The sequence below is a fragment of the Crocodylus siamensis genome, chromosome 1, assembly GCF_052110815.1.
Source record: "Crocodylus siamensis isolate JL-2025a chromosome 1, ASM5211081v1, whole genome shotgun sequence".
Taxonomy (NCBI): domain Eukaryota; kingdom Metazoa; phylum Chordata; order Crocodylia; family Crocodylidae; genus Crocodylus; species Crocodylus siamensis.
In genome coordinates this window covers 234455877-234578710 of record NC_143395.1, presented here as the reverse complement: position 1 = coordinate 234578710, position 122834 = coordinate 234455877, and the positions used below count along the sequence as shown (strand labels likewise).

General features: G+C 45.3%; 4 protein-coding genes across 8 annotated transcripts; 1 reads left to right on the top strand and 3 right to left on the bottom strand.

Moving 5' to 3' along the window:
* The first annotated feature begins 6615 nt into the window (after window positions 1-6615).
* On the top strand, window positions 6616-18318 carry ACP6 (acid phosphatase 6, lysophosphatidic). The gene is made up of 10 exons (XM_090059507.1): window positions 6616-6855; window positions 10274-10402; window positions 10492-10622; window positions 11141-11220; window positions 12058-12145; window positions 13693-13825; window positions 15813-15913; window positions 17302-17397; window positions 17615-17780; window positions 18142-18318. The coding sequence occupies exons 1-10, from the start codon at window positions 6697-6699 to the stop codon at window positions 18250-18252; spliced, it is 1194 nt and encodes a 397-aa protein (XP_089915633.1). The 5' UTR covers window positions 6616-6696; the 3' UTR covers window positions 18253-18318.
* Window positions 18319-23014: 4696 nt separating this feature from the next.
* BCL9 (BCL9 transcription coactivator) lies at window positions 23015-38449 on the bottom strand. The gene is made up of 7 exons (XM_090059448.1): window positions 38309-38449; window positions 36046-36362; window positions 34520-34709; window positions 33973-34072; window positions 31363-33607; window positions 28899-29159; window positions 23015-27225 (listed from the first exon to the last, which is right to left on the bottom strand). The coding sequence occupies exons 1-7, from the start codon at window positions 38359-38361 to the stop codon at window positions 26108-26110; spliced, it is 4284 nt and encodes a 1427-aa protein (XP_089915574.1). The 5' UTR covers window positions 38362-38449; the 3' UTR covers window positions 23015-26107.
* Window positions 38408-88002, bottom strand: LOC149874291 (uncharacterized). 5 transcript variants are annotated; one of them, XM_090059494.1, is made up of 3 exons: window positions 87699-88002; window positions 42478-42560; window positions 38408-38611 (listed from the first exon to the last, which is right to left on the bottom strand). In XM_090059494.1, the coding sequence occupies exon 3, from the start codon at window positions 38597-38599 to the stop codon at window positions 38408-38410; it is 192 nt and encodes a 63-aa protein (XP_089915620.1). In that variant the 5' UTR covers window positions 38600-38611; window positions 42478-42560; window positions 87699-88002. The 5 variants fall into 5 exon arrangements, with proteins under 5 accessions (XP_089915620.1, XP_089915587.1, XP_089915596.1 ...); XM_090059461.1 differs by having other exon boundaries at window positions 38408-38632; window positions 42479-42560; window positions 87699-87999; XM_090059470.1 differs by lacking the exon at window positions 87699-88002 and adding an exon at window positions 55822-55943.
* A 23188-nt stretch (window positions 88003-111190) lies between these two features.
* Window positions 111191-112225, bottom strand: LOC149874290 (olfactory receptor 5V1-like). The gene has a single exon (XM_090031617.1). The coding sequence runs from the start codon at window positions 112223-112225 to the stop codon at window positions 111191-111193; it is 1035 nt and encodes a 344-aa protein (XP_089887743.1).
* Window positions 112226-122834: the final 10609 nt, after the last annotated feature.

Genomic DNA, 122834 nt, shown 5'->3' with positions numbered 1-122834 from the left:
GCAGGGCTGCACTCTAGCTTTGGGCAGAGTTCATTTGCTCTGCCTGAGTACCAGGCCAGCCCCTCCCCAGGGCTGATTTCCATCCACTCGGTCACAGCAGGTGGCTGCTCATCACTGTGTGGGTGGAACGGGTGAAAGGCAGCTAGGAGCTGTAGCCCTGTGCATCCCAGCAGGAGCTATCCACCTGCAGCTTCCCTCCCCACCTGACTAGTTATGTGGTGCCTGGCACACATCCCCATGGCTGCTGCCACTTCTCTGCACTACCTGCTGCCCAGAGAGGCGCAGCAGGGACAGCAGGAAGAGGAGCTGCTGGAGGCAAGGGGAGCTCAGCAGTACCCAGGTGGCTCTGGCAGCAGCAAAGCAGCCCCAGTGGGAAGTTGTGCATCTGGGGTTGGGGTGGTACAGTTGGTGAGTGTAGGGTGGGTGCAGGCCAGAGCATGGCACAGGTTGCCCTAAGTGGAAGTGGGAGTGGGCAGGGCTTGGCCCCATGCGGTGCACCACAAGGGCAGCTATGGACCAGATACAATCAAATGGTAAACTGGGACACAATCAACCCATGAGCTGTATTTTGCCCACCCCTCTTCTTGTATTACAAAAATCTAAGCCTTTATTTATCAAAAAAAAAAAGCCCAACGTCTCTAATCTTTATACTTACAAGGAAAACTTTTATATTATTACTCTTGTGCAAACCAATACAGTGATGATATCTGCCCAAGTCTGCAGATGTCTGCTCCAGCACAGTAGAACGGAGTGATGCAAACTAACTTGCTTATCTCAATGTAGCATTAATGCTGAAACACAGTGATGTTTGTGTCAGTGTTGGTGATAAAACAATAGAGAGCACCAGCTGTCAGAGTGTGTGCCCAGAAAACAGGATATTGAGAAAATGTGCACAACCTACTATAAGAGGCATATTATGCTTGTGCCCGATGTAGGCGGGGCAAAGCTCTTTCCAGTTCAGTCCTAGAGGATCACAGAAGTTAGAAATGGAAACATTCTTTCCATCTCCAGAAATGACTTGCAAACACACCGACAATAGACAGACTAAATACTGTAGATTAGGTCTGTCTATTGCTAACCACAGGATGCACTATAGCATACTTAACTAGTTTCGAAATGCACTTGTGTTCTGCATGGATAAAATACAGTTGATGGGCTTGATGGGCTTAAATTTGCTACCTTATAGCAATCTCTGCTATAATAGCTGGACACTTTAGAAAAGAAGGATATTGCTACCAGAACAGTGGTTGGGAATGGGAGCTTCTTTTGGGTGCAGTATAAGACACCTGTGTTTTTGACTGCTGAAGACTGCAAATTCTCTCCCCAGTACTATGTGCGTGGTGAACTGGCAACCCTGGTGCCCATGCAGATATGCAACCCTGGATAATTTCCACAGGAAAGTAGGAGAAGTTGTGCAGCTCTTACAAAGTGTAAGAAATTAGCTGACCACAGAGAGCTATCTTCAGGAAAATTTGGAGAAACAGTATCCAAGGGACAGGAAACCATTTTCATCATTTGTGCTATTCATCTGCATATTGCAATTTATTCATCACAAAGAATAAGAACAGAGTGATCTGCGTCTACTTTTCTCTTGTTCATTTTACCTGCAGGTTCTCCTGCCTAGCAGGATGCTGTTGATGGCTTTGGGTTTTCAGTATGGCAGGGGAACTTAGCTATCAGTCCCTGTTCTAAGCAAACCTGCACCCATCTCTTCTATCAGAAAATTAATGAAAGAATACAGTGCGGACTATAAACCCCCTTTTTCACCTTTTTTAAAGCTTAGTCTAATTTAGGGACCATAATTACTGAACAATACATTTAGTACAGATGCTGCCAGCCAGCCACATCTCTGATATAACTGTATTTACACAAAGAATGACTATCACCATTTGTCTAGCAGGAGGAGATTCCCCTAACTAACTCACTCCAAGGAGAAATATAAAAGGCAAGGTTCAATCTCTGAACATAACACTCACAGTTTTAACTATATTTAAATTCAGAATTATGATTTAAAATAATCAGAAAAGTTGGATTTGTTCTCAGAGCAAAGAACACATGGAGTCTAATGACAAATCAGCCACACACTGATGTGTGACCTTGGGCAAACCATTTGGACTTTCCGTGCCTCAGTCTCCATGCCAGTGGGATAAGAAAATTAATACCAACCCACAGGAACCCCAGGAAATGAAGGGTGTTACAATGCTGAATTACTTAATGTGTAAAAGTCTGATTGAAATATAAAAGCATGCATTAATTAAGGAGGTATAGGTCTTTGCCATCATGTTAAGTTTCAGCAAGAAGGAAGTTTGGAAGCTGCCTTCGGAGGCAAGTATGCTTGAAATATGTCTACCTATTGTAGTAAATTTAATTTATCCTCATAAAATGAACCACAACAAGGCTGACAGTTTTTAATGACATCTTTCCCTTTGTCTGGTTTCATTAGTAGATGAAGAGGAAAAAATAACAGGTCCTTGGAAAATGTTTTCTCCAAAGACAGTGCATCTTAGAATAAATTTCTGCACAGTTGGACAAAGGAAAAAAAGGGCAACACCATTTGCTAAAATACCAACAGCCGTCTGCTATTCTGGGGAGCACTCCTCTAATTGCACACACCTGCCGTGGCATGTTATATTTTAAAATATATGCTTAACACTAAGGCTGCAAAGTAGCAAGGGTCAAACCCCCTCCCCATAGCAGTAACGTTCCACAATCCCCCTCCCCACGTATGTACATGCTGTGGAATATCTGCCAGGGAAATATTAGAACACACAGGAACACAAATCAAAATGACCATAAAGCCAAAAAGTTGTGGACTTCTGGGTTTTTCCTTTGTTTATATTTCATTATCCTATTCTCTCTCCCTTGCTGTTTCTCTCCTTCTGTTGCTATCTCCTTTTCAACTACTTTCTCACTTTGCTAATTTTCTCTCTGAACGTTTAACACTCTTCCCTTCAGTGCAAGTTTGGAGCAGCTTTTTTCTCCTTGTCTCCTGTTTGTTAGCTCAGCTTCTCTCCCCTCTCTTTCATTTTGCTTTTGTCTCTACCCTGTTTCACATATGGCATACTAGGTAATAAACTAAGGACCCCATGCTTGTTAAAATGAACTAGCTCTTCATTAAGAGCAGTGGCAATGGATAGGAGGTACACTGGTGCACCCCGATAGCCAGCATTCCCCACTTAGCTGATGCACAGAGGGGCAGGCAGGAGCACTGGTCCCCTCCTGAAAGTACCAGACAGGGAGCTGGGGCACCAGGAGAAGCGTATCCTCCCCTCAGGGTCTACATATGTTCCTACAAACTGTTTCCCTGATGCCACTCTCAGGGGGCCCAAGTCCTTCTGACTGAGGCAGTGTCCACTGACTCTCTTGACACTTTTGAGGGTTGGTGGGCGCTGTCTGGGGTGCTCTGCTCAGTGTCCCCAGCTGGTGCACCCTTTGACCCTGTGACCCACATGCATGCCTTTTGGTCATCTGTTGTCCCCCAGAATCTGTTGCTCCCTCCCCCAGAGGCCTCCCCACTTGGTGGTGGCTGATCTGTTATTTGGTGGGCTGGGCCCATGGCTGAAGGGATCAAATAGGCCTACAAACTATGTCCAGTTCTGCTTATTCCCTCCTGTCTCTGCTGCTCTTCACCACACACCAATCCTGCTGGCTTTCTGAGACCATTATGTATCACCAGCCTTCTTCAGTCCTTCCTATTTGCCTGAAGTCAAAAGGCCCGGTCAGACAGCCAGGTGTTTATGGTTGCCTGTGCTGGATTTAGGCTTTAGCTACATCTTAGGGCTTCACAATATGAGGGGCCTCTAAAAAAAGAAAAAAAAACCTGATTCAATATCAAGTTGTATAATAATCATTTGGTAAATAAAGGAAATAATGGAGATATGAGAAAATGACTCTCTAAATATGGACATTTTCGTTCTAGTATGACAAAAATATACATACATTGAATTCTTTTTATCGTATGGGGCCTCTTAAGATGGACATAGTTTAGGGCCTCAGCATGTCATAATCCGGCACTGATGGCTGCCCATTCCCTTATGAAAAAGAGGAAGAGCACTGCTCTGCCATTTACCGGTTTCCCCGATTTGTCAGTCTGGTTCAAAAACAGTAGAGAACTGATGCCGAAGGATCATTTTGTGATTGACACTGGATTAGCCCTCAAGATATGGGTCCAGTTCCTGGCTACTCCACTTGGCTTAAAGCAAAACACCCAATTTCTCTTGGATAATAGTAATGGTACTCAGAGGACTGTCATGAAAATGTATTTGTTAATTCTTATTACCTGATTGTCAAGTGCTGCGTTGTTAGAATGACATGGGCCATATATGAAGATAGGTATGAAGCAACTGCATCAAACAGCTCTGTAGTCTGCTTCAAAAACAGACAAAAAGAGACACTCAAATCTTTCCTGAAATCGGCACCCCCAAAATTTTACTTTCGTAGGAATAGAGAGGAAATTAAAGAATGGAAAAGCCCTTAATGCAAGAAGCACCCAGTTTCAGGCAGGAGCTGGCAGACCTGCAAGTTTCACACCAAATGTAAAAAGGAACTTTAGGAGTACAAGCAAGAAATATCCCATGTCATCCTCTTCCTGCTGACATCATATTCTCCTCAAAGAACAGAATGTTTTTGCTTTGAATGCTGATGAAGTGTATGAGGGACCTTTCACTTCCTGCAACAAAAACATCACGTGATGATGAGAACCTGAAGAAATGGACCTCATGCTGAGTTGAAGCTATCTTAAGTCAGTAGTTCTCACGCAGGCCTCCTTAGTGCTGTTGAACATGCATCAGAGGCCCCTCACCACTGATGGCCTTTCTCCAATTCAAAATTATTGCACTGTGTCCAAACGACACATTCAGCCTCTTCAAAACCTTCAGAGGATGTTCCATAAAAAAAGCCCTCTTGATCTGGGTGGAGATTAGAAAAAAAATCAGGAAAGGAAAATGGGGCACACGGCAAATCTCTGGCATCCAGCTGGCAGACCAATCAGCTTCAAGCAAGCCTGCAACAGTCTGCAGATCAGAGCTTGTTGATGGTACCCACTAATACCTTCCAGCCTAACAAAATCCCATTTTAGCTCTGCCTGGTGTCCCAGTAGACTCTGATGTTGACACCTGGGAAGGAAAATGTATACAAAGCCCATATAATGGGGGAAAAGGGTGGCCTTTGCAGGGAGAAGATGGAATGGAGGGGGAGGGTGCACAGGGGCCCCACCATGAGGGAAGATGGATATACAGAGTTTGTACCATGAGGAAGAAGCATGGGATTCTGTCATGGAGAATGGGGGCAGCAGCAAACAGCTGCCTATACATGTGCTCAGGGGTGAGGGCAGGAGGTGTTTTAATTAGGGCAGTTCCCAGACAGCTGCTCTAATTAAAATGGCTCACCATCATGTGTATTAAGCACCCACACATTTTTAAATGGCCGTGGGATGCTTTATCTAAAGCTCATTCAATGAGGTTTAGATAAAGCACCCCCACAGCCATTGTAAAATGGGAGGGTTTAATACGTGTGACAACGAAGTGACAATAGAGTGTTCTAATTAGAACATGAACGAGCAAGTGTATAGGAGTCCCTGGTGCACTGGAGGAACAGGAAGTTTAGTCTAGAGAAGCAACAAAATGCTTATTGCTTGGTAAAAAAAATATTTATTAAGCTAAACGGAAAGCTCAGTCATATGTCTCTCTAAAGTGTTAGGCCCATCTACCCTACGGGACCACTGCTGCTCTCACTTTCAACAGGACAGACAAGCTGCCTGATGCAGCTGGAGCTCTTTTGGGAGTTTTCCTGACAGTGACACACGCTGGCCTTCTGCTGACAGGAGTTACGTCCACACAGGGAATTTGGCCAGCGCAGCTGCATCATCTTCATGATCTCTTCAGAGCCCTGGCCAGCACAAGAGAACTTGCTTATGAAAACTAAGCCTTAAGACAAAAGTCTCACCATGATCAATGAGAAATTAAATCAGCATGATTCAGAACTAAAACCCCTTGGCAAGACAAAAGGGAAGGGAACATTAATAAACATGCATGGTCCTCAGCACCATCACTTATTTATTATCAGATCTTGCATTGCTGTAATACTGACTAGTATGAAAAAAAAATCCTCCCTTTCCAAAGCTACTTTGCAAAACATCCCAAAAGCAGGAGAGTTTGCGGAGCTAAGTTTTTTCACACTCCCAAAGTGCAGGCTTTAAGAACGCCAAACATCAACTCTGCACTTGCTGCAGCCCCTCAGCATGGGGGGAGGGGAGACCAAAGGGGAGCCCCCCACTGCAATAGCTGGGGGCAGCTTGCCTCGGGATTCCCCCTACCCCAGTAAACCGGACACTTCACTCATACACTGCAGCGTAGCTTGGCATCGCTCCGGGCCCTTCAACCTCGCAGACACACCCCTGCCGCAGTCTGAGTGGAGGAGGAGGGAAGCCGCGCTTGCAACCATGCACCGTAGCCCCGCCCACCCTCATTCGTCATAGAGCACATATCCAAAGCGCATGCGCTAATCCAACTCATTTTTCTAGCACTTCACCCCACGGAATGCACCCGGAACGTTGTTCTCCACCCCGCTTTCCCCCGCCGCCGCGGCGCCTTCTGGGAGTTGTAGTCCCGGAGCCATTGGAGGGGGGAAGGATTCCATTTCCCGCCAGCCAGCGCGAAGGGGCGGTGCAGGCGTTCTGCCTGCCCGCCCCCCCCCGGAATGCCGGCTTGGGCTCGCGCGGCGGCGGCGTTGGGCGGCCTGGCCTCCTCGGGGCACGCGCCGGGCGGCCCAGAGCCGGACCTGCGGCTGGTGCGGGTGCAGGTAGTGTTCCGGCACGGCGCTCGCACGCCACTGAAGCCCATCCCCTGCGGGCGGCAGGTGAGAGCCCCGCGCCCGTCCCTCCCCCGACACGGGCGCTGGAACGCCGGGACAGCGCCTGCAGCCCGCGCCTGGCCTGCGGGCCGCTTCCCAGCCCAGCGCCCAGGCGGGGATGCGCGAGAGCGTCTAGTCCAGTTCAGTCTCCCTTGCCGCAGCTGGAGACTGTTGCAGCTGCTTCTGTCGTCTGCTGCCACTGAGAACAGTCCTACCCCATCGTCTTTGACCCCCTCCCCGCAAGGGGTTGCATAGACGCACAGAAAGTTAGGGTTGGAAGGGACCTCGGGAGGTCATCTAGTCCAACCCCTTGTTACGCCACCCTGGTTCCGTAGTCCTGGCTCCTTTCTCAAAGCGAATTAATTACATGACTAAAGGTTGTGAGGAAAGATTACCCTTGAAATAAAGGACCAGAAATAAGGAACTGGGAACTGGGACTAAAAAACTTCCTAAAAAAAAGCCCGCAGGCTGCAGCCAACTTTTCTCTGGGCCCCCTGCTACACATTGCATACATTCTGCAATTCACTGGTGAATCGCACAGTAAGTTTAGACTGGCCACACATGCAGAGTGACTTGCACAATCAACTGGTGAATCGCGCAATAAGTTGAGACAAAATAATTGGTGCACAATTAACGGGTGAATTGCACAAGATATTTTGACCAGCCATGCATGTAATGATCGTACCATAATAGCAACTGTTGAGCTTTAAAAAGAGCCAAGCAGCTACAAAGTGAATGCTTGAAAATGTGGAGCTAGTTCCTATCCAGTTTTTAATTTGAATGTGTGGCAGCAGCCCTACAGACCGGGGATGCTACAGAGAAAGTGTTCACCCAGATGCTCCCATCCCCTGCTGCCTGGCAAGGGGAAGAAGCAGGGACCCATTGCCTGAGAGTAGCAGGGTGGTTCACACATTGCTGATTCAACTGTCTGGCCTCCTGGCTTCAACTTGAATAGAATTCATTTTTCTGTTTTGTGTGACCTCCAGGACATTTCATCCCAAAACCTTTGTGCCCACCCAGACTGCCATGTTCCTTGAAGGGCACTGCCATGTTTTGTTTTTATTTCTTTCCGGGAAGAGGTTTCTGTGCACTTTGGTCACTTGCCAATGATGCCAAGAAGGATAAGCATGGACTTTGGATGTAAAAAACCCCCAAACAATACTATAGCTTGTGAATGTGGCCAGTGCCTGACTTTGGGAACCTGTATTTGCAAGGTTCCAAATGCCAACCCTTTGATATGATGTTGAGATCCTGTCAGAACCTGCCTGTTTTGCTGCCAAGTCTTGTGGTTTTTTTACTGTCCCCATAGCTTAGATAATGCATAGAGCTATTGGGAAAAGAAAGAAATCCTTGTCTGGTTTAGATCTGATGATATCATTGATGTTTGAGAACTGTCTGCATGCTAGTGCACTAGTGCATGACTGGTTGAATGTGAATCCAGATACGGTTCTGAACATGATCTCAAATGTCCCCAAACTCAAGTCTACAGAATATGGTAAGGCAAAGGCTTCAAACATATGAAGTTAAAAGTACAGTAAAACCATGCTCATTTGGTCTGACAGCAGGAAGTCCCTTTAAAAAACATTTATTTATTTTTATTAGTGAAGAGACTACATCTACTTCATGACAATGTCCTCTGTTCATTTACTGAGCTAGAATTTAACTTACATGTAATAGTATGCCAGTAAACATACTTCCCTGTAGTGCCTAAAATGAAGAAGTAGGATTGGAATGGTAGTATAGCCATGATGACCCAGGAAATATGTGAGAAGCAAGGTTTTTTTCATGCTGTCTTCTTGAACCAGCTGTGTAAGTGGGAGAGCTGTTAGACAAGCCTTTGGGTATAAAGTGGCCTTCATCAGGCACTTTCTGCTCAAAAGCTTGTCTAAAATTACAAAGTCTTGGTAAAGTGAAGCTTTACTGTGGGAGCCAGCTTTTCAGTCCTTGCTAAAAAGAAAGGTTCATACCATTTATTGAAATGTGGGAGTCAGGAAATTGCAACTGAGCAAGGCTCTAAGTTCATAATTTAAAATGGAGCTAGTATCGAGTGTCCAAACATGTTCTTAGACACACTGTGTTGCGTGGGTGCATATAGCCAAAAGCAGAGCTGGATCGTTTGCTGTTGTGTAACTTACTAAAATAGTAACTGCTTTCTAGTAGCATACAATCACTTTTACATGTTTGGAAACTGTTACAAAACAGTATTTAGTGTTTAGCACAAACAAATTTGTCTTTGTCACCCTTCACTCAGATATGTTGCTGCATGTGCAGAAATTCAGCTACAGTGCTGCATTATTCTAAGGGTTGTATAATTGCATGTCATTATGTAAAAGATCTTTTTTAAGTTCAGAAAAATGCTTTTAGTCACAGTGTTTGCCAAATACTGGTAGAGTCAGATTTTATTTCTTACAAAATTGCAATTAGGATGCACACAAGCGCTCTTTACTGCCCTGGGCAGGGGGTCGGACTCAATGATCTACAAAGGTACCTTCCGACGCTAAAAATCTATTAAATCTATTATTGCACTGTCAATACACAGCTATTGGCTTTGGTTTTGTTTGGGTTTTTTTTTTTAATAGTGGTTGGACAGATATAGGACTTGAAGTAAATAAAGCACCAAGTAAAGGGTTGGGACTTAGGTTTTTCAAGCCTTTTTTTTCTAGATCCATCTGGAAATTAGTTTTTTATTGGCTGTGTCACTAGAGAACTTTTCAATAGGACAGTAAGGCTAAGAATGGGAGTTAGCAATAACAGCTGGATGGATGCAGCCCCCTGCCCTGCTCCCCCTCCCTTTCAATGTTGTACTGAATAAAACAGGAAATGCTGTTGTACTCATGAGAAATAGGTCTGTGAGGATCCTTCAGGCTGCAAAGTGTGCACACGCCCTCTGGAGTAGTTGGAAAATGCATGGCAGCAGCAGTCAAGACCACCTCTCTCAAGTTCCCCACCAATACAGACACAAAATAGGGGTGTATTTGACACTTGAGCAAGTGCTGTTCTAAGACAAACAGAGATCTGTTCCAAAGCAGGCTGCTCTACTGAGCCATCCCCCTGACTTGAGCATCACTGCAATTCACCATGTCCTCTATGGACTCCAGCTTGAGGTTCTCAGTTCCAGGGCAGTAGCTCTATCCTTTAGCTAAAGAAGTTTAATTTGGTATGAGTCATAGTAGCAATTATCTTCTAATTCTGCTTCTGCTGTGAGATGGGGCATGGCCAGTAAAGTGTCTCAGTACAGGCCTTTGTTCTGGAATAAGAAGTCCTAGTGCTGTATGTTTCCAGAGGCTATGTTCTGTGGTGGGAGATTGTGGAGTCCTGTTGTCTCCTGTTTATTCCCGTCATAAGCAGACTGCATGCTGCATTTCCTTGCGCTTCTCTTGGTCTGATGCAATTCACTTTCCATTTCTCCTGCTTTTTGTTACAGGTGGAATGGCATCCTACCCTGTTGGAAGTCCCTGCTCAAACTCAGTTTGATTACACAGTAACTGACCTCAATGGTGGCCCAAGACCCCATGCCCCTTATGAAGATCAATATAAAAAAACTGTGCTGAAGGTGAGGGATTCTTTCCTGTTATCTAGACATTCCCTTGAAACTTGCTTATTTCCACATCTTGAATACAACCTCACCATTTCTCTCCCTAGGGTGGTGTGATTGCAGGGCAGCTGACGAGGGTTGGGATGCAGCAGATGTTTGCACTGGGGGAGAGGCTAAGGAGAAGCTACATAGAGGAACTCAACTTCCTCTCCTCAGCATACAAGCCTTCTGAGGTGTTGTGAGTCTCTGAAATTTTTGTTCCAAGTCCTCAGCTACCCCTGCTCTTCCTTACTGAAGGAAGGCTTCAGTCCTGCATGTGCCTCTCCTGCCTGCATATAGCAGATTCTTTACAGGGAGCTATGGCTGACCCTTCCCACCTGTACTATCTGACTTGTACAATTTGGTATGAAGAGTCTGTAGTGATTTCAGCCATTAAAGTCCCCAGCAATGCCATTGATAACAGTGGGCACCAGAAGCAACTATTTCACGGTGGGGTTCTGCGGATTCCATTCCATGGATGCAGCCTGAGAACATAACACAAGTGCCATGTTGTGTCCAACTACAGGTCCAGGTACCCCAGTACCTTGTATCTCCCAAGGGGAAAGAGTATATAAGCAACACCAGGCTGATTGTCCCTTGTTTTTCTTCCCTTAGATCTTGCAGTACTTAGAGGTCTAGGAAGTTTTAAGTAGAAGGTTGCCACCCTCCTTACAGGATGGAGATACATGCCATTTCACCAGTTGTCTTCTCTTTTAGTGTCCGTTCCACCAATATGTTTCGGAATTTGGAGTCCACGCGCTGTCTGCTGGCTGGGCTGTTCCAGCAGCAGAGAGAAGGTGAGAGGGAGGATTGTATCTCATTTGCTTCCCATTCTCATGCTCCATAGGCCCTGGGCACTGTCTTGCCTCACACCTCACAGCTCATCTTGTTCTAGGCTTGTTGTTCCTCCACCCCTTCTGTTGCCTATTGATCCCATCTCCGGTGTCTTCTGACTGCTGCCTTTTCTGCGTTTCCCTTTTGCACCATCTCCTCGGCTTTGTTCAGGTGTGCAGGCTTTGTCTTTTGCCACCAGTGCTGCAAACTCAATGTGAATGAGGAGCAGCATCAGAAACAGATGATGAGAAACAGGAAGAGAGGCAGGTGAAAAGCAGACCCCCACCCTGTCATTCCAATCACACCATGGATTAGCGCTCACACTAGCGAGTACGTTCCCCAAGAGAGCATCTCCTTTTTGCTTTCAGAGCATTTCACTCCAGAGAATGACAGCAAAAGTGACTCTGCAGTTCACTGCTCCAGCAGGAATGCAGGAAGGTGCAGATGCCAAAGCAAGCAAGTAACAGCCATAGGAAATCCAGGCAGTGGGACTGACCCCAGATTCCAAGAGCAAGAAAACTCCCTGGGGTAGGGATTATCATGTACTAAGTATATGGACAAGTGTACTAATATGATGGATTTTGCCTATAGATGGTGCCACAATGTGAACTAACAAAAACCAGAACCTGGCATAGCTGGGTATGAGGACAGTGATTCTAGCACCAGAGAAGTGCCTCCAGTTGCCTTCTATAAGGATTACAGGACTAGGTCACACAGCCATGACAGTAACTAAAATAGTATGAGCCATACCTCATGCTGTGCATGGGATAATAAAAGCTTCTTTTTGTTCGATTCTACAGGACCCATCACAATTGTCACAGATGAAGCAAACACAGAAATCCTATACCCCAATTATCAGAATTGCCAACGCCTGAAACACTTGAGCAGGTGAATAGCCACTCACACCTTCCCCTTTGATGTCACTATAGTGTCATAGCCTGATAATACAGTATCGTGTTTTCATTCACTGAATGCTTCCTATAGCAGTGGCGTACTCTGGGTAGAATTAGATGCAATGTCAAAAGTAACGTGACATGGTTCAAAAAATACCACTTGACAGCATAAGAAACATCTGAGCATTTCTTGAAATATTAGTTTAATCCAGAACAGTCACATATGCACTACTTGTAAAGTTATTGCATTTCTTATGCCCTGTAGTGATGCAAGTTTGTCTTAATTATGCCATTCAATACCTAACATGCTTGGATTTCATTTATATTTGCCCTTCCTTGTTTTGTAATCATTACAACATCCCTTTCATATTTATACCTTTAATTAACAAATACTCAGCCTCAAAATTACCAGATTAAATAAAAATCTGTTTCTCTAAAAAAAAAAAAAAAAAAAAATCTGTGTTGGAAGAACATTAAGGTGGCAAAGTTCAAGCACTCACTCAACTTAGTAAAGGGTAGAACTGACATTGCCTCCATTGTCTTATTCTGTCTCTGGCTTGTGGGCTGAGATGTGAGTTGGAGTGCACATCGCAGCCCTGTAGAAGTGATCAAAAGTCGCATGCAGAGACAGAATTCTGAGTACTGTGGCTCCCCTCAATAATCTAAGTTATAGAAAGGATGTAGAAAAGAACGGTTAGGTGGCTGAATGAGGCAGACTATGATGCTATATGCAAATTATCACTATGACATTTACAGCATTAACAACCAAATGCCTGACAAATTCTATCTGCACATGCAAATAGCAGTTTTTTGAGGTAGAGGGATTTAATTGAGTTGAGAACACTCCTTCCTTAACTCCAAGGCTACCCCCCTGACAAATTTGGATACCTGAGATTTGGACCCTGAACTAGTACTGCTCAAGGGGGTGAGAGTGGGGGAGTTTCTGTTTGCATGTATTTAACATCCTGCAGCAGAGGCCAGCATGGAAATGTTCAGCCCAAGTGGCTGACGTTTAACAAAGTTAAAAGCAATTGAAAAGAGGGACCTATGATAGAAAATGTTAGGTGAACTTAAGGTTTTGCTGTGCATTTCTTTGATAGCACAAAAATGCATAATCAGTTCAGAACATCTGTTCTTTCCTTGTGAGGCAAGTTGCATTCCTTGAAAGCACAGGTGGGCTAAGGTCCCATGCAACAGCCTATTCACAGATGTGGAATTGCTGCTTAGGGTATCCTGGTTTGAATGAGACATGAGTGTTTCAAAAGATTTCTTCTTTTCAGTGAGCTTCCCCACATTTCAAATTCTGATGACACAGCCAGACTTTTGGCATCAGAACAAACACTTAGAATCTGTTGCTTCTCACAGCAGAGCTCCAAACACTGAGATACCCTCCAGCACTGGGGAGGTTCCACTGTCTCCATCCTCCCACTGCTGGGGGGGACAATCCCCAGTGGAAGTGTGGGCAGATTCTCCTCTTGTGTTTGCCAGGGTGTCTTAAGAACCTATGTCAAAATCTAGTGGGGTTTTTTTGGCTTTGGACAGGAGTAAAATGGGCAGCATCTTGCAGCAGCCAGGCATTTCTGATGATCTGAAGACCATTAAAAAGAAGATGGGTATTGACACTGATAAGCAGGTGGATTTTTTTCTTCTACTTGACAACATCTTTGCTGAACAGGTGAGATGGGGCATACATGCAGCTGCAGCCTAACAGGTTATAACAAACTGCCTGCAATATTTCCTTACTGAGGCTCCCAGTCCTTCAGGCAGAGCTATGCAGACAGTTCCGTGGGCTAGGGCAGAACTCCACTGTAGTCAGTAGCATTTCACAGGCATCTGTCTGAATCCCAGTAAGCTAAAGTGAGTCCTTAAGGAAGCAGCAGATTGGAGGAATGTTGTCTGAACAAAGGGCCTGATTCTGTACAGTGCTGAGGACACTTTCCTTTCCATGGCATCAGCGGAGGCTGGAGGTATCTACTTAAATAATAGAAATTTTGTTAAATGACGAGGTCTCCCCTGGCCAAAAGTTAAACGGTTCTTCCCGCATTTGGCTTATGAAGCTCAGTTGTTAATTCACAATTACTCCCACAGTGGTCCTCTCCCAGGGCTCCCTCTACAGGCATAACACAGCTTTGCAGCCATCCAGCCACTGGTCTGAAGCATCCACATGAAGGAGACTCGGCCCTCTGGTTGGGTCCATAGAAATTCCCCCTTCCTTTTGAGGGTCAGTAGCAATCCAGAAGGCACCAAACACAAATTAAATCACTCGGCATTTTGGTAGGAGTCATTTTCTTCAGAGAAACCTTGTAGGTCAAAGCCCCAGCTGGGCTCCAAGGTGAGCGTATGTCAGTAGCTCTAAAGCTACTGACTTAGTAGTCAAGGCCCTTCCTTTCTTTAGCGAGAGGGATAACAGAGGCACCTAAGAAGTTCCTGCCTTTATCCAAACCCCTTCTTCTATCTGGTCTACCACCAGTTGGGTGACGCTTACCCTTTTGAGCTGCTTCTGTCTGATATCTCTTCCAGATATGGTGAGGTAGAACTGATTGACCCCATTTAACCTTGTGGTGACAAGTATGGGGTTTGTGTAAATGCCTCCCCCATCACAATACATATTTGCAAAGTGTTTATCTGATCAACAACTACAGACCCATTTCCACCCTGCTTCTCTCAGAGATTACATGGCCCAGATCTAGTCCCTTTCCAGTGGTTGCTTTGGTTAACTTGTGTAAGAACAGGTTATGTGGCTAACCTTGAGCTGGTCCAGGAGGGCTACCTGTATGGTTAAGGGCCTGTAGGTAAGATTCTACAAGGAGAGATTGAGGAACCTTAATCTCTTCAGCTGTAGCAAAAGGAGGCTGAGGGGGTCTTGCAGCCATCTACAAATTCATCAGGGAGGGTAGCAAGGAATAGGGGATGCTGTTTACCAGGGTGCCCCTTGGGGTTATTAAGAACAACAGCCATAACCTGACAGAGAACAGATATAGATTAGACATTAGGAAAAATTTCTTTACAGTACGGGTTGCCAAAATCTGGAATGGGCTTCCAAAGGAGGTGGTGTTCTCCCCTACCTTGGAGGTCTTTAAGAGGAGATTAAACAAGCACCTAGCTGGGGTCATCTGATCCCAGCACTCTTTCCTACCAGGGTAGAGGGTCAGACTCCGTGATCTACAAAGGCCCCTTCCAACCCTAAAAATCTGTTAAAGCTATGAACAGTCTTCATCCTAGCCTTCCTCTTGAGTTTGGCAGCCCCTGGTCTTTCTGCAGGACACCTGTCTCAGTTTCCTGTACCTGGGAGAAGGGGAGGAGCTCAAAGCCTTTTTTGATAATCCTATCATAGATTGAAGGAATAGGGCCCCCCCTGCACTGGCTGTCAACATCTCCATCCCATGGCAATAAAATGAAGTACTTTTGTTTATATCCTTAGGCACAAATGTGTCTCTTCCATTTGTATAAGCACCAGATCTTCTGTCAAATAACCTACAAATGCTAAACTACCAAAGACAAGTAATTGGTCACCAGTACAGGTTCACAAAGGGTGTTTCTGGTTCAGAACCAATAAATGCCCAGATTTAGATACGGTGTGCACATATCATCTGTAGCTGGCTCCTTACCAGGGCAGACCTAATAGCTGCATGCTGTTTGTTTTACCTTGCCTGTTTTTCCAGGTGCACGACTTGCCCAGCTGCCCTGTGCTGAAGAGCTTCCTGCACATGATTGAGCAGCGATCTATTGACTCTTTCCTTTACATCATGCCATATGCTTCCAGGTGGTATTTTCTACTCCTGCCTCCAGTCTTGGGACAGTCCTGAGTAAAAGGAGCTTGGGGGAAGGTTCCAGCAAGGGAGGCTGAAGCAAATGAGCATGTATGCCTTTTATAGAACTTAATTTCAGATGCATCAAATCTAAACCCCAGTAAGCAAATAGGTATTCTGGTGATGCATCATTTGTTACACACAGCAGGCCTGTGATTAGACCATGAATACTAGGAGAAAAATAGAGAGCAATTTCTAGGCTTGCAAAACACATGACATTAAAGGAATCCAATGCTACACATAGCAAATAAAGTTCCTCCTGATCGTGTGTGGAAGTGGCTTTGCTGCTGCTTTAGCACCTCTGACAGTGAACTGTAACTCTTCCTTTAAAAGTGGGCTCACAGTTGCTATGCTTTCCAGTACTGGTGATGCTTTTGCCTTCTGTTAGGTCAGTAGCCAGTAACATTTTCCTGGATCTTTAATTGCAGTGTTTTGGGCTTTCCCTCCATCCTCCCTCCAGTTGCACAGAAAAGACTGCAAGTCAAAACCCAACGTAGCATTTCCCAGACAGTACTTAACAAAGCAAGAACTTTGATCAGATGTTGCTTTATTGAAAACATTCTTCCCTCCCCTCCCATTTTGATTTCATTAGAAAGGTTTGCAAAGATATCATTAGAAAGGTTTGTCAGAGAGCATCCTGTTCCCCCTACCCGCATCCCATCCCATGCACATGCCCATTTTAGAATAGCCTGTTAGTCAGTGCACTCATTTGGGAGATGCAGCCTCAAGTACCTGGCCATCCCACAGGGAGTACTCTAACTCCTAGGTTACCGGCTGTTCTATGATGGGCATCTCTTTTGCTTGTGATATTTCCCTCTTCCAGCCCTCCCCTCGTACCTTCCCCCCCCACCCAAAAAATAAAAAAAATCAGAGGGTCTCAGATTTGTCCCAGATAGGAACAAAGAGCAAATCTTGAAACCACAGTACTTACTGCAAAGTGTGACTGTTTGCTAGCCAGCTTCAGTCATATCCCCTCAGCTGAAATCTGTATATTCAGAAAAGAAATGGGGAAGTGAAATAAAATATAAATCATCAACAGTTCTCACTTTTTCTCTTTGCATGACCCAAATCTTGAGAGACTGTCTTCTTGACACCTCTCCTCCCACTCACAATCAGGAGTCTTTACATGCGCTCTCCTCCAAGATGGAATTGCATAAACATCTCTGGCATCTAAGCAATTGCTTTAATGGAAAGTTAACAGTAGGAATTGTATTTAATAGTTCTTGGTTGTATTTCATATATTTTATCACCTAATAATAAGAGAGCAAGTCCCCAGGTCTCAATAACAATTGTCTAAACCTGAACAAAATAGAAACTTACTTTCAACTTCTGTATCTTCTAGGGAAGTTCTTCAAATGGCTGTTGGTCCCCTTCTTTATGCACTCCAGAAAAATATTCTGGAAGCAGTGGCTTCACCATCTTCAGCTACAACAGCCAGGTACAGAACAAAATTGTCTCTCTGTCCACGATGAATTCCAACTGGCTGCCCATGAGGAACTGTTTCAAATAGCAATTGAATGAATAAGTAGGGAAAAGCTGGATGTGGCAGTTAAATGTTAATCCAGCTGTTAGCCAAAGGTACATGAGTGATACTTAGAGATCCCTGGAGAAATAAATGCAGCTAACATTTACTTTCACATTTTTCTCCCCATCAGAAAGTTCATTCTCTATGCTTCTCATGATGTTACCCTCATTCCTCTCTTGATGGCACTGGGAATCTTCGATCACAAATGGCCCCCGTATGCCTCAGATTTGACAATGGAACTGTATCAGCACCAGCATTCCAAAGAGTGGTTTGTACGCCTGTCTTACTGCGGACAGGTAAAGGACCTTTATGGCATCTCTCTAACGCAAGCACTAGACAGTGGGCCTCCCTCTCAGATTTGCCTAGATATGCAGCCCACTAGGCTGTGGAGCGAGTTTGGCTTGGTAGCATGGACACAGGACAGGTAGTCAGACTCTTGATCCTCTTCCTGACTAGCCGAGTTCTGTGTAGGCTTTGGATAAGGGTCTTCGATTTCAGCTTTTCCAATTTTCCCTTAGGCCAATTGCTTGTTTAGTTCATGGCGGGAGGAAGATTTCTGAAGTGCTTTAGGATTATCCACCAGGAGCTTTGGCCAAGCAAGTTGCTTTAAAAACATAAATAAATAGAAGAGTGCACATACAAATGGTCTCTTTGCAGGAGCAAGTAGTGAAAGGATGCAAGACAGGTCTGTGTCCACTGGAAGAATTTCTAAACACTGTCGCGCACTACAGCCTGAGTCCAGAGGAGTACAGTACCCTTTGTTCCTAGATGGAGAAGCAGCAGCAGACTGTCTCATAATGAGCATTTTAGATTAAACTCTGTGTATTGCTGAAACTTTTTGTTCTTGAATTCTTTCACCTCTCCAATCGAAAAAGTCCCTCTGGCAACGATTAGACCAGTTTATATCAGTCACAGGATTCTACAGGTATGCATCGCTGGTAACAACAGCATCGGAAGTTACAGGAGATAGCAGAGTTAACGGAATCTCTTTAAATTTCTGTCTTAAGTACTGCCTGTCGATGTAGCAGGTGGACATAAAAGCATAGGGAAGGAGGCTGAGGATCACTGAAAAACAGAAGGGTCTGACTGACTTGCAGCTGTAACGATAACAGAAAAAATGCAGCTCCATCACCTCTGACAGCAGTGATAGAAGCATATCTCAACAGCCAGCCTACCGTCAGAGAAGCTTCTCCATTGTACCTTGGTGGTAGTTCCAAAGAGCACCATGTTAGCTATTGTTTCCTTCCACACTAGTGAAGTTGCTCTGCATAGAGAAGCCCACCCCACAGGTACACACATGCTGCTTGGAACTTGTGCATAGACCTCACCCTGTTCTAGGAATAGACGCTCCCTCTCTTTTGCCCTGTCATGGTAGATCTGGAAATTCTTCTGCTTTGAGTATGCAAATAAACAGAGGGAACCAAGAACAAATATTGGAGCAGATCATTGCAGCACAAAGCACACCAGAACCACTGGCCAGGTTTCTAGGTGAACTCTTCAGTTTCATAAGCTTAAACAGCAACTATTGTTCGAGTCCAGATTTCACAAAGCCAGGCTGGGTCACATCTGGCTTATAGTTAACCAGAGAGCACTAACGCCATGTTTTTCAACCTTTTTCATTTGTGAACCCCGAACAAATTTCAAATGAAAATATGGGCCCCTTTGAATCGTATAGGTATTCACATGCTTTTAATTGATCATAGTCATCTTTTGCAGACCACAGGTTGAAAACCACTGCTCTATAGCATACCAGTGCTCCTGAAAGTGCTGTTGATTTAGGTGGCAACACTTTTCTCTGCTGTAGTAAATAGTAAGGAGTACTATATTTCCAGAGGTGCTACTCTCAGCTTAATGTGCAAGTCATAAGTCCTGATCACTTCTGGCTGCCCGTGTTTCCATGGTATCATGTGATGTCCTGAATTGCTTTAGGAGGAGAGGGCTGCTTGGGGTCTGTCTATGTAAATAACTTTGCAGTTTGCTCTGTACTGCAATCCTTTTCCAGACTGCCAGGTTGCTGCTATAATTCATGCGGTGCCAGGTACATGTAAACTGAAAGTGCTTTTAATTAGAAGTGTGGGCTGCACTTGCCTCTCCCCTTTCTTTAGACAACCCCCATGTATCACTATTACATATTGACAAAATGCATAATGGAAGGCATAATGTGCATGCTTAAATACAGAGTCTAAAGTTCACTGCATGCAATAGCAGTCAGAAAGACCAAAACCAAACAAAAAACATCATCATTCTCCATCAAGTTCTTTAAGCATCCTGAAAATAAAAGTGTCACTGCAGGTGTCACCTGAGCAGCTTGGGTAGGACATGGCAGAAGTGCTCAAGGAAGAGCAATGGAAGCAATTAAAATGTAAAAGATGACTTATTTATGAAGAGATTGGAAAGATCTGGCTTGCTTAGAAAGGAGAGGTACGGGTCATCATCACAGGTGGTCTGGTGCAATGATTAATGTATGCCTAAAGTAAAACAGAAATTATTTTTCTCATACGACAAGAACAGAACAGCATCCAGTGACAGGGAACAGCAGCAAGAATTAAAACACTCTGCAACTAAGTAGTGTGGCTCAGATACTCCAAGAGCACAGCAGATTTAAAAAAGGAATAGTATTTATATGGGCAATAGACAAGCGGTTACCCTAGATAGGATGAAATGCATATTAAAAGCAGTGCATCACATCAGGGGTAAGGAAGATGCTTCCCCTTCCAGGCTGATTAATTCCATAATCTGTCACTTAGAGGTCTTCTTTCACTTTTCTCAAACACCTGTCTTTGGTCACTACCAGACAAGCTACTAGGCTAGATGAGACCATAGGTTCCAAGTCAGTATGACAACACCTGTAAGCACAAGAATCATGCCAATGGGGAATAGTATAATTAAAGAATTAAGTTCCAATCTGCTCAGAGGAAGCTGCTCTCACATTTTAGTCATTACCAGTGACTTGCAGCAATAGTTCCTACTACACAACTTGGAGGCAATGTGGTGAGAGCACACTAAAGTTCAAATGCGCTGTGGGCTGGGGCCATTTTCCAGGAGCTATTAAGAGTAATCTTGTGTGTACATGGTTTCTGGCACATTAGGACACCAATTCTGACATTCAGACACTTCTGCAATGGAAAAAAATATATATAACTCCTTTTTCTGAGGGCAGATCAGTGTCATTTAAAAACATCAACCACCACCTATCCTGGAGGAAGTCATTAAGACTTGATGATAACGGTAAGTTTTACATGAGGGAACTTGAGCTGCTAACAGATGTTAGTCAATCCAGGCTTTGAGAACGGATGTTGTACCTGAAATGGCCAAAGTTTAGATATGTTCCCAGCTCTTGCAGGGAGAATTCCTGTTATCTAGAATCTTGAGAAAGAGTTGATGGCCATAGAGGTGCATCATGTTCTTATAAGCAGCTCAGCTAGTTCACATTTCCCTCACGTAACACCATTCCCAACAAAATAGCTGAGACATAAGAACATGATGCACCTCTTTCTCAAGAGTCTAAACTGAGAACAAGGATTCTCTGCAAGAGCGTGGAGCATGTCTAAACTTGGCCATTTCAGCTACACAAAACCATCCACTCTCAAAGTCTGGGTTGACTAATGTATTAGCAGTTCAAGTTCAACCTCAGGCTCCCCAGTAAGTTGAAACTTGAGCTGCTAAACCCTGGAAACCTAAGTTAAGTCTTCACTGCTATTTTAAACCCAAGTTAGTTGGGCTAGCCAACACAACAGCTTAACATAACCTGTTTATTTGTAGTATAGATATACCATTACAGACTATGCAGTGGACATCCTAGCATAAACAAAAAGCAAGTAATGCAACTGAATCCCATGCAATTAACTCAGCAGCTTGTTCTCCTTTCATGAGATACACATTTTATTTAAGATGTCCAGTCCACCTCCCCCTGAAAGCGGCATCAGGTTTTTAAATAAACACCTTCCAATCTTAAGGAGAAACAATTCTGGGAAGTAAAGTTCTGATGTCAGTTTAAATCTTGAACAATATAATAAAGAACACTGAGAGTTGCTTCTCACCAAGAACTGGTTCTTATACCAAGACACTGTTGGTGAACCTGGCCTACAACTTGGTGCTCAAATGCTGGCCGCTGGAAGAGTAAGTGGCCAGTGAATAGGTTGTATTTGGCAGGAGCCCTGCAATAGAAAGTATGAATGGATCTTTTTTAAAGACACTCCAGCTGTTTAACATGCAGTGAGCTATGCAAGGTGATGAATTGTCACATTTCTTAACACTATAGTTAGTTACACAAATACTTGGAAATTATCTAAACTGGCTGGCTTTAAACCTGTGGGATCTTCTCAAGTAAAGCTTCCTTATTGTGAAGAGAACAGACAACCATGAAAGATTGGGGTGGGGGAGGGGGAAGTTGGGTTTTTTTTATTTGACTAGTAGCTGCTGTTGAATTGGAGTAGATCACCATATGCTACTAAACTAGAGATGTATCCAGCTTTAGCCATCATTGTTCCAGAAATACCAAACAAGTTCAGAGCAGTAGGATATAGTGTAATTAATTGTCTGCTGGTATTACACGGCAAGGAACATTTAGGTTGAACGTATTTGAAGGGACTTGAAGGTATTAAAAATTGTGGAGTGTTGTGGAAACTAGAAGCCAGGCATACCTTTTTATCCTGTTAGAAAAAGAGAACAAGCCCAATCTTGATAAAATTAACACAAGCAGCACCAATAAATGAAGTTGTTTACATCATATTTGGGATATGTAGTCCTGAGTGCCTAAGCAGTTCACAACAGATGCTAAACTAAAGAGGTCTAGTTTTTCTATCAAATTAGAAGCACATGTGGAAATCTAAATTCATGCCCAACCATGAGGCTCACACACAGATGCTACTCAGGCAGTAACCCATCTCACTACCTTTCAAGATCCCACATAAAATCAGATCCCAGAAATCTGAGAAATGTGGCAAGTCTTCTTCTGAAATGTCAGTCTTGAAAGATATCATCCTGTCCTGCCTTTCCTCTGAAAAGTTACTTACTGAATACTATTAGAAGCCCATCACTAAACTAGCAAAACTAGCTAGTTAATTGATCCTCATTTGCACTGCTTTTGAGTTGATACTCCATAGCATGACCCATGACTCCAGTATCTTGTTTTGGCATCTGCTGATTCACTTTACAGATGAAGTGTTCTCAATGCCAAAGTGTACCACTTCCAACCGATTCCAAGAATTTCAACTTTCTGATTTTGCACAAGTTACCTTTAGTTTCCAATGCACCATCTGCTGGCTTCCATTTGTGTCTTTTTACATATGAGCTGCAGCACAGCCATTTGGCATGGGAATATATGAACACCAGAATATCTTTTCCAATTTCACTAGAGAGGAAGAGCAGCCAAGCTACTTCATTCTTTCAAATAAACACAGGAGGGGGATTTGAATTTTTTTTTTTTAAATGGGACTGAATACAAAAACTAAAAGTGGGTCCCTCTTTACCATCTTCAACTGCACCTTAACTACCAGAGCTGAGTCGGCGGGGGCGGGGAGGAGAGACACACCACTGATTACGAGGTAGAGAAAACAGAACCAGATGTACAGATCCCAAAGCAAACATGCAAGGCTGGTATCAAGAAAATCCCTTCATTTGTAAAGTGAACCTAGAATGGGACCGCTGAGAGAAACAAGGAAGCCCAGTCTGTATTCCAAAGATTTTTTCTCTCACTTGAGCATAAGAGTCCAATTTTGCAAAGGGGAATAACTCTTCCAAAGGCAGTGGATTTTCCCCAATGTAAAAAAAAAAATGTTAGCAAGATGACAACCAGGTCCTGAAATGTTGCAGTTTTGAAACCTGTATTTTTTTTAACCCTCAGTATGCAAACCTTTAATACATGCTGATTTTCTCCAGCTCTGTCACCCCTTTCTGACTATTCTTCAACTACTATGAACCCCACCAGGGTCTGCTTTGAAGCTGTGCATTCTCTCCGCTCCTCCACCCCAGCTACAGCGGATCACCCTGACTTCTCAAAGGTTCTTCTATTCAGGTTGTATCAATGGGGACAGCAGCACTGTGGAAGATTGTAAACAAACTCCAGGGTATTTCTAAATGAAACAAAAAGGTTACTTTATTCAACAATATAAAAATAAGATTCAGAAGTCATATTGCAAGAGTGTTAACACTTAAAAAGGTTGCACTATGACACTTTCCATGCAAGTTCCTCAAAGGGATGCTATACAGCCATTTAAAAATGGTACTTTGCATTGTATTAACAAAATTCAAGGTGTCACTGGTAGCTCTCACTTAAACCTTGACAAACCTAAGCTGCAAGCACCCTGCTCTCTCTGCTAGAGGGAGCCATCACAACATATACTATATTTTGTCACAGAACCATTCCCACCAGAAACAGTTTCAAATTTAGTGACAGCACAAAGGTGAATTTTGAAAGAGCCAATATACTTTCATGGATGCGTGCATGCAAAGGTACACATGTTCACTTATTCTGTTACATCCACAGTATTAAGTGACTAAAAATCAGTGAACTGCTATGGACAGCAATTTTTTCCAGCACATTAAGAGTCACTTAACTTTCAAGAAATTTGGTTAACAAGTCAAAAGCCATTTGTCCTCCACAGCAAATTACAAGTTTTGACAAACTAACCTTAACTACTTATTGAAATAGTTTTGACACAATGGTAGCAGGAAGAAGGAACAAATTAAAACTGTTACTGAACTAGCAATGTTGAAGGAGCAGACACAAAACACCATGTGTTTCAAGCAAAGAGCCACAGAACAACGTTGTATCTTTAAGGTCCTCTGCACAACACATTTCAGTCTCCAGAGCTCTGCGAATGAATCCAAACTCATAATCAGTATTTTAGTATCTAGTCTTCCCCCCCCCACACCCCACCCATGCATGCAACTGTAAACTGATTGTTGAAATTCTCAGGAGGCTTGACAAAACAGACAGCGGATTAAGGAGCGATCAATGAAACAGCAGCAAGGCAACAATTTACCCAGCAGGGTTGTCTAGATAAAAAATCTGTTCACTGAGGATTTATCTATTACCTCTGTCATTTAAGCTCACTTGTTCCCCCTTTACCTCAGCCTCTAACCCATAAGTCAGAGACCTCAACTCACTCAGGGCCACTCAGCGTGACAAAGAAACCATGTATTGTGCTTCAGTTAGAAAGGTTGGCAGTGAAAACAGAGAACCTGCCGGTGTCATGCCTTCATACTGTTGCAACAGATTGGAGATAGCTGCCTTGGATTGCAACAAGAACCACTGTCCCAGAAGGCCCTCAAATGCTGAAGGAGGCCGTGGACAGCATCTCTAGGATCTGCCCCTTTGAAGGAAGGGCTAAACTCCAAGAAAAACAAGTTCTACTCAGTCCAGGGGGAAGTGTACAGCTGAAGTGACTTGAGAGGGGGGCACAGTCACCTACAAAGCAGCTCCAAAAACCTACAAAAGCAAGTCCCATCTAACCTCAAGCATGATTGCAGTCATAAAGAGGAACAAGCAACAAGATGGCCAGTCACCTGAAGTACACAGGACACTGCTGCATTGGATAAAAAAGACAGTTCATTTTTGTAAGAAACAATATATTTTATTTTTCTGACACCACAGCCCTGGCGAGTGGTTTTGTACCAAATTTAATGGAGGTTACACAGAACGTTTTACGCTGGGGAGGGAAAAAAAAAATAACCACAAAAAAAAATCCTGGATAACTTTTAGTGTCTGTTCCACTCCCACATTAATAAAATCACTTGGGGTTTCTAAGAAAAGGAGAATAGGAAACAGTGAGAGAGACTACTGTGGGATGTAACAGCGTCCAAGTCCAGCCCCTTCCTGAAAGTGGGAAAACTGCCCACAGGGAGAGGCTCTCCTAGATTTACTCCCCAAAATAACACAATGTATTGCAGCTGCCATAGGAGGAGACAGAAGGGGACGGAGAGAGAAGCCTATTTAATAAGGAGTGGGAGGGAGAGACAGAAGGTGCTGGACAGCACTCCATAATTTGAAAAATATGTCCTTAACTTATTATTTATTTCTCTTAAAAGATTCCCCTCACTGAACTTAAGTTCCTTTTTGTGCTTTTCATTAATACTCTGCTCTGAGGTCATAGTTTGGTTTTCTATACATTGGAGTTGAAGGAAAATAGTCCGAAGTTCTGAAGATGGATTCTCCACCTAAAGTAAACAGCCTAGAATCCCATTCTCCTCTCACCCCAAAGACTAAAGTCTCTGCTAAAATCCCTTTTACAATATAGTACAGTACACAAAAAAACCCCCAAAAAATAACCAAGAGTCCTGGGAGAAGCCAGTCCAAAGGACGTAAACATACAGAGAATGGTGCAACTTGTGACAAATGGCAATTCTCAAAATACAGCTACAGATTCTCAAAGCAGGTGCCATCACGGGATACCCAAGTCCACAAAAATAATTTTTAAAAAATAAATCTTAAAAAAAAACAACCTGTTAAAATGATTTTTTTTTCAGGTAATTCCATACATTCGAAATTTCCCAAAGTGTCCTCTGGTCTCTTTTCACCTATTGCATGGCCAAACTGTACTCCTGAAGCTCCCAAGAAGGCCCTCAGGATGTGGAATCTCATCTTGACAAGGATGTGAACATCCAGTCTTAGGGTAGCAGCTTAAAACATCATGTTCCCTGGATTTCCAGGGCCTTGGCTAAATCCTCCCATTCCAACATCAGCAGCCATACCTCGGGGTCTCATCTGGGGGGGAATCATGATGTTCTGTTGGGGTCCCATCATGCCCTGCATTGACATCATCATGCCGGGTGAGCCTACAGGGCCTGGATGACTATATAACCCAGCAGGGGCTCGGTCCTTGCCTGGAATCATGCCCACTGCAGCCACTGGATTACTCATGAGTGTGGGCTGGCCAGGCATTGCCGTTTGTGCTGGTGACATCATCCGATGATGAGGTCCCATCATCCCTTGCTGTAGAAAGGCAGGCGGTCTCATTGGGTTATGGCCTGGCATGGACGGAGCTGTTCCAAGGGGGATGTCAGAAGTTCCCACTGGCCCCGGACCTCCCATGCCAGGTAACGTTATTCCCATTCTTGGAGTCTGCTCTCCTATCATTCCCTGCATATGCGAGAATCCAGGCCCAGGGCCCTGAGGCTGCTTGCGACCTGGACCTTCCCCGCGAGGGAAATACTGCAGTGTCTGGCTAGGCTTCTCTGATGGAATAATCCGGGACAGGTCAAACTCTGGTATTCCAGTGGCTCCAGGGCGGATCACCTCCTGCAGCTCTGGATCAGTGAAAACTGAAGGCATGTTGTTTCCAAGAACTGTGAAGGAGTCTGGACCACCAGGACCTCCTGTCTTGCAAAGTGCTGGATCCGTTGAACTTTGGGGCAGGTTGGTGGGACGCCCAAGAGGTCCTTCTCCGTGGAAGCCCATTCCAGCTGGGAAGTTGCCTTGGCCTCCACTGGGGCCATTGTGTGGGAATGGCACCTGCTGTGGAGGGGACTGTACTGGAGGAAACCCCTGCGGGAAGCCCAGGCGTCCTTGAGGTACCATTGGAGGATCTTGGGAACTGTGCCCCATCATCGGATTGTGTGACATCAAGCCAGGTCCCACAGGGACCCCATGAGGAGGTATATTGGGTCCCATTGCATTTGGAGAGGGCATCTGGTTATTATGGGAAAGAGGTTGGGTCATTCCCATTGGGCTAAGGGTTGGCATCGAACCCACTGAGTTCGGACCTGAAATTCGAGGATTCTGAGAGTTAATGCCCATTCCTAAAGGAAAAAACACACAAAACAAAAGGAAAAGAAAACCATTTAGAGCTGAGATAGTAAATAAAGACACAAGAACTTTCTGTAAAATTCCTAGTCACTATTTCAACAAACAAAAAAAACTGCAAAAAACACAGGGCTAGAGAAAATGCCAGAATAGCAACATTGCAAAATGCAAATTTATTTAACTACAAAAGTACAGGTTTGCCATAAGCATCACTAAATCTCCCCTCATACACAGCACCCCATCACTTTGATAGAACCCTGCTCTCAAAGCAGAATCTAAATCCAATTTATTTCTTCAGTTTTGTCAAAGTTGCCAATAAAGGGTCAATCAGTGACAAATGGGTGCAATACGTCTGTCAACATACACAGGCATTTGTCCACTGAAAGGTGACCGAACATCCCTTTCCAAACATACATGATAGACAGCTGTCTTACCATAATTAAAGCTAACTGAATAATATTGGTCATGTGTATTGTTATTAGTAGATCATACATGCTTAAAGTTGTCATCAAGTATCTATTCAACTAGTCAATTCTTCCTTAGATACTTCATCACCTCTAATCATTGTTTTCCCAGGCTGATGGTGAACCAATGACAAACAGGTGAACTCTCCATATATCCACTACCAGTTCATTACCTTGCCCTGGGATATCCAGTCAGCATCTTTTTCAATTTTGTTAGCTGGGTGCTTTTTTAAGTTTAGAAAAGCCCCACTTCAATATTATACCCGAGTGTAACTCTTGACCAGTAAAAGGCAAGATCACAAATATAAATACATTCATCCATTATACAACAAGTCTACAACCCCAGGGGACAAAAAGTTCCTCCCCTTCTTCCCTAATCCCTGTGCAAGGAACAAAATAACTTTCCCTTTCTCTGGCAGTCCAAACAGTCACCGCACTGCATTCCTTGTGCAAGAAGGTGCATGTCCTTGGGAAGCACTCCAACCTTTTCTTCTCTAATAGTAGCTGTATACGGAAAATAGATGAAGAGGAAGAATAGATGGTCCTGTGTCTATGGAAATTGATGGAACTTCTTTAACACGGGGTAAAGCCAGCAGAACAATCTTTTCCCAGCTAGCACGCTGTGGGCACATCGATGCATTCATTAAATGCACGGTGCCTACTGCACATTAAATTTAGTACTTGCAGAAGGAAGTACTAAATAAATGCGCAGTAGGCTTCCCTACATTACGTTAACTCAATCGAATGCCTTTTTCATGACAGTTAATGTGCAGTAGACTAATACTACTGCACATTAGCATAACACAGTTTTTGCTGCGATGCTGTAAAGCACAGACAAATCAGTCTACTACATATTAACTGTCTCACGCAGGCGCACCCTGGATGTCTAATCCCAGAAACTTCTTCACACCAGCTGTCCTCATTAAACATAGGTACTCCCACTGATTTCAGTACCTACCTCATCATAGAAAAGGTTTACAGACACTGTTGGAATACACTATGCAAAAAAGAAAAAAAAAATCTGGTTGCAAAAAGATAATTCCAGCAACTCCAGTCTGTGAATTTACTCTTCCTCCTCAAAAGCATTTCATGGAGACACTCTTCAAAGCAATCTATATTAATCGTCCTTCCCACCTGGTGCAGCTTCTAAGAACGCTCCCTTATGCTACCTGACAGCATTTGCTTATGCTGCCTCCGTTTCTTACCTGGTACATTGTTCATCGATGGCAAGTTTGGGGAACGTGCTGGAGGGGAGTCATCATCTGAGCTGGCCACAGTCTTGATGGCATCGTGGTAAAGCGGCGTAGAGCTGGGCATGGCAAACTTGGACATCCTGGACATCATGATAGAGAGGGGATTCTGGGAGAGGGTGGGTTCGGGAGGCATTGTATAGGGGCTGCTAGAGGGAAGATTTCCAGGGAGTGTCACAGGAGCAGACTGGCTGACAGTGGAAGGAGGTGGACCACCTGAAAAAAAACAAAACAAAACCCCCATCTAGTCATTTTTCTTTGGAATAATTTGTTTGCTGCTTTGTTTTTAATTCCTCTCCTGGAATCTCACTAAGTTCAAGAAAGGTACCAGTATGGTGAGATCTAATCTGAAGTTCCCACTGATTCTCATCTAGGAGATCTCTCCAAGGATGGTGCCTTGCACACACTACAAGAAAAAAATCCAGAAGTGCAGTTAACTAGATGAAAACATTTTCCCAAATGCCAGCTGCAATTCCTAGTTCAATTCTTTTCCCTTTCCTTCAGGATATGCCCCAAGTGTAAGCAAAGACAGTAGCCAAGAGACAGAGTTAGTGGTCAGTGCAGCACAGGCATTCTTGCAAGTTCTGGACAGCCATTAGATGCTAAAAGTAAAAATTTCCTATTTTGATTTAAGCTTCATTCCTTTACATAAACAGCTCATTTCAGTGAGAGTCCCAAGGAGTTAATCTGCTCTTATTAGTTTCATACAATTCCCTCCCTCTGTCAAAAACCAGAAACAGTTTTATGCCTTTCCCAACTCCATGTCCCTTCACTAACACACTTCCATCTGCTTAGGCCAATTTTGAAGCATGAGGGCCTAATTAAAATAAATGTTATGACACAAGCAAAATGCACCACAAAACAGAAACAAGGAAAAAGACATGCAAAAACATGCACCATCATAGAAAGTCTGCTCTTGGATAAGGTCCCAAGGCACAAAGCATGGACACAGACTAATGCCTGACTCAAGCTTCAGTTATCTGAACCGAAAACATGACGCAAACTGAACAGCCAGCCTCAGAAACCACTACCAGCAAACACTCCAGATTCCACCCTCCCACCCCATGAGGTATATGGCAGACAAACAACTCTGAAAAGGAGGACTAAATGACTTATCTGAAGAAGTCTATGGTTGCCACAGAAGTTTGCAACTCTACGTGCACATTTCAGAGTCACAAGCACAATCAATTTTTTTAAAGCAGGAAATACGCCTGTGGTTCTCTCTCGGTGCATTTATCACCCTCTTGAGACACTAGAGGGCAGCGTAACCAAGCATCTTGCACATGCTTCTTTCCAACTCCTGCAGTCAGATTTCACAAACCGAAAAGCTCCAGAGGGCTGGATCCACACCGATTCTGCGACTGCTGCTGCACAGAAACCCTGCACGCTAAGGACCTGCTTATCTGGAAGCTTACCAAAGGAATAGACTCAGGTACCAATAAGCTTTGAACATAGAGGAGAGAGATGGGACTGGTGCTGCAGAGAGGCAAGACAGACCACAAACTTAAACACATTTACAGATCTTCTGCTAAAGTTCTCTGAGGTAGGAAAGGTATCTAGCTTGTAGCCATACTGGTCTAGAGGCAAAAGGCATCAGAACTCAGGGTAAAGGTGATACCTTTTATTAGACCAACTAGATTTTTGCAAAGATGTCAGCACTTAGCACAGCAGGGACACCAGCCTGGGATGAGGTCTTCTATATGCTATGCTAATCAGCTGAAGGCATACAAGGGATGTGAAGAGTCTACCTACCACCTCCTTAGCTATCTACAAAACAAGTCAAAATCTGGTTTCAGGTCAGTGAAACTCTTCCCAGAAGGCTGTGTCAAGGGAACCTAGAAAACCTTTACAATTCTTGTACCTGGAAAGAGAGCTCATACAGTCCATATTTATTAAAAGGTACCTCTTGCTTCCTCATTCTCCCAACAAATCTCTTTATTTCAAACTGCTGCTGTGATTTAAAATGGCAACATTTCTCCAGAATGCCAAAGTGATTCAGAAACTAGTGGCAGGTTGGCAAAGGGAAACTGCTGAAAGTTCTTCTGTTAAAAATTATCTCTCCTCTCCCCATACCCCATCTCCCTCACCCTTTCCTCCAGACTGATAGAAATGCCCAAGCCTCATCTTTAGGACAAGCACAGCCCAAGTACATTCACAGCATGCAAGTGGAGAGAGAAAGAGGCAACATACTGCAGCACTTGCTCCAAGTTCCACTCATGCACCCACCCATTTCGTTCTGAGCCTAGAAACAGCCTCCTTCAAGTTGGCAAAGACAACTGCCTAAGCAGAGAAAGCTCGTCTCCAACCACCACATACACGTACATTAGGAAATCTCTGCAAATCCCCCAGTCTCTTTCTTCACACTTCAAGCTGACTATAAACACAAAATCTGCATCAGGATGGAACAAAAAGCACTGACCTGACTCCACATTGCCCAGCATGGCTGGGGACGACATGGTGAGAGATGCTTTGTGGTTTGGGGGGATCCCAGGGCTTTGCAGTGGGGGCTTTGGAGAAGAAGTCCAGCCAGGAGAAGGTGCAGGAAGGGACGGAGACTTGAGGTGGACAGGTGAAGCAGCAGCAGATCCCAGAACGGGGGGAGACTTAATAGAAGCAGCAGCTGCTGCTGCCGTTGGGCCTGCAAGCATTCCCGCCAGCTGGGATGGAGTCTGAGGCGACTTGAGGTTCCCCGAGGGAGAACCCATCATGGGAGACTGAACCTGGCGCATGGTAGGAGACTTTAGAGGGTTGATGCCAGGTGAATGCACCTGACTGGCTGCAGAGATATCCAAGGGCTTGCGTCCTAGGCTGCGCTGAGTTGGGGGAGCTGTGTTGAGGCTATTAGGGTTACTGGTGGGGTTGAGAGGTAGTGGCGGCATGTGACTGAGCCGGTTGTTAGTCCTTTGGTCAGGCCCCATCTGCTCTCTGAGATTTCGAAGGCCAACTCCTGGGCCCTGAGACATGGGAAGGAAAGGCCTGGGACCCATGCCATACTCCTGTTGGGGATGCTCTCCAAATGGCAAGGGCATCATTTTCTGTTGAGAGGGGAGCATCTCCGAGACACCCGGACGCAGTTTCATCATCTCCTCTGGCCCCACTCCAGCCTCCCTCATCTTCTGAGGTACCATGGGTGGGTTGGAGCCCATGTTAACATTCATATTCATGTCCCCTTTCATGCTGCCAGGGCCCATTCCAAACTCCAGCTCCCTACCAGGGCCCATCTGAGGAGGAATCCCTTTTGGGAATTCCCCCCTGGAGGGGCTCATAGGCCCTTCAACTGGCATGCGAGGAAAAATGGGGTTATTCCCAGGCTCCATGTGTCTCTGTGCAGGAATCATCCGATTCATTTCCATGCCAGGTCTAATGCCTTCCATGTTCAAGCCAGGAGGAAGGCCCAGTTGTTTCTCTGCCAACTGCTGCTGATAGATCTCCTCTGGCAGGCCCTGGGGATTTGGGAATCTCTCCCCTCGGCCAGGGCCGCTGAAAACACCCTGGCCTGGAGGAAAGTTTCGGCCATCGGGGATTTTTGGCACATCTTCTGGCCAACTGACTCCTGAAAGCCCAGGTCTGGATGTGGGGTTGGGGACATTGGGGCCTTCCACATCGGGATTGATCATTCCGGCAAACCCAGGCAGGCGCATCTGGCTTCCAGGCATGTTAGGGTGAGGGGCCATGCCCCTAGGGGGCAGAGAATGAGATATATTCATACCCTCAGCAAAGGGCTCTGGACCTCCAGGTCCCCAGCCCTCCCCAGGGGTTATTTGGTAAGGAGGAGGGGGACCTCGCACCACCCCTCGAGGCCCATGCTGGTGGACCATCATGTCCTGGAGGGAACACTGCTGCACAACCACCTGCTCCTGCTTCCTCCTTTTCTCCTCATAAAACTCCTGCTGCAGCTTTAGCCAAGCCACTTGCTCAGGTGTCATGTGATCCAGGTGGTCTGGTCCAATTGGTCCAGACTGGGAGTTCATGGGTGGTGGCCCCAGGTCATCCGGTGAGAAGGGCATCTCCCTGTGTCCTTGAGGGCCAAATGGAGCCCCTCCATCTGTCCGAGGCCCAGGCCCTTTGCCTAAACTTTGGGACTGAGCCATCATGGCCTGAATTGGCCCTTCAGGTTTCTTCTGGGGACCATCCAGCACCCCTGGATTTTGGGGAGGCCCCCCACTTGGCCCTCCAGTGAATTCCTTCTCATCAGGGAAAAGCATACGCTGTATATCTCTCAGAGTCTGCAGCGAGCGCTCTCGATGTTCTAGCTGCTCTTGAGACAGTCCATCTGGATTCTCACCCAAGCTGGATGGGTCCCCACCAGATACCTGCTGGGTTGGACCTTTGGGATCAGCAGCAGAGCTGTTGCTCCCCTGGGAGACTGGGCTGACTGCTCGATTATTGGGGGTTGAACTCTGCCCAAATCCCTCAGTCTGCAATGGGGTAGAGTTAGCAGGACTGCCCACAGACATTACTTTGCTTTCTACTCCAGGGCTATCCTGATCAATGGGGCATGACGAGGGGGCAGTGGATTTGGATGCTGGTGCCAAAGCAGGTGGGGTCGGCTGTATCTTGGCATTCTGGGGAGGATTCTGGTCCTGTGGGGCAGCGGGTTGAGGCTGTGGCTGTGGCTGCGGCAGGGGCTTGGTTTCATTCCGAAGTGCCGTGACTGGGGTGTTCTGAAAGACAGAGCAGTGCGTTTCACTGCAAGAACTGACAATGTGCAAACACAACAGTGTTCATTTTGCTCAAGTATCACGCAAAGATATGAATTATGACATTTACACCCCATTCCTGTACCTGCTGGATGAGTCCAGAGGCAGGAAAATACCAATCCATAATGCTAATGTATCCCCTCCATCCCACCCCCAAACAAACACAAACAAAAAACCTAGACTACGGATGCCTCAAACCATCCCCACCCCTTCCATCCCCTAAAAGCAAGAACACCACTCTCTCCCATCTAGAACACGCATTTTAAAACACAATCTTTCCCCCAACATATACAATAGCAGCCACACAGTCCTATGAAGAGGCATCCTACCAGGGGGACAGTGTTTCTCTCTGCTTTGCTGTTTGAGATGTTTTGGATATGAAAGGATACGATGGTTTCTGCCTGTCCTTTCAACACAGCTTCTGCAGCCCTGCAGACAGACAAACACAGGTGAGGCTAAAGACTGGTAGCTTTCTTTCTTAAATCCCTTTCACCTTCAGCTACCAGAAGGGATAAAAGAAAACTGCCATGCTAATTTTGAACCTTTTTGTGTAAGAGAGGAGAAATAAAAGTAGTAAAGGTTCAGTGTTTATAGTCTTAGTAATTACTATTTTGAGTACACATTACCAGGTAACTCACCCCTACACCCATCCACTGCAGAGGCCATGAAACAGGCTTCTCTGCCAACACATGCTGAAAATTAGGTTTGGAGGAAGAAACAATCATCATTTAGCAGGTGTCAATGCCCTTCCCCTGATGCTGTATCTGCAAGCATTTTCTAGCCCCACAGAGAACTTAAAGGAAGAAACATTCTTTGACTTACAGGTGATGGAATTGGCAAGCCACGCTCACCAAGGATATTCAACCATTTACTCACTTATTGGCCATCTCTGTAGAAAAGACATAAACCACTTTGGATGGAGTCTTTTGCCCACTAGATGGCTCTGAAGTGGCAGTCAGGCCATGGGAAGGGGTGGAAGACCTTGGGGCTGAAGCATTCGAAGGAGTCATAGAGTGCGGTGTATGCTGGGAATCCTGGGACTTCACATGGTCAGCTGAGTTGCAGTCTGGAAGGAAAGAAGAGGTGGTAAAACAGGAAATCTTCAGTTTGGAAGCTGGCAGGAAGCTTGTCACCCTCCCCAGCTTTCATGCTTAGCTGGCACCATGCCATCATTCTTATGAGTCCATACTCCTCCCCCAGCCAGTACTAACAGTCTTTGCCTACATCATGCTTCCTCCTGCCTACAGTAAGCAGCTCTGCTGGCACGACATTCATGCTGCTTAGATCTTAGCTGAAGCTCCCAGGTGCTGACTACCTAACAAATAAGATGGTAAGCAAATAAAAATTTAAATCCTTCTAATCTGTGTGGAAACACTTTTATATAAGACCTTTCTTTTTTGCTATTCATGCCACCTGAAGGCTAGCCTGCTGTACTGTCAGACTGCCCACACAGCTTCTAGCTCATGCCAGCCAAAAACTCAGCCACCTCACACACAAACACATCCGTCTCTTGTCACTTTGTCAAGTCTTCTAGAAGACACACATGCAAATCCTGGAAGGCCCAATATCATGTAGCGGTTTGAAAAACTGTGCAGTTTTGAACCAGCTTTCCTGTGAGGACTCAAAAGCACTTTGCAGACAATTAAATGTCATATCCCTCCCATAAGGACCAGGGAAATTTTTGTTGTACTCAACATTAGAAGAGCCAACGTGCAATGAGGCCCAGCCTCACTTAAAAGATCAATGGCAGAAACAAGCCTAGCTCCTGTCACCCAATGTAACTTATCCATCCCCATTCACAAAACTGGCTCGTGTCCAACTGGCAGTGTACTGCTTACCACCCTCCCCCTCCACCTGAAACAGAATGGTTCCTGGGAAGCCAACAGACAGAGCAGGATGGAAAGAGACTGACAACTTTTATTCATATTCCCCAAAGCTCTAAGGAACCAACTTCCCACCTGACCAGGGCTGCGCTTCATTTGAACACAGAACAACTGCAGAAATCTTCCCCGCCCCTACTCTCTCCCATCTCAACTTTTAGATGCTTTGGGCTTGGACACAAAAGGTGTGGACAGTTCTAGCAGTTTAAATTCATGCTAGTTTACACTGGCTCATGATAACCTCCTCTAATTGTTTCATCTGCCCGTTCCTCTGCTAAAGGGAGCGGAGCTAAACCACTGTAAGTTTAAACCTGTTTTATTTAACGAACACATGCTCTTAAGCATCAAGTCCCCCTTCCTCCCCCTTTTCAAATGGTATATCATTATGTTCATCTATAGCCACAGACAGGCAGACCTCTCAGGCAGAAAAATGCTTTGCTAATACTTGCTAGGCAACTGATCATCTCATAGGTGGCTCTCATGCCAATGGTTACATGCATGCGCCTCCTCTGCCAGACATACCTTTGATTTCAGAATCGTCATTCGGAGTGCCAGCATCTCTCTGTTCAAAGGAATCTGCTGAAATGCTCCTCTCTCTCTTCCCCTTCCCCTTGGCACCATTTCCAGCCCCATTCTTCAGCCCCATGCTTCCCCCTGGGCCAGGGAGCACTTTGGGGGGGTGACCTCCACTTTTAGGGTCACAGGGAGAGGGCTGGGACTGGCTAGTCGAGCCCCCCTGCTTGCCCTGGTTGGAAAATTTGGAATCCAGCTGGGGGTTGCCAGATGGGGACATCACTGTGGGGGGACGGACCATCACCTCCTGCTTTGATTTGGGGCTACTGAAAAAGAAAAGAAAAGGGTGGGGGGAGGAGAGAAAGAAAGAAAGATCAGACTACAGATTAACATCATCACAAACATGCAATTGGTCCGACTATCACCCACAAAAATCCTCATCTCTTGCATCAGACAGTGGATTCATTCAATTCTGTTGGAAAACAGGATAAAGAGAAGCTGTGGCAGTAGCCCTTGCCACCTTTTACCACACAGCTGCTGATGAGTAAGAAACGTCTCCATATTTAGTGTTATCCAGCTTCACTTTCCAACGTGCCTTGGAAGGGTTATCCAAACCAGGATCTCCCTTCTCAAGAAGCCACAAGAAACAGCAGCGGGCCTGCCAGATCCCAGAAACTGCTCAGTCACATGAGGAACCACCTCTGGGGCTTCTGTCAATAAAGACAAGGGTTTCTATGTACACAGAGAAGCTACTCGCACCAAGACCAGCTCAAAGAGTAAACAAACAGGGCACCATAAAGTTCACCACACTAGAGTTCACACCCAAATGACATAATAGAGCTGGGATCACAGAAGAGAGAAACCCACCACAAGGCAGTCCAAAAGAAGGCAACAGAAAGTCAGCATGATTTCAGTGCTTGGCAGGGCAACGTGCCAAGAAAATACAAACCACTGACTATGAAAACTATTAAGCCAGCTACAACCTGCCTCTGAACATGGAAAGAGGAGTAAGCTGTCTCTATACAGACCCCTGGCAAAATGGAGTGGAGAAAGCTTCATTAGCTTGCCAAGATATTCAGGACAACCTTTTCCCCACCTTCTATTCCATTAAACAGACAACATCTTAAAACTGTATTTTCTCCTTGGATTTCCTGCATGCACAGTCCTGCCTTCCTCCTAACCCTTTCTTTTGCCAGTGTCACCTCCCCTTCTTCCACAAGGATCTTCTGGGAAGCCAATTTGTCTCTGCAACCAATGCTTCAAAAGGCAGCGACTATAATAGCCTCACAATCCTCACTTCAGTTGCACAGACAGCTGCTTCAGAGGCACTTCACCCAAGTTACTCCCAGCTCTTCCTGACTGGAGGATGCTGTCAAGCAAACTACACTGTATGTCCTGCACAGCACTGGCCTTCAAGGCTTCCCCCTTTCCAAACCAGTAGAGAACAGTCTCTAAGCTACTGCAAGAGAAGGTGGATAGATGCAGTTTGGGTCATTTGAATCAGCCCATGCTGCTCCTGGCAGTAGGCCACTGCAAGCATTGTGCACAGAAGTGTAAGCACACAGGTCCTGTGTTATGTAGTTATCTCATTGTGGAACTGAAGGTGAGAAAGAGAACAGGACAGGAAGAAGCAGGATAACCATTTTTCCACAATCATTTGGTCACCTGCTTGTGGTAGACCATGAGGGGGTGAGAGCAGTGTTTTCTCAACCTGTAGGTCACAACCCAAAAGTGGGTTACAAGAGTAACGAGCAGAGGGTCACAAACACAAACAAACTTAAACATGGATAAACAAACTTTAAAACTGATTCTCCTTTAAAGGAGAAAATTGTGGGAAACCATGGCTATTCCCCCAGTCTGGCAGAGCTCCAGCCTGCAAGGGGCTGCTTGGGACCCTGCATGCCCCATACACATAGCCCCTACCCCACATACCCACCCCCTTCCCCACATACTGGGGGGCTCAGGCCTGAGGATGGGGGGCACTGGGTTGAGACTGGCCATCCATGTTTACAAATAGGTCCTGGTACAAAAAAGGTTGAGAACCACCAGGGCAGAGGACATGTGGTACCTGATTGTGCGGGGTATGGATCTACCTCTGAACTGAGAGGGAAACAGGAAGTACCCCTGACCTTAGAGCTGCTTAATAGGATAAGATTCTGCAGGCAGGGCTTCAAGTGGAGTGAGAAGCAGTTCATCTTGCTCCAGTCTTTGGCAAATGCTGCAGCAGAGCAGTGCCTCTCCCACTCCCAAGCAGTTGGCTGTGGGTTCTTACCTCTGTGCGTTTCCTGACGGGGAGTTCCTCACTTTGGGGTTACTGGAATGCATTGACAGAAGTCCTGAGCACAGTCACACACACACAGATGGGCTCTCGTCAAGTTCCTCTGGGGAGCCGGCTGCCACGGGCAGCTTTGCAGCACTTTCTGCCACACGCGCCTCTCAGTGCTGTCCGTCCGCTTGCCTTTTTCTTTTTTGTTCCTCTCTGCTTTTGTGCGGGGCACTTCCCTCCTGCCGCTCCAACATTCTCCAGATGCGTGCCTCCTGCCGCTGAGGGGAAGTCTCGCATCTCCGGGGCGCACTGTGTCCGACCACCCCCACCCATAGGAAGAAAACAGAAGACAGGTAAGGAACAGGAATGAACCGCCCCCATTAGCAAAGGGAAAACAACTGCCACCCCCCTGGTCTGGCAAAGGAGTTCACAACCAGAGAAGACTGTGGCTGGTTCCAAGCAGGAGGAAGCTCTGGCCAGGTATTACGCTCAGAGGTGATGAGGCAATTCTCCTTCCTCCCAAAGTTACATGGGATTCAACAAAGCAGGGAAGAGAGAAATTAGGGGCTTTTTTTTGTATTTGCAGTCTGAGCGTATGATTATTTCAGCAGATCCCACACAGAATTAAGAGGACCTGCCCACTGGTCCAAACAGCCACCGCCACCACTTGCTGCTCAGAAGAACATGAACTTTTTTTCTTCCCCTCTTACACAACATAGTTAAGTAGTGCTGCACAGCGTACAGGACACTAAAAGAAAGTGCCTCCCTGACCACCTGTGAATAACTAGCTGTGTTCAGGAAGCGAACGACTCTATTAGCCTGAATCACTCTATTAGAAAGGCCGACAGGCCATTAGAAGGCTGCCCATCTGAACTCATTCAGCAACACTGTGCAAGCTACTGAGATTCCTATTCAAAACGAGCATTTTCCAGTATCTTTCTGAGGAGAAGCAACATGCGTGATGCTGGCAGTAAAGGAACACAGAGCTAATTCCGTGTTCACAGAGGAGCAAACTACTGAACACAAATGTTTTTTTTCCTTCAGGCTAAAATTGTTTTAGAACAAATTTCTGTCTCGTATTGTTAACGTATTAAGCATTACTAGTTAAATATTATTCAAGTGTAAATATTCCCTGTATTCCTTCTCAGCATTAAAGAAGCATGAACCAACTGAAACAAAATAACTCTAATCTGGCCAGCAGGGTCTTGTGCGTTGAGGGAACTAGTATTTTAAGGGTATTTAGGGTATACAAATTGATTTGTATATGTGTTGATATGGAAGATTAGATTAGAAACATCAGACACTGTTCGGCCACTGAAACTGGGGCATGACTTGCTGCCAAATCTATGATATTGGACTCTGTAGCTCCCAAGCTCCTAACACCAGTCTTGTGGTGATGTGTCACACATGTGTAGTAATGTCATGTGATGTAGCCTCAATCCAATGTTATTCTCTGGACCTTTATCCAAAGATTCTCCTCTCTGTTATCTCCCTGGCTTTCTGGAGGAACACTGATGACTCCAGTCCATTTGCTCAATATTCCTACCTTCACAAGCCCACTAACACAGGGAGCATTTCTGCAAAAAGATCTTCAGTGGTTTAGTTTGCTGCCAGACACACGATGCACTCCAATCGTATCTGCAAACTCCACGGACTTTATTTACTCAAATCCAAGATGAGGACCCCACCCCCCATTCAACATGGGAGGAAAAGACCCTCATCTTGGAATCTGAGTACAAGGCAGAATCTACAAGTATAGAATCTAGTCAACCAATGTGATGCCATGGCCGGCAGAACAAACCAAACTCTGGCATGCATCCACTGATGCATCTCGAGCAAAACCAGGGATGTCATCCTCCCACTTTCCTCAGCTTAGTGAGGCCGCAGCTGGAGTACTGTGTCCAGTTTTGGGCCCCCCACTTCAGGAGGGATGTGGATAAGCTTGAGAGAGTCCAGAGAAGAGCCACCCATATGATCAAAGGCCAAGAGAGCAAGCCTTATGAGGAGGGGTTGAGGGACATGGGACTCTTTAGCCTGGTGAAGAGAAGGCTCAGGGGGCACTTGGTGGCAGCATATAAGTATATAATGGGGGTGCATCAGGATCTGGGAGAACAGTTGTTCATCAGGGCTCTCCAAGGGACAAGTAGGTCTAGAAGGCCACAAACTTCTAGAAGGCCGATTCAAACTCAATACAAGGAAAAACTTCTTTACAGTCCGAGCGTCCAAGGTCTGGAACAGACTCCCCGCCCTAAGGTGGTGCAAGCACCTACTATGGACTCATTCAAAAGGCATTTGGATGTTCATCTTCCTGGAATCATCTGATCCATCTAGACTTCCTGCCTCTGGCAGGGGGGCTGGACTCGATTTCATGAGGTTCCTTCCAGCCCTTAATGTCTATGAAATCTATGAATTCACTGGAGAGTTGTCTTAAATTCAAATTCATTTCAGAGATGAGTAAATGCAGTACATCTCCAGAACCCCAAGCTGATGACTCTCACCGGTTTTGAGAACAATGTTGTGTCATAATTTTACTGTTATTTCTAATATATTAAAAGGGGTGCCTGGCGCTTTACCTGTATATAGAAAGACAAGAGGTATAATTTTTTAAAAGCACCTCAGTCCCACTAATTTTTACTGCAACTTTGACTTACCAGTCTTTTGCAAACAGAACTTTAAACACTTTTCAAAAGTACCCAAGTCCCCCTTTCCAAGAGATATTCAGAAGCCAATGCAAAATGGTGCACCTCCTGACACACATGCCTGCTGCAACTGTAAGTGCATGATGATGCACGCTTTCACAGGACTCTGGTTTTATTCAGTGCAAAGGATGGACATGGAAGGGGACAGAATTCAGACTGCACAAATAAACCTAAGTCTGACATTTCCTAAATTCAAGTGCTCAAATGCTTTACTTGGCAACATAGAACATTCCTTCAACATTGTCTTTTGTACGCAATACCCTCACACACCCTGTCCGTCAGTACACAAAAACTGGAACTCTGCAGGAGTGAGTTGCAAGAAAAGAACCAAATGAAGAATTAAAACGGTCTTTAATTTTAATTATTTAATTTAATTAATGATTGACCTGACAATCACTGTACTCTTCCTTTACTTCCCCCACTCTATTGTATGGGACTGTGGGGCTTGAAATAGAAAACATCACAATCTTTATTTGTGAGGTTTGAATACTTTTAGGTAGAGAATGTTGGTGTCCACTAGGATGAAGCCTCCCACCTTCCCCCACTTAATCCTTCAACTGTCTAAGTTCTCTACACATGCTCTCATCTAGGTTACCATGGGCCATCAGGGAAAGTGAACTCCAGTTCACAGGGCTGGAGTCACTCTGCCTTAGAAGAGTCAGCCATCCACCCACAGCACTATTCTTGTTTTTATATTAGAATCTGGAGCCACCGCCAGTGGGTGACCAAACCAAGTTTTAAACTGTTTGAACAAGCAGCATGAACATGGGCCGGCAGTGTGGGGAGGCAGTCAAGAAGGCCAATCGTACCCTATCATGCATCCACAGATGCATCTCGAGCAGGTCCAGGGAGGTGATCCTCCCCCTCTATGCGGCACTGGTCAGGCCGCAGCTGGAGTACTGCGTCCAGTTCTGGGCGCCACACTTCAAGAGGGACGTGGACAATATGGAAAGAGTTCAGAGGAGGGCCACTCGTATGATCAGGGGTCAGCAGGGCAGGCCTTATGAGGATAGGCTACGGGACCTGAACCTGTTTAGCCTCCACAAGAGAAGGCAAGGGGGGACCTTGTGGCCTGCTACAAACTGGTCAGGGGGGATCAGCAGGTATTGGGGGAGTCCCTGTTCCCCCGTGCGCTGCCAGGAGTGACCAGGAATAACGGTCACAAACTGGCGGAGGGTAAGTTTAGATTAGATATTAGGAGGCGCTACTTCACAGTAGGGTGGCTAGGGCCTGGACCAGCTTCCAGGGGAAGTGGTGCAGGCTTTGGGGATTTTTAAAAGGAAGTTAGATGAGCACCTTGCCGGGGTCATCTGACCCCGGTGCTCTTTCCTGCTAAGGCAGGGGGTCGGACTAGATGATCTACCTAGGTCCCTTCCGACTCTAGCTACTATGAAACTATGAAACTATGACTGTCATATATAGCACCTAAGCTTTTGTGGATCTTGTAGATTCCAGCACTTCCTGCGAGCAACTCACCAAGACCCCTGGTGTCACGACACTGCAGTGCTCATCATGGAGGGGATGAGTTCAGAACCCCTTCTCACACAAGCAGAGATCACCTGAAGAAATAGTAGAGGAAGTTACATCAAAACGAATTCACAGCAAGGCCAAACCCTGGGGCCCCTCCTTCCAATGTATCATCCACAGAAAGGAGACCAAAACTTGCTCTAACTGACAATGAAAGAGAGGGCCTCAGCTCCAACTCAGCAGAGATTTGTTTGTGTTAAGATAGCCGCAATGAGGTTTCAACTTGTACAAGTAGGTCTGCTGTAAATAAATATAACAAGGAATAGCTTAGATCTGTTTCAGCACTCCCCCAATTCATTGTGAACCCATCCATGTTCTCAAGTGTTGGCATGATGCTGACACAAGTAATTTCCCTATCTCCTGCATCCACCTGCCCTCAGGAGTTCACGTTTCCCTTACACCTGTGCCAAACCCTGCTCCTTGCAAACACAGGCCAGACAGCTTGCTTAGAGTTGCATAACAATTTTCAATCAGAACAGGGGACTGGAAAGCAAAAACATTATCTATCATCTCCACTTCATAGCATCACACCACACTATAAGGAGATGTGTGACATGCTGTATTGTAGTAAAATAAACAGAGAGTCCTAGATGCTGTCTTGCTTATCCCAACTCATGCCCTGTTACTTCCCACCTAGCCATGGAGTTCATCCATCAACCCTATTCGAAGGGCTGGGAAAATGTTACAGCGGTATGCATTCAGTTCACAGACAAAAACTGTAAATAGACAAGATGGTTAAAAAATGAAACTAGGATTTGTAAGCACAATTCTGTGGCATGTTGTTCATCAATACAGGGAGACACAACTCCTGTTAAAAGGCAGTATCCTCACCCAATCCACTCTAACACAACAACACAGGCTGGATGTAAAGTACTAGAGATCCAGTGGACCCAGGGCTATTTAAATGGAGGAGGGTTAAAGCACAATTGCAAATCAAGAGGATTTGCTGTTTGCTCCCACAGCTACCACCAGCTTCCTGCACGACTCTGATCAGCTCTCATCATAACTCACCTAGGAGAAGCCAGGAGGCATTTCAACAAGGTTTAACTCATTAAGAATTGTGTAACACTTCACACTTCTACCTGTCCTTCCCTCCATCTTCTCCAGGTATCAACAGCAACACCCAGTCATCTAATCTAATTTGATGAAACTATCTAATCCTAGAACAATGGAGCTGCATCCTCCACCCAATCAAACAATAAAACCATCAACATAATACAAGGGCACTGATTTAATTAGGTAACAAACAGGCACTCCTGCAACAAAACACTTAATGCAGTAAAACCTAATCATAGCCATACAGACTCCCCTTTCCCCAACCCTGCAGCTGACATCAGCCATTATGGCTTCCACAGAAAGATACCATGTCTATGTCCACAGTGACACGTTGAAATTTCTACCTAACACAGCCTAAAGCAGCAGTACAACATGGTCCAAATTTACCTTTTCACTTAAGGAACAGCATGTTCTGGGATAAGAGAGAACCTCTCAAGGGAAACAGAGCTCAGCTGCCCAAGACATCAGAGCCTCCACTTGACAAGACACTGGCAACAGGATTTAGGACTGGACAAGGGAGGGACTGATCGGATGTGACCCTTTTCTAGCTTCGACGAATTAGTGATCCATGCTACTGCAGCACAACCAGCAGTAAAAACCACCTTTCCTACACCTTTCTCACAGAATCCAATGATGCTTATGAAGCTTTAACAGCAAGGGGTGGCCATGTCCTGTCAAACGCATAGGATCAGGTGGACACTCCAGCTCTACTGACTAACTTTAGTGCTTTTTCCTCCTCTTTGAATGGGCAACTGTGGAAAGATGAAGCAAGCATACCAGGTAGATAAAAGTAGCAAACTTGAGGCCTTGCTGTGACAAGTCATTAAAGGAAGAAACCTCCCTCTCTGGATGAAAGAGAGTCCCTTTCATTTACTTTGCAAGCCTCAACCTCTGCTGGACTGATAAATCCACCCTCGCCTTTTGTGGCAAGTACCAGCAGCAGAAAAGAAAAAAGGGGCAGAGACCACTTACTGCAGGAAAGCATAATGATTTTCAATGCAGACTGGTCCAACACCCTGAATGCCAGTAGCAGCAGCTATAATGGAAAAGACTGGTGGCAGAGTGCTTCGAGTACAACAGGAAGAGAAGGAACGGGATCAACCAAACACAGCAGAGGTAGCTGTTGGAGCAACTGCTTATGCTGATGACCAGCCAGCTGCAGCCCTCAGCACGTGTATCCTCATCAGTGAACTCTTCCCGCTACCACGGAGGTGCAGACAGTGATGAGTCAGCTGGTGCCTTTCTGAAATGGAAATGTGCCTGGGCAGATGTATCCTGTTCACTCTACCCTCATACAACCACGGACGGAAGAACAGTTACACTGGTGCAGTGCAATCCCATCACTGGTGCTGTTAGTTTTCCCCTGCACAAAATGTTCACTTTTACTAATGCTTACATAGTTTTTCACAGTGACAACTGGACTCACTGTATTAGTTTTTAATAAACTATTAGTCAGCAGAGCATCCACATGCATACAAAATTGGTGCAAGTATGATGAGGAAACATGGACAAGGTAGAAAGTTTTATTCAAAGCGTTTATCCCACTGTTAGACTCGCTGCTCTAGCACCTACCCTTAATGAAAGCTCTCCCCGTTATTCTTATCTGTTTGTGCAGTGCACAGCATGCCACAACAGTACCAGCAGTACTGGATATATCACCATCCACATGGGTTTCTGTAGGACATCATCCTGCCTTCAGTCAGCCAGGTATTCCTAAACCAGAGAAGGCTTCAAAACAATAAGGCAAAAAATAGATTCCCCCTGCCTCCCAAAAAAGTGGAAAATTTGTCAATATTTATTTTAATCCAGGAGGAATAAAGTTCCTTCTTGTCCAAGCAACAGCTCACTAGCTCTCCTGATCGTCATCCTTGACATCGTGCACCAGTCCAGTGCTCCCCACACATTTAGTCAGCAGCCTCACTCTCTTGTTGATCAAAGCCTACAAAATGATCAAGCAGCATCCTCCCCTATTGATAATTTCACATAATCCCTGAGGCAGAGGAAACCTCCTTCTCTCAAATAAACTATCATTCTGTGTACTTTAGTAATGGCAACTATCCACAAGGTAACCACAGCCATGAATCACCTCATGAAGCCACTCCCATAGTACCAAGTGCTGGCTTGCCAACTCCAAACCAGTTACCAGCCACCTTGTGTGGCCTCCAGTACCTGTGTATCCTGATGCTGAAGGGCTGGGGCGAACTTGTTACTGAACCTCCTGAAGGTGGCCTTTCCCATCCAGAAGTTTTGGAATCACTGCTGGTTAGCCCAGGTCTGCGTGGTGACAGGATCCTATCACTCTGTGCTGTGGGTCCTGCACCAACCATCAGGTGCCACAATCAGCCTCCACATCACCATGTCAGCATGGAGCCTGTACAACCACTTTACTGAAGCCTGTTATGGTGTTGTAATGGCTGCACAACTATGTGGGTATGCCTTGCACTTGGCTCAGCCATGTGGATACTCCCAAGCAAGCCTGGCTAAGCTGTTGGGAGGATACTGGGTCTCTTTCACATTTCTCTCCCCCACCTCCTGCTTAAAGACTTAAACCAGGGGACAAGCCTTCCCAAAAGCTCACACACACAGGAGAGCTAGCTATGGGAAACCCTTCCAATACCCCTCTCCCTAAGCAAAGCTTTGTCAGAAAAGTTATTGATGTAACATAAAGCAAGCCTAGAAACACTGAGAAATGGTTAAGTAATGGCATGTATAATGGCTACAACTCCCAATCCCCAACAAGACTATCCTCACAGTCTATTTCCTCTTCTTTCCCCATACCCCCAGCCATTTGTGCAAACTGTCCCATTTCATACTTCCACACCAGACACTAAAAATGATTTCCGCTTTGCAACCGATCTTAAGAGAGAAAAGCCACAGATTCGTTCAAGAGCCATCTTCTACTGTACATAGGGAAGGTACTGGTGATAACGTTCAGCACAGCAGGAGAGATGAGGATGGCACGGGAAGGTCAGCACAACCATCACAGTTTGAAATCTAAGTTCTTTTTTGTGCGGCCAGATACAAGAGATCTCCATCCTGCCCAAAAGAGACTGTAATCAAAGACCCCATCTCTCAACCCCATATGCACAGAGACGCATTTATTTCATTCCATCTTCTCAAAGCACAGAGATTTATTTACCCATATATATCTGCAAAATTTGAGCCTAGTTTTAGATTCAATGAAACAAGCGAGGATAATATACATCAGGGAGAGGAGCAAAGTAAAGAAGGGCGAAGGTGCAAGCAATAAAATTGTGCAATTACTCCATTTAACTGGCATGCACTGCTTCATTTTTCAGGTTTATTTTTCCTTTTTTATTATAGCTACCCCATGTATTAAAAGTGTCTCTCTAATCTCATTACAGCATTTTAGGTGTTGCCCGCGATTAGATTTCCCACCCTCCCCAGTTATCAAAAATAAAAAAAAACCCAAAAAATGGGTGTATTTGACAAACAGGAAAGAATGATCCCAGCTAGACAGTGCCATTTTCATGGGTCTTTCATAACCGCAAAAACGACAGACATGTGAAGACTCAAGAAAGCCACAAAACCTGGCAAGGCATTCAGGGATATGTAAATTTTCTGAAGGTGCTTTCATTCTGAAATTATTATGTTGGAGGGACACTGTTCCTTTTATTTGTACGTGCAATATTATTTGCATAGGTCTATTACCTGTCTACCACACTCCCTCTCAGCAAATTCCAGAACAGTTTTACTATTCCAGAAGGTGCCTGGAAAGCAAACTAAGATACAAATAGTCACTGTCTTTCTATACCAATGCTAATATCTTGCATTGTTATTAATGCTGTTAGGAACAGTCAAAAGGTAGACATATTCCTTCTTAAAACTCCAACCTTAATGTAACATGATGTGGTTTCTAACACCAGTTCAGCTGCATCTATAATAATTAAGCTGGTAGTGACTACTGTACGTTGAGGCTGAAGTATTAAAGGAGAAGCAACACCAGGCCTAAAATGCTAGCACAAGCCTGTCTCTCCATGAGCTCCAAACGTTGCTAGTACTGATCAAGCTGAAACAGCATTACCAACACAGGGAACTTTTGCAAAAGTTTTCCCAAGTCCAGATAGGGCCCCTGTGACTTAATAAATTACATCAGCAGCTCCACTAAACTAATAGCAGTCAGCGCTGTACATAGGTGGCCAGGATGTAATCCTAGTCTCTGAGGAGTACCTCTTCCAGAGTTCAGAGCTCAACAAATGTGGCCTATCCCGGCTCCTACTGTATTCACCACCTCCTTCACATGTTTAAAGCCAGTGGCCCTCTCTCTTCCCAAAAGAAGGAAGTCACTCATCAGGATAAAAGATTTAACAGTTTGAGCCAAACTACAGCACAGATCAGAATAACACAGGAAAGAGAAACACCTGCTCAAACCCAAAACACTGTTTGAAAGTTAGGGGGAATATAACCAAACAGTGCAGTGGTTCTCCACCTTTTAGACTCAAGGCACCCCTCGGAAAATGGCCTCTCCTAGTGTTCACTTGTTTTTTTTTTTACTGGAGAAAAATGCTAGAGCAATTTCTCTGTTGTAAAGAACTCAGAAAGACTGCAGCAGGGAAGAATGTTTTTAACGCTACGGCTTCCTATTTGAAACCTCTGGGTTTCTCTTCTTGTGAATCATGTCTGCACACCTAACAGTGTATTGTATTGCATGGCAGCCTTGAAAAGACCTCAAGGCACCCTGGTTGAGACTCACTGGGACAGAAGATGCATGTAGGGGGAGGGGTGCAGAGGATCAGTGGGGACTGAAAAGAAGCCATTTTGCCATCCTGCATACAGCAACACTGTTTTATTTAAACAAAAAATGGAAGAAAAGAGGCATGTATGGCCAAGCATGGAAGGAGGCAAGTGCTTTTTCTATTCATTTTGCCAGTGCTTACTAGGTTGCTACAGAATGAATGCACAGAAGGTCTTCAGGCACAATGCTTTTGGGCTGTGATCTTGTCAGTGCTCTTAAGCTAAGCAGGACTGTGGGAGTGCAGGACATGGACAGATCTCTACAGAGAACCTCAGTATGGCAGTGAGCAGTAGTGACAATTCATACTGAATGTCTCCACCAGCATGCTGCAAGAACTGCATGCCACGTCCTTGAGAAGGCAGCAGCCTTCCCGAGCCACTTTCTCTACAAGCACCTCTGCTTAGAGATCTCCAGTAAGTTTTTCTAGGCCCGTTTCACTGGCCTCGTCAAAAAACTGTTTCCCTAAAGATGGATGCCTTCTAGTACTGCCATCCTCATAACTCACCCACCTCTGTCTCACAGACCAGATTTACCTCTCCTCCTCCCACTTCCACTGATTGTTCACAGGTTTTTTTTAAATTTTGTTTTTAACGTTACTGCACTACAAATCTGACAGTCCTACTGGGGCAGTTAAAGCTCTGATACATTCATTCTCTGTGATGTACGATAGTTGAGTAGGGAGATATATTCTTGGTAGCCCTAACTTCTCACTTCTTTGCTTTTCATACGCAGCTAAGTATGCTATGTTTATAGCAACTTTAACTGACACAAGGCAGTGTTTCTGTATATTGGTTTCCTATGTTTTTCAGAAAGGATCGTCAACACAGCAGTGTCTCCTTTCAATGAGGACAGGGACTTCAAAGAGCTGACTGGCAAACAGAGCTTGTATGCAGTACTCCAAGATGCTATGTATGTATCAAAGTTGTTGAGGAAGAAAGTCTGACATTGGAAATAGTATCTGGGCATGTAATTTTAAAAGATATTGAATAAATGTTTTTATTTTCACTTGAAATTACACCATCTGATCATTTAGATTACTGGGATAGATACCATCCAAACTCCTTAACTCATATATTTTACAAGGTCTTATAATGTATAAAGTGGGTAAAGATTTCTGTTGCTGTGAAATTTGCCTTAACTCAAAAGGGGTAAAATATAAGATGTGTATGTTTAATACTCTTCTAAGCTAACTACGCAAGTATAGTAACGCCTAGTGTACTTGAAACTATCCACAGTACTGTATAAACAGAATACCCACTTCAAGGACTTGCAGCTGTCAAATCCAAACTAGTTTTCACTGGAACACTGCTCAGTGATGACTATTTGCCTGACCATTTCAACTGTCTATATCCAACAAGGAAGCGGTCAGATTTTTTCAGGCGGGAAAGTATTTTTTCTGCTCAAAAGGCATTAAATTACTTTGTCCAAAAATATTCTTTTCGCCTTTCTATATCAAAGGTTGAGGAACCCAGAAAATTTCAACCAAACAGGTCATGGTTCTAAAAAGCAATACATTACTCCAGAGATCAGGTTACCTAAACTCTTCATTCACAATAACACTAACTATAGAGGTTGCTACTGCTCCACCTATAAAGTTCTATTTTTTCCAGTGATGTCGTACAAACATTCCTAATTCATCCACAATACACACCTAATCAGAGATGTAGCTAAAACTAATATCACCCCTTTGACAAGCTGAGGAAAAGGGAGATCAAGGCAATTTCCCAAGGTTAGATAGCAAACTGCGTAAGAACTCTGCTCACCCAAGTGCAACACTATCCGTCAAAAGGGCCCCACACACAGCTCCTTTGCAGAGCTTTTTATTTCAGGTCGGTGTTAAGAAGAAAATACAGATCATTACAAGTCAAGACTCTCACTTGTAGAACCCCATGCACATGAGAAAGGTAAGAAAGGAAAACGTGTTGCTCTGCTTCTCACTAAACACTAACTAGGCACATTGATTTAAAGCTATCTGAAGGGGATACTGTGGTCTAGTCTACTGGATAAATCAAGGACATACTAAGTCAAAGATCAGGATTCTGTTGCCAACAATGCAGCCCTTTTCCTGAATGACCCTAGCCAGCTTCTGGGCTGCAATTTCTCTGTTTGTAATATAAGGGAAAATACTTGGACTCCTCAGCTGAGCTTGAGCAAGTCACTAAGAGCAAAGCATTAGGATCTGCTGGGTAAACAGATGGCATAGTGCTTAGGACTGCCTGGTTCCAGATCTAAAGCACATCCTCCCCGCCCCCCCCAACAGGTAATGGGGGCATTTTGGTGGCAAATACAGAAACTTCAGAAGAGGCCTACCATTCCCTAAAACATGGAAATGCTCAGAACTATCCAAAGTTTATGTCTTAAGATCAAGTTGAGTGCTTAGCTACATCTGCATTACAGGCAATCGGAAATACACTCATGCAACTACTCCCTCAATTCAATATGCAGTTACTATAGTACAATGAAGTTTACTTTCCCACTGAATGTTACTAAGATGGGCTTAAAATAGTATTGTTCCGAAAAACTGAAGCACCTAATTTTCACTGATTGTGCAAAGGCAACTGTCCTCAAAGGAGGACTTTTCTCCATCAAATTTCAGCATCATGTCAAAACAAGAAATGTTTAAAGTGCATCCTTCTATTTTCCTTGTTTTCAAAAGCAACTGATTGTTTCTGTCCAAACTCAAGTCAAGCAAACCACTCCACCTTTGGGGGCTGAGGTAACCCAAGCACTAAGGGAGATGGTTGACAGCCCAGAGGTTGCAAATTCGAGCCCGTAGCAGAAGTGCTCTAGCATGGCCTGGCAGATTCCAACAAATCTGCAAATTCTGCTAAATACCTTATGCTAAGGACATGAAAAAGGAAATGAAATTCCACTCTCGATATTCTTCCCCTTTCCCCCCCAACATGAAGAAAGAAACAAAACCTGGAAATTTTCAATTTTCACAATTCAGTTTTAGAAAGTCATGTTTCTCTAAAAACAGAGGGCTTACAAGAAAAAGAATTAGGCAATATATAGTTATTACACACTCTACAACTATAATCATCTGTACGCCTAACTATGTATTTTGAGGACCTTCTGCAATGGGCAGTGCTGCACATCGTAAACAGTGTTTCAAAAGCTGATTTTTTTAATTGAGTAGGAAGCAGAACATCCCACACAGGTGGATGGAAAGCAGGTTAAGAATTCACATGGGAGTAATTTACTTGAAACTTCTAAATGAACCCAAGAAATACCATACTAGATCGGACTAGCAGTCCAGAGTCCAGTACCCCATCTCCATGCAAAGCCTGGTCCAGATGTTTCAGAATAAAGTAAGAGAACCCTGTAGAATAATCTGATCCACACATTAAATCTCACCCTGATTAAATGGTTGGATAGACTTAAGCCCTGAAGCATTAGGGTAATACTGCTTCCAAAATGTTTGTCATCATTAATTTTAAAAACTCAATATTCTTGTCATCCATACAAACATCTAATCTCTTTTTGAATCCTGTTAATTTCTTACCTTCGGTGACTTGGTGGCATGAATTTCACGTACTTTAATTACAATGGCACCAAACATTCTAACTCCAGCAGAAGTTCCACATGGTCTGTCACTTTTGAGCTCTTGGAAAACAGTCCATTACTTAGCTTGTGATAATATTTCTATTACATATCCAATTTTTGCCCTCCCTTTGTTAAAAGTGCAGAAAAAGCTATTTCTAGTCTTTCAAAATTTGCACTGTGTTCTGAAGTCAGATGATTGTTTTTGGCAAAACAGTATGGTAACTGAAAAACAGTTTCTGAAGTTGGAAAAGTTAGATGAAATTAACATTTGACAAGTTTGGAAACTTTTTGAATGGGGAGGGAATCTATCATCTTCATAATGCTGAGGTTAGTATCTTTAAAAATATACAACCCCAATTCTCTAAAATAAAATAACCTAATTTTTAACTAAGGCACTGCCATTAACCAGGTCTCCGCACACTTTACAAGAACCATCTTAAGTTTTTATTGATTTTCTGAAGTTCGCATGGTCTGAAAAAATGGGACTGCAGATGTAGCTCAAAAGGTAACAAATACACATAAAAAGATTTGGTTGGTTGGTTTCTTGCATATTCTTTTTTGTGCAGCAACACCTAAAAAATGTAAGTTAGAAACCTGCAATCCGACGTCCTAAGGACTGTACAGAGAATAAAGATAGCCCCTACCACAAACAGCATGCACTGTGGGTATGAGACAGAGACAGCTGATGGACATAGACCAGAGAGCAAAGAATGAGGAAACAATGTTTTACATTGCCTTAAGGCCACTGTTACTTATACAAAGATTCTGCACACAGAAAACCCCTTCCTCCTACCACTTTACACTCTTTCCATTAACAACTGGTCCCAAAATCCCTCTTGTTAATGCATTCATCTCTTCAGCAGAGAAACTCCATGGGGACTCCAACAGAGCTCTTAAGTAGGGGCCGCAAGCCCTTAGCAAATCTTCCTGGGTTAAAGGACTTCATATCTAGGTAAACAGACCACAGACCTTACAGAAGCACACAGATTTCTAAGTCATCCAAGGCCAAGCCAACTAGGTAGAAGGATTTTAAGAAGGCTGCCTGAAGTGCTCTCTAGAAATCCTGATAATTTTTTAGCAAGCAAGAGATGAAGACATATTTGTTAACATAGCTGTCACAGAAAACATATATTAGTTTGCATACTTGTTCCACAGGAAGAAGATACCAGTATTTTAGAAAATTCCACAACCACACCCATACTTTGTCAGACTCTTAAATTATTGATATGTATTGTCAATTTAAGAGGAAAAGCCTTAAAGAGAGTTACAAAAACAAATATGAGGAAGTCAGGAAGTTATTGTGTAGGAATTAAACAAGCTCAAGAGATGCAGAATTTAAGGTATTCCTGTCACTCTCCACTGCCTCCCAGGAAGGCTGATGTGTACAAATATCAAACTGTTTTTTTTATCTCAAGTTACCTTATTGGTTGTTCAGCCACAAATCATGTCACTTTGGCTACGGACTAACCCTAACTAGAGCTGATGAAAGGATGAAGATTTGTTTTAAAGAGCTTACAAAGAAAATGAGTTTGTGCAAATTGTTTTAATGATGTGACAGACAGACAGACAGACAGACAGACAGTTTTTTATATTAACAATTCAGGTCCTGCTTAGCCTGAAAGACTATGTTGACTAGTGACTATATCGAGAAATCAGAAGCATTGAGAGTGAAAGGTCAGACTTGCATCAAAAAAAAATTGGCAGCACAATCAGACTAGTAGTGTCATCATCACTCCCCACCACCAAACTTCCCTTATTCTAAAGACAGCTGAAACCAGATTTTACCTGCTTTATATTGGTGAAAGGAGCAGGCTGTTCTGTGGAAAAAACATGCTGGCTTAACTGTGTCTGCATACTAGGGTTTAGCAGATAATGTTGGGGCCGCAGGGGGGGAATGGAAATCACATACCTACCCCAACAGAAGTTAAAAAGTTTATCGTGTGTTGTTAATGTGTCTAAAGTTGACAGAAAAGGGGGAAGGCCATCAGTCCAACTGATTTTTAAAAAGTGTTTAGGTTTTTTGTTTGGTTTTTGTTCACACTTATTTAACTTCAATGATTGATTAACATTTTGGATAAAGAAGGTCTTTGTTAAAGATCTGACATCTCCACCCCTTCAATTAAGGTGTTAAGAGTTCACCACAACAGTACTTTGAGACCCAAGCTCCCTTCCCTCCTCTCCCCAAAGAAAGTCCTCAAACAATGTCTGAGAAACCCAAACCTGTTAGTAACAGGTTGAAAAGCAAAGGGACCTCTTGTTTATTTGTTATCTGAGTAATGGTCTGATGCGAGACAGGGGGAAAGTGAATCCCTTTGGACCCGCTTTATACATCATAAAGTAGCAAAAAAGCAGGGTGCAAGCTCATATTAAAAATCTTTCTCAAGATTATTTTGAAAAATACAGTCATCACACCTACCTGGCCAGTTACACACAGGACAGTCCTGCATCAAGATATAACATACTACCATTGTAATATACAAGATACTCCATCTAAGTACAGAGCCTTAGGATTGAAGGAAAAAAAAAAAAGCATTGTGATTTAATGATCATTGTTTACAATGCTGTTACCAGCCCAAAACTTAACTAGCTCTCCTCATTCTCAAGACTCCTTGTAATCAGTTTCTGGACTGCTATTAGCTGCCTGGAAAATGAGGAGAGACAGCAGCCTCAAACCTGACTAGGTGCCTTCAAGTGCAGCCCTTTGACCGCAGCTTCCCCCTTCACTGTTTCTGCTGCATTTCACTAGACTATAATTAGTTGCAAAGAAGAGGGCAGAGCTGAAGGATGCCACACACTTAAACAGTTTATGTATTTATAGGTTGCGTGTTACAATGGAAACAACAGGCAAGAAGTTGGGACTGGCACCCTGTTATGCAGGTAAGCAAACCCTACATTCACCCAGGACACAGATCAGCCAAGTGCCCTGTACCAGGAAACCAGTTCTTAGGGTTGGGTCTCCAAGAGAAAGCAAATGCATGGCCCACACACACCGGTACAGAACACAAGCCAGTTGCAATTATAGACAAGAACAACTATGTTGAACGTAGTAGTACAGCTGCTCTAGACAGCAACACCTGTTGTCACCCAAAGGTAGCTTCTCTTAAGTGTAGATGGAGCCTAAACGTAGAAGCAGACTAAAAATGAACAGACGACAAATTAAGGCTGCCTGGCATGTGTCGGTTGTGTCTTTCTACACTCTCCCATGTATTTTTTTTTTTTTTTTTATTCGCTGTAACTCCGTGTTTCCTAGCTTTCCAACATTTTGGGTGTGCACTGACCCAAGGCAACTGTCAACTAAAAAGGGAAAACTACGGATTTCTTCCCCCCCACCCCACCTGTTCCTTAACTTTCAATATTCACTTGTGAGTCTTTTGCACGGCAACCTAGGACTGCACCTTTCCAGCAGCAGGGAAGCTCGCAAGAGTAAAACCCGCTTTCTGACAGAGAACCATTGAAGGTGGCAGGACCAGGAAAAAAAAAAAGAAAGAAATTGCAGAAAAACCCAGCCAGGCCTGACCTTCCTCCCTACTTTCCCCTACCCAGTTTGGACACTCATTAACCTCCCCAAGGACAGGCACTTTCCTGCCAGGCCACAGCCCTCCTCCCACAAAGAGGTGCTCCCCGAAACCAGGATTCGCTCCCCAGACCAATGAGCTGGGCTGACACCACAGGGTGCCTACTCTAAGGATACCCCACACTCCTCCCTGCACACCCAGTGCTGCAACCCCTCGTCAGGGAGCCCCCAACCCAGCACAGTGCACACATGTAGTAGGTGGGCAGTGCAGAGTATGGTGTGTGTGCACATGTCTGTGAGTGGGGCCCCCACCCCAGCACAGCCTGTGTGTGCGCCCCCCCAACTCTCAAACTTTCCCGGGGGGAAGGTGTCCCTTCCTCAGGCGCGCGCGCTCCCCACGCGCGCACACACTACCACTTACCGCGTGCGACCAGGCGGGGGAGGAGGGGGAGGGGGCGCGGCTCAGGCCCGGGCGGGAGGGGGCGGCGCAGCGTGTGCCCCCGGCGCCGGCGGAGCCCGTCCCCTCCCGCAAACACACACAGGCTCCATTGTCCGCCAGCGCCTCCCCGCAGCCCCGCACACATGGTACCGCCCATCGCCCCCCCACAGCACAAGGAGAGGACTAGTGCCGCCCATCGCGTCCCTCCCCGCCCCGGGAATAGTACTGGCCCCTACTCGCTCAGGAGATGGTCCCGCCTTTCAGAGCTCTCCCCCCTCCCCTGCTTCCCGGAATGGTACAGTCCCAGAGGAGGCGCCTGCCCCCTCCCATGGCACGAACAGCTTTCTTAAAGAGACAGGCCCGCGCCCATGCCGCCCCCCCCCCCCCACCCGACCTTTCCGCGCCTGCGGGAAAAGCACCGCCTTTACCTCCCCCATTCATCTTGGTTCCTCCCCCTCAATTAACATAGCCTGATCCCCCCCACCCCGCCGCGAGGTGGTACCGCCCCCTCCTTCTCTTTTAAAGAGACAGCCGCCGCTCGCGCCTCTTAAGCGACACTGCCCCTTTCCCGCCCCCCACCCTCCCGCGCCGGGCCCGCGACAAGGAGGGGCCGACGCCTGCCCCGGGGTAACCGGTTGCCCTCGATCAGGGGGAGCCCCGCCCCGCCCCAGGGTAATTCGCTCCCCCTGCAACACACACACAAGTACATGTACACACAAGTGCACATGTGTATAAGTGCGCACACATGTATACACACATACATGTACACCTGAACAGCCACACGCATGCACACATACACATACCCACATAGTACATGTGCATAAAACCATATGTACACACGTGCACACATAGTACACACATACATGTACACATACACACATGTACCCGCACAGTACACACACGTACCCGCACAGTACACCCAACACACCCACCCACATATGTACACACATATACACATAGTACATGCACACATACCCACATAGTACACACACATACACACAGGACCCACATAGTACACTCACCCACATATGTGAACACATCTACACACACATACCCACATAGTACACACCCCCACCCCCACATAGTACACACACACAGACACATACACACATATGCACCCACATGTACACGCACAGGAGAGGCCTGTACTGAGCCCCTCCCAGGAAGCCCCAGGCGTGGGCTCCAAGGTGACAGGCAGGGTTCTGCCATGGGCAGGGCAAGGGCTGGGGCTCCTGAGCCCTCAGCAGAGGACAAGCAGGAGCCAGGGCCACAGCGAGGGACGGGCCCACTGGAGGCTTTTGGCTCGCCCCAGCAATCCTGCTTGGTTCCTTTCTTACCCCTGCTGACTCCAGCTGGCCCAGTCCCGAGGGAAGCTGACTCCCTGTCCACAGATCTGACCGTGCTCCTTGGGGGCATGGGCCATAAGGGCAAGGAATACCTTCCTGGCTTCACTCAGCCTGGAGCCTGCAGCAGTACCTACAATAGCAAGCACTCTTCCAAGGGGAAGCCGAGCCCAACATGCAGTCCCCCAAATGCACCCGCACAGACATACGGCAGGGAACAGACACACAGACTGAAGGGAGCTGTGGACCAAGGGGAAGGGTAACCCAGAAATAGGAAATGAAGGAAGGATTTCCCTTCAGTCAAACTCAGCAGCAGCAGGGAGGTCTGACTGAGCCCCAGATGAGGCAAAGAAAACAGCTAAAAATGGAGCATTTGCTCACTGGCCAGCGGCTGACAGGTTTGGTTCTGCCCCCGAGCTGCCAGCAGCCTGAAGAACCCATTGTAACGGGTCTTTGGACCTTAGTGCGACAAAGAAAGCATTAGCCTCTGCAGCAGCCTGCAACTGAATGAGGAGCAACAGACACTAATGAAAAATTGGCACAACATACCAAATGCCAAATATGCTGTAGAGCCCCATCCTGGGCATATGCTTCACGTTTTGTGGATTAAATGTCAGTGTAATCTGAAACCGTCTGATAGCCAGCATTTTGAAGGTTTGCAGCAGTTCCCAACCCCTTTCATTCTGTGGATTATTCTTGAGACAGACAGAGCGAGCCCCTTCCACAGACCTACCTCCCCTCCTTATACATTCAGTCCCCTCCCCCAGTCTCACAAAACATGTTCTCCAAATCTTGCATCCTGCAGACCACAAGGAAGGGCCCAGCGATCCAGAGATCTGCTGTGATCTATCGTTGAGAGAAATTTGAGGTGTGTCATTTCACAGTACGGGCTGATATTCCTGCCAATGAAATAATTTTCCTGCTTAAACGAAGAGATTTTGCCCTTGTTCCTCACTCTTCAAATGACACCGCCCCTCTCCTTCTTCAGCTTCCCCTCTTAAAATCACCCCCACCCTATGAAAGTAAAGTCATTACAGAATAAGGCCTTAAGAGAGTTATACCAGCATCGCTAGATCTGATATAATTATTCTGCAACAGCTATGCTGGTCAATTTTCTTGGACAGATAAAACTTAAATCTGTCCTCTTCCCTTCTCAGCCTTCATTCTTAAAGTGCTGCTTTTTTTCCCCACCTACCCCTCCAGTGGGAATTTCTCCCCCCCCCCAACCACCATCTTGACAGGGCTGAACGCAGGCCTTGCATTAACTCTTTGCAACTGTAGTTTTTCCATTTCCAGCCCACCAGGCAGCTTCCCACACTCAGAGGGATAATCTATAGCTAGGCTTCCCCCCCTACAGTGTCCCAGTGTGGTTACTAGCAGTAACCACACAGGTCTGCATTTCTCCTGGATCCACTTATTGCAGGAGCAGAAGGACAGTTTGAAAAGGTAATGCCTATTTATTACAGAGAGGGCAGCATCAATTTTGGCTGCTATTTGGAGGCAGGGACTGTCTCTTACTAGGTCTGTACAGTGCACAGTAACATGGAGCCCCACTCTGATCAGGCTTCTGAGCACTGTGGTAACAAATACCAGCATAAATAATGAATAGATATGCACAATGATACTTCGCTTACAGGGCCTGATCCTGGTCTCCTTGGAAGGGAGCTCACTGCCCCAAACAGTTTAGGCTGGGATTTTCAATAGAGCTTAAGAAAGTTAAGTTCACTGAATTTAGGTGCCTTTTAAAATCAAGGTTTAGCCCTGACAATAACAGCTGCTATCGGAGAAGATGCATCTGATGGCATCTCTTTCCTTTTCCTCTTTCTGAGCATTATTCTTCCATCTTACCTTTTGACTGTAACAAATCAGTGTTTCTCAACCTGTGGGTCGAGACCCAAAAGTGGGTTGCAAAGAAAATATGAAAGGGTTGTGAACAAACTTTAAAAATTAATTCTCTTTTAAAGGAGAAAAACGTAGGAAACCTTGGCTTTCCCCGGCAGGCTGGCAGAGCTCCAGCCTGTGAGGGGCTGCTTAGGCCCCGCCGTGCCCCACATACACCCCTGCCCAACACACTGGGGGGCTGGAGCCTGGGGGCAGTGGGTTGGGAGTGAGGGGCACTGGGTTGGGACTAGACACTGATGTTGACAAGTGGGTGCTGGTACAAATAAGTTTGAGAACTACTGCTGTAAATGATGTAAAAGTGATAATGAAAAAAATATTGGTTTTCCCCTAGCCCCAATCCATATGGAGGTCAACAACTGCATCATATACAAAGCTGTAGACAATTAAACCTTCAGTTCCAGTGTGAACCCCACCATGCCCCATGCTCCCCTGATTCTCCTCCCAACTCATCTTCTCATATCTATTCCATTCTCTCTTTTTTGGAGCAGTTATCAATGCAATTTACTCTCAGAGTTAAGTTGGTACATCACCATCTACTTTTGGGAATTCGCTACAGCAAACTGACAAGAGAAGTGAATTCCCAAGGCAAAGATTCTCAGCAGAGAAATCCCTAGTGCTGTCCTTGACAGGTTGTATCATGGGAATTAATGACAAAAGGCTCCCAGCTGATCCTAACTGCTCTGACAGTCTGTAAGGCAGCTTTTCAGGTAAGCAAGACCCAGACCATTCAAGGCTTTTGACATTATTGTGCCTCTACCTGGAGCTGCGCCCAGAAACGAGGACTTTACCTTCCCCATCCACATTCTTAAAATTCAGTCCAAAGAGCCCAACTGCGTTAGTTCTTCAGAGCAATACAACAAATCCAAGAATATCTAAGAACATCATAGCTCTCCCTGCTCTGTAAGTAACAGCATCAGAACTTCATGGCAACAATAGAGGCAGTCTCAACCTTCTTGCACAAAAAGCAGTCCCCTAACATAAGAATTCACTGCAACTCAAAAGCACAGCTGAGGATCTCCAGTCCTGTTGAACAGATAACAGAGGTACACTTAGGTACACCAGCCAACTCAATACATTAACATAATACTTCATGTACAGACTGACACTTGGCACTCCCTGCTCATTACTCTCAGGCCCTTTCAGGACCCAGTCCCAATGGCTAGATTTCATAGACACTAGGGCTGGAAGGGACCTCAGAAGATCATCGAGTCCAGCCGCCTCCCCCAGGGGCAGGAAGTCAGCAAGGATCATAGATAGGATCCCAGCAAGATAAACATCCAAATTTCTCTTGAAGGCGTTCAAAGTAGGTGCTTGAACCACCTCTGGCGGCGGTCTATTCCAAACCTTGGGGGCTCAGACAGTAAACAAGTTCTTCCTTATGTCCAGCAAGAAACGGTCATGGAGGAGTTTATGACCATTTGACCTTGTCATCCCCTGGGGAGCTCTGGTGAACAGACATTCCCCCAGATCCTAGTGAGCACCCCTTAAAACCTTATAGGTGACCACCAGATCACCCCAAGCCTGTGCTTTTCCAGGTTGAAGAGTCCCATAGCCGTCAGCCTCTCATCATAAGGTCTGTTATCCTGACCTCTGATCATGTGCGTGGCTCTTCTCTGGACTCTCTCAAGCTTCTCCACGTCCTTTTTGAATTGTAGAGCCCAAAACTGGACGCAGTACTCCAGCTGCGGCCTCACGAAGGCCGAGTACAAGGGGAGAATGATGTCCCGGGATTTGCTTGAGAAGCATCTATGGATACAAGCCAGCGTTTTGCTCGCTTTACTAGCCACAGCATCACATTGCAGGTTCACATTCATCTTGTGGTCAATCATGACCCCAAGTCCTTTTCGTCCATAGTGCTAGCCAGCGTAGCACTGCCGAGCCTATAAGCATGCTGCGGGTTTTTCTTCCCAAGGTGGAGATCCTTGCATTTTTCAGCGTTAAACACCATCAGGTTCTTGTCCACCCATTTCCCGAGCCTGTCAAGGTCAGCCTGAATCACCCTCCTATCCTCAGGTGTGGACACTTCACCCCAGAGTTTGGTGTTGTCAGCAAACTTGGCCAGTCCACTTCTGATACCAATGTTCACATTAATGAAGATGTTAAATAGTATAGGCCCAAGGACAGAGCCTTGAGGGACTCCACTGGTCACAGGGCACCACGACAATTGACTTCTGTCAACCACCATCCCCTGGGTCCGACCACAGAGCCAATTTCCCAGCCAGCGGATTGTGGTGGACCCAAGGCTGCAGTTAGTCAGTTTTTCCAAGTGGTGATCATGGGATACCAGATCGAGGGCTTTTTTAAAGTCAAGATATACAACATCAATCTCCTCTCCCTTGTCCAGGTGACAGGTCACCTGGTCATAAAAGGAAATAAGATTGGTCAAGCAAGACCTACCAGCAACATCGGACTAGATGATCTGCTCAGGTCCCTTCCGACCGTAGAAACTATGAAACTATGAAACCCGTGCTGGCTATCTCTCAGGATGCTGCCATCAGCCAGTCTGTTAAGAATGGCCTCTTTGATACAGACATTACACTTTTACCAAGCTAAGGGATCAGAAACCGGTCTATACCCGTACCAGAACAGAAGTCTGGCTCACACAGACAGGTTTAAAATGGAGGAACCTGACTTATGCTATGCCACATTCAGAAAACTGTGCAACTCAGATGGATTCTGTCTCAGGTTTTTTTAATGTCTTTACCTAGCCACAAATACCAGTCATGTACAGGTGTGTACACATGTGAGTATAGTCCCATTGAAAGTCAGTGAAGCTACTCATGCAAATAAAGTTAACAGCATGTGTAAGTATCTCCAGGTTTGAGGCTTTATTCTCCTGGACAATTATGTCTTTTCTCCTGTCCATCTGCCCTAGATTAAAGTCAACTCTCCTCTCCTGCTATTATCACACTGGTGTTCCAAACAAAACAAGAATTTAACCGCAGGATCAAATAATAAATTGGGCCCTTCAAGCTATTCAGAGCCCCATTACATCTCCATAAAGCAGTGATTTTCAACCCGGGTGCGGTGAATTCCTTTTAAGTGTGCTATGGGATGCTGTGCAATAGTAGCACTGTTAGGTGTACAAACATGAGTTACAAGATAACGCCAGAGATTTCAAATACATTCACACCCGTTGCATTCTTTTGGAATTCTTTGCAACAGAAGAATTACTCTATTATTTTTCCATCGTTAAAAAAAAAAGAGTGAAAGCTATGAGCTGTCATTTTCCAAGGGGTGTCTTGAGCCTTGACTCGAAAATGGTTGAGAACCACTGCCTGAAGTAACTCTGTTCTGTTCTGTTTCTTTACGGTGGGCCAGTAATTATTGTCAAATGGAGAAAGGCAGCTGCTATTCAAAAGTCAGCGTTTGTCAACAGTTACCACACAGATTACTGTGGCTCTTCCTCACAGTTAGCAGGTATGGTTGCTGCATTACAAGCTCTTTGAGTCCCACTTCTACTTCTGTTGAAGTCAAAGGACACTTTATCATTGACTTCAGCACAAGCAGAATTGGGCCATTTGAAGCACTTCCTATCCTTTTCAGTTTCTAGATTGTTTCACCTCTAGCAACTTTCTGTTAAAATTATGCCACATACTTTCTGTCTGTGGAAGCATTTCCCTCTTGCAATGTGATTATAGCCTTCCAGCAGTGAAACTCCACTAACTCCTGAAAAGCTTAACCCACTATGCTGCCTGGCATCTTATATATTCATGTACACCTGCACAAGGAGGATGGAAAATGCTGTCACTGTTGTGTGTGGCAAATTCCAGCTGGTAGCAGGGTTCTTTGCACCCATTTTGGGCACAAGTGTAAAAGATTACAAGGAATGCAAGACTACAAACAACCAGATGCAATGAATTCTCTCCTCCAAGCTTAGGGTTTTACATGGCTGCATGTTCTAATGAGCCTTCTAGAAAGGAAACGATAAATTCTGGAAAAAACCAAGGTGATTAAGGCTCTAATACTGCAATCAGCTCGGCATGGGCACAGGGGGCTGCCTACATGGAGCTCATTGCAGGATGAAGGTCTAAAACAGGAGTCTGTGAAAGAGGCAGTACAGGTCCAGAGGGAAGGCAGTTAAAGATCTACTATTAACTTAAAAAACACTCTTCTGTCTGAAACTGTTTTTACCTATTACTGTTACAAGTAATTCCTAAAATTACTGTGACTGGATGTATGCTTCTGGGTTTTTTTCCAGTTTGGTGCCATTCTCCATTTGATCATGCTGGGTATCTAGTCTGCTCCCCCTCCTTCCCCTGCCCCAAATAAATAAATAAATCAGGTAGGCCCCATTCCTACAAATGCTTAGGGCACGTCTATACCACCTTGGACAGTGCTAGAGGGCGCCACCATAAAAATATGCCTGCTCCCGCTTGGCACATATGTATGTCTAAAAAATGTCACATACCTGTGGCTGGCACAAGCATACCCAAGAGAGAGAACCTGAAAGCAGCACTGGGTGTGCCATGGGCATGAGCCAAAATAAACTGTCTGATACTTTTTTCAGCTTTCAGAGTGTGGAGTGGGAGTGAATAGATGGGATATGCTGTCACCCTAGCACTATCTGACACAGTGTAGACATGTCTGAAGTGTGCACCACCTTAGCTAAACTGCACAGATGCTCACATGCAGCGCAAGGTGGCCTACAATGGGAGCTTGTTTTTTGGAGTCCACTTACATTGGTGTATTCAGCAGCTCGACCTCAGTCTTACACCAACTTTCAGTGTATTTGATGTCCTTGATTCAGGGCAAAAGGACATTGCCACAGCCTAGGAAGTTGTCAGACCTTTTGTGCCCTTATCCTACTACTTCATCATGAGACTAGTTGGTGACAAGATGCACCCTGCCAAACCAGACTAATTGCACCTCTGGCCAAGTCTGTCCATTGCCTTGTCTATGCCCATGTATCTTCATGGGTTGAAACCAAGAAAATGATATTTCAGCTCAGAAGGAAGATTTGTGAGCAAAGGTTTTTTCAAAAGGAATATCCTTCTCCCCTTATAAACTCAAGACAGCTATGGTCTCTCCTAGATAAGTCATCCTAGCACCAGTAAAGAGGATGTTCTTTGTAGGCTGCTGCACTGGCCTTGGCCACCGTTGCTTTTCTAACTTATCCCAGGCCATCCAAGGCCCATGGATTGCTAGGGAATGCCCTCTGTGCCAGCAGAACTTGCAGTGGGGGCCAAAGGGCACTGCTGACGCAAGCCCAAAGCCTCTAACTGCCTCTGAAGTCAGGGGGAGTTGGACACCAGTCTCTGATAGCATATTTGGCTTGACACCTCTCCAGCAATGCTATAATAAAATAAAAATAACTTCAGCGTGACTTCCTCTCTAGATTGCACATGAAGGAGAAACCAATCCCCCACCGTCACACACACTGGTCTGTTAAAGTGAATGGTTAAATCCCTGCCGTGAACAAGTAGGCGTTGTTGTCTGTTTTGTGTGGCAGAAATCAATATTCCCACCTCCTCTCCTTCTGGTATTTCACCTTGAGATACTCACACTCAGACAGATGAGATCTGAATCTTACTCACTGTTACCACAACTTTTTTCTTTCCCTCATTTCACAGGGTCACAGATGTTCTTGGAGCACTAACCTGACTGTAATTTACCACTCAGCTCCCTTGCCAGAGCACTGCTGGTGCCTGAAGTACACCGAGTCTCCTTCCACATCACAGAGCCATAGCTAGTCCTCGCTGTATTTCTGCATCCTCTATCCCAGTCATTTTGCTCCCTGTGAGCTCCAGTAACCTTTTCTACACCACAGCCTCTCTTCTTCCCTGCACCCCTGTAATTGATTCCTCACAGCTCACCTCTTCTACAATGTACCTGCTGTATACAGCACGCGTAACACATTCAGGATTCCCACTTCTTTTCAACCCATCTCTTGGCAGTTGCTGTGTTGAGACCTGCATGGATGAGTGCTAGCTAACCAATGTCAGTCCAGACAAGTCTGAAGATGTTGGATGAGAGGAAACAACCAAAAGATATTGTGAGCGTATATGAAGGTAACAAACTCCCAACCTGTGAGTGTAAGCATGTGTCTGGTTTTTGGTGTTCAGATTCGGTGGTCTGGTTACACTCCCAAGCATAAGCAGACAACCAGGTAGCAACCCCAGTGGGATGAGTGATTTTTTTAGTTTATGTATGGCCATGAACTAGTGACAGTCTTTCATGGATACAGATCACTCTGTAACCATTCATGCTTCTGTCACCCAAGAATTAGGCTCTTGCAATATACTCAGCTTGCACTTTAAACCCATTCACTGAACTTGGTGCAAAATTCAGCAACCCACTTCCTAAGCCATGCATCTCACTGTGATCATTTTTACACTGGCATTCATGATCTGCCTGCCTGCTGGCTTCTCAGTTGATCTTGACCTCTAAAGGCCTAAGTGGCCAGAAATCTACTTATATGAAAAACTTCTCACTTTACCATGCTATTGCAACTGCCATCAGCAGAAATGCTCAGACTGACTCCCCCTTTGTAAAAAAGAAAGCTGCCAGCAGGCTGATTTCATAACTCGGGCCCTAAGCTTGATCCAAAACATCCTTTGTTTGAGAAAGAAGGGAGTCTTTCATCGATGATTAGGAGTTAGAGGAGAAGGAGAGATCAATCTTTAGCTTGCCTGAGTTTGCTGGTGGATTGCTGAGGTTATAACGAAAGAAATTTTGATATTCAGAATTTCAGAAATGTCAAGAGATTGAATGCTAGACCTGCTATTATACATTTTGTATAAATTTAAATTATGTACATTCCTGAGGTACTGATTACTTTGATATTTAGATGCTGTAAAATTGTTTTATATAAAACAATTAGGTATGTCCAAAATAAACAAGTATATTTTTCTCTTGCTGCTTGGTTATTGGTATGTGTGTCAGAGCATGTGACTGACTTCCTTCATCTCTGAATTACCAGAACCAATACAAAACACTTGTCCTGATTAACAAAGATCCTATATAGAAATAGCATATCTCTTTCTGAGAAAGGCAGGATTCTTCCTCTTCTTGGGAAAGTGCTCATGAGTTTTGGGTTAACTAATTAAAACTCTTCCTTCAACTTGCTTGACTTTCAACCTGGACCTTCTCTACCATAATGCATTGGATGACAGTAGCTGCTATGCACGTCCTGGGTCCTTGTAGTTCAAGACAAATACCACATGTAGAATTGGAGTTGGTCATGCACAAGACCCTCTGTAGACCACAGAGCACTGATGTGATATGCTCACTTTGGCTTATCCTGCTTAGGTCACAGACCATTCATCAGCTGAGGTGACTGACAACTGGCCACCTAGAGGTGAGAAATGTATGGAATGCTGTAACTCAATCATTATCGAAGCAGAATGAATGGATGAAGATTTCTTACTAAAAAGAGATGAGGAAGGTGCTCTTGGCACTTCCTTCCATTTAGATATCTAGCATCAAGAAGTCTAGCATGAGCCTTTGACAAACAATATTTAATAAATAGGATACAGAAGCCTTCAGTGCTGGAGATTGAAGGTACATTAATTGGAAGAAGAACTGTCAATCTTTCTTGGGTTCAGTTTGCACAAGTTGATTATATTCGAGTTAGGATAGCCTGTAGGCACAGAGGTCATTTGGGAGTCTGTTCTCCGTGCCGACTGTGTGGCATTATGACCCAGGTCATCCTATAGGTTTTACTGAGAAAGATGTTAAAGGGGACTAGAGACTGGACTGAGCCCCACGGGAAGGAAGAACAACAGCCCATAACAATCTCTGGAACCTAGTGATTTCTGCTTCTTGCTGGTTTTATGTCTTCCCGTCCATTTAAAGACTGTACTTTCCCCACTTTTATTTGAAACATCCTGTAACAAACTCTCCAAAGAGAAGGATTTCTGTTTCTTTCATGGAGTAGTTCTGGATTTAGAGGAGCTGGCAAGGCACCATGGGATTTGGCGAGAATATGTTCTCTGCTTCAGAAGTATTAGGCGAAGCAAGGTTCCCAATGTGCCAATGGAACAAGACCATTGATTTCAACAGAGTTGCACTTGCTGAAGTCTGGCTGCTATCATATAACAGAAAGTCAGAGCAGTTGCCACAGTCCAGGTGCTGCGGTTATCTAGAGCAAAATCTGGGATTTTAAGGTAGCGTGTATATGAGCTGTAAAGGAGAGGCTGAGCCCAAACCTTTAGTCTGTTACCCAAGAGTTCCTGCAGCTACCAAGAGAACTCAGACCCTAAACTGACTGCCCAAATGGGGCTGAGGAATGAATGCTGGCCTTTGAACTGGTGCCCATGGGCTCTTCCTGATGAAAGGGAAATGTTAGCATTGCAGACTCAATGTAACATCACCACTGTTGTGCTGTCTGATAGCTGTGTGGCAATCCATAGGCCCTACATGCTGAAAAGAGACTCTCAGATCCTCTACCCAGTGAAGAGCTGCATCCCTTGTAACAATCACAGATGACATGCTGGTACAAAGGCAAACAGCCTCTCAGTTCCAGCTCAGTTCTCTTTATAACCTACTTGAATTGCTGCATCTGACTAGGATACTGTGTGTTAGCCCCTGTCATCCTAGCCCTTGCTCTTCACCATTACATCCATGTCAGGGCTCCTAAAGTGATGGTGCAGGAGGAAGCGCCACACTGAACTGCTCATGCTGAGATCACCGTCTTTGACGTCAGGAGAGAGCAGGGTGTGGGACTGTCTGGCTCTGATCTGGGGTCTTCTGGCAGAATTTACAAGCAGACCTAAAGCCTAGTCAGCTGACAAAGCATCTCCTCGAGTGTACCACTTGACAAAGGGAGAAGTCTGGGACTGAATCAACACAGAAAGTCTTTTCAGCTTCACAAGTGGTCCCTAGACGCCACCAGGAAGAAACCTTGGCTTAACAGTATAGGCTGGGGTAAGCACTGCACACAGATCTAGTGAATAATGTTGAAAATCTATAGGTACAGAAAATATTTTAAAACAGAAAGGGGGAAATTCACTTGAAATCAATACTGTGAAGGTCTCTTATACGAAACACTCTGTAAAAAAGGACACATTTGCTACACATAAATCTTTAATGATATCTTGTACTTCCAACAAAGGCATTTTTAAAATACCAGATAATGTAATACACCTGATAAAACAATAATTCCCACATGGCAAAATCTGATTTTCACACCTGGTAAGTGAAATGACTCTGCTGTATCCCAAGGTCAGGGTTAGGGGTGAGGGTGAGCTGTTAATGGAGGGTTAGAGACCACATAACACATAATGGCTCTTCAGGGAGTGCCTTTCAAATACTCTTTTCATGTGCAATAATGCAGTATGATCAAAAAGCACAAGTTGCACAAACTGAAGTCATTGTCACCAACAATGGTTATAACTCTGCAGTAACCAGCTGACAGCGCGGCTTAAGGTGCCTGGCTGACGTTCCATTGCTCAAACTGAGGGTGGAGCTTGCTCAATATTTGTTCTCTTTTAGGAGCCATCCTATATTCTTTCATCTGTTTCCTAGTATGTCTTCTGCTGTACCCCAGAGTCAATCACCCGCTCTGTCCTAACAGCCGAACTCACTGTGAGGGAGAGCACGGCTATAGAACTGAGAGAACAAACATTTCAGCTGTATACAGCTGAGACCTCTGATCCGTGGAGAAAAAAAAAGAAAGAGAGAAATAAGCACAGTGAAAATCAAAGTAAAACGTCAACACCACACACTACTGGTAGCCATCCAACGTCCATCAGAATCTCCCCTAAATCAACAAGCAAGTCAGGCAGATATACCGGGATGGATGCAGAACTTGTCAATCACTTGGAAACAACCAGTATATGAAACCTACAGTGAGCAGACAAACCACCGAGTAGGAGAAATATACAGCTAGAATCCAAAGAGAACCAGAGCTGTATATACAAGCAAATTAGTGCTACACCAGGTGGGAGGTTAAAGACCTGACTCAATACCAATCAGAGGAAAAGTGGAAAGAATAACCCCAAGGACAAGACAGAGGAGTCAGAATTCCAGAGTATGAAACCTTTAATGCAACCAGCACGCTGTTCCAAATATTCAGGCCAAGTTCTGTACTAACTTGACTCCAAATAATCCCACTGATTTAAAAAAATGGCCCTGCTGATCTTGCAAACAGGTCTATACCAGAAGTTATCAAGGATACAAAACAAAGAGAACTAGTTACAAAGTGCTGCTGCACCTAAAAGCATAAGGGGTTTTAAAAATAAACCTTAAAATATTTGATGCAATAAATCATGAGCCTGATTCTGAGACATGCTGAGAACTCCCATTAACCTCAAATGGACACAGCAGGCGTTCAACACCTGGCCGGCATGAGCTTGGTGCTCTGTACACAGGAGTATACTGATGAGTATGTTTCTAGGGAAAGAATGAACTGTCTCCGAGTCGTCAGATGAGCAAGAGTAGAACCTTCTACCCACAGACAGGAAAGTAGTAACCTCCTTCACTTCCTCTGTGGCTTTAACCTAAACCACAACTCCTCCCTTTGGGTTGAGTCTTTTCTATACATTCAGATGCTAGTCAGCTTTTTTCTGCCTAGTACACAGCAGTCTGCACTGCCACACGGGAAAACCTCTTCCTCTTTTTTCCCCTCTCTTCCACATCCTCGTGCAGTTCCATTCCCATATAAGAAATTACTTTAAAAGTCTGGTCTTAGATATTAGATCTTCACTTAATATGAATACCTAAAATCAGTCAAGTTCTTCAGGTGCTCTAGTACTCAAAGTCACTAACATCCAGTGGCCAAGACAGGGAAACCCTGTTACCCCCTAAAAGAACCAACCCCCAAAGATTTTACTCAAGGAAGCATCAGGGGGAAAACACTCTAAATACAGGCTGACTAGGGCCCAGTCTGCATCAGTACAGCTGAGGGGCTGCTGTAGTTGTGCCAGCAAAACTTCTTGTGTAGATGCAACTCTGTTGAGAGAAGAAAATGAGGAGAGTAGCTCCAGCTGCTGGCACATGCTAATTACAGATGTTGCATTTGTCCCTGAACCAGTTGTGCCTGTGTCTGTCCCAGAAAAGAAGTCATAGGATTGGCATGTACAGGCATTGCCCTTCCAACCAGGGGTCAGTGAGGGGCTAAATACAGTACCAAGGTTCTTTGGGTAAATCCAATAACTTTTACTAGACCAACTCAAATAGTTGGATAAATGCTTATTTGCAACCTTTCGGGTACAAATACCCTTCCATCAGGCTGAGGAAGCATTTGCAGTTGGTTTGTTCTCCCATTGATTCAATCCCACAACTGTTGAGACATATACTGTGATGCCCTGGGACAAACTATTAGCACTTATCCCAAGAACCGTTTTAGGATATGTCCTGAGACAACAGACATGAATATCTGAACAACTGCAATTTGTCCCAGGAGAAAATGATTTTTCCCAGGACAAATGCCACATCTATTTGTATCTGCTGAATCTTCACTAGAGAGACACAGCAATAGTGGCAAAGGCTCTGTAATGAAGGCATGCCCTAAGACTCTCAGGATCTGACCCAGCACTATGAATAGGCCCAGTGTAGAAGCTGAATAGCAAGCATTCAAATGCAAGAAGTTAACAAAACATATGCTGCATCCACATGTGCATGGACGTTTGGTTCTCCGGGGACAAATAACGGAGGTGCACCTTGTGCCACCACTAGTTGTCCCCAGGGAATGCCTGTGCCACATGTGCTCTGGCATGCAGCAGGTTACCCTGGGTGCGGTAGGGGATACTGAGGCCAGCACTGGACTGGCCCTAACAGCCTTTCCTGGGGGCCTGGGGGCTGCAGCAGTGGCAAACCTGCTGCACAGAGCCTGGCTGGCAGCTGGAGCACAGCTCTGGCCAGCCTAGCTTTGGTTTTGAGCTGGGCACGCTGCCCCCGCATACGCTGCTTCCCATTTTGTTTCTGCGGGTTTTTTTGACCTCTGGATATCCAGGCATCAAAAAAACCCTGTGCTGCTCCCTTGCAGCGTGGAGAACAACCAAACATGTAGTATGTGGTACCCCAAACATGTCTGCAGTGCCACATACCACACAGCCACTCTCGTCTGGACGTGGCCATAACGGTTTACAAGCCACCAAACCCAAACTTAGTCAAAACTCTCCTTGATGGCAAGGGCATTTTCTTGTTATACAAATTAAGTAAATGTCTTTAACCAGTCCTAGAAAACCTATGTGTAATGCAGCATATGCTTGTATACATGTCTTCGACAGGCAATTTATCTACCAACTGTCTGCATTAGGGGGTTCTCAAATGGTGGTACTGGCATTACTGGTGGTACATGACTTTGATTGATGTCCCATTACCTCACTTCACAACAATGATTTAAGAAGGAGGTTTGTCAATGAAGGAAATTTGGAAGTAGCTTATGTACCTATATAAGACATGTCATTCATAAAACATTCTCGTTAACACACACTGAAAGGGACAGTTGAGATTGGAGGGTAGAGCGTACTGCACTCTCTTAAAGCATGCATGTGCTTGGCACTCAAGTAGACAAGTTCATTAGAAGGCAGTGTAGATTTGCTCCTTATAACTTAACCGGAGTGGAGATCCATATAGCACAAACTTTTGTGGGCTGAAGCTTTCTTCGTCAAATGCTGTGAAAGGACATGTACAAAGCTAACTTGTCTCTATGGTCATCATTAGAGCTAAGGGGGATTTGTAATTTCCTTCCCGTGGGAAAGCCTGGTGTTCCAACATTTTATTTTCATCCCAAATTGGGTCAAAGGGTTGACACACACATTCTTTTTTTTTTTGTGAAAAGAAATATTCTGAAAAAACCTGATAAGAACTAAAAACATCAGCATTAATGAACTCAAAGATTTCAGTTTAGCTTGCTGAACTGAGCCAATTAAGTTCAATATTAAACTGCATTTTCCCATTGCATTACGGGAGCCAGATGTTACCATTCGCTTCTCTGGGCCATGCCCAAACTCCTTCTAAGCACCCAAACTCATACCATGTACCACGTGGCTGGTCAGAGGGACATGCCCACTGCTTTATGGGACAAGGTGTCATTTGGGGAGGTTGGTTTGTAGGAGAGGTAATGTACTTACATGAAAATGCAGTTTAGTGTGTTGCTGAATTGTTCAAAACGAAATGTTTTCAGTTAGTTTAATACAGTGAAAGATGATAATTTGGGCTACTCTTCCTCTAAATAAAGTATTTTGCTTAGATTTTCCCGATGATGAAAAATTGAAGATATCTGTTTGAGAAAATTACATTTTCTATCAGAAAATCATTCCAACAAAACATTCTTAACCAGCTCTAATTGTGCCAGCCCTCAGGCACAATTTATTCCACTGATTCTGCTCTTTAAAGCCAGGCAGAAAATGGTTTCCCTGTTCTGCAAGACTTTCCAAGATTTCAAAGTAATTGTGCCTGATTCAAGATGGAAAAAGTCAAATGTTGAAAATTTTCAGAAACTAAACATTTTTTTAGAAGGGTCAGACAAGATCAAGCAAAATATTTCATTTTGATGATTTTGGAAGTTTGTTTCTTTTTCTAATTGTTACTTTACTTTTAGATTAACTTAAATTTTGAAATGGAAAGTCAGCAGGACCTGCCAACAAAACATTTTCATTTTGAAAATGTCAAAATGGGATGTTTTAACAAATTTCAATTTTTTTTCCGTATTTTTTTTCAAAATGGAGAAATTGGTCAAAATTAACCATTCTCACCAGCTCAGGGATGGTACAATCAACCAAGCACAACTTAGCCAAAAGGTCTGTAGGCACATCAAATTAAACATACTGCACATTTATATTAAAATATGCCTTTGTCATCATCAGAAACAGTCATGTTCAAATATAAGAAATCTGGCATGCTAATGTTGCTACAGAACCCTTAACCTTTACATTTCCTAATGCACTGATTTTAAATTCTCACCCTTAACATTATTTTAACATATATATTTTGTATATCATTTCCTTGTTTTAAAAGAGAAAAAGTAAAGAAAAAAGGGAGCAGGAGGAATATGTAAATGTGCATCCCACTGCGATAGTCCTACGGTGTCCCAAATGTCATCCTAAGGATGACCTTGAGATGCAAATTATGCTACAACTTTGTGTGTAATTGTCTTAAAATAGTATTTTAAATCATGGTAAAAGCCCTCTGGTACAAGTGTAGGTCTTTGCCCTTTTCTTTGCCTTCACTTATTTGAACAGCAAGAGGGTCTTGTGGTTAAAGCACTAGATGAAGATACCTGGATTCCAGTCCCTATTCTGCCACATGCTTGTTACACCAGCTTAGACAACAAAACAGGTGACCTTTTTCTGCCTCAATTTTCCCAACTATGAAACAGGAGTAATTCACATGAAAGTCACTGTGCATCTTAAATCGTTAATGACTCCAATGTGCTCTGAGTTCCTTGGATCAGGCTGGTATAGAAATGCAACATTCATTTTACTTATGATTTTCCATAGGCATAGTATAATAAAGTCCAACACTTGCCTAGGTTTATGAACTTTACATTACTTGGGCCCAAAAAAAGAAAGTGCACTTACTCACTTCCCTGGTTATTTGCCAAAAAGGAGATAACTATAAAAAGCAGTGTGTTTGCTGAGGCTTGGGAAGGATACTTCTTAAAAAGATAATTGTAAACTTGTTTTGGTTTGAAGTTAATTACATTTCAGAAAATTCCCACATCCAAAATATTTCTAAATTCCTTTACAAAATATCTATTTTCCATTCCTCTGAGGTTAATAAGGGCATTTTAAGCAAAGGAGAAACCCACGGCTGTATATAAACTAACAGTGCTGGGGAAAAAAGGAACCAGCTGCATTAAATATTGCTTTCTTTCAGTTATGAAGCTTACTGTAATTCTACAGGGTACCTTGGTAGACAGAGGCCTGATGGGGCCCCTTTAAGCTCAGTGAGATGCATCAAGTAGCACCAGTTTCAAAGTGTGCAGCGTTCGGCTTTGCAAAGTGCATTCTGGGACGCATGGCACCGCAGCATGCAATGTCTGAATGGAATGTGCAATCTAATGATCACGCAGCAGTAAAATAAACTCTCCCCTGCAATCTAGTGATCACAAATGCAGATTAAGTTACTTGCATTTGTCTGATTGTGTAATTGCCAGAGCGCACATTCAAATGAGTATTTGTTTAAGTGTGTGATATACAGATATAGAATATACTCTCCAGGCCTAATTCATCCCCATTGTAATTTCCGTAAATTCAGCAGCATTACACAAGGGATGCATTTGGCCCGTGGTGTTTGCTATTATATCTGATGCATCATTTCTTCCCTACAACAAGGGATAATATGCTACTTCAATCAGGGTTGGTTGAAGTCCTGGCCTTCTTGAGGCTGCCGGACTCCCTGTTTAATCAGACATAAAACAAATCACTTGCTGAGGCAGAGGCGTATAAGCATGCTTTAATTACAATATTGTAACACCAATTAGAGATCTATCTAATCGAGGACTCAGTACTTCCTACTTGGGTATTACTCCCATGTTGGGATAATTACTGCTAATTAAGCTTGGAACTAATTAGGCCAAATGATCTCATTTATACCAACATAGATGACTTCTAGGAGTTCACAATAAAAAAAAAAAAAAAGCAAGGGTGATTTTATCATTCCTGGACTAGTCAGCATTTTGCTTTGGAGACAGAACACCCCTCCTGAACGGACAGCACTGTCTAAAGTTCAAGTCCCAGATCCCAAATGATTTCAAATTCTTCTGCTGAAAGAGAGCTCATTCCTAAGGAATTCTGCCCAGTCAGCCCAGTCAGTCCAATTCACCTTCTGTTATTACAGAATGGTATTCAGACAGAGTCAAGCACACATAAAACCAAGCAGCAGAAAGCTCTCTCATTCGGTGTCATGTTTACCTAAGTAAACTTATCAATATCTGGAGATGCTTAATCCTGCTATTGTAACATGGGCTTACAAATGCTGCTATACCAAATCCAGGTATAAAAGGATATAAGCAGACTTGCTCTTGGACCTTCTCATTTATTAGAAAGTGCAATAATTTCCAACACCTTTTAAGCACTTTTCAAACACATAGCTCTATGTGGCTGTGCTGTGGTTTACATCAACACTGAATATAGTCAGAAATTACAGCCTACCCATGTTTAAGTACCCATTTCTGAACCTTGCTAGATGTGGGATGAGTGGAGGAAGTGGGTGATTTTAGTTAACATAGTTGTTTGAAAAGACCACCCACACTGTGGTTGTAGCCTCACAACAAAGAACAAAAGGTTCTTGCCCCGGTTGTCGGAAAAAAATATGCTAACCCTGATGAGCCATGTTCACAGTAGTATTTCCCTCTAAAATCTTGCACAAATTCAATAGGGAAAGCATTAATAAAGAGAAGACAGTGGCTTATCATCACACGTGCCTTAATTCTTCTGTCATCTTGACTGGCTCTCTCTTTGGATAAAACAGTGGCAGACACAAGCCCCTTGCAAACATGAGTCCTCTTACTGTTCAAAGCACAGCTGAACTAGCGAGGAAAAAAAACAGAGCAACAAAGTCTTCAAAGTTAAGCACTGGTCTTAGGCTAGAAAGCCCACTGGGCTAGTATGGTGCAAGGCGCATACATTTCTGCAGCCAACTAGGGCTTTTGAGTGCTGCCATACAATAAACATTTACTATTGCTACCACTGTGCAAGTGGAGCAAACCCACCCCCAGCCAAATGCAAAGCATTTGATTGTCTCCTTCAGAACAATGCAGAGACATTCACCCTAGCCTTCTCCTGTTGAAATCCTGGCATGGGTTTGTCCAGTGCTGTATTTTTTAACCTTAGTCTACTTGGTTACTAATAAAGAAACAATGTTTTCTTCAGAAACATAAAATCCAACAGGTATCATCTAGATGAGGCTACAGACCAGTGTGGAGGGCAGGTCTCTAGCAAATATGAGTGGCATTTTCCTCTTGCAAATATGGGTGGCAAAGCAAGGCAAGACTCACATCATTCCCCTCTCCTCCTGCTTTGGCAGTGGTTATTTTCAATACTGCTTCCTAGATACTAGTGGTTTATGCCATCACCAGCTAATCAGTACACGTACTTTCCCTTTGAGTACCCACTGAGTTCTTCAATCCGAAACTTTGCCTCCTAATCTGACCTGACCTTGTCCGCTGGTGGTTGTGGGCTGGAAGCAACCCACAAGTGCCTTTCCTCATTACACTGCTGTCCAGAATAGCTTGTGTCATGACCAGCTGATTGACCCTCTCTTGGCTCACCATAGGAGCAGCAGGAGGAGGTACATTCAGCCCATCTTCCCCAGGGAAAGAACATCTTCTGCAGGGGTCTTGTGAGGGAGGCCCAACACTTACTGGGCGGGGGAAAGGAGACTAAGACCACGATTACAGCACCTTAGTACTGCACCGGGGGACATCACACTGAGACACACAGCACCTTCTCCACATGTTACTTCCCAAAAGGGAAATAACATAACCACTAGTGCAACATTGGGTTGCCACCAACGAGCCGTCCAGGGAACTCGCAGGAGAGCTGCCTGGAGCGTGCCCCTTCCTGCACTCAGAAGGACACACTACCTCTGTTTTGGGAGGTGGCACACACAGAGTGGGCAAAGAGTGCCTCACTGCGGCACTCCTGGCACAGCACTAAGGTACTGCTGATGTGCTCAAGAGAGCTATCAGAAATGTTTCACTGCTGTGTCTGGCCAATCACTCTGCAACAAATGTCCTGTCCTTTCAAGGAGGGAAAGGGAGCTTGGCTTGGCTGGAGGAAACGTATCACGTATCTGTACTGGACTTTCCCTAAGTTATATCAAGTGACTCTCTAAGGCAAGCAGAGGAAGGCTGATTTCTAATGCAGCTCCCCTTCTGTGGTTGCCCGGGCCAGAAGAGCCACTCTTTCCTCACGCTGGGCAAGGATTTCTCAAAGACAGCACATGGCTCCCCTGTTGTGCAGGGTATGCTTTTACTGATAGACCATAACCCTTTAATAGCCTTGGAGAAGCAGGCTGTTCCAAGACCCCTTGAGTCCTGCCCCTCTGCCTCATTGGTCATGAAAAGCAAAGGTTTTGTGGGAAATACCTTTTACTGGACTATGTTGTTTAGAGAGATGTCAGTCAAGCTTTTGGGCACAAAATGTGCATCCTCAGGTCTCGAAAAGAAACAGGTAAAGGCTGATTTAAGAAAAAAAAGACGATGGTTTGTGTTTAATTCCACATGTTAAAGAAAACAGTATGTTGTGGACTCCCTTTGATCTATGGATGATGAGTACTGCAGGAGACAGGTTTATGCCATGTCCCCTCTCTTATGAGTGTGAGCTGTCTGCTTCCCACTTGTACTGTACTTTCTTCTGGAGAGCTGTGCCACCTAATTCTAAATGGCTAACCAGGAAGCAAAGAGATTCATCCTGCTGCATCCAGCTAAGCTACCATCCATGTTTTTACCATGAAGCACAGATAAACTGTGATAGGGACAAGTGGAAGATGTGGGAAGAAGGGACAGAGAGACAGATCTGGTGAGCCTAGAAGAGGGTCTGTGGCTGTATCCTAGGAGGCAGAAGGAGGTCAAGTCAGATTAGGAGGCAAAGCCTGGGACTGAAAAAACCATTGGCTACTCCAAAGGGAAAGTAAGCATACTGATTAGGTGGTGATGGCATAAAAAACACCAGTATCTAGGAAGCAATATTCAAAATTACCACTACCAAAGCAGGAGGAGAGATGGGAAATGATGCTTGTCTTGCCTTGCCTTGCCACTCATATTTGCGTGAGGAAAGTGCAACTCATGTTTGCTAGAGACCTGCCCTCCACACTGATCTGTAGCCCCATCTGGATTCTACCTGTTGGATATGTTTCTGAAAAAGCCATTGTTTCTTTATAAGTACCCAAGTAGACTGAGGTTCAAAAATAAAGCACTGGACAAAGCCATGCCAGGATGTCAGTCACTAGTCCACTAGATGCTTACTAACCTGTCTGAGCTGGGACTACCCTGGATTTTGACTTTCAGTCTTCAGTACGCACAGCACAGGAGGATAACCAAGCATAACAATAAAAAAAAAGAAAAGAAAGCAAAACACTAAATAAAGCACCTCCTGCAAGCAGATGGTACTATAGAAGCACCATGGCTTCCTCCTCACCTGCACAGCACCAGCTAAGAAAGACTCAGGGTCTAGGTTCAGCTCAGTTTCCTGTCTGCTTTGTATAGAGATGTGAACACTACCCTTCCCTCAAGCCCATCACCAGCCAGTCCTGCCTGGAAGCAGCTAGCATCTCTGGGATGGCATAGCTGGAGAAATGCACAGAGAAAAGGAAAATAAAAGGGGGTCCAAAGTGAAGGGCCATACTGGTGACAATTAAGGAAGGGACAACAAAAAAAGAAAAGGGAGAGACTAGAAGTGTGTGACACAAACACTGGAAACAGAAAGAAGGGGCAAAATAACATGAACAGAACGAGGGTGCAAAAGGAAGGGGACAGAGAAATAACAGCCCTTTATAGGTTGCAATAGCAGCAGAAGCAGAGGAGACCTTAATGGGTTGAGAACAGGGTAAGAATTCAGCAGGGGAAGCACCAAGCATTCCTGAACAAAAGAAGGAAGATGCATGTCCTTCTTGGAAAAAAACAGAATAACTACAGCCAACACTTTCTACTCTTTATCTGTGGAACTCAAAGGCTTCATGAATGATGGGTGAGGCCCTATTATCCCGAATTTTAAAGAGGGAGGAATTGAGACTGTAGACTGAGTGACCCAATGAGTCAGAGACCCAGCTGCAAAAAGACATGGACTGCCTAACCCATGGGCACTCAACCCTCAGCCTGTAGGGCAGGCAGATCCAGCCTATGGTGCCTTGCCATTCAGCCCACAGGGCTCCCCACTGGGAGCTCCCCAAATTTGGCAGCACAGGAACAGTGATCCCAGAAAGCAGGGCTGGGTAAGGATTCCCACACCAGTCATCTGGCCCATGGGGCCAAAAGCGTGAGCACCACTGGCTGAGCCAATATTCAAGTGCAGAGTTGGCAACTTGTTTAGGCTGTGGGCCAGAAAGACCCAGCTTGAGTTATACTGTCATCACTCCTCTCCATGGCTCCAGGGGGAGAGCTCCCACAGCTATTACTTCTCCATGCAGTGACATGGGAGAACAATTATTGCTGAAGTCCTGGATCTGGCCAATGGGCCATAAGTTGCCAACCCCTTAAATGCCTTCTCTGTAAAACATATGGGCTGGAACTGACCTGACATTCTCCCTTGATGCAGACCAGAGGGCAGCACTGCCCATGGATATTGCCACAGCCAGGAAGATAGCCTGCTGGCAGAGGAACATAGTTCTTAAATGTATTAACAGGTGTGGGTAAGAATCTATGCTTCCTGCTGTTTCTCCAACTCAACAGCTTTGGACACCCTGAATTAGGGACGTTCACATTAAATTGACCCCAAATGCCCCCAAGTCATCACTGCCTGGCTGCTAGACATTGAAACATCGGTAGAGCTACTCACCTGCTCCATTATCTTACTGGCTGGTTTTAGGGAAAATTGGAGTATGAATGGCCTTGCCATGTGAATCACCCCTTTAAGTGAAAATACCTTTAGCAGATTTGATTTAAATTAAAAATAAATTCCCATACTGATATGGTTTAATTTGTACTGCGGGTATATTTCACCTACTAAATATATGCTTTCCTGTGCATATAAATAAATCTCAACTCCTTAAGTCACACACACCTGAGCTAAGCATTCACTGTGAGAACCCCAAGAAAACCAAATATCTGTTGTATATTTGCACTCACACACACAAAGCTCCGCATGCAGGCACCCACAAGAAGTATACCCAGCGTTGTGTTGCCCTAACCTCAGGCAACACTACTTTTAAGACTCGGTAGCACAGAAATTGTCTAGGGCTCTTGCAGATGAGCGAGGAAGGTCTGTCTGTTATAAACTCATGTTAATGGCAGGCTGTGTACCCTGTATGTTTGTTGCTGAGCAGGAATGTTTATCGTGGCTGTCAGAATTATAAAAATATTTCCATGATTCCAGACAGCTTGTTGTTTTTGCGTGCAGCTGAGGGAGTCGGTGAATGTGCAGATGAAAAATTGAAGAAACTTTATTAAGTGATGAAGGAGACTACCCCATCACATTGCACAAGGAGCTGGGGAGACCAGGGCATCAGAGACAACTCTGCTAAAACACTGGCTGTGCTTTACAGTCACTTTCCCCTGATAAATGAAGCCTTCTAACATCCTTTTCAGGCACCTGGGTAAACTGAGGCACAGGCAGATTAGGTATTTTGCCCATAATGTCATAGCAAATCAGTGGCAGAGCTGGGAATAAAATCCATCAGCTCTAACCTCGAGTGCCCTGCTCTAGTTCAAGAGAGGAAAGGTCCACCTGAGCCTGGGTGTCATGATTATAGCCTGCCTGTTTCTGTAGCTAAAAGCCTACAGGCTAATGATGTACCTAACATTCACCCATTTAAAGCCAGGGCAACAAAACCCAGAGCAAGGCACCAGCTCTTGCCTCTGGATCTGTAGCAAGAAGCCTTAACTACTCTGCAACCATCCCATCCTGCTGTAACTACTTGGCATCAATCAAGGTCAAAGGACCACAGCAAAGGGTACTTGCGCTGGCTTTTGTGCAAAGAACTATCTATGCAGGGGGCAAAAAAGAAAGAAGGTGTGTGCTATAACTCTGAGACAATAACTGTGGAATCAAGTGACCGGAGACAGGGACTTGGTGCCTAGATACTAACAACAGTGCCAAGTGTATTAAATATACATCAACAGATTAGGTTACAAGGAGTAGCATGGAAAGTGGAAATGATAATAGCCAACTACCCTGGGAGATGAAAAAGATCCAAAAATATTGTTTTTTAAATTACACTTCAAAGGAAATAAGTGGATCAGGCCACTGAATGGGATATGTAGCCTTTAACTTCTAGGATGATTGTTCAAAGCCAGGAGTACTCAAACCAAAATAACTTCTACCCTCCAATGGCAGCTGAGAGGCATGTGTGACATGAGCTCGGTCGCCTACATTCAGCTGAAAGAGGTCCACATCACCTAGTACCGACTGACCCTTTGTTCCCTCTGGGTACATTACATGTTCATTAATGCGCTTTTCCTACGGCGCATTAAGTTTAGTACCTCTGATATGAGGTACTAGATAAAGATACATGTCCTAATGTGCAGTAGCAAAAGCAAATGCTTTTTTAGTGATGCTTAATACTCAGAAGACTAATGCTATTGCGTATTAGCATATTAGCATTGTTTTTGTCATGATGCTTTAATGCACAGTAGAATGGGGCTACTGCACATTAAAACACATGTGTAGATGTCCCATAGTAGTAATAGTAGTAGCTAGGATCAGGAGGGACCTGGACAGATCACCTAGCCTGACCCCCTGCCACAGGCAGGAATGAATGCTGGATTCACAAGACCCCAGACAGGTGATCATCTAACCTCTTTTTGAATTTACCCAAGGTAGGGGTGATGCCCACTTCCCTAGGAAGTTGGTTCCAGATTCTGGCCATCCTAACTGTAAAGTGTTGCCTCCTGATCTCTAACCTAAACTTATTCTCCATCAGCTTATTACCATTGCTCCTCGTCACCCTAGGTGGTGCTGGGGAGAAAAGGGCTCTTCCTATTTGCTGATGATCTCCCCTGATGAATTTGTAGGCAGCCACTAGGTCCCCCCTCAGTGTCAGCATAGAAGGAAAAGAGCACTATTCCCTCACCCCTATACGCAGTCTCACCTGAGCTGGGTTCAGATCCACTACCTGACCAGCGAGCCACTGAAATCTATGCTTCACCTTGCCTGGAAACATACACTACTCCAGGCAGTATGCTACTCTCTCGACTGTGCTGTGCCGGCCCAGGCAAACACCTGCTTTACATTTATGCATCTCCAAAGGGGCAGTGGCTGTTAGAAGTGCAAGGTCTTCTCTCCCTGCCATTGATTTAAGTGGCTCCTTCAAACATGCTCTTTTGGCTTTCCCCAGGATTTCCATCATTGCTTCTCTACAAGTTTCCCCATAACCTACCATGACACGCCAATAATTAAATAATTGACCTGGAGGGGAACTAGGAACAATGACAATGCAAACTCTCAAACATGTTTCCTGCTGAAAAGTACAGAGGAATGTAATTAAACAGAGACAGCCTCACACTTCAGTCCAGTTTTGCCCATGGCAAGCCAGCTTATCCATACGTTGCACCTGCAACTGAATGCTTGCTTACTCAAGCAACAGTCATGGCAATTGCATGAGCAAATGGACAGTTTCCTGCCTTAATGGCTATCTACAAATGTGATTCCAGCCATGCGTACACACCAGGTCCATGCTTATACCTGCTGAATACTGAAAACTGGGCCCATATTTCGCTGTCGCAGAAAGAGGAGCGCTCATTAACTACCTGCCTCTAGTGCAAATGGCATTCTATTTGATCTTCCTGCTTGCATGTGCATGTGCAAATTGATTTTCATATTCATCTGAATTATAAAATAATCTCAATTTATATAGCACTTTGCAGCCAACACTTTGTATCCCAGAAAAGCTTCTCAGACTACAGGTTTCCCTTGCTTTATGCTGTACATGCATTCCTGGAAAATGGCGCATAACTCAAAATTGCATAAAGGGAACCCACTTTACAATGCAACAAATAGGGATACATTCCAAGACCTTGACAGTGCTGACCTCCAGACCCATTTCTATCACTTTTACAAGACAATTCTGGAACTCACCAACAGCACAGTACACAGAAACACAGGATGGTGGTGAATGTTACCAGAATGGGGATGGCAACTACAGAAACACGTGTCACAGACAGTGAGCAAGGCGCACAGGTCCACACAGCACTCCATATTTTGGTGTGTGTCATTCCCACAATGCACCGCACAAAGCAGCTGACTGAGCTTCCACCACAGTGATCACCTAAGAGTGCATTTACCTCACATATAACACATTTTTGGTATGAAAAGGGTCATCACATAAGAGCGAATTCGCACATCTAGAACCTGCATAAAGTGAAAGAAACCTCTGTGTGTGTGTGTGTTTTCTGTGGTGAAATATAGTAACAGTCTAAAGCTGCAGAGGAACCCTGTACTACAGTTCAGGATATTAAGAGAAGAACTCTTCATTCAATTAAACTATTGGGGAGTTTTGCCTGAATGGATGCAATTTCCTGCATTTGAATTTGGCAAAAAACCTTAGGAAAGACCCCTCCTATTACAAAAATAGAGTTCCTAATGGTCCTCAGTGACCAGGATTTTGATTTTACATCTCATTTGAAAGATACTAAGACAAATTCTTCCTGGACGTAAGCAGGCATGACTTCTATGGGCAGTGTAGTGGCCTGCACTGAACTGGTCCACACTGAGGATTTGGTTCAGCACTGACTCAGAGGGAAGTATACTGAATGACAAACACCAACTCATGAAGCCCTGTAAGTTCACACTCCAAATAAGGCCCAAATTCTGGTTAACTTAGGAGATGATGAGATCACAGTCTAGGCAACAGAGCTTCAGTCAGTTTCTTGCTCTGCATGGGGATGGGGACCACAATTTTATACTATTTCTATAATATTCATAAAACTTCTGGGCATATCTGTGTGGTAGGTGTCACTGGAAAGTTACACTGTGTTTTTGAAGGGATACATTCAATACAGCTCTGAACAGGTGCAAAGTTGTAGGAGAATTTTTAACAGTGCAAAAGTCTCTCACATGTGTAATTTTACACACTTGTGCAACACTGATCTTGTAATCCTGTATCCAAAGAAGAATGCAGCACTTTGCAAACAAATTGATCCAATCAATTTAAAATACATCCCTTCAAAAAATGGATAAAATGTATCCCCATTTTACAGACTGGGAATGAGACACAGAAAGGTTAATCTTGGCTTTCCCAGTAACTTACCTAAGGCTATGCATCAAATCAGTTTCAAGATCTCAAGCGTTCCTAGCTGTCAGCCCCTCTGCTCAGTTCACTAGAACATACTGTCTCTCAAACAGGGCTAGTGAAGTGGAAGAAAGGAACATTGTACTAGCTGAGATGCTCATGTACATATGTCCATACCATGCAGCAAAATGTTTGTATCTCGAATGAGCAGGGATGGCGTTTTTAAGGAAGAGTTTGTCTCCAGGGTACAAGAATATTGTGTATAGGTGCCCAGAGAGCACAGGGGGAAAAATAGGTCTGTGGCCTCCACAACCCTCAACTGTTGAAAAGTATTTGTGGTGTGTAAGTCTTCAGTGTGTAGGAACAATTTTGTGTGGCTTGTGTGTTTGCTGCATAGGGACAGGATTAATAGAGCAGGCTTAAAAAACAAAACAAAACAAAACAAAAGCCCCAGACAACCAAAAAAGTCCAATCTGGAGGGGGAGAACTGTTTACTGTCAAACTCAGCAACTTCTGAGCTGCACCTGAAAACAGCACCTATACTGGCTGGCCAGGCAACTCACAGAAGGTTTGAAACTGAAACTGAATCACAACTTTAATCTTTTGTACCATCACAGCAGAGGATTTGGCCAAACTGCCATCTCCTGTCTCCACTCAGAGAGCTGTATTCCAGATTGTACTTCAGGAAAATTATGAGTGGATTGAGCTGTTCATGCCCCCAAGATGAGGACAGACTATGAGCTGCACCTAACAGTCTCAAAGGGCGAGAGGCAGGCGGCCACTGTCTATTGTCAGTCTGAAATCGGGCTGTCCAATCTGTGTGCAGCTTGGTCCTTAAAGTGCAGAGCTGATCAAATCAGCAGCTTGCCCTGGAAGGAGAAAAGTGGCATAAAATATGCACAAGCCTTCCTTCTGTCCTGGCAGCAGGGTGAGTCTTCAGAAGAGGAGGAAGCAGCAGCCTGTTCTCTTTCTCCCTCGTGCCCTTGCTGCAGTGCTGGGTTTGACTTCACCGTCTCCTTTCGCTGTTCAGTGTATTTGCACAGGTTCTCGACCTTTATTCAGAGGTTCACAGCCCCAGTTTTCTTGCCCATTCAGCCCTTGGCCTTTCTTCTCAGACCGCCACCAAGGGGCCAATTAGCACTCCCTGTTGCTGGGTTTTGTGACTAGGCTCTTTAGATAGTTGAGACCACATAGGACTCCAAACTGTCATCAGGTACTTATCAATGTTCATTCACTGCTAACCTAGGCTATGTTCAAACAGGTAAGCCCTGAGGTAAAGTCTGAGGTTTGCGTGCTTCCCCATGTGTGGGAATGGACTGCTGTGTATATATCCAATAAGCAGAAACTGCTTTTCTGCCTCTTCAGGCTTCTTTTAAAGGACAATTTGTCATATGTCTGACCTAGAAAAGATTGCGTGTGTGTGTTTTATGGTTTGTGTGTGTGTTTTATGGTATGCAGTTGTGTGTGTGCTGTGTGTGCAGGAACAGGACTGTGGTCTATGTCTGCTTTGTCACAGAAACATTCTAGTACGCAGACAATGAAGTACAGAAATTCATCAGTTGCCTTAAGTCTCCTGGAGATGTTTATACCATTGCAAAGTGGGTGGAAGATGCTAGCACTTTCAGGTAACTGATTTGTGCATGGATGTGAACTCCCATGTAAGTTACAGGGCAATGGAGAATCAGACTTCCAGTGCACAGCAGCCATGTTTATAGCACATGTGTGCTATCCTTCATGCAGGAAGCATGTGCCATGGAGGTAGCTGTATCTGCAAGAACCATTCGTTATTGTGTACATTATACCAGCCTGAATTTAGGTGAGCAGAGGAACAACGATCAGGGGCATATTTGCAAGATGTCCGCAGGACATACGAATACAAGGAAGGGCTTTGGGGTGAGGACAGCAAGGTGATCGTTTTTGTTGCCAAGTTCCTGCAGAGCACCCAGAAATTCACACAGGACCCCACCCCTGGAGTACTTGACCAAATAGCGCCAAATCACTTATGCCAGAGGCAGGCCATATACTCAGCCCATATGTACTCAAGCCATGTACTCAGGCCACCTACTCAACACTAAAGTGCTCATCTGTGCCTTCCTCATTTCTTGCATTGACACAGCCACTACCAGAACCCCCTTCTCTACAGGCAGCCCAAATCCCAATGCATGCAAACTGCAACTGTCTCCCTTTCCCCATGGAAACACAGCTACAGTGTGCACCCCCCACCCTGCTTCCCCAAACAATCACAGTGGCTCCCTCCACAATCCATACAGACTTCATAAAGACATCCATACAATCCATAAGGGCTTCACACCACAATCCATACAGAATCCCCCTTTCCTTTAAAAAGCCTCCATAAAACCAGTCCAAGCTCACTCTGGGACTTCCCTGTTCCCTCCATTCACTGACTACGGGGGAGCCCCCTCTCCAGGTCTTCTTCATGCCCAAATCAATGCAGTGTGCCAGAGCCATCTCCTCCACAGTCCCTGCCACCTAGATCTGGCAATTCTTCATAGGATCATAGAAAATGAGAGCTGCAAAGGGACCTCAGGAGTCATCTAGTCCAACCCCCTGCTCAAAGCAGGACCAGCCCCAACTAAATCATCCCTTCCTCTCTCTCTGCCTCCCTGCCTGTCAATCTCACTGCAAACTGGTTTGAGGTTTTTTTGAACTAGCATTCTCCCTTTCTCTCCCTCAACGCTTCAGGTGCACTGGCGCTGCCTAACTCCACCAAGCCACCCGCTGCGCTACTGTGGGAGCCCTTACGCCAAGTCGTTGGGGGGGGTCTCCCCCCACTCTCCGAGCAGGAGAGAGGGAGCGATGGAATTCCTCCTGCTTCCCATTTGTTTGCAGCAGCAGCAGCAGCAAGCAGAGCCTCCATCTTCCTTGCTGGCTTGAGGAGGGTCTCAGGGCAATTTAGCGCCCCCCCACCCGCCTTTCCCCTCCTGCTGGGCTTCTTGAACACGCCATGCCCTCCCCCCGGTGGGAAAGCGCGGCTCCCGGCTCTCCGCCTCCAGCTGACCTAGGCTCCAGCGCCTGGGGCGGCTGAGGGCAAGGCGGGCGGCGTATCAGGGGAGAAAGTTAACCGGGTTCCCCTGCAGCTGCACTTCAGCCGCCGTAAACCGGCGCCAGGGCTCCGGGCCGCAGGCAACCCCCCCTCGCCCCCGGCCGGTCGGCCAGCAGCTCCGGAGGGAGCGCGGGGCTCCGCCTGCCCCCTCCGGCGCCCCCCTAGCGCCGAGGCTGGGCAGCGCTCGCATTGTGGCCCTCTCCCGCCCCCCGCGCCGAGCGCGAGGCAGGGAGGGAGGGAGCCAACAGGTGGGCACTGCTTCTCTCCCCCCTCCTTATTTATTTGTTAGGCACCAGCCGCACCAGGCAGGGGGGGCACTGAGGCACCACCCCTCCCCCTCCTCCCGGTACAAAAGTTTCCGCCTGCCCCCCCCCTCCCCGGAGCGCGATCGCCACCCCCCCCGCTCCGCTTCTTTCCCCTCCTTCCCCGGCGCCGCAGGCGGCCAGCGCTGCTGGGAGGCCTCCTCAGAGGAGCCTGCCTGGCTGCTCCGCTCCCCCCACCCCCTCCTCCCAGCCTCCGCCTGCAGCACCAGCCGCGGGCTGTGGGGCGCCTGGCCCGGGGGTGCCCTGCGGGGGGGGGGCGTTCCACACACCCGCGCGAGCGTTCCGCGCGCACACACGAGCGTTCCATGTAGACGCACGAGTGTTCCACGCGCACACACGAGCGTTCCATGCACACGCACGAGCGTTCCACACACGCCCCCCGAGCGTTCCACTCGCACCCGCGCCGGCCCCCACCAACGTTCCACACGCGCGCGCGCGGGGGGCTCTTACCTTGCTACGAGGAGGATTCGTGGCGCCTCATCGCGGGCGGGGGCTTGGAGGGGGGAGACAACGAGGCGGCCCCTTCCCCTGCGCTGCCCGGCCTGGCCTGGCGGCGGCGAGGCGCTAGGGCAACATCCAAGCAACTTTAGGGGGGCCACTGGAGGGGCCTATTGTCTGCTCGGCTCCGCCGTGCCGCCGCCGCGGCCTCCCCCTCTGGCCGCCGCCGCACTTGGTACGGCCCAGGCATTCATGCCAAGGCGCTTTCACACATGGAAGCTTGTCTCCAGCAATTGCTGACAAGCCACAAACAAGACGTTCCCCCTCCCCGCGCCCTCCCTCCTTCCCCCCGCTCCCCCCTCCCCACCAGCCCGCCGCCTCCTTTCTTCAGCAGGCAAACTCCAACTCCGCTGACAGGCGGGCGGGCTGGGCCTCCGCGCGCGCACGCACGCACACACGCGCGCGCACACACACACACACACACACAGAGGCAGGCTAGCTGAGGAGTGAAGAGACAGGCTGAGTTGGGGGCAGGGAGGAAGCTGTCTGCGTCCCAGGAAAATGGCAGCAAGGCAGACAGCCCTGTGAGGAGCTAAGAGCAGGGGGAGAGATGATTCAAATGAGCAATGGAGAAGTGTGTGTGTGTGTATGTGTGTTGGGGGGGAGAAAGCCCTCCTTCTCCATCACCACTGCCACCCCATCTCCCCTCCACCATAGCCCAGCCATCACCTTCCTGACAAGGGGCTGTTTTGTTCCGTCCCACCCCAGCGAAATTGTCTCTCAGCCATAAAGGACTTGGATGGTTTTAGGCTTTTTAAAGAAACAAAAAAACAAAACACCCCAAGTGAGGTAGTAAGGAAGCAACTGCAGTTGCTCGACATGCCTTTGTACATGCCCTGACAGATGGAAATGGAGTCCCCCCCCTCAAGCTCGCACTACAGAAGTAGCACAGAAGTATTACCCCAGTGCAGCCTGAGGAGTTGAGGCAGGACTGAACTGACTTGGCCAAGGTTGCGCCAAGAATCAGTAGCCAGAGCTGTAAATAGACCCCCAGGGTCCACAGGGTCAACCTCTGCTCTAAGCTCCATTCAACGTGGCGTGAAAGGGCGATGTGGAAGTCAGCAACGTGCAGAAATGGCTTCCACACACCTACACCCAAAGGATCAAAAATACATATATAAAAAGCAAACTGGAGAGACATATTTGAAGCCACAAGTAGCACAAAGACTAAGAGTCAAGAAGTACAAAGCAAATGTTCCAGAGCTGGGCTCTTCTAGGCCACATCCTGCCCTGTGAAACCCAGGAGTGAACACATAGCAATTGCCTGGTGAATTGAGGACAGGACTCCTTAGCAAAGCTGTGCACAACAGGTTTGGTCTGAACGCACAAAAGGAGCTTGGACAAACTTTTTTTTTGTTTTGGTTGGCTTCAAGTCAAACAGTTCTCATGAAATTAGGGTTTGTACTTGCTCCGTTCAGTAAAAGCTAGAACAAAACAGAACTGGTGTGATTCATTAAGCTCTGTGTATTGTGTACAGGTTAAGGAGGGTTCATTTGTTCCAGAAAACAGGCCACATGACCAACTGTCATATGTTTCATAACAAAACCACAAAACTCAGTCTTGGAAAACACATGCCTGTCCAGTGACAACAAAGGGTTTTGCTTCAAATCTTATGGAGTCCAGACAAGTGTTGCACAAGCTTTAGTTGGTTTCATTTAATCATCGTTACTAGTACCTGAATAGCACCTTTCATTCAACAAACACCTTGATGTTTTTACTGAAGTGGGCAATTGTTATGTTCTAAATTAAATAAGTGGAAAAGTAAATACAAAGAGGTTAAGTGATGTGCCCAAAGTTACATCACGGTTCTGCAAAGGAAGGGATAATGCAGCCTTTTTCATTTAGAATGGACTATGCTGACCCCTAGAACATGATCTGTCCATAGTCTATATCAGTGGGAGCCAACTTTTTTAGCAAGCATACCACAAATTAGCCCTTCTCCCCAAGTGCCTCTCCCATCCCTTCCCTAGTCTGATCAGCTGCTCTGCTTCCTGCCCTGTGCCCCTACCCAATCTGCTGCTCTGTTTTCTGCTCCCTGCCCTATCTGTCTCTGTGTTTCCTGTCCCTACCCTGCTCTGCTGTGCAGCACACACACAGATTGGCCTGTGTCACCTGTAGTCCATATGCTGCAGGCTGGCCACCCCTGGTCTTGTGGAAAGTCAGGGTTTTGTAGGTTTCAGAGTCCCCTGTGAAAATTAACAAGTCTGATTCATAGTTTGGGGTCTAGGGCAGAATAGAATTTTAGTACTTTCCAGAAGAGAGGAAAAGAGGCCTGAAGTGAAAAGAGAATGAGGCAGAAGAGTGACTGTAGAGGCCTAGGAGAGAGATGAACCAAAAAAAGGATGAAGTGGAGAGGATCTCCACCTTGAGAGGAAAAACCTGCAGCATCCTTATAGGCTCAGCAGTGGTACGCTGGCTAGCACTATAGACAAAAGAGACTTGGGGGTCATGATTGACCGCAAGATGAACATGAGCCTTCAATGTGATGCTGTGGCTAGTAAAGCGAGCAAAACTCTGGCTTGCATCCATAGATGCTTCTCAAGCAAATCCCAGGACGTCATTCTCCCCTTGTACTCGGCCTTGGTGAGGCCGCAGCTGGAGTACTACGTCCAGCTTTGGGCTCCACAATTCAAAAAGGATGTGGAGAAACTTAAAAGAGTACAGAGAAGAGCCACACGCATGATCAGAAGTCAGGAAAACAGACCTTATGACAACAAGCTGAGAGCTATGGGACTCTTCAACTTGGAAAAGCGCAGGCTCAGGGGCGATCTGGTGGCCACCTATAAGTTTATCAGGGGTGTTCACCAGGATCTGGGGGAATGTTTGTTCACCAGAACACCCCAAGGGAGGACAAGGTCAAACAGTTATAAACTCCTGCAAGACCGTTTCAGGCTGGACATAAGGAAGAATTTCTTTACTGTCTGAGCCCCCAAGGTCTGGAATAGCCTGCCATCAGAGGTGGTTCAAACACCCACTTTGAACGCCTTCAAGAGAAATTTGGATGTTTATCTTGCTGGGATCCTATGACCCCAGCTGACTTCCTGCCCCTGGGACAGGAGGCTGGACTCGATGATCTTCCGAGGTCCCTTCCAGACCTAGTGTCTATGAAATCTATTAAACCTTTTGCAAATAGGCTGAAGAAGATACCAAGGCATCAGCATAAGAAAAGAGGGGGCCATTCATCCTTAGCCAGCTGTTCACAATGGTGCTGATCTCTGCTGCTGTGCTACATGCTGTCAAATTCTTCTTCTCTGGCATGTGTCTAGTAAGGGCCCATGACTTCAGAAAAGCAGACTTTGAATAACTCATGGAACTGATGGGCAGGATTCCCTGGGAGGCCAGTCTGAGGGGAAAAGGAGTCCAGGAAAGTTAGTTGTATTTTAAAGAAATCTTACTGAGGGCACAGGAATGGACCATGCCAATGCTCAGAAAAAATAGCAAGTGTGGCAAAAGACCAGCTTAGCTTCTCAGGGAACACATCAATGAGTTAAAACACAAAAAAGGAAGTTTACAAGAAGTGAGGACCTGGACAGCTATGGAGGAGTATAAAAGTATGGCTTGGGCATAAAGGGATGAAATCAGGAAGGCCCAAGTGCAACTGGAGTTGCAGCTATCAAGTAAGTAACATGAAGGGTAACAATAAGGGTTTCTGCAAGTATGTTAACAACAAAAGGAAGATCATGGAAAGTGTGGGTTGCTAACTAAGTGTGTGGAGTGGGGCAGCAACCTAGTGACAGATGATGCAGAAAAGGCTGAAGTACTCAATGCCTTTTTCATCTCAGTCTTCACAGGCAAGGTCAGCTCCCAGACTACTGCACCTGGCAGCACAGTTTAGGGAGGAGGGGAGCAGCCAACAGTGGTGAAAGAACATGTTAGGGACTGTTTAGAAAAGTTGGGCATGTACAAATCCATGGGGCTAGATGTGATGTACCCAAGAGTGCTGAAGAAGTTGGCTGATACGATTGCAAAACTGCTGGCCATCATCTTTGAAAATAGTGGCGATTGGGAGATGTCCTCGATGACTAGAAAAGGGCAAACAACTATAGTGCCCATGTATAAGAAAGACAAGAAGGAATACCTGAGGAACCACAGACCAGTCAGCCTCACCTTGGTCCCTGGAAAAATCATGGAGCAGGCCCTCAAGGAATCCATTTCTAAGCACTTGGAGGAGAAAGAGGTGATTAGGAACAATCAGCATGGATTCACCAAGGGCAAGTCATGCCTGACCAACCTGACTGCCTTCTATGACAAGATGACTGGCTCTGTGGATGTGGGAAGAACAGCAGATGTGATATACTTTGACTTAAGCAAGGATTTTGATAGTCTCCCACAGCATTCTTGCAAACAAGCTAAGGAAGTATAGGTTGAACAACTGTAAGGTGCATAGAAAACTGTCTGGATCATCGGGCTTAGAAGGTAGTAAGCAATGGCTCGATGTCTAGTTGGCAGCTAGTTTCACGTGGAGTGCCCCAGCGATCAGTTCTGGGGCCGGTTTTGTTCAGTATCTTCATCAATGACCTGAAAGATGGGATGGAGTGCACCCTCAATATGTCTGCAGATGACACCAAGCTAGGTGCAGTAGTAGATACACTGGAAGGTAGGGCTAGGCTTCAGAGGGAACTACACAAATTGGAGGAATTTGTCATTACGTTTAATAAGGACAAGTACAAAGTCTGCACTTAGAACAGAACAAGCCCATGCATCACTACATGCTTGGGACCAACAAGCTAAGCAGCAGAAAAGGACCTGGGGGTTACAGTGGACAATAAACTGAATATTAACCAACAATGTGCCCTTGTTGCCAAGAAGGCTAACTGCATACGTGCAGCATTAGTAGGAGTGCTGCCAGCAGATTGAGGAAAGTGATTATTCCCCTCTATTCAGCACTGGTGAGGCCACATCTTGAATACTGCATCCAGTTTTGGCCCCCACCCCCAACCCCACTACAGAAAGCATCTGGAGAAATTGGGGAGAGTCCAGCAGTGGCAATGAAAATAATTAGGGGCTGGGGCATACAACTTCTGAGGAGAGGCCGAGGGAACTGGGTTTATTTAGTCTGAAGAAGAGAAGACTGAAAGGGGACTTAATAGCAGCCTTCAGCTACCTGAAGGGGAGTTCCAAAGAGGATGGAGCTGGACTGTTCTCAGTGGTAGCAGATGACAGAACAAGGAGCAATGGTTTCAAGTGCCAGCAAGGGAATTTTAGGTTAGTTATAAGGAAAAACGTTCTCACTTAGGAAGGTAGTATAGGACTGAAATAGATTCCCAGAGAGGTGGTCTTTGGAAGCTTTTAAGACCTGGCTAGACAAAGTCAAAGATATTTGTTATTTTTCTTAAAGCCCCAGGTCTTGGATTCATGGGATTATGTGAGAATTCCAAGTTTCTAAATCACAGTTGTAGAGCTGTGGAGAAAAAAAGTTATAAATATGACCCAAATGCTCCCAAAGGCTCAGAAAACTGGAAGACACATAAAAAGGCCTAAGCTATATAATTTTATAAAACTATGATTTCCAAGATGATGTCCTGATTTTTCAAGGTTTTTGAACTCTTGGAGTTGGCAATACTGCAGTCTAGCTGGACATAGAACCATCTATAAGCAAGGTTAGGATATTCTTTAAAGTGCTATTATAGGTAGAAGAGGGACTATTAAAAATGGCAGTATCTTAAACGATGTGTTATAAAGGTACCCTTAAGCCTTTTCAGAGTTGTGGGGGGAACATTTATGTTGCAGTTGAGTTGTTTTATGGAAGTGGGATGCCATGAAGTGGTGCAGTCTGCAGTTGTACCCAATAGGAGGAGCTGGACTGAATCAGTAAAAGACAGCAGTCAACTGGTCATAACCACACAGAAGACATAGCTTTCCTTTCCTAGCAACATAAGAGGAGAAGAAGACTAGAGATGTGTTAGACTGAGGAAGAAACAGTTGTGGAAAATGTTGCTGTTCCTTTTCAAGCATTTCAAGTTTCAGTTTTCTGTGAACTTTCTGTAGATGTTTTATCTGCAGCACAGAATCACATGCAAACCTAAACACTTTGGCTTGTGAGGCTTTCAGCACAGTCCATTCTTCTGGGGGTTTGCCAGTGACATTTCTTGAAAAAAGAAGGGAGTGTTAGGAAGGATGAAGATCAGAGTGCGAACCCAAAGCATATGTTGCGGTGGCATGGGCCCAAGGGAGAGCAAGGACCTGGGAAATCACTCACTCCCCTGTAACATTTTGTTCATCAGGTTAAACCCATTATGGAATTCCCAGGACCTGACAGACCCTGTTGCTGGCCTGGAGGCAGGGGGTTTGCTTCTGAAGACTCTAGGCAACAGCTGAAGGCAGAGGGTTCCCTTCTGAAGGCCCCAGCATCAGACTCTCTTCCAGATCGCCAGTTGAATAGCAGACTTGAAAATGATGGTTTCTGGTTAGGCTCCCAACTGTTTATGCAACAGGCACCCCTGAGTAGCTCAAGGCATTGCATGTTTATACTACCCTACTGCCAGCCTTGTCCCAGCCATGTCATTTTTCCACCTTCATTTCTTCCCCCAAAGGCCAGTTTCATTTGCAGGTACAGCCTAATTTGTAAACTAACATATAATTTGTTCCTCTAGTTATTGCATTTTGGAATGCAAATCAGGTAGTCACACTCACAGTAAATGAATACACAAATTACGTACATAGTACCACACACATTTTCTCCAGGAAATTAGCACATCCAACAGTTTTAAAGACTAGGCATATAGTGCCCATGTCCTGGCAAGTGGTCCACACACCATTTTCAATGTTCTTATAGTTGGTAATACCACCACAGTCACAGCATTGGTCAGCTCCATACTAAGAGTGTTGTGGGGTGGATACAACAGACTTTGGCCTAGGAGGCAGGACAAACATCAGCAGCCTCCCTCTGCAGCAAATACCACAGCAACAAGTTGAAAAGAGCAGTCAAAGTTTAAAGAAGGAAATAAAGACTTTGATTAGGGAAGAAGTCCTCAAAGCTTTATTTATTATGACCTCTGTGCTGCAGACATGCAGTCCTAGCTCTGAAGATGTGCATGCCTGCCCTCCCCATGCTGCTGGCGGATCTTGTAAGGATATAGACAGATCAAACCTATAGGTCATACCTTCAAACCTGCCGTCTCATCAGACCATGTGTGCAACAAATTACTCAGACATGGAAGACCTGCATTTGTTACATACAGCACCATAATTGAAAGATTTAAAAAAAATAACTGTTAGTTTTGCAGGAGGTTCCCAATGTATGACATTAATAACCTATTGGGGGAAGAATGGAAAATGGAAAAAAAACCCATTCATATGCAACTGGAAAGTCCATCAGGATGGGGCACTGATAGGGCTTGGACACTAGACTTTCAGATTCCTACTAAGACTCATTTAAACTATAGGAGTAATTGCTATCTTTTAGGGAAATCAGCTAATATAAAGAGGAATTTGACTCACAATTTGCCACTTGATTACAGACAACTTGCTAGACAGCAGAGGAATGCTGGAAACCAGGAACTCTGGGTTCTATCCTTGGCTCTAGGATAGTGACCCAGACGTTGTTTGCAGTTGTTAGAGACAAGCTAAATGAATCACACAGATTTAACATATTCAGCCTGAAAGGCAGCATGGCTGAGGGGATAAGAGAACCACGTTCTAATCTCAACTCTTCTTGAAGTGACCTTGTGCAGCTCTTCCATTATTTTTTTTTTCTGGCACAGTGGGAGGGGCTGCTATGTGGCTGAGGTCTTGGTCAGTAATGAAGGTTATTAAGTGCACAGAAATATAAATAGCAAATCAGTAGAGGAGAGACCAGAATTGATAATTTCCAAACTCAATGCATTTTCCCCAAATCTGCAGGAAATGTAGACCCGGTCTCTCATTTACTCATCTGCTTCCAGCGTCAAAAGCAAAGGCTGGTACACTTGAGGGCTCTGGATAGAAGCAATGATGAGACAGTAGAGAGGAAAGAAAAAGTATCAATTTAATACATGTGTTTATTAGTTATTTTTATTGAAATAATTAAAATAAGTCTTTAACAGGACTCTGGGCACCTTAGCAAACAATTAATATTACAACAAAAACCAAACAGCATTAAATACTTATTCAGAAATGAGCTTTGCCAGCCTGCTGACTCAGAGCAGGAGTCAGCTGTCTTCAACCCCAATGTTGTTATGTAGGACTGCCCTCTCCAAAGCCCCTCTCAAACAGGTGTCATTTGCAGTGCGCTCAGGAGGTTGCCAGATTTGGGCTGTGTTCAACCAGCAACAGGAAGAAGTTCCTGGATCCTGAAGCACTCACTAGAGCATGCCCCTGCCAACCATCCCCTGTTTTCATCTGGAGGGAGATCCAGCCTGTACACTCCCAATGACTGTTTGGTAGAAGATAAAAATAAATGCTGCAGCTCTTTTTTCTAACCAACAAGTGAGAAATGAGTTTCTAGATGATGCTGCTGCATAAAATGTTGGACCATATAAGATCCATTTACATTAAAGAATACTAGTGTTCCTAATACCTGGAAAAATCTGTATCCATGCAAACACCTATTTCAGTAGCATCAGCTGACCCTTTACAATGACATGAGCTCTAAGCAAATGTCATCAATATCTGCATCCAACAGTTATTTAGGGACCTGCTACACATTCAAATGAAAGCTAGATAGAAACCAGCTATAGAGTTGTTACACATTTTCAAGCACTAACTTTATAACTGGTTGACTCTTTTGACAGCTGGATAGTCACTTTATTGCGTGATAATTACTTTGCATGAGTGGCTGGTCTAAATTTATTGTGTGATTAACCTGTTAATTGTATAATATATGTAACATGTAGCAGGGGTCTCAGATTGAATATTTTTTGTTCCCACTAACACTGGCAACAAGAAGCTGTAGCTGCCAGATTGATTTGATCCAGCCAGCACAGCCATGCAGTGTTGCTATCTGTCTTTCAGCAACAGGCTGAGTATGAGTCCCTGGGTCATCTATAGTGCAGCAGTCCAGGAAATCTCTTACCTGTAAATGATGCTTGGCCCTTATGCCAATTAACTATAGTTAGCACACGCTTTGCTGCCAGCATCTGCCTCTGTGAGACAGCCAAGTTCTTGTTCAACTTATTGCTTTGGAGTTTTGAAATAATGCCTGCTGTGGTGAAGCCTTCCTGCAATTGTTCTGCCAGATGCTCAGAGGTGAATGTTAACAGATAAAGCAGGAGCTGAACTCCAATGCCTGGGACATCACAGGAAAGGCAAAGATGCCCCAGTGTTTGGCTTACCTTGGTGTAAAGCACAGTGCCAAATACCACTCAATCAAATGCATGCCTGAATGTGTGGTTCAGTAAGGCACAGGACAGTCACTGGATGGTTGGTTCCAAAAGGCAGACCTGGCTTTTCTACAATGACTGGAAGCACGTTCTCTGGCACAAAGCACTCACGGTGTCTGAGACAGTGGTATATTGGCAGCACCAATATACCAAGTAGTATAGTACAGCCTGGAAGTATGACAATCACCATGCACTTCTTAGCCCTAGATACTGTTGCTCAGCTAGCTTCATACAATGGAACGTTTATCATTTGCTCAAACAAATGTGAAAAATGTAACAGGTTGAAATAATTATAAAGGAGAACTACTCAATACCAGTGTTCTTAAGGCATCTCCATTCTACCTTCAATTCTTCAAAGGCCTTACTTGGCTCTGGCCAAGGCAGTTATTGTAGTGATGCCTAAGGAATTCAAGTAGAGTTTCCTAAGTCAGAGGCAGAAGTAGCTAGAATGGTCTTTGAGAACCAACCTGGAGATGGTTCATTGCTAGCCGTGGTATGCCATAGTGTGAGATGGGAAGAGCATGCTGTTTTGCCTGTAGTTCTTACAATGTGCACGTCATGCTGTTTGCCAGGCCGGACTTTGTAAACACTTGGGAAATAACCTCAGTGACCTAATAAAGTTTGCATCCCCAGATGACATGCTCTGGGCTGGCTTGCGTGGGTGAGTACGAACAATAATAAGTGCCTTCAGTAGCTCCTATTCTGCTTGGGAAACACAGCTTGCAAAACCCCACCATGATTTCAGGGACATTTTGCACTTTTGTCACATGCCCCACAGCAGCTTATATATCCCACATTCCACCCAGCACAGCAGCCATCACTCAGCATTTCCAAGTTCTATACTTATCCCTCAGCAGAAATCACTTGGGATCAGCAGCCTTCCTGGAGCAGCTCCCATTTGCTCATTCACAGTGACCAGAATCATGCCAACAGAATGGCACTTCTGCAGCAAGATCAGCTCACTCCAGAGAGAGGCAAACATCTTGCTCACTCACTAGTTTGGCAGTTACCCTTCCTCATTCCAGGTCTCCTGCCCTGTCTGGTCAGACGTTGGCTATGGTCCCAGCACCGGTGTTCAGCTCTGCACGTGAACAGGCACTGCAGGAGGCTGTAGTGAGAACCTCAAGCATGTTCCTATACATCCTCCAAGCATCGGAGGTTGTACCCAAGACTCCAGGAATTCTGTGATAAAAGAGTTCTCTAGTGCTTGAATTCTAGCACCTCTCCTTTACAGCCCCAGACAAGGTCAAGACACCATGACACTGGTCACTGAATACACATGAGGAGAAACACTCTCAGCTCTGAGCAACTTATGGTCTGATTAGGGAATGTAGACAAAGAGTGTGGAAGGGAGCAGAGAGGTGAAGTGACTTGTCCAAACAGGTACTGAAGAGGTGGGGGGCAAAGAGGACCCAGCTGTCCTGAGCCCTGAACTGCTTTGCCAACCACTAGATCACACCAACTGTCCTCTTAGCCTTTGCATGACTCCATGGTTTATCAGTACATAGGTGCTCAGGAGCAGTTCCTTCACTAAGCATTCTGTACACACACCATGCCAGGCATTTTGCTTCTCCAAAGCTTACCACCATGGATCCTTTGCCAAGGGGAAAAAATAGGAAACAGTTGCTACAAATGGAAAGAGAATGAAGAAACAAAGTGCAGGGAGGAGAGGATGGCAGTGCTGGAGGAGCCATGGAGCTTTGGAAGAATATGCTTTAAAAAATCCAGTTATCTGCAGAGCCCGAGATATGCCACACTCTTGTTTTGGTACAGCCAAGTGATAGCAGTGGTGCTCAGGGCCGCATGGAGACAGCTTTAGCTGCTAGCTATTTGGAATCAAGTGTTTTAGCTTTGTAATCAGAAAATCAGTCTTTTCTTGAAGACCTGGCTTCAGTCTAACAAGGTTCATGTGTTGTGTTCATTACATCAGTGCCTGCAGATCCAGAGAAGGTGGGAGGGGTGGGGGGGATGCTGAGGGACTCTGACTCCTGTAGGCAGGGGGTGGGTGGGAAAAAGAAAATTAGGCCTTAGAAGCAGGGAGGGTAGAGAACTGGGGCCCCAAGAGTAAGTGGAGGAGAGAGAAGGAATCCAAGGGGAGGTAGATCAGAGTGGAGGATACAGCTGCCTGGAGAAGGGAGGTGCAAAGCGCACTGTGGGGGGTCCATGGATGGATAGCAGAACACCAGCTCACGCAGGCTGCTGGTGGGTGTCTGCTGCAGTGGGAAGGGAGTGTTTCCTCACAGAAGAGTGTGTCTGCTGGGCGATGAGCAAATTAGAGAAGCAACAAAGCAGTACCAAATGCAGGGAAGTTTCTGCAGAGGGGAGTGAGTGGTAGGGAGGTGTAGGCAGGCATTGGAGATACAGGAGGGTTTGTAGGGAGTAGATGGAGAGGTTGGCAATGGAGGGTGGGTTAGAAAAGAAAAATGTGGGAGAGATGAATGATGGGGAAGAAGAGAATGATGGGGGATAGAAGAAATCGAAGTGTTCTCATGAGCCAGGAGAGAGAAAAACAAAACACAGGGAAAGAGAGAGCAGACATGAAAGTGGGCAAAAAAAGCCATTAGGCAGAGGTACACAGATGTAGATCGTAGCCGTGTTGGGCTAAGGACGTAGGCAGACAAGCTTCTTTGGGTGACTCTGATAGCTTTTATTAGACCAACTTAAACGGTTGGAAACAATATTTTAGCAAGCTTTCGGATTTTAAAACCCAAACAGCTTGGTAAAATGTTTTTTAAACTATTTAAGTTGGTCTAATAAAAGATATCAGATTCACCCAAAGAACCTTGTCTGCCATGAGGCAGAGGTGCAAGACATAAAACAATGGGGAGGGGAAGCTGGACCAGGATGCTGGACTGCAGTGAAAGAACAGAAAAGAGAAAGGCAAAGAAATAAAGTCAATGAGTACAGCTTTATTATTGAATATGATACAAAGCTAACATGTCACAATACTGTGTCCAGCTACCACAGAGCCTGTGTGTCTGTCAGCAGCTGGTCAGTCCTCAACATCCAGCCACAGCACCCTTCACTTCACATATAAAGTGGTGCATAATGCAGACGTAGGTAGCTCTGGGAAACTCAGGGAAGATATGTTACACTGGTATTTGCAGAAGATATGAACCAGGCTATTTCAGTGTCTGCAGGGGTAAGTTTGCAGGGTTGTTGTGGTGTGTCACTGTGGCTCCAGCATGGGAAGTGTGAGCTTTACTCTACCCCTGCCCAATGCTGCCCCCAGCTGTAAATAGGTGCCTGTCATTCTGGGCAAGGGAGTCCAGAGCAATCGAACGCGATGACAGTCACATCACTCCACAAACTACAAAACTCAATACACCCTGACCACCCTCACCTAATGGGCTTTCAGGCTCAGCTGGACACTGGCATAAATGTCCAGGTCTGAGCATGGGAGGAGGGGTTTGCAGTGCGGTAATAATGGTATGTTGCTTGTCCAGGGGCTACTGAGGGAGAGAGTCCACAGCCCAATGGCAAGGAGACCCCGGCTGTAACACATGTTTATCACCTTGGGGAGAAAGACAGTCCTTCTGCTAACATGGCAACAGCCAGTTCAGCCCAAGGCCAATCAGATTTTAAGAAAGATTTAGTTCTTTCTGGGCACACTCAGACATTTGCATTACCTTGGGCAGTGTGTAAGCTGTGGCCACTGCCTGTCACAATTGTCCTGCTGTTACCCCACATGCCTGCATCTGTTCATTGCATCCACCTGCTGTCATTAGCCGTATGCTCATGTTGTAAGCTCTTTGGGGAAGGGACAATCCTTTAGATATGGGCATACAGTACTCATCAAGAATACTTGGTCCCCACTCCAGAAGCCTCTAAGTTCTACCATGATACATACGGTAAATTGTAGCTTGCACAGGCCATTCCAAGTTTTTTACTTGACCTACCTCTGGATCCCCCCACTTTGGGTATTTTAGTTCCTCAGAGACATGTTTAGAAACAGCAACCCTGTGAGCCAACAGAATTAGCAAGAATCTCTTAATTATATTGGAAATGGACTGACAAACCAGTGTTTCTGCCATTGGACCTCAATCCCTCCTACCATACCACAAGGAAGGACCTTGATGGTAGTCTACCAAAGGGTCCACCTACTTGGATTGCCAACAGGAGACTGTTCACAGCAACCAGCAATGTGTCCCAAGACCCTCTAGCTTGACTCCCTTTATGTGAGGCCTTTTTGAGCATCTAACAACAGAGAAATTGCTCTAGCATTTTTCCACAGTCAAAAACAAGTAAAGGCTAAGAGCTGGCATCTTCTGAAGATGTACCTAATGAGAGGTGCCTTAAGTCTGAGAAGGTTGAGAAATAGGAGCTTTGGCTCCTGGTGCCACAGAGGACATGAGAATCATCTCTCATTTAGAAGATGTTGTTTCTTGCCCTTATGGCTTGACCATGTAAGCCAAATGTAACTATAGCCATGGTTTCAGCCTGAGTCTGCAGAAGAAAAATGTAGCATGCCCCTAGATACTTGGCTTCCATCTACCACCACAGTAAGCTAGGTTATCATTGCTTTGGAAAAGGGGCTGGCTGGCTGGAGCTTAGGTACTCTGCTAGGCTCTGCAGAACTGGCTTCCTCTGTAGGCTGCCTACCTTTTCAAAACCTGCCTAGTGGTTAGAGCACTCATCTAGGATGAAAAAGACCTGGGTTCTGGGCTGCCTTCAGCCTAAGAGAATTCCAATCCACATCTACAATAGCTCAAAAAGGCCTTAACCACAGGGATACACAGTAGTCTGGTGAGATACCCTACACCACTTCTATTGAAATTGGACCACTGGGCAGCCAAGACTACATGAGACCAAAAGGGGAACATACACAACGAAACCTATTTCCATAGCGTGGAAGGTAGGGTATTCACCCAGAAGAGGGAGACCATGGTTCTGGTCCCCGCTTCCCAGGAGTGTATCTGCATGTTGCATTAGAGCATTATTGGAGTAAAACAAAAACAAAAGAACAGAAATCCTGAGGGCAGGGACCCAAACCCAGGAGTATGGTCCTTTCCTTTTTAATTATCCCCCTGGAGCCAGAAGCCTATTATTAGGCATTGCAGTACCTACACTGGAGGCACCTATGGGACCAATCTGAATTTGATCCTGGAGATTTAGCTTCCATTTTTAAAGTGTGACTTTGAGGAACAAGATGGCAACCTCTCCTTTTCTTCCTCTCCCCACCCCAGAAGTGCCAGGTCACTGATCTGGTATAAACCAGCTCAATCTGAGCCCTGATTATAGATAAAAACTGGACAGGTGACCTCCTTTCATCCAAAATATTTTGATGTTCCTTTCAGGACTAGGCATCCTGGCTGAGTCCAAAAAGCATCACCCCAAATTTGACTTAGTTTTACAATTGTTAGTGCAAACAAACATTAGGTCTCATTAACATTCAGTCCTGAATGCCATTATGATCCAAATGTAAATTGGCAGAAACACCACAATGCTGCCATTGTCATAGTATTTCCAGAATGAATGCATTCAAAATACTATAAGAGAGGTGGTGTCTCAGCATATGGGCATACGGCATTTAAAAGGGGGAAAAAAAAGATGTGCAATTGTTCAGCTCCATTTCATGGAGCGAACTGCACAGAGGGAGGGCTGTGTGGCTGGGAGAAGAACAGAAAAAACATGCTATGTTACATATATATGTGACACAGGGAGAAAGAAAGAAACTGACAGGCAGGCAGAAGACAGTGAGAATGGAATAAAGACAAAAATAAGCAGGGAGACAAACTTAGGAAATCGGGATGAGACAAGAAGAAAATAACTCGGTATTCTACATCTGGATGCCATATTTTTGTTCGAAGATAAATATGGGATCAAAAGACAAGTAAGCCTTTTCCTTTCATACACAGCCATCATGTTACTAAGAAAATAGCCATTTAGGTATTCAACTCATAAGCTATTTTTCTAACTGCTTTTTTAGTACTAGGTTCTGCTGCCCTCTGGTGGAAATAGGAAGAACTTCTAAACAAAGTGCATAAATCATTTTAGGATCAGACAAAAATCTCTCTTTAATATTATTGTAATGTAACTGCACGTCTTATAGAAGTCTTTGCAAACTGCCATGTCTAATTTTTCTTACTGAGGCATGAACTCTAACACTGGGAGCCAGGGTCTTTGCCAGTTCTAATCTCATTTCTAATATTGACTCTCCTGATGACCTTGGGCTGGTCACCTCTTTTCTTCACCAGTTTGAGGCCTGTAAAATAGATGCTTTGCTTCCATGTCCCATTTCAATGACAGCACGCTAGAAAAAACATTTATACATGGCTAAATATCCTAACAGAAATAACCCCAGGGACCTCAATGTCCAATTCTCCAAAAAGTGCTTTCTCCCGCACCATCTCTTACAATGGGGAAACACTCTTTGTAAAACCTGGTTTGTAAAACCACTACCTTAGCCTCCAAGTCCCTCCTCAAAATTCAGGTCTTTCATCACACAATATAGCAGACAGCAGGCTGGTTATAGCTAGGGAGGTGGTGAGTGGCATTCTCTGCTACCAGCTGGTTGTGAGTTTCACATCTTCCACTGCTTGTTATTTTGTATCTCCACCCACCACCATGCTTGTTTGCTGCAGCAGTTTTCCTGAGAGTGTAAGATTTTTGGGGCAGGGACAGTGCACACAGCACATAGCACATGATGGCTTGGCCTGGCTAGCCGCTAAGTGATATCTCAAAATAAATTGATCCCCTTAAAAAGCTACGATTAAAACTAAATGAGATTTCCCCTTTGCTAGGTAGGTGACATAGTACCATAGTATGGACTGAATGAGGAAGGATGGTCTGGTGGGTATACCTCAGGTTCCAGTCTGGTGATCGATTTCCAATGTGAGCTTGGGCAAGATCTACCCCATGTCTCATGTCTTTTCTTCTTTGAAAGAGGGATGATACTTCCCCACCATGGGATACAGTCCATGAATTATTCCCAAATGCTCCAAACCTGTGGTGACAATCAGGAAAGTAAGTAGGGGTGGGAGAAAGGGGCACCAACCCCAAAAGACAACTTAAGAGGGGCCAGAATCACCGCCAACCCCCATGGAGTCTATGCCCCAGGAGCAAGACAGGGCATTGCTCTTGCTGCTGCAACTGTTGCCCAGACACTTTTACATGTGCTACAGGACACAGTGCCAGGCGCTTTAATTAGTGAGCTACACTAATTAACAGCACCTATGCATCATGTGTATTAGCATCACCATACATACATCCCTGCACTGAAAAACTGGCAGTGAGGTACTTTGAATTAAAGCTCGTCAAAAGAGTTTTATTTTAAAGCGTACTGCCATAATTTTTCAAGGCGGAGACACATGGCAAGGCTGATACACTTGACGTGGAAAAATAAACAACTTGTGCTTCCTGAGGCTGGGGCAGCAGGGGCAGGGGCATGGCAGTGGCGAGCAGGCTCCACCCGCAGGTGTCCGCGTCCGTGTCAACAGTGAGGGGTGACTGCCCAAAAACGCCGGTGGCTGCATTGGCAGCAGCCAATCTCAGGGGGAGCCCTGTGCCCTGTGTCAGCTTTCCTCAACTATGCGTGGATGGCTGCCAGAGTGTCTCAATTTCCATGCTCCAGCAGACTCAATTAATTGAGTCTGCCCTGGCATACTGGATTTCCAGTGCACATGTGTGTAGGAGCCCTGTATTGTTTCTGTTGCTTTAAGAGCAAGAGCTGGGGCAAGCAGAGCACTCTGCAGCAGCAGTGAAGCTTGTGGATTGTTTAAGGCCTGGGTCAGACTCCAGTGCCCCCCTCATCTTGGAACCCCTGGGCTCTCATACCCTATGTGCACCCCTTTCCCTGGCTCTCCCACTGAATTACCCAGGGTGCAAACTCTGCTTGTAAGGCCTTTGGCAACAATGGCCATAAGCACCTAAATAGATCAGAAATTTCAATTCTCTCCCACACGAAGATAGTGAAGAATCCCCTCCACCCTAGGACCGATGAAGGAATCCTGAGCAATCTTTTGAATCATTAAAGGAATGACAAAAATGTTGTGGGGTTTCCCTGTGCTCTGGAAGGGACTGAGACTGGAAAGATCCTTTCCCAAATGGAGCAACAGATATAGAGGAATCCAGAATGTGGACAAGGCAGTAATAGTCTGCTCTCCAATACTGCTCTCTAAGCACAGTATATGCACAACCCCAGCTTCATTCTTCTCTCAGTGTTAGATAAGAGGAATTTGCTGAGGAAGAAAAGGGATTAAAGGGAGCACCCGGATCTTACAATTTTTGTTCTAGTATTTTAATCCTCAAATCTCCAGAAGCTTTGCCTATCTGTGTTAAGAAGCTCCTTTCAACCAGTCCTCCAGGCAGGAGTGTAGGTGATCCAAGATGACCTCCCATCCATAGCGTTCACAGATGGGGGGAAGGAATTAGGTTTTCTCCTCAGTGGGCATTGGCAATGCATAGGGAGTGCACGCGGGTGCACATGCACCCCCCTGAGATTGGCAGTGCACCCCCTGTGAAAAGCACTGCTGATGCCGCCAGTGGCACCTGCAGGCAGTTGCTGCTTGCCACCCCCCCGATGACACCACCAGCAGTGTCTGCCTTGATCATCATTGGCTGCTGCCACCGCTGCCAGTGGCATCTGCAGGTGTTCGCCAACCGCTAGTCGGTGCTCGCCCTACCCCCACCACTGACATAGCCGTGGCTGCCTGCGGGAGCTCCCCATTCACCAATGCCATGCCCTTGCCACCAACACCGCCACCTGCGGGCAGTCGCCGTGCCCCCCCAGCGTCTGGGGGCATGAATCATTCATGTCAGTGGGTGTATCTACATGTGCATTAATGTGCCTTTTCTAATGCGCATTAAATGTAGTACCTCCAATGTGAGGGCACCTATACACAAGCACAGAGGCTGCTCTGATGTGCTGGAATTCCAGAGCTTTGGAGCAGACTTGATTAATCGAGTCTGCTGGAATGTAGCAATTACTGTGCTCCAGCAGCCTCCTGCGTCTCATGTATCAGTGTCTCTGCACTTAAAAATGGCAGTAGGGGTGCTTGAACTAATGCTCATTAGACGAGCTTTAATTCAAGCACCCCCACTGCCATTTTTAAGTGTGGGGACACTGCTAGATGAGATACGGTGGCGCTTTAATTAGAGTGTCTCTCAGAGCCACTCTAATTAAAGTGCTGCCACCTCCACCCCCAGAGTACATGGAAGTGTCCTTTGGTACTAAATTAATGTTTGTTAGGCTACCCTAATGCACAGTAGTGCATGTGCATGCTTTTTTAGTGACACTTAATGTGCAGTAGACTATTTTACTGCACGTTAGCATAATGTCACCATTTTTACGTGACATTTTAATGCAAAGTAAAGTAGTCTACTGCACATTAAAGCACACATATAGACACACCCAGTGTTGCCCATTGTGTGACTCCTCCTCTTTTTAACACCATGCACATAACAGGACTTGCTAAGTTCTCCCCACAGATAAAAGGACTTCGCTCATGTGCACACAGTTCAAAGAACACAGAATCAAAAATCAATTTATCCTTCATGGACAGCAGCTCCACTACAAGGCCCCAACAGCTCAGGTGCCCAGCTGAGGTGAGTGACCACAAACACAAGGAGCTGACATTTGTTACTGGGGAGAGATAAAGACCAGCTGTTGGGTTCTATTGGGTGGATGGTGGCTCGCCATCTCATCTTCCATCTCGCTTACTGTTATTTTATACAGTTCACTAGGTCAGTGCACTCACTGGCTCTTCCAGAGAGCACAAGCTGCAGAGCAGGGCACAGCTTTACACTTAAAGCAAGATGTCTCTTGAGGGGTTAGGCTGTCTTCTACATGAACTCTAACTCCTTTTCTGCCATCAGTATCCAATGGTAAAGGCAACCGGTGTCTATATAACCCTTTGTCCCTTCCCCTAGCTAGGTTTTCACAGGCCTTCATCTTTAAGGACATCAGGCAAGGACCTTTTACAGACACCAAATTCACTACAGAAGTAAAATTAAAGTCACTGAGCTCTACGCTGGTGAGTGAGAAATTGGAGCCGACAAAAATCATTGTCAAAGAGTGCTCTGTACTCTGTAATGTACATCTTTCATTTCCTAAAGCCCTAGTTATCCATAGTGGTAGTTTATGATCTTAGAGTCCCTAGTGGCCTTCTACTATTCACAGTCAGTCTGACAAGCTGAAACCAGAGCATCATGAACACAGCTTTGGTTTAGAAGCAAAAGTGAAATATCATTCCAAATAAAGACACCTTTACACTAAAGTAAAGTGTGCCGTGCTGTGCTATGCACAGCATCAGATCAGGTACCAGAAGCATTATAGTTTCTGAGCAGGGTTAGCACAGGTGGAGGACTCTACTAATGGAGCTATACCACTTCCAGTACTTGAGCTGTTTCTACATAGCACTGGCCATGTCTACACATGTATTAGTGCACTCTAATATGAGGTACTAACTAAATACACAGCAGCTTGTACTATGGTGCAGTAGTGCCAGTGCATAGTCTTTTCATGATGCTTAATGCACAATAGACTAATTCTACTGTGCATTAACATGGCTTTTGCCATGATGTGCTAATATGCAGTAGAATTAGTCTATTGCTCATTGTCTTGTGTAGATGCACTCACTGTAGAGTATAAACTAGGGGTATTTCAGCACTAAAGACTGCAACACAGTGCAGAATCTCTGGACTAGTTTTAAACTGGCACTCTAACCACAGCACCGGAAAGCTTTGCCTAGGTTAACTTACCTTGGTTCTTGGACTTTGCATTAGCCTATGCACCTAGACTTCTTCTAGTACCCAAGCTCTGTACACCCTTCACCCTAAACTAAACTAAATAAACACACATGAAGTGAAGGGTTCTCCAAAGCAAGTCAAACTAAAATATCAATAAGCCAGCAAGCAAGAGCTTGTTCTTCTGGAGATGATAAATTCATAGGGAAATGTCTCCCTGGCCAGTTTTCATTTGCTTTATTGTTCTCCCCTTTTATATGTATCTGGGTCAATAACAGAATTGCAAGAATCTTGTAACAAACACTTTGGGGGTCACTTGTATACTAGAACCATTTACACATGAAAAATATTCAAAATTCACACTTTAGCATATGAAGAACATCTCAGCTGTTTCTCTCCTTACTCATCTTGCAAAAGAAAATGCAATGTGGAAAAAAAGTTAGATTCTGTTCTCTACCTTCTGTGCAGAGTCTGAGTCCTTCTAAGGGGACAGACAACATTCATGCAGAATTTGAGATCTCTCTCTAGCCTTAACCAGGCTGGGGAACAGCATCTATCCATTCATGCTATCTAAAGCCGCCATGACTGCAAGGTGCACAAAGACAGAAAAGGCTGATATTGAGAGGAGGAAGAGTGTTCCTCCTTTCTCCAAACAACCTCCAGCATTTAGAGGTTGAGACCTGTAAGATCTCTAGAATCATGTGATACCACTATAATGGGCCTGTTTCTCATTTATGCTTAGGCCCATTTATGCTAGTTTGTCAAAGTAAAGAGGCCACAGTGTAAATAAAAACACTAGTGTGTCATGTGACAAAAATCCAAAGGCTGGTAGGTACCTCAAGGGTCTAATCCAACCATCTGCACTAAGGGAGGCAGAGAAGGCAAGTCTGGCACAGCCTCCAAGGACAAATTCATGAAAGGTTTCACAGTGCTTGGAAGATCTTGAGCAATCTGGGATTGCCCTTCTTTTCTAAGCAGCTCCCAGATATCTGTCCAAGCCAGCGTGTCAAATGCCAGGAACTACTGTGCTAGAGAAACAACACCTTGGTATACCTGCAGGTATGTACCCAACCTAAGCAGAGCTCAGCCAAACACTGATGAGCCTCCCCCTCCACACTCTCCAGAGACATGCTGCCTTTCAAAGGATTATGCTAGGGAGAGTTCCAGGATCAGGAATGTATGGGGAAACAGAAGCAGTGGGCATCTGTCTTCACTGTACACTGCAGTGTAGTATAAACACATGAACTTGCTCTGGTACTGGGATCAGTCTAGCTGCAGTTGCAGGAAACTGCATGCAGGCTGGTTTAGCTTCCTGAGAAGAGCAGGGTAATTTGGCCCACAGAGCGCTCCATGAAGTTGCCTCTAAGCTGCTGCTGATAACTGCCCCACTCTGTACCCAAGCAATCTCATTCAGAGCTAATACAGGTGTCTCTACAGTACTCTGCACTGTGCTGTGCAGGTCTCACCTGAGACAAGCTGAGGGGGAAAAGGCAGGGTCAGCTGGTTAGAAATTTTATGAGAAGTAATTAGTTGCATTAAGGTTGAAAAACATTGTGCCAAGTTGCATTGAAAAACAGGGTGCCGAGTTACCTACACTGGAAGACACATCATGTAGTTCCCACCAATTGACGGGCTGGGGTATCCAGAAGCCTGGGCCTTGATTTCCAGGAAATTACTGTTTTGAAATACAGTGAGGCAGATATCCTGCAAACAGAGAGTTCTGATCCGGACTGTACTCACACTCCACCGTGTTCTGAACTTGAGGATCGGAAACTAAACCAGCATCGGAGCAGGGATGGGCTGGACTGAGAGGACTGTATTAGGCCTATGTCTCAGCCAAAGTCAGAGCAGGCTGATGTCAGTTAACTGAAGGTGTCAACAGGGCAGCAAAGAATTAGTGAGGCAAAAGCTGCCCTTTATTACAGGTGGGAAGAAAGATGGAGCAGGAGCCACAGTACTGGCCCACACTGCTCAAATACTCTCATGCACTGAGGCAATATTCTCACAGCTGTTTATGTGAACTTTAGGGCCCCTTCGTCTCTACACAGATTTGGGCAGCGTAGTCCAAAGCAGCTCTAGCTCAATGGCTTTGCAATTTCCATGGGTTGTAATACCCCTGAACTGCCCAGGGATGGATTTATCCAGCCATTTCTCCTGGCTATAATACAGGAGCCAAGTTTACTACAATGCCCTGTTATTTAAGGAGAGTGGCAAGCTCTTATGCTGGCCCTTCAAGGACACATCTTCACTGGCACTTCTTTAGTTGGACCATGCTGCTCACTGTATTGTCCTATGTCAGGTCATGAGCACACATCTGGTGAAAAAACAAGAGAACCACATTTCCCTTCCCCAACTGCAAGTGCATTTAGGTTTCTGAACCCTAGACCTGCTACATGTATCTCGCCTCTTCCCCCAGCACTAGGGACTTCTGGAGAGATTTGGACCAAGTTCACAAGTTAATTCCCTCCCTCCGGGCCAAATCCAGAGGTACAAGGAACATTTGTAAGTGTCACCAGCTTCAACAGGCAATGAAGGAGCTAGGTTTAACACACTGGCATCCCTTTTTAGGAAGGCAGAGATGGATGAAAGGCTGGAGACGTGTACATCTTCAGTACACTACCTGGCCTGCAGTCATTACAATTTGATCTGTTTGCAGAAAATTCCTTTGGTTTCCTTGATATCTCCATTCGTAACACTTCACCAAGGTCTGAGCTCCTTACAAAGGTCTACTCAGTCCAGGAGCTTCCAACAGGATTAGGCAAGAACTGATCTTGTGCATACAGTCTGGGACTCTGGGGAATGGCGTTCTACCACAGCCTAAATAAGTGATTTTAAACGAGACACTTGATCTCTGAGCTTTGTTCCCCCATCTGTAAGATACTGCCTTCTTCCTCCCCTTGTCTTGCTTACTTTTGCTCTGTTCTGATGCCATTTTGGAGAGGAATACCTCTGTGACCATGTGGAACTCCCCCTAACACTGGGAGTCACCCAAATGGATGAATTGGGTCTTAGACTACAAGCATTTTGAGGCAGGGGCAGTCTAGTTTATTTGTGAAGTGTAGTACAGGCACTATGGGGCTCTGAGCTCTTCCAGAATATCTAAAACCAGGTTTAGACTGCATGTCCAACAGTGGCACCCTTGAACACGACACACTACTCCACATAAGCTAGTTCCCCAACTAGAAGCCATGGTGCCAAGACCACGGGATACCAGGGGCAGGCTAATTAATCTCAAGGAGTGACGGTATTACTCAGCCCACACCAGTGCAGATTCCTCTCCACTATTCCCAGCTCAGGGGGCAGCCTGAGCGAAGCAGCAGAACATGTTTGAGGGCACAGATACCAGGCACAACATTGTTTCAACCTTGACCTGACCTATGTACAGTGTCATAAAAATTAGAAGTAGATTCAAATCCATTTTATTGTCAAAGTAGCTTGAGAGTCAGAAAAATGGTAATGTCACTGTAGGTTTAACATGCTCTGATTATGTCCTGACACTGAGTTTATACAGATGTTCTCTATTTGTAATGGTACTGAAGTTCCCTGTCTATTGCTGGGCTCTGGCACTGAAGGAAAATATTTTCTGCCCATCTTTTTCAATGCATCCTGTACCTCTTTATTCCTTAAACTGTAGATAAGTGGGTTTAACATGGGTGTTACAATGCAATACAAGGATGAAACCAAAGTATCCACATCCAGGGAGTAGCCTGAGCTGGGCCGATTATAATTGAAGTTGGCAGTGCCATAGAATACGATGACCACAATCAGATGCGAAGTACAGGTGGAGAAAGCCTTAAACCTGCCCTTAGCTGAGCGTATCTTCAGGATGGCACCAACAATGCGGACATATGAGACCAGAGTGAAGAGGCAGGGGCTCAAGCCAATCAAGGCACTAGCCAGGTGAAGCACAGTTTCATTGATGTAAGTCTCTGAGCAAGAGAGCTTCAGCAGTAGCGGGACATCACAGAAAAAATGGCTGAGTTGATTGGATTTGCATATAGCTAAGGTAGAGGTGAGGAGTGTATGAACCAGAGAATTCACCAAGCCACACAACCATGAAAACCCAGCCAGCTGCACAGAAACCCGCCTGCTCACGACACTCAGGTAATGTAAGGGGCTACAGATAGCCACATATCTGTCATAAGCCATGACTGCTAACAGGACACATTCTGTGCCAGCACAGGTAATAAGGAAAAAGAGTTGTGTAATGCACCCAGCATAGGAGATGCTTTTCCTGCTTCGGAAGAAATTTACCAGCATGACTGGGATTGTGGCAGATGTGTAGCAAATGTCTAAGAAAGACAAGTTACTAAGAAAAAAATACATGGGCTTTTGAAGGCTTGGATCAGTCTTAATGAGGGTTAAGATCAGAGCATTCCCCACAAGGGTTACCATGTAGATGACCAGGAACACCAGGAAGAATAACATCTGAAGTTCAGGGTGGTTCGAAAAGCCCAGGAAAATGAATTCTGTTATCAGTGTTTGATTTCCCATTTGCTCAGTGGCTTTGTTTGAATCTGCCAGGAGAAAGGGTGTGAAGAGTAATCAGTGTGCAAACAATGAGCATATAACATGAATACCACTATGCCTTTTTGAAGAAGCTTCCAGATTATGGGGCAGATCTTGTGCAAACTGGCATTTGCTTAGCTGAAATCCAGGGAGCTATGCAGGTTCACAGCAGCGGAGGATCAGCACTAATGATCTATTGTTATTTTATTAACAGAATAGGTAGAGTGTACAAAATGCATAGGAGAGGTGTTCACCAAGATTACAGGCTAACCAGGATGACAGTGGAATGAAGGTTGCCAGGGTTAGCAATGCATGTTTTGTTTTGTTTTGGGGTTTGTTTGTTTGGGGGGTTTTTTTTGGGGGGGGGGATTCTTACTAGACCCCTTTCCCTACAACCCAAAAAACCTCAGGGAAAAATGCAGCTAAGGTGCTAAGCATGTACCGATAAATGTAGGGTAAAATACATAATAGAGATATCTGCAATTATTTCTGTGATTATTTCACCAGCATTACAAACCTATGGACTTTGGTGTTAAGGTTAAACCTGAAAGTAAGCAGAACATGCAGAGGCATGGTATCCATTAACCATCAAAATGAACATAATTGTGCTCTCCAGTATCAGGTGTGGTACCCAGACAGTTATATGTAGGGTATTTAACTGCTTGAAGCCCAAGATTATAAGAACAATTTTAAAAGAGAAGTTCATATTTTTTTTCCTCTTTCCACCAGCCCCTTGGAAAGTAGGGGGAATTTGGGTGCACTGGCTGTGCATTTCGAATTTTACACGCTTGGATTTCTTTTAAATTTAATCTTAATCCTGACCATGTTAAACATCCTCCTTTACTCCTTACATAAATCCCTCCTATCCATTACAATGAGTTACTGCTGCTTGCGCTGCCTCTTTATGTGCCTTAACAACTGTTACCTTATTTCAGATTTTTGCGTGTGCTCAGGGTAATTTTTTTCCCTGATGTGATTTCTGCTAGATTAGAGATCTGGTTTTTGTTGGTCCTAACCTGTTTTAATGAGACCCATTTGGGTATTTCTGCAGAAGATCATCTCAGTTAAAAAGATAAGCCGTACAACCCAGCTCTGTTAGGGAGAGGAGTGATTCTTAACCTTTCTGATATTATGGCCCACCTCCATAAACCCCATACCCCAACAGGCCCCCCGATGTCCACTTACAGCCCCTCAGCCCAGCCCTCAGCTTTATGCACAGCCCCATGGCCTATCTCTCCCAAGGTCCTCTTCCTGGACCAGCCATAGAGACATAAGAAGCAGATTTGTCTCATGCTAGCAGAAAAGCTGTGTTTGCATGACACTGCACAGGTGCTAATTAGCCCCCATTTTAATGCCACACAAAGACAGCTCTCTCACTTCCTCTCTGAGAGATACAGCAGCCCAGCATCTTGGCAAGAGACTGTAGAAAAATTCTTATTCCCTGTGTCCACCCTTGCAGCCTACCTATAGCCCCTCCATAGCCCACTGTTTCAGAACCACTTGTAGAACATTTCCTTGTTTTCTTGGGTTTGTATATACACAAATAACATACAGGATCTGACATTTCACTCTGATTGCAGAGTTACTGTAATTAAGAACTGAAGCTTTATGAATTTTAATCATCAGCTGTAAGTGGTACATTATCTCTAGTTCACAATGAAAGCAATCAAGTGGACAAGATATTTTTAGAGGAATAGCTGTGGCAATATTACATTAAGTAGCAGCGAATATACTATTTTCGCACCCAGTGATTTCACGTTTTAATGTGACTATGGATCAGAGTTAATGAAGAAGTGGTTTCCTAAGGGTGGTTAAAAGAGCTTGCAGGAATTAATGCTCTGATACAAGGAGAGTGAACTAAGCCAAGCTGGCTCTGGGAACACTTTAGTTCTGCAGGTCTTATTCTGCGTCCACTGAAATCTATGTCAAAGACCTTCACTGAACGTGTACAGGATCAATATGGAAGCATCTTTGTGGGTTTGTTGTTTTCCTTTTGAGTAACAGCAGAAAGGCATGGGGAACCACCCCAGCACTTGCATTCATATGCGGGGAATGCTGGCAGTGGCAACATGAAAGCTTTTGTTCTAAATCTCACACAAGGCTAATGCATAAGCATTGAAATCCAGCTCCTGCTGGATTTTAAGTTCACCTGTAAGTATAGAACCCTCTTCTTCAGAGACCAGAAGGAAGCACTGACAGAGGATAGATTTCAAGGCACTGATATTAGATTAAAGGAACCTGATAGAAATTCACTGCAAAAGCATTTTACTTGAAATTGGGGCACACGTATTGTACTAAACTACCGTCCTTGCAAAAAGACATTCTCGTTCTAAGCAGAGAGCTGGTATCACAGGAGTAGCTGCTCAAATTGTACAAAGGAATCAATGTACCTGCAGCAGACTTCTAAGAACTCTTTTTCAAGTTGCTTGCTTGGTTTTTGCCAGCCCTAGGGTTGGGACATTAGGAGGCAACAGGAAGCTAGACTTGTATCTAGAGGGTGCCTGGAGCTCATACCAAGAGCCAGCTACCACAAAAGTATCTTGGTTCTTTTGCTGAAGCTTCCCACAAAAAGGTCAGTTACTATCCAAAGCTAATGGCATTTGTGATGTGGACACTTCTTCCCCCCAGAACTGCACGGAGAGTACTGCCTCAGCCTTTACAGGACTCAGGTGGCAGCAATTTGCAAAAAACTTAAGAAAAATATTCGTTTGTTATCCAGCTCACCATTTTACAACAATTCATTTGAGATGCTTGAGCTGCCTTCCAGTGTACTGACAGAATGCCGTATTCTGCTACCCTCATTCCCATGGAGCTTCAACTTATTCTTCAAGTAGTCAGATTGGTTTCCAGCACAACCAGTCAGAGAGTAATCACTCAGCTAGATGAAAACAAGGGAGGATCTGGTCAAGACTTTCACAGAAAGATAGTAGAAAGGAAAGGAGCATGGAAAAACTTACCAGGCTTCACTTACAGACCAAACAGCTTTTCTGAAGTTTAATTTTCATTCATCATTATCTATCCCCAAAATAAAGCCTATTGCAGGGTAATACAGGCAGCATCAACAAAGAATGAGTCCATGAGTACGGGACAGCATGCTCAATGGTTTTACATGATACAGCACAGCCAAGGGAAAGCCTACGTTTAAGCAACACCTAATGCTAGTTGACCTACCTGAAAACAAAAGAATTGTTTCTTCTTGGGCTTCTACAGGTTCCTTTGGAAAGCAGCATTTAACCATGTGTCAAGGGCCTATGGGACACACTGTATTCACAGGAGCATCTTGGGCATCTATGTGGAGACAATTACATTTTTACAAAACTTCTGTTGAGATGGAAAGCAAATAAAGCACAGAGGGCAGAGTTCCAGCCAATGAGAAGGAAAAAAAAAACCCCTCTCTCAGGAATGTCTGAGCAGATCTGTTCCTGCTGTAATAGAAGCACAATACTTCGTTGCCCTTTGGGCCAAGGGAATTAGCCAGTTTTGGGGACTTGGCCAGGCTGTTGCCCTTATGAGAAAAAACTACCAAAATGAGCCGAGTGTTTCTTTTTGTGAACTCTCTGTAAATACATAGCATTGCTCCAAACTGTTCTTTCACCAAACCTAGGTAAAACACATGGCAGAAGTCAGTTCTCTCATGAAGATATCCAAATCCGCCTTGCCAGCAAGCACTGCGTCTGATGAAACATTTATCTATGATCCTTTTCAGGGTCTACTTCTCCACCAGTTCTCTGGCTTTCCCACTTTCTTTCTTCTCCCTTCAGCTCTTGACACACCCATCTGCAACCAGTCAATGTCCCAACCTCCATTTGCAACCATTCCCTAGAGAATTCTCTTGGTCTTTATGGGCTCCTATACACGTGCAGGGAGGCTGCTCCGATGCACTGTAATTACAGTGTGTGGGAGTAGACTCGATTAATCAAGTCTACTGGAGCGTGGTAATTAATGTGCTCCAGCAGACTCCAGCATCACATGTATCAGTGTTCCTCCACTGAAAAATGACAGTGGGACTCTTCAAATGAAAGCTTATTTATCAATCTTTACTTCAAAATACCCCACTGCCATTTTTCAGTGCAGGGACACCAATGCATGTGACACTCTAGGTGCTCTGACTCTGTCTCAAAGCTGCACTAATTAAAGCACTCCCACCACCCTCCCAAAGCACATATATAAATGCCCTGTGACTCAGGCCTTGGGAACCTGGCTAGTGTCTTGAACAGTGGGCTTATATTATTTCAGCTCCAACTGTAGAAGGGAGCATTTAATGGCTCCTTTGTCAACCTGAAGGAAGGGTGCTTAGTGTAGACTATAAACTGGTCTGTGAGTGGCAGTGTTTAACACCTTCCAGTTGACAAAACAATGGATTGTGTCCCCAGATTTATGCCTGAGGCTCTGCCTTTGAGCACGTTCTCCTGAACTACTAGCCCCATACAGAGAGTTCAGACTATGGCTGAAAGCCTTTATGTTCTTATCTCTGCAAAGCATGAATCACGTATAAGATGGTGCCGTTCTCACCAAATGCTGTTTTTATGTTTGCATTGATCACTATAAAGATGCAAGGTTACCTGTTTTCAGTTTTGCAAGGAAAAACAGGACTGCCCCTTGCAGGCTTCCATACAGTTGCCACACTGGCTCAGAGTGGTGGGGCAGATGCCCTGGCTCTAAAAGCAGTTAGCATCAAGTGCTTTAGAGGAACATTCATTCAATACTGTAATCCGCACTAGATATTCTCGTTCATCATATGAAGGTCCAGGCCTTATTCAGTTCTGGCCAAGTTCTTTTCTTCACAGCTTTCTCCATAGGCAACTGGTAGGGAGGGGCATGTCCCCCCCCCCCCTCCGGGATTGGCTGCTGCTGCCACTGGCTTCTGTGGGCGGTTGACACTCGCCATGACACCGCCACCACCGGCTTCTACAGGTGGTCGCTGCTTGCTGCCCCACTGCCAATGCCACTGCCAGGCTTCTGCTGGCAGTGCCACTTGCCACCCCTTTGCCATCGACACCACCGCTGGCTTCTGTGGGCTGTCGCCGCTTGCCGCCAACACTGCCGCCCACAAACTGTGCCCCCCCAGTCTCAGGAGGTACTAGTCACCCATGACTTCCTCTAGTAGTGCATTCAATTAAACATGGAGACTAAGTACAGACTGTCGAAAAGCCCAGGCTAAATCGATTCAATCTTTGCAGGTTTCTCTAAACTGCATAGATTGAACCAATAAGGAAGTGAACCGATGTGACCTTCTGAATCCAGAAAGGCACTCAGATACCTGTAGAAGCCCAGACCAGAAGCTGGGGCACTAGGGCATGCCTCCCTGCCTGCCAGCCACTGCTGAGAGGACCTAAATGCAGCTGGGCAGGGCCCATCCCTGATTGGCTGCCCAGCACATGTCCCTCAATCCCCTGGTATTCCCTTGCCCAGGGCTCAGCTAACACTGAGCCCATGTGGAGGGAACCCCATGCCTGGGGGGGGTGTTCCCCCAGGCTGGGCAGGGTCTTCAAAATGCTGCCACTGGTGGAGAGGGGGAATTCTACCCTCCCACCCCTCAGTGCAGTCCAGTGGTGGCTCAGCCCTGTGCTGGGGGGGACTGTTTTCCACTCCCCAGCACTGCAGGGACAAGGCTAAGTCATTGCCAAACTGCATAGAGGTGCAGGAGGGGGCAATTTCATCTCTGCATGGGCAGCAAGGCTCAAGGGACCTTGCCCAGGGCAGGGGAACTCCCACTGAGGCATGGGGATCCGGCGGGTCCCAGGCTGGAGGGCTTGCTCCCCCACTCCCAACTGCATATCAGTGACTGGTGTGGGCCTGGGAGAAACCCTTGCACACCAGGGCTTGGGACTGGGGTTGGAACTGGGCTGGGGGCCCTGTTCCCCCACCTCCCCCCCAAACCTGCCAGGCTGACAGGCACAGGCAAGGCCAGGGCTGCAGAACAGAGGCTTTGCTGTCTCAGTCCTGTGATAGCCCAGGGGCGGAGTGAGGCAGGACCAGCCTGCCCCTGCCCCTGCCCAGCTGGAGCAGACAGCATGGGCCAAGTTTTAGCCTGCGCAGCCTGCAAAATGGGGTGGGCATGGGGTTTGCAGGGAAGGAGCATAGCCTCCTGGGATGCTGGGAGACTGAGAGTTAACTTGAGTTGGTGGGGTGGGGGAGTTAGGACAGAAGTTTGATAGACCTGTTTAACTTAAATCAGTTATGTTTGAAACTATATCCATCCAGGCTTGCCTTAAACTGGTTTTGGCCATTTTGAAACTGGTTTATGTGCACTGAACTTCTGTTCTGTCACAGGTTTAAACCAGTTACCAATCACTTAAGCCATTTCATGTGTAATGTCTGTCCCTAGATTAAATTATCCCTTTGGTTTATTTTGAAATAATTGCCTTTTAGTTCCGCAGCATTCCCTTTACGTTACAAGAGCAAGAGAACAGAAATTCCCAGTCTGACTTCTCTAGATCAATCTTTTTCTATATCATATAAATGTATATGATATGATATATCCTATCAAGCATATACACTCATCATATGCCAACTTTTCTAAGGTAAGTTGTCCCAGGTTTTCCTTTCATACAATGTTCCCATTTCCCAATTCTTTTCACCCTTCACACAATAATTCTGCAGAAAATTTTCTTTGCTCAGTATTGAAATTTGGAACAAGATCCCTGTAGTCACATCTGAGCTACAGTGACGTGGGAAAAGGATGTACTGATGTTTAAGAAACTGGGAAGACTTTTACAGACAGCTCAAGCAATTTGGAATAAAAAACACTCAGGGACACACAATACATTTAGACACTGTCATTGCACTGATGTAGAAGTAGAGTGGACACAAAATGTAAGTCAATCTCCATTTCCTGGGTACTCTGCAAAAAATAAAAACCCTGAAGTACACAGGTACTGGTGTACCTTCTCATGAATCTGCAGCTTTCTCTACTGGACTGACAGTATGGGTGTAGTCCTTTGAGCAAGATTTGGGGATCCTCTGCCACCTGGTGGTAAGATCCTGTAACACTAGCCTACTGCCAGCCGCTCCTTAGTTATCTAGCTGCCTGTCTATTAGACACCCTGGAGTAATTGATGTCTGGGTATAAAATTCACATGTATTACGTCAGGGTAGTCCCAGGTCTTTTATCTATACCCATAGTTTGTTCATAACTGAAGAATAGGCTCTTTACCTACACAATTTTCCATATTTGGTCATTTCAAATTTACTTTGATCTATACTTCCTGGCTTATAGTTTCATAATTAGTAGGGTTGGAAGGGACCTGAGCAGATCATCAAGTCCAATCCCCTGCCATGACAGGAAAGAGTACCGGGGTCAAACAACCCCAGCAAGGTGATTATCCAGCCTCCTCTTAAAGACCCCCAGGGTAGGAGCCAGCACCACTTCTCTTGGAAGCTGGGTCCAGATCCTAGCCGCCCTGACTGTGAAGTAGCGCATCCTGACGTCTAGCCTAAATCTACCCTCTGCCAGCTTGTGACCGTTATTCCTGGTCACTCCTGGTAGTGCTCGGGGGAACAGGGACTTCACCAGTGCCTGCTGGTCCCCTCTGACTAGTTTGTAACAGGCCACTAGATCCCCCCTCAGCCTTCTCTTGTGGAGGCTGAACAGGTTCAGGTCCTGTAGCCTCTCCTTGTAGGGCCTGCCCTGCTGCCCCCGATCATGCGAGTGGCCCTCCTCTGGACCCTCTCCATGTTGTCCACATCCCTCCTGAAGTGCGGCACCCAGAACTGGACACAGTCCTATAGGTGGCCCCCCAACCTCAAACAACAGTCTACCTAACACCCAGTCTCACCAAGGCACCAGGCCTTGCAACAGACCTGGATGCCTTCTGTGTCCCAACATCAACAAAGACCACATCATTACTGGACCAAATAACACAGATGATAACATCTGAGGTTTATCTGTAATTCTACCAATGTTATTTATGCCAGTGGCTGCCCACAGTGCCCCTCTGCTGTCTACATTGGACAGAAGGGGCAATCCCTATGTGAAAGAATGAACGAACACAAATCTGACATCAGCTACACAGGCCAGTGGCAGAACACTTTGACGTCTCTGAACGCTCCATTGCTGATCTAAGGATGGCTGTTCTTAGGCAGAAAACCTTTAAAAACTAATTAGAACAGGGAACTGTGGAATGACAAATCATCCACAGACTGGATTGTGCTAAGTATGGTGTAAGCAGGGACTATGCACTCTTATCCCATTACTTGGATTAGTTTTGTGACTCCTTTGTTCTTCTGGGTTTATTGTTCACTTTACCCAACACTGCTTGTCCTCTCCCCTTCTCCCTTTCTTTTGTATTCACATTTGTCTCTCTTCCTTTCACAGCATCTGATGGAGTGAACACCAGCCCATAAAAATTTGTGGTCTACATCTATTACACACACACCTTGGTCAGTCTACAAGGTGCAAATTGACCCTGCATCCACAGTTTAAATTCAGTTTGTCACATTTCTGCAGTCATTACCATGGATGCGATAGCTGTGGATGTACACAGATGGCATGGATGGAACAAGATATGGGTGTCTGAGTCTACAGGGTGCATAGTACAGGGGTATGAGAGTACATGCCAAGTACTCTCATACCCCTGTTACCTGAGGGCACTCAGAAGTCTAAGGATCAGATTGTATTTAGGCTGGTCACACTACTCTTGGGTAGGACCCCAGGTAATCACACAGGGGTATTTTTTTCAGATAACTGAAGTCATTACCCAATCCTATGTTTTTGATGTTGTTGGGGGTTTTTTGTATGGACTAATCTTGTTGCAGAAAATTTAAGTCTAAGATTTTTTTTCCTGAAAATTCTAATAGGACAATTTTTGCAGCCCCCACCTGTGAGGCCAGATCCTTCAGTACTGTACAGGTCTGTGAATGAGACAGTAAGGATTTTCCCAAATACATTTTCTATCCTTAAATGATCTCAGCTCCTTAAAATCTATGAGCAAATGCTGGGAATGCCAAGGGATCCCTAAGTTTCTACTCTTTTCCATTAGGTATGGTGCTTTTGCTTCCAGCCCTTCTTCCAGTGGACAGATCAACCTCTGTTCTAAAGGCAGATGTGGCTTCCCCACTCCAACTGAAAGGCTGTTCAACAACCTCATGTGTCCTGCCTCTGCTACATCAGGCCCCATGAGTAGGAGAATTGATTGTCCAGGGCCTCATTGCCCATGTAATAGACCCTTACCTCTCTGCAAAGCAGGCGTAAAATTGTGGTGGAGAGTCAAATTCTGAAGGCCAAATCCATCCCTGGGGCACCTCTTCAAGACAGTGGAGTTGTGAGGGATGAATTTAGCCTAAGGTCTTTCCTAATGGTAAGTTAGGATGTAGGCACATAACATGGTTACTGCAAAGCAAACCAACCTGACTCTGTGGTAAGAATGGAACAGATAAATAATACAGGCTTTCATAGACCTAAATCTTTCCATTCACGGTAAAGTTATCCCACAGAAAGTGAGAAATAACCATGTACCAATGAAAGTCACCCCAACTTGTCATTTGTGTATTTTGGTAATCACAGTTTCCTACTTGGTTCCATTATAGGGTACTTCTGCGCTCTGTGCCAGGGGTTGGCAACCTTTTGCCACCATGGGCCACTGCTTGCAACTCAGCCCCCACAGCAGGCCGCACCCTCCAGCTTTAGCAGACGAGCTGTAAGACCCTAGGGATGCCTCCCCTGCTTCAGCAGACCAATGAAACTGCAGAAAGACCCCGAGGACAGCTCCTCTGCTCATGTGGCTGGAGCATGCTGAGGATAGGATCCAATCTCTTCATGGGTGGGTGGGATTTGGCCCACGGGCTAAAGTCTATGCAGTCTGGTTCCCTCTGCCACTCAGTGGTCAGGCACTTGGGAGTGGATACCTATTGGTGCTTAGATAGGAACCTGTTCCTACCTAGCTCCTACTAAAAGCAGCCAGCTTGGGAGAGCTAATTGTTTATCCACTCCTTACCACAGAGTAAAATCTGGAGTAAATTAGAGCTGAGTAATTGTGTCATGTGTCCACACCTTAAGTCTCAGAAGCCAAGTAGTTTTACCATCTGACCTAATAGAGGCTGCAATAGTCAAGAGTCTGAGGACACCACATGGCTCAGAAATCAGCAGAGTTGCTAAGGCACCAGGATGAACTTCACGGCAGGCAGAAGACCCACTGGAGATAACTTGGGAACTCTGCTCCAGTTTAGGATTGGTTTCCCCTTTTCCTTGTACAATGTGAAAGGTCATTGGAAACAAGCTGGAGAACACTCTTCAGTAGAAGTTTAAATAAGCAGGATATCAAAGTTAAGGGTGATCATACCCTTGAGAAGAAGAAATGACTTAAGTGACACAGGGGAGATGCTTCTCTCCTGTGAAATAAGAATCTGTCCATCTTACTGACACCTGAGACCTTGCTACTACAAAGTTTAGTTTCCTCAAACTATTCACCAGCAGAAAACAAGTGCCAATAATGGATAATTAAGTTGCACAGGGCTCTATTAAAATTTTTAAAAGTCAATGTTTACAATATCCAGTTGCAAATTAGCTGCAATGGGCATTGTTAAGGAACCATTTTTTAGTAAGACATAAACAGTGGGTTTGCATACATACCAAAAGAGTTCTCCAATGACTGAA

Coding starts and splice junctions, on each gene's coding strand:
- ACP6 (XM_090059507.1), top strand. CDS start 6,697: ATGCCGGCTTGGGCTCGCGCGGCGGCGGCGTTGGGCGGCCTGGCCTCC. Junction 12,146..13,692: donor CGCCTGAAACACTTGAGCAG/GTGAATAGCCAC, acceptor GGCTTTGGACAG/GAGTAAAATGGGCAGCATCT. Junction 13,826..15,812: donor ACAACATCTTTGCTGAACAG/GTGAGATGGGGC, acceptor CTGTTTTTCCAG/GTGCACGACTTGCCCAGCTG.
- BCL9 (XM_090059448.1), bottom strand. CDS start 38,361: ATGCATTCCAGTAACCCCAAAGTGAGGAACTCCCCGTCAGGAAACGCA. Junction 36,363..38,308: donor CCGTCAGGAAACGCACAGAG/GTAAGAACCCAC, acceptor TTTCTTTTTCAG/TAGCCCCAAATCAAAGCAGG. Junction 34,073..34,519: donor TCTACAGAGATGGCCAATAA/GTGAGTAAATGG, acceptor GTCTGTCTGCAG/GGCTGCAGAAGCTGTGTTGA.
- LOC149874291 (XM_090059494.1), bottom strand. CDS start 38,599: ATGCGAGACTTCCCCTCAGCGGCAGGAGGCACGCATCTGGAGAATGTT.
- LOC149874290 (XM_090031617.1), bottom strand. CDS start 112,225: ATGGGAAATCAAACACTGATAACAGAATTCATTTTCCTGGGCTTTTCG.